The sequence below is a fragment of the Eubalaena glacialis genome, chromosome 3 (assembly GCF_028564815.1).
Source record: "Eubalaena glacialis isolate mEubGla1 chromosome 3, mEubGla1.1.hap2.+ XY, whole genome shotgun sequence".
NCBI classification, from domain to species: domain Eukaryota; kingdom Metazoa; phylum Chordata; class Mammalia; order Artiodactyla; family Balaenidae; genus Eubalaena; species Eubalaena glacialis.
Window position 1 is genome coordinate 46,040,904 of NC_083718.1, and position 144,179 is coordinate 46,185,082.

Below are 144,179 nucleotides of genomic sequence, written 5' to 3' on the forward strand. Positions count from 1 at the left end.
TTCAACAAAGAAGTGAAAAAAGAAAATAATCTGACTCGTCAAATTAGGCAACCACCAACTCATGGTATAACCTTTCCTATGATTAATATAACTTATAAATTTACTATGAGGTGTAAAACTCACCTTAGTTCTTCCAGGAGAAATCACAGGTGATTAGACGACACAGCCTATCCAGAACAGTAAGTACCAACAGTACCTTTTGAGTACTTACCATGTGGCCCAGTGCTAAGAGCTTCACACAGATTATCTCACTTAATCCTCATAACAACACTATTAGGTGGATAATTTGCCCAATGTCTCACAGCTGGTAGTTGGTGCCCTGGGCGGTGATCTTCAGTTTGATACCTATAGCCCTGCACTGGGCTGCCTCCTGGTTACCAGGCAGGATAGGAATCTAGAAGGCAAGGAAAACACTCTTCAGTTGCTGTGGTCAACAGGTCACCTTTATATGTTCTGAACACATATTCTGTCATCTTTGACTTTTCATGAAATAATACCTTTTCTCTTGGTAATTAAGAGTCACATGCAAATCTAAAAAGGGTTGGTTACCTGTTTTTAAATAATCAGGTATTCCTTTTTTCTGGTTCTAGGATCCCAGAAGCAAAATCTCCTCAAAAGGAAAATATAAGGGGTACTTTTATACCTTTTATCTCTCAGGTATGTGGCTAGCTGATACCAGCCAAGAGAGGATAGCTAGGTTCCTTCGGTTGTTCTTCCTTCTTTAATTTCCAAGAGGCAAGAGAGAAAGGAATGAAGGGTTGTCCTCAATGCATTTGTGGCTTGTTTGCACTTCAATTCATCCACTGAGCTCTTGGGCAGGGCAAAAAGGAAAATGGTTATTCCCCAACTTTTTCTCTCCCCTCCCCTCCTGAGGACTTTCTTTCACCACATAGCTGGGTGAGTACATTTGGATGAGTTTCCACCTTTCAGGGGCGCTTTGATCTATCATTCACAAGTTCTACATATATTCATTGAAACTTACTATGTGCCCACCATTGAACTAGGCATTAGGATTCAATGCTCAGCTTTTTTGGTGGATATGTGAGGAAATGGATTCCTATAACGTCAGGCAGTCCCCGGATGCTGTTCAAATATTGCATCTGCTCTCATAGGTGGGAGTAGTTTTAAGGTTGAGGGTGTGAAGAAGCAGAAGTCAGGGCTCCCCTGGGGAGAAAGGAAAAGGAAGTGAATCATCATACGATATCTGTCTTGGGTTTTTCTGGTTTGAGAAGTGAGGACTGGAATATAAGGGAGCCATAAAACTTGATGTCTACTTATTTTGGGATATAGCAAAGGTAAAGAGTACCTTTTCTGAAATCATGGCTCAGGCCCAGTATTCATGACTTCCTTTCTTCACATGCGATCCCGGACTCACCTAAATACACTGGAGTCTGAATTCACTTAATAGATGTAGGGAGACCAACAATTTTGGCTTGTCTGAGACTGTCACAGTTTTAGCATTGAAAGTCCCACGTCCCAGGAAACCGTTCTTCACTCCTGGGCATTTGTCACATTGGTCATTCAACGGCTCCTTGAAATTTAACAAGCTAAGCCTACCACCTCAATATGTAGGCTTATGTTTTGCTTAGAATCAAATGAGACAGTTTTAAAATGTTACATTCTCTGGTCTTTTTTTCAATGTCCTATACCCTAAAATAACAATAAAAGAAACTCCATCCAAATCCATTTAAAAATATTCTAGAACCAATATAGGGCATGAATGATTTAACTGCTTCTTAAATTTGGGCTTAAAATAGAGTGAGTATACAGTTTAGCTGACAAATATTTTTGAGAATAAAAGGGGTGACTAAAATTTTTTAGCATATTCATTTATTGACCAATAAATTGGTTTTTTATATTGTTGGATCTATAAAATAGTTTCATTAAAAACCATTTTCAAAAAAAATTCTCTCTTAAAAACGTATATAGGGGCTTCCCTGGTGGTGCAGTGGTTGAGAATCCGCCTGCCAATGCAGGGGACACGGGTTCGATCCCTGGTCCGGGAAGATCCCACATGCCATGGAGCAACTAAGCCCGTGCACCACAACTACTGAGCCTGTACTCTAGAGCCCATGAGCCACAACTACTGAGCCCGTGTGCTGCAACTACTGAAGCCCCTGCGCCTAGAGCCCATGCTCCGCAACAAGAGAAACCACCGCGACGAGAAGCCCACGCACCGCAACGAAGAGTAGCCCCCACCCCCGCTCGCTGCAACTAGAGAAAGCCCGCGTGCGGCAACGAAGACCCAACACAGCCAAAAATAAATAAATAAAATAAATAAATTTTTAAAAAGAAAAAAGTATATAACAGGGACTTCTCTGGCAGTCCAGTGGTTAAAACTCCGTGCTTCTGCTGCAGGGGACACAGGTTCGACCCCTGATCAGTTACTAAGATCCCGCAGGCCACGCGGCGCGTCGAAAAAACAAAACAAAACATATATACCATGTATATTAAAGCAAACTTTTGGAAACATTTATATTGTTTACCTGAATATTAAAAATAATATGAGCAGAATAGTTGTTGTTGGTTTATACTTATATACTTTCTTCAGTTTCTTAGCTGTATCATTTGCTAACACTCTGTTACTGACATATTTCTGAAGAATATATTGTTTTCAATATGATCTTTTTTTTTTCATTAAATTGCCACAATCTTTTCCAATTGACTCTTCTCTGAAGCCCACAATATTTTCAACTGAGAAATTATTCTTCAGGTGGTGAGACTCATGGTAAGCTCAGAATAAATTCTGCTAAACGGAGGGATTCTCAATTCTATTTTTTTAAATTTTGAAATGCATAAATTTTTCGGCCAAGGTTTTTTTCACAGGTGCGTTATGTTTGCCTCCAGACAAAACTTGTCAGTAACTTGTCTCTATACTTCTTTAAAATATTCTATGTAATTTAGATGCTTCAAAATTGTTAGCTTTTGCAGTTTCATTCTCTCTGAGACAGAGTATACATTTATGAAATGAAAACAGGAGCTCCGTCAAAAGATTATTCCACAAGTCTGAGTATTTCAAGGCACAATGGTAGAATTTCAAAGATAAAACTTGTAAATTGATTATGCTCTCATTGTTTAATTTGTTCAATATTTTCCTTGCTTTTATAAGAAAAATTTCAATATCTCCTGCTTTCCAAATTTTGTTTTTAAGAACTGCAATTCTCTAAAAGCTTCAAAGAACATTTCTGCTCTATTTCTTGTTTAGCAAGAAATTTATTGATAAGAGATAGACTGTATGTAGAACTTGTACTCATATGATCCTCACAAAACAAATAACTTTATCTTTAAAATTAAACTTCTTGGGATTTCCCTGGTGGTGCAGTGGTTAAGACTCCATGCCCCCAACGCTGGGGGGCCGAGTTCCATCCCTGGCCAGGGAAATGGATCCCACATGCATGTGGCAACTAAGAGTGCACATGCCACAACTAAGGAGGTGGCGAGTCACAACTAAGGAGCCCACCTGCCGCAACTAAGACCTGGTGCAACCCAATAAATAAATAAATATTTAAAATTAAACTTTTTAACTGAATTTACAATAGTATTCACCATAAGATCTGAAGAACTTTTTTTTACTTTGATTCCATGAATTTCACGAACAAATGAACAATTATTGGAATTAATTTTTTAATTTGAAATAATTGGTGACACAAAAAATGAGCCATTTAACTGTCTGCAGAGTTCTATTAATTAAACCAAACACATTAATACCTATTTCTTCATCATTCATACTTATCCAAGATAATCTTAAAATAATGCCTAAGATTTAAAGCAAATTCTGGGGCCTTTTTAATTTTTTTGGCTGCGTTGGGTCTCCGTTGCTGTGCACGGGTTTTCTCTAGTTGCGGCGAGCGGGGGCTACTCTTCGTTGCGGTGCGAGGGCTTCTCATTGCGGTGGCTTCTCTTGTTGCGGAGCACAGGCTCTAGGCACGCGGGCTTCAGTAGTTGTCGCACGCGGGCTCAGTAGTTGTGGCTCACCGGCTCTAGAGCGCAGGCTCAGTAGGTGTGGCACACGGGCTTAGTTGCTCCGCGGCAGGTGGGATCTTCCCGGACCAGGGCTCGAACCCGTGTCCCCTGCATTGGCAGGCGGATTCTTAACCACTGCGCCACCAGGGAAGTCCCTGGGGTCTTTATAGCATATTTATGCCTTCTAGTTTTAGTACTACAGGTCCCATGGTAGATGGTAAATGTTGGCAAACATTTTATGTATGTTGTACATTTATCATCAACTTTACTGAAAAATAAAAATTCTGTACTTAATTTTCACTAAACATGTGTTCTTGTTTTGTTTAGCTTTGTTTCTTGAGCTCATTGCTGCTGAGAGGGTTCATTGTAAAATCTTTAAAAATTGTTACAGCAATAAAGTAAATACAGGTTTCCCCTGCTTTACAAAAGTAGAGTGTTCCTACGAATTCTTTCGTAGGAAGATAAACCCAGCTAAAGCACAGATGCTCACAGACACAGTTCAAAGCTATGGCGGCTTCATGCTGAGATGCTGTGTGGTCCCTGTGGAAGGAACTTGGTGGTGCCTCACTCAACGCTCCAGGTATGCACTGCCTCTCTATGGGCTTCTGCAAAACAAACACAAAATGCTATTTTTGCTTCTTGCCCTTTTTTTGTGAAAGCGAAAATCCTCTTCAGATTTGTTTCAGTTAGCGAAGAAAGGTACTAGAAGTGGCGTAAACCGAACTTTCGAAAAGCGGAGGATAGCTATAAAGTGTTGTAGATTTACAACAATTTGGCTAGTATAAGCCAAAACCATTTCAGCAGGATGGCTCACACTTCTCTGTGCAAGCTCTACTGCAGGCATGCTTCACTCCCACTTCCCACGTTTATTTCTCATGCACCGAATTTCTGATTTCCCACGTTTCAAAGTGATACCACCCACTGGGAGACTGGCAGCCTACTTGGCTTCCTCATCTCGCAGGCCTCCCTCTGGACTAAGGCACAACGACTCATCCACCAGATGGCCACCAGGGGCAGAAGCAAACACTTCTCCCACATCACTGGGGACCAGAAGTTAGTTGTCCCAAGCCACCTGCCCTTATGCAACCACACTTTATCAGCCAGCATCCTGTATGCTATCCTTAAAGTGGTGGAGTTAGTTACCAGTGTCAAGATGGGTTTTGAAAAAGTGAGGGGGGGTTATCACTCATGGTTCAGATATAACCACTTGTTAAATGCTGGACTCTGCTTACTGCACATGCAGCTCACATGCTACTAAGTAAGGCCATGGTAGAATATGGAAGTACAAAGTGATCTACCAAACCCAGCCTGGCTTATTTTAATACAATTATTTTTAATAATGTTTTCTTAAAAACAACAACAACGACAACTCTGGGACACATGTTAAACCAGAGGGAGGCCAGGACAATTGAAGTAAATCAGAAAGTATATTCATCTTATCTATTGACCACAGGGGTGCTTCATAAAATGGATTTCTGTACTCCACTCCAAACCTGTTAAATCAGAACAAGGTATAGCCTCAAAATTTGCATTAAATAAAGCTCTCCATGATATTCTTGTTTGTTTGTTTTTAAATTTATTTATTTATTTAATCTTTTATTTATTTTATTTTATTTTTTAATTGAAGTATAGTTGATTTACAACGCTGTGTTAGTTTCAGGTGTACAGCAAAGTGATTCAGTTATACATACATATTATCTATTTTTTTTCAGATTCTTTTATAGGAATATTGAGTATAGTTCCCTCCATGATATTCCTAGGGACACTAAAGTTTTACTCCTGGTTTAGGGAATTCTTTCACCTTTTATTCCAAGGTGTCAAGCCCCCTTGTCAGAGAGGGCTGGAGAATCAAGCGCTTTACTCCATGGCTAATCTAACACCTGGATCAAAGCTATTATTGAAAATGAGCTAGAGACAAATTGAACTTAAATTCAGTCACGTGATAAAAATATTATGTCCTTGAGCAAACTTGTCTTGCAAGTTGAAAGATTTATTTTTGGCTATATCATCTCCTTTTTGGGAACTTGGACCTATACCAGCCATTTTCTTTTTTTGAGGTTCCGGTTTACAGCTAAGGAATAGAAAATATAATGAACATTGATTTTAATACTTTGGAAGAAATAAGCACTAGGTAAGCCTTTTTCCCCATTAAAACATATAAATTATTTCATTTCATTCATAAAAATTACTATTGTAAGGGTTGTAAGAATGTGTTTTGAGTTTCTGTAAGGTGGCTGATACCAGCATGATGATGTTTTATCTGTTTACACTATTTTCTTAATTTGCATTTGGCAGGGGTGGGGTGTTGGGTCAGTAACTAGTTGTGTGATATTTTAGAAATATCTTGATCTCACTGACCTCAACTACAAAATGATTTTAGTCTGGTGGATGGTCAATGCTCATTCTAGTTTCCTGAATTCATCTTTTACACTTTTTTGAATGTTTGGAATTTCTTATCAGGTGCACGTGTTATTGTTTTATTATTTTGTTAATAAGAAAGATTTTATAAGCAGTAGGATTATGAGCTATTATTTTTTCCTTTTAGTTTCCTCTACTTTAAACAAGCAAGTGTTATTTTAAAAAGAGAGTAAACAAGAACATTAGATACACTAAGGGAAGGTGGAGTGGGAGGTAGAAGGATAATGTAGCAAACCAGGATGTATGAGACAGCAGTAATGGTTAAAGACTTTCTAAGGCATAGTATAGGGGATCACCTAGTGGTGCGAATAGAAAAAGCTTTTCAAAAGCTTAAGATCCTTTTCCCTGTGTTTCAGGACATTTTACTGAGCAAGTGTCCCTATGGTTTGCAATCAATTTATTTAAAACATATGAAGATTTTGAACACTTATTTTCTGTGATCAACTTTATTTAAATCATGCTAATATGTTGAATATTTAAATATTTACCCCGAAGCCTCTCTTTCCTAGAGGGATCAAAAATCCCCTAATATTAAGCTTTGAAAATTAATTCTTGTCCCAAAGAATGTGTTAATTCATGGTTCCATGGTCAAACAAAGTTTAGATATGCACAAACCAAGCATGAAAGCATGCCCCTTACCTATCAGAAACCCCTGGTCTAAAACCATCAACCCCAGGCAAATGCATTATGATTGCACTTCTAATTTCACAGATGAGGTAGCTGAGGTTCTATCTACATAATAGAAGCTTTAAAACATTTGGGACCACAATGGGGTTTTCACTTGTTGAAAATAATAAATCATATACGTGTATGGCAACTTCTGTTTCGGTTGAGTTCTGCCAAAAGCAGAGACGATGATAAAGATTTGAATGGAAGTAGTTTATTTGGGTGATGATTCCAGGAAGGGAAGCAGGGAGAGTGAGACAGGGGAAGCGGAGAAGCCAAGAGAAGGGTGACAAATTGCAGTTGTTACTGTAGATGCCAGTGGCTTGATTCTCCCAGCATCTACCAGAATTGCCCATGGGGGAGATGGAACCCTTGGATGTTTATCTGCTGCCTCCTGACCCCATTCATTGAGGATTGCTCCTGGATACAATGACTGTCCCCATGTTTCCAAGCTGTGCTGTGACCTGGCTGAGCAGCCTCCCTCAGCTTCAGAGAAAGCCCTGGAGCAGAGAAGTGGAGCGACCTATGGCTTGTTGAGGTAGAAAGAGTCTGAGCCCACAGAGAACTGTCTACCACAACTGTGGCTGAAATCAGAGCTGGGCCAAGGGGATGTCATAAAGTACTTGCTATAGACCACGCCTTACACTATTCAGATCCCTTTGTCCCCCTGTTAAATTCACTTTGTCATTGTGCCTTCAAAGCGGTGGCCACAATTTCTAGAAAGGACTTTGTGCAGGAGAAACAGAGGAAGAAGCTAATAGTGCCTGCTGGTCCCAAGGCCATGACTGAGATTCATCAACTTTCTCCTCTACCACTTATTCTAGATTACCTCATCCTTGGCCAGCATTGGCTGGTCTAATTTATTTGGCTGGTAGGGGATCCCAGAACTTCATCTGAGTGGTCAGGCCTTAGATTGCCTTGCCCTTGTCAGGCTGCGGTGGCTGCAATTGCTTGTTCACTATTATTATCAAACACACAAACACATAAGGGTACCCCAGTGAATCCCCTGAGTTCCAGACATATTCTTCCCTGTCCCCTTAACATAGTAACAATTCTAGCTGCTCATGATAATCAAGGTTGAGTAACCTCACCAGTATTGTAACTCCTTTCTTTGCCTGCTGTTCCACCCACATAAGGAAAACAAAGAGACCAGTTGTAGCTTCAGATTTTGTGGAACCCTTTTGTGTCACTGGGAGTAGTGTTTCCCACTCCCCACTTTACCCAGTAGAGCCCACACTAGAATGGGAAACACAAATGGGTTATTATGAGTGATAATGAGAAGGGCTAATCCTTGTTCCACTTTCTGGCATCTGGATCTGGATATTTGAGCTATGAGGGACACAGCTTGATATATTGGTTCAGTACAGATAGTGCGTTATGGAGGATAGTTCCCCAGTTCTATAGGATGTTGCCTTAGGTGAGCCGTTAATAGGCTATTCCAATACGGTATTTTTTTTTTTAAAGATTTTTTTGATGTGGACAATTTTAAAGTCTTTATTGAATTTGTTACAATATTGCTTCTGTTTTTATGTTTTGCTTTTTTGGCCACGAGGTGTGTGGGATCTTAGCTCCCCGACCAGGGATCGAACCTGTACCCCCTGCATTGGAAGGCAATGTCTTAACCACTGGACCGCCAGGGAAGTCCCTCCAATATGGTATTTGTATTAGTTTCCTGAAGCTGATATAACAAAGTACCAACAACTGGGTGGCTTAGAACAACAGAAATTTATTGTTTCACGTTTCCAGATTCTAGAAGTTTGAGATGCTTTTGGCAGGATTGGTTCCTTCTGATGGCTGTGAGGGAGACTCTGTTCCATGCCTCTCTCCTAGCTTCTGGTCATTTAGCAGCCATCTTTGGTGTCCCTTAGCTCGTGGCAGCGTAACTCTATTCTTTACAGGGTGTTCTCTCTGTGTCTCTGTCTCTGTGTCCAAATATCTCCTTTTGATAAGGACATAGTCATATTGGATTAGGGCCCATCCTAATGACCTCAACTAACTTAACTGATTATATTTGAAACGACCCTGTTTCCGATTAAAGTCACATTCTGATGTACTGGGAGTTAAGACTTCAACATATGAATTTATGGGGGACACAATTCAACTCAAACAGTATTAGACCAGCTACTTCCAGAAAAAAGTAGGATATGGTAGAACCAGCAAATCCCATGGTCATGTACACATTTCTCAATAAAATAGGTCCCTTGGCGCAAGGCAATCTTATGCAGGATTCTATGACTGTTATCAGGTATTCTATAAGCCCTTCATAGAGTATTTCTGGCAGAGGCACTGCAGAAAAAGAAGATAAACCCATATCAGGAGTAGGTTCAATTCCTTCAGACAGGAAGGGCTCCGATACAATTGACTTGCCATCAAGAAGCTGGTTGTTGGTTGTTTTTACTTGGAATACTGAGGACACAGTGTCAGTCTGATGATGACAGGTTGCTTATGCAGCAGAAATAGTGGCTAGACCAGCTTTTTTGAGAGGGAGCCCATGCTGTTGGGCCCATCTATAGCCACATCCCTGACACCATGGCTATTCTGATGATGGGACCATTGTGCACTCGGGCGACTGAGGGCATCCACTGGGCAATCCACCAGACCAATCATCCTGTTCATCTGGTTGTGTCTCCTCTGTGGTGGTTGCTCTCTAGAGGGCATTGACATAAGACCCAAAGACTCAAATTTTTTGTTCTCTTTTCTGTAAGGTCTACCCAAAACCCTCTTCTCTAAAACTCTATGTCTCTAATAATTTAATCCTGCTCCTTCCAGGTCCCTGACCTGTCAGCCAAATCATTTGCCCAGAGGTATATCCTGAACTTGAGCTACCTTTTCTTCCATGCAAAGAAGACAATCAACTGTTCTGCTCACAGCTCTGTGCACTGGAATCCCCCCTTGTGGTGCTGTAGGGAGCAGCAATTTATTTTCAGGACACCCCAGCATATTAAGCCAACCCATCTGTGAATGAGGATCAGGCATTTTCTCCTCTGTTGGCTTGTTTGGGGAACCCACAATGAGACCATAGATGTGCATTGAGACAAAGCATTGGTGAAACAGAACAGGTGACTTGTGGCCACTTATTTATGTAAGTTATTTGTGGCTTGGGCTCCATCATAGAATGGCTTGCTGCTGCACCCACTAGAACCCCTGACTTGGTGGCTCTGACAATACTCAGCTATTGATGGACATACCTGATATTCCAAGGTCAGGTGCTCAGTATTTAGTAAAGCCAGTAGCACATCAGGAGCCTTTTTTCAAATGGTGAGTCATTCTCTACTGGAGGAAACATGGCTTTGCTCCAGGATGCTAGGGAGTCTGTGCAATGAATTTCTCCTTGAGGCTTGCCAGAGGCTTGGCCTTATTGGCCACAGTTATCTCTAGTATTATTAGGTTTGCAGATGATATGGCCAAATGCAGGGCCCTGCCTTGATTTTGCACTGTAGTGGTTCTCAGCTTTCTGCTGGGCCAATGCTTGAATATTTCTGGTAATATAAATCAAGTGAAACCCAAGTGTGTTGGCCATTTATCTGTCACCTAGGAATACAATCTCAATCAAAATTCCAGAAGGCTTTTAGAAAAATTAATATTCTTATTCTAAATTTTTTTGAAAGATAAAGGCCCTAGAATAGATGACACAATTTTAAAAAGATCATAATGTAAATCGAGGATTTACATTACCTAATTTCATGACTTACTATAAGGCCTACAGTAATCAAGGCAGTGTAATACAGGTGTAAAGATAGACATATAGATCAGTAGAACAGAATAGAGAGGCAGAAATATATCCATATTTGTATATTCAGCTAATTTTCAACAAAGGTGCTTTCAATAAAGAAAGGATAATCTTTTCAACAAGCTGTGGTAGAATAACTGGATCTCTATATGGGAAAATGTAAATGTTAACCCTAACTTCACACCATACACAAAAATAAACTCAAAATGGATCATGAACTTAAATGTAAAAGCTCAAATTATATAATTTCCAGAAGAAAACAGAAGAGACAGTCTTTGCAAATTTGAGATAAGAGATTTATCAAAAAAAAGCATGATGTATAAAGGAGAAAACTGAATAGGCTCCATCAAAATCAAATGTTTCTGCTTTTCGAAAGACATCATCAAGAAATTGAAAAGACAAACAATGGACATATATCTGACAAAGGCTTTGTATCCAGAATATATGGGAAATCATACGAAGAAGACCAACTTAATTAAAAACATAGGCAAAATATTTTAATAGGTACTTCCTAAGATATACAACTAGATAATAAGCATGTCAAAAGATGCTCAATGTCATTAGTCATCAGAGAAATGCAAATTAAATCCAGCGTGAAATACACGCACCAATTAGAATGACATAAAGACTGACTACCACATGTTGGTGAAGATGTGGATCAGAGATAGAACACTCATGCATTGTGGCAATGTGAAATATACAACCACTTTGGAAAAGACTGAGGATGCTTCTTAAAAAGTTAAACATCCATGGTAACTAGACTTATTGTGGTGATCATTTTGAAATGTGTAGAAATATCAAATCACTACATTGTGTAACAGGAACTGCTTCACAAAGATAGGATGTTGGAAATGGAAGCAGGCTTTTCAGTGCTTTTGTGGCAACCTCAGGATATTCCGCCTTGACTTTAATCCAGAACGTATGGAGATTTGAAGTTGTCTCAAACATATATTTTTTAAAATTTATTTATTTTATTTATTTTTATATTTGGCTGTGTTGGGTCTTCGTGCTGCACGCGGGCTTTCTTTAGTTGTGGTGAGCGGGGGCTACACTTTGTTGCGGTGCACGGGCTTCACATTGCGGTGGCTTCTCTTGTTATGGAGCACAGGCTCTAGGCACACAGGCTTCAGTAGTTGTGGCGCACGGGCTTAGTTGCTCCGAGGCATGTGGGATCTTCCCAGACCAGGGCTTGAACCCATGTCCCCTGCGTTGGCAGGCGGATTCTTAACCACTGCGCCACCAGGGAAGCCCAGTCTCAAACATATTTTTAAGGCCACCGTCATTTGTGATCTCAAGCAGTTGATCCTCTTCTAGGACAGACAAAGTCGATTCACCTGGCTTATTCACAAATGGGTCACGGATCCATTCCTTCCCAGTTCGGGGGTCTTTTGTGGTTGGGAAGTAACGCTCAAACTCTTTTGAAAGCTGAGATAGCTGATCATGCACCAGCTGGGAGAAAGAAGGCCCTGGCTCAGTCTCTTTCAAAATCTCTGCTAATGTTTGAAACATGTCAAAAATCCCAGTGTGCACTCATCGCCCCCAGAATTCCAGTTTGGCTTTGAATGCAGCCACTTTATCTGCCAACTTGAACACAGGTGTCGTTCTCCCCTGAAGTGACAGATTGAGTTCGTTGAGCAGGAATATGTCACGCAAGTAAGCAAGTTTTGCGACCCATTCTGTGCCACTGAAATGTGTTGTCAGTGGTGACTGTTTTTCTAAAAGAAATCTCTGGAGCGGCTCTCATAACTCAAAAACTCTGGCCAGTGATCTACCTTTAGAAAGCCATCTCACTTCTGTGTATAAGAGAAGACGTGTGTGCTCTATGTCCATCTCCTCACAGAGCTGTGCAAACAGATGTGAGTTAAGGGCATGTACTTTAATACGTGATAATATTAATTGATAATAATATTGATTATTGTTAATTATCAACTTAATCATATCCTGCAAAACGTTGTTAAGTTCAGGTGACATTTTTCGGCTAGCCAGCATTTCTCTATGGATGACACAGTCTGTAGACTCACATTCAGAAGCGACCTCTTTGACCCGAGTAGTGAAACCAGAAAGCCGTCCAGTCATGGCAGCCGCTCCGTCCATGCATATACTGACACAAAATGACCAATTCAGTTTTCCTGATATGTAATCATTCAAGGACTTGAATAATTCTGCAGCTGTGGTGTTGGTTGGCAACAAAAGTGCACATAACATATCCTCATGCACATCCTCCTGAAAAATATATCTCACAAAAACAAGTACTGTTGCCATGTTGTCAACATCGGTAGACTTGTCAACCTGGATTGCGTACCACGGTGACTCATTAATCCTCTCTAACAATTGTGCCTCAGTATCCTCTGCTATTTCATCAATTCCTCTAGTTATGGTGCTAGCCAAAAGAGGAACACGTACCACCTTTTGAACTGCAGCCTCCCCTAAAAGTTCACGACAAGTGTCCTTAGCAGCAGGCAGGATCAACTCTTTACCAATAGTAAAGGGCTTCTTAGCTTTAGCAAGGTGGTTAGCCACTAAGAATCATGCTCTCAGTGCAGACACATTTGATGAAGTGGTGGCCTTCAATAATTGCTTCTGTTCTTTGTGTTCACATTTTTTTCTTTTAGAAAACTCTAAAGGCTTGTCTTTTAATGCAGGATGCTTTGTCTCCATGTGGCGAAGCAGTTTTGAAGGTTTCATGGCTTCATTGGATAGCCAGTTGCCACATATTATTCAAAGTGGGTTTGGAGAATGTGAATCACCTGTTGCAATGAACACGTAATTCAAGTAGGACTCTTGGTATTTTCTTTTAAATGCAGCTTTCTTTTTGTTGGCAGTCTTAGAGTCTTCTGCTGTCTCCTCATTGGGTCTTTTCCCCTTTTCAAAGAAGCTCTCCAGTGATGTTTGTTTTTTACTCATTTTGGCTAGGGTTAGCTTGTGGGCTTACCAAAACTGTGACTGAGACAAGTGTGCAGTGCGGGAAAGAGGTGCAGATGGAAATGGTAAATAAAATAATGGGCAGGCCATGCATGGACTAAAATAAGTGTTGGATTCTGACTTAAAGCCTGCCAGCATGGTACCAGTCCGTGGCCCGCGGGTTGGGGACCCCTGATGTCTAGTGACAGAAAACAAATCAGTGGTTGCCTGTGTCAGGGAGGTTTTGGTGTAGATAACTGGGAAGGGGCACAAAGATACCTTTGGGCATGAAGAAATGTTTTTTAATTTTGGTGTTGCTTAGAGAGGTGTATATATTTTTCAAAATTCATCCCATTATACACCTAAAATAAGTGTACTTTATGTAGTGTATAGCTCAATAAAGTTTTTTTTATAAGATCTAGATTTTCAGAATGGATAAAAACAAAATAAATTCATATGTTGCTTACAAGAAAAGCATCTAAACTGTATAGGCATATAAGTGTTGCAAATAAGAAGATGGAAAAATATATTCCATCTAATACTAAAAACAATTGGTTCCAAATCAAACCGACCACCATCATCACCACCACCACCACCCAGACAGGGTTCTTTCCTCATGGAACTAACATTGTAGTGGGAGACACAATCTCACAGTTAGATAGATACATGGATAATTGTAAAGTGTTTTTTGTCTTCACATAGCTGAAACATTAATAAGAAATAATGAAAAATAAACTGCTGCTTAAAATAATAGGTTATACTGTCTTCATTATTTAGAGATAGAGACAACTTTCACTAATAGAAAGTACTTTTATGGATTTTTTTATTTTGAGAAAAATAATGGATCAAAAGGAGGATCACAAATTTAGTCAAGTCTAAAAAGGAAATGAAATGTGATAAGAGTTACGATGATCACTGGAGGGGAATGTAGATTGAGAAAGCATTTCTTTTTTTTAAAATGTATTTATGTATTTTTGGCTGTGTTGGGTCTTCGTTTCTGTGCGAGGGCTTTCTCTAGTTGGGGCAAGCGGGGGCCACTCTTCATCGCGGTGCGCGGGCTTCTCACTATCGCGGCCTCTGTTGTTGCGGAGCACAGGCTCCAGACGTGCAGGCTCAGTAGTTGTGGCTCACGGGCCCAGTTGCTCCGCGGCATGTGGGATCTTCCCAGACCAGGGCTCGAACCCGTGTCCCCTGCATTGGCAGGCAGATTCTCAACCACTGCGCCACCAGGGAAGCCCGAGAAAGCATTTCTTTTTAAAGGGAATGATTTGAGTAGTTTAAGTACTATGAGAAAGACCCAGGAAAGTAGGAGCAGTTAAAAATTCTTGTTTGCAAGTGCATAATTGAGAGTGAAGTTCCCGAGAAACAAGGGGCTCCAGACCACAGATTGTTTAGCCTTAGAAGGAGTCAGAAATATATTTCCTATGATTGTAACAGAAAAATGGAGGGAAGAATGGGTTTAGGTCTTGGCAAATTTGTAGATTTGGGTGGCAGGAAGTAGAAGATGTTCCTGTCAGATGTCTTACATTTTCTGTAGACTAGGAGATGAGGTCATTTTCTGAGAGCCTGAGTGGAGATGGTGGCTAGAGGAGATAAGAGAAATTCTGGAATTGGGAGAAAGGGCTGGGGAGCAGCATTGAGGCCCCAGTTAGAACTTACACATTTAAAGGCTTCTATCTGCACAGTCCTGGGATTTTTCTCCCGCCTCATTTTACAGCAACAGTGCTTTTAGTGGGGGTATGGAGAGTTGCATGCATACAGGTTTGGGGAGATTGAGAGAACAGGGGTAAGAGAGTTGAGGACACTAGAAAAAGAATATTCATGGATCGGAAGAATTAATATTGTTAAAATGACCATATTTCTCAAGGCAATTCACAGATTCAGTGCAATCCTATCAAAATACCAAGGGCTTTTTTCACAGAACTGGAACAAATAATTTTAAAATTTGTATGGACATACAAAAGACACCAAATAGCCAAAATGATCTCGAGGAAGAAGAACAGAGCTGGAGGTATCATACTCCCTGACTTCAGATTATACTACAGTAATCAAACAGTATGGCACTCACACAAAAACAGACACATAGATCAATGGAACAGGATAGAAAGCCCAGAAATAAACCCACCCACTTATGGTCAATTAATCTATGACAAAGGAGGCAAGAATGTACAATAGAGAAAAGACAGTCTCTTCAATAGGTGGTGCCAGGAAAACTGGACAGCTACATGTAAAAGAATGAAACTAGAACATTCTCTAACACCATATACAAAAAATAAACTCAAAATGGAATAAAGACTTAAATGTAAGACCAGAAACATAAAACTCCTAGAAGAAAACAGGCAGAACACTCTTTGACGTAAATTGTAGCAATATTTTTTTTTTTGATCTGTCTCCTAAGACAAAGGAAACAGAAGCAAAAATAAACAAATGAGACCTAATTAAACTTAAAAGCTTTTACACAGCAAAGGAAACCAAAAACAAACAAACAAAACAACAACCTATGAATGGGAAATATTTGCAAATGATATGACCAAGAAGGGTAAATATCCAAAATACATAACTCAACATCAAAAAACAAACAACCCAATTAAAAATGGGCAGAAGACCTGAGTAGACATTTTTCCAAAGGAGACATACAGATGGGTAACAGGTACATGAAAAGATACTCAACATAGTTCATCATCAGAGCAATGCAAATCAAAACCACGATGAGATATCACTGCACATTTGCCAGAATGGCTATCATCAAAAAGACCACAAATAACAAATGCTGGTGAGGATGTAGAGAAAAGGGAACGCTTGTACACTGTTGGTGGGAATGTAAATTGGTGCAGCCACTGTAGAAAAAACTAAAAATAGAAATACCATCTGGTCCAACAATTCCACTCCTGGGTATATATCCAAAGAAAACAAAAACACCAGTTTGAAAAGATGCATAGAATAGATAAATAACAGATAGAGAATGGATAGACAACAAGGTCCTACTGTTTAGCACAGGGAACTATATTCAATATCCTGTGATAAACCATAATGGAAAAGAATATGAAAAAGAATGTATATGTATATGTATAACTGAATCACTTTGCTGTACAGCAGAAATTAACACAACATTGTAAATCAACTATACTTCAATAATAAAAAAGAAAAAAAAGATACATGCATCCCGATGTTCATAGCAGCATTATTTACAATAGCCAAGATATAAAAGCAACCTAAGTGTCCATCCACAGATGAATGGATATAGAAGATATGAGACATATACCTATATATGTATATATGTATACACACATACACACAATGGAATACTACTCAGCTATAAAAGAGAATGAAATTTTGCCATTTGTAACAACATGGATGGATTTTGGAGGGTACTATACTTAGTGGAATAAGTCAGACAGAGAAAGACAAATACTGTATGATATCACTTATATGTGGAAGCTAAAAAATAAAATAAACTAGTGAATATAACCAAAAGGAAACAGACCCAGAGAAAAATTAGTAGTTACCAGTGGGAGAGGGAAGCGGGGAGGGATAAGATAGAGGTAGGGGATTTAGAGGTACAAACCACTATGTATAATATAAATAAGCTACAAGGATATGTAGTACAACACAGGGAATATAGCCAATACTTTATAATAACTATAAATGGAGTATAACCTTTAAAAATTGTGATGGGCCCTGCATCTTAGCTGGAGAGGAAAAGTTAGAAAGGCTCAAGAGTTCTGATTCACAGGTAGAAAGCAGAGATGGAGGATGAATGGTCCAGAGTGAGTGGACTGGCCCAGTGAGGGAGAAGATTTTGAAAAAGAAGGGCAGGGAGCTGAAAATGGACTCTCCAAAAACATGTACGTTGGGTTGGTTAGGTTTTACCCCCTTCTTCCCCTAAAAAAACAAAGCTGGGGAAAAATAGAGGCAGGAGAAGGGAATCATAAAATTGAAGTCACAGAAATATCACCGAAGTTGCTACAATAGTCTCCATCACATAATTCCCTTGTCCAAGAAGTGAATGTATTTCTTTATTATTTATTATAGAATAGTGTGGCACAAAGCTTGGCTATACAGGGGTCGCTAAGGGACATCTGCTTAGTAATGAATGAAAGAATAGTTAACTGCAAATTTCTCATTCAAACCTTGAGAATCCTCTATTACATGTCTTTCTAGTTCTGTTTTCCTTAGGCAGCTAATACATAGTTGAATAATTACCCTGGGAAGCAACATAGTTGGAATTGTTGTTGGCCTCAGAATTTGGTTCAAACCCCCAAACAGCCAGATACTAGACTGATAAGGAAGAGTGTCTCATAAAATTCTCTTCCCTTACCTGCTCCCTCCTCTCTCCTTGGGGCTTCAAGGAGACTGGAGAACAAGGCCTTTCTCCAGCTGGCAGTTTTACCTCCCAAGATAATTTTATTTTTAAGTTCTATGTGTAAAATTACTAGGGAGTTACTAGGGATGCAAAGATGAATTTAAAAAGATTTTACTCTACTGGAATTTCTGAGTCTGAAGGGGAGCCAGACATAAACATAGATATCTATATGTATAACTATATTTATCTACCCATCTATTATAAGACACGGCAAAAATCCTAAAAGTGAAGTATAAACCAAGCTCTAGGAAAGGCCTAGGAAATTATTATTTCTAAGGGGTGGGTGGGAATAGTGAAATTTTAAGAAGAAAGTGGCATTTGAATGGTGCACTGAAGGATGAGCAGAATTTCAGTGAAAGGTAAGGGGCTGCAGGAACAGTCTAATGAAAGGTAAAGAGAGGGAGACAGAAAGATTGGAATCTATTGAGGAAGACAACAGCATCAGAGATATATTAACTTAACAATTCATTGTTTTGCTCCTGCCTTTAGAAGCTTATTTTTAGTTGAGAGAAATAAAACGGGTACATAAATACCCACAATACTAGTGAGCTTCATAGAAAAGGAGAGGTTGCATCCTGTTTCGACGATTCTTCTGGCTACAGTGTTCTCCCCTGGAATCCCAGCTAACACATGTTCAGAATCACCTCTTTAGAATATGATCAATAGAGAACAGCAGTTAAGAGTGAGATCCTGCATGTTCTAGATTCAATTTCAAGTGACTTAGCTTCTATGTGCTTCAGTTAACTTTTAAATAAAAATAAGAATATTTTCCTCAAAGAATTGTTAAGAATGACACGGGATGAAGAACACATGGCAGCACAGTACTTAGTATTTATGTCCTAAGTTATATATTTAATAAATAAGTAGATATGTGTGTGCGGTATTGAGTTTTCACCAGACAGCACACTCCCGCGGGCTGTAGCCGATAGGCCTCACCCTCCTAATCAGTCGGCCCATTCCCTGGCTTTTGCGGAAAGAGCGGTTCATAACGCCTCCCCGCCTCAGCTACAGCACGTGGGCTCCGCCTCCCCACAACAACAAAAAACCCTGTAGCACCAGCACCGGCCACTCTGCTCTTGTGGCTTGATTTTTAAATCCATCCGAAAGGACCAATCCAAGGCGGCAGTCCGAGTGCGCGGAAGCGGATTGGCTGACAGCTGCTGACAGTGACCAATAGGCTTTGAGATGAGTTTGGTCTGGGCCGGAAGCGAGCGAATCGAAAACGGCTGGCGATCGCGGGCAGTTTGAATTGGAATCTATGCTCCAGCCCGCGGCGGCTGTACTAGGACCCGACTCTCTGAAGGGTTGTTTTCCCTTCTCCGCCAGCAAGGTGAGCTTTGTGCTTGGGTCCCGGCTCTGGCGGCGGGAGTGAGGGAGCTGTTGGCCTTCTGCAGGGGGTTACTGGGCGGGGATGCCTGTGGGATCGCGCTCCTAGGCACTGAAGGTGCAGCGGGCCGCCGCCTCCTCCCTCCTGACGGAACAGGGGAATCGGCCCCGGGCCAAGTTCTTTGTGGTGTCGGCCCCCCTCTGCTCCTGGTAAAAGTGGGCTCGCACTAGTGTCCTTAGGCCCTGCTCGGTCACGGGCTCGCCCTTTGGAGGATCAATTTCCTCCTTTGTAAGGTAAAAGACTTGGGAGATCAGCAGGTATTTACTAGCAGCCTTCCGCGCCTATTTGAAATTTGGACATCGGTCCTTTGTTGCGTGGAGGAAATGCAAACTTTAGTTTTGAGGGTTTTGATCCGGGCAGCGGGTTGGTGTGCCTATTGTTAGCTGCGAGAGCATTTCTCTCTCGCCTTCCACGTTTATTTGGCTGCGCCTGTGTTCCTGGCTCTGCTATGGGATGAGGACTCAGAAATAAATGACTTTGAGCCTGGTCTAGAGGAGCAGGCAGAGTTTTCATTCACAGGCTCCGCGGTGGTACTTTAGGCGGGAACTTGGGTTTCTTGGTGGAGATGGGGAATTCTGATAAAGGGAAAGCGCAAAACGGGCCTGCCGTGCCGGGGGTGGGCGAGTCACACGGTCACAAAAGACCTTCCTCGGGCACTTTCTGGGGTTGAGTGATTCGGGCATGGAGAGTGTACTCCCCACGGTTAAGACAAAGAGCATTTTCTGGAAGGAGCATAGTCCTGCAGATCCTTTTTGCAGGAACCTCGATATCCAGGGCTTTTCTTCATCACCCACCCACGCCCCCCACTCCCATCCCTTTGCCCCTCACATCTTTGAGGATTGCATTTTTTGTCCTTTTCTCCCAGTGGCTCCATAGAGATTGTTGAATGGTTGATGCCTTAATCTGTCAAAGTCCCCTCTAATCAAAATTAGCTTGGGTCTGGTGATTGCTTTAACCATTTATTTGTTGCTGTATCTTAGACTTTGGAAATGGAAAAGCGTTTAACTTGCCAGTCTTCCTTCTGTTTATTTCCATCATCTCTATCATCTTTTTAAATTGCTCCTTTTAATATTTTGTTCGCTATGGCGTATGGATGTCATGATTTCAGTGGCTGGCAGAATTGTTTCGGAGTTGTAGTTGTGTGCCTCTGAGGTATGATACACCCACCCGTGAACCCCTGAATGAGCAAGCTAGTTAGGAATAGAAGTAGTAGCCTATTGGGGCAGTGTAAATTGTCCTTTGTTGGTGGAGTTGCATGAGACTCCTTTAAGTAGTTTTTGGGTAAATGGGAATGGAGTTTAGATGTTGTGTTCAAAGAACTAAAAGGGTGGGGCGGGAGCTCTCCAAGGCTTGATACTAAATTATGTGTTTTCCGAGACCCTTCCTTCTCTTTTAATATTTGGAAAAAAGTTTTATTGTACTTAGTACTTTCATCAACTATTTTTTAATTGTTCTGATAAAAAATTTCATTGATAAAGTCGACTGAAACAAAACGCTAAAATGGTTGTGGACTTCATTTAGTAAAAAACGGATTCTCATCCTGTTGCTAAAATAACTGGAAAATGAATGCTTTTTCTTTCATTTAAGTTCTAAAGGCTAATCAATAAAGAATAATTGCCATACTTTTCTCCCAGCTGATTTAAATTTTCTAAGATATGTCTGAGAAAGAGGTAGGCCATTTCTGTCTTGGTGCCATAGGCATCAGTATACAAATGAAAAAGCGTTTTCAGTGACTAATATAATAGCTAATATGTATGGAAAGCTTATCAGGAGATACTGTTCTAAAGCTTTAGGGAACCACCACCATTATTATTCCCATTTTACAAATGAGGAAACCAAGGCACAGAGATGTTAAATAACATGCCCAAGGTCACACATCTTGCAGGTTGCTGAGCAGGGATTTGAATCACTAAGGCTATATACCTGATTCCTGGTCAGGGTCTGTCTGGAGAATGACTTTACTGCATTTTGCAGTGACTCTAGTGCTAGTATGGCATTCACCCTTTGTTCATGCATGCATTGACTCAACAAATGATAACCACTTGGGAGGAAAAGGAGGTACCTGTGCCATGAGAGACTCTGATGGGGAGATATGACCAGATTATGATGGTTGTCCTCAGGGAAGGCTTCCTGGAGGAAGAGGGACAGATTATGAGTGGGAATTAATGACATGAGAGAGGAAAGAAGAGCATTTGCAAAGTAACTTATCATGCATTTTATTTGTCCTGTAAGACCTATTTCACCAGAAACCTTATAGCAAAATATTCATGTCTTGTACAATGAAAACAAACTGAGTGGTAGAAAGCAGGTAGCCATATAAGAAGTCAAAAATGAGATATAAGAAAACCAGAAAGCAAGGGGAAGCCAAACAAGCATATTGTGTACTATTGACACTTCACAGTCAGTTATTGGTAGTCACCTTGCAGAGGGTGGAGAAGATGGATGTTATACTTTGTTATCTTTTGAAACATGAAGTTTTGAAACTTGATTCTTAGAGGTGGTTATGTAGATTAGTTAGTCTCTGAGACTGTAAGTTTCTTTTTACTATAGTAAGACCAACAGTCTGTTTATTCTTTTCAGTTTATTTATAAATGTTTGAATAATAAAGGAGAGCAAAATGAGCTGGGCTTTGGAAGAATGGAAGGAAGGCCTGCCTACAAGAGCTCTTCAGAAAATTCAAGAGCTTGAAGGACAGCTCGACAAACTGAAGAAAGAAAGGCAGCAAAGGCAGTTTCAACTTGAAACCCTGGAGGCTGCGTTGCAGAAGCAAAAACAGAAGGTATCACTGAAATGCTGGTATTTAAAACTGTTCTCATTATTTGGATGAATGGTTTTGTCTTGGTCTTTTCAATTTAGAGAAAAATGATTTTGCTATCTTCAGGTGGTAATCCCCCCTCCTCTCCTTTATTGAGTCTTTTTTTTTTTTTTTTTTTTTTTGGCCACACCACGTGGCATGTGGGATCTTAGTTCATCGACCAGGGATGGGACCGCGCCCCCCTGCAGTTGAAGCTCAAGCGCTGTCTTAACGCTGGACTGCAGGGGAAGTCCCCTCCCCTATTGAGTCATTTTTATTTTAATTATCTCATTTTCTCCATTCTTTGTTTTCATTTCTGCTTACCTGCTAATGTGTAGGGCTGCTGAGTTCCATTTTCACTTCTGTTTAGGACCAAGAATTGGGCATTGCTTTTGCATTCTGCACCAACATGGCCGAAAATATCTGGCTCCGAATCTGGGATCAGTATTAGAGCACTTTGCAGTCCAAATAGATATCGCTTTCTGAGAGTGAGCTTTTCACCTTGGTATTCCCACATCTCTCCAGGACTAGTAAATGGAAACTTAAATAGTACTTCCTTCATACCTTTGCATTAGCCAACCCATAGTAATACGATTATAGCTCCTAAAATGTTTTTGCTAGTGGGAGAATTTTTCAGTTTCTTACAGTAACTGGCTTTAGCAGCTGAACTTGAAAATGAATAGCTAAGGGAGGGTTTATAAGATTTATTTTTGATTTTTTAATTCTCGAAAGCATATTAAAGCCTCTCTTTCTAGGATGGGTTTGTGTAGCCCTAACCAAAGACTGTGATACCTGACTTTGCAAAACTTTTCTATCAATAGGCTTCAAAGTGAGATCATCTAAAAGTTCGGTGTACATCAAGCACTGACTTCTGGATTTTTAAACCATATCTCAGAAAATTAGTCATCAGTGTTAGATTAACAGATAATATGTGGTAAATTCATGAGTAAGAGACCTAGTTCCTTTTGAATAATCCGCATTAGGTTGAGAATGAAAAAACTGAGGGTGCAAACCTGAAAAGGGAGAACCAAAGCTTGATGGAAATATGTGAAAATCTGGAGAAGACTAAGCAGAAGATTTCTCATGAACTTCAAGTCAAGGAGTCACAAGTGAATTTCCAAGAAGGACAACTGAACTCAAGCAAAAAGCAAATAGAAAAACTAGAACAGGAACTTAAAAGGTAACTTTTTTGGGAATGGTATTTATTATAGATGTCTTTGTATATATTCATCAGATGCAGCTATCTTTTCCTTTTATGGCGTAATTATTACACATTGCAATTTTTTCTTTCCAGTGGAATGAACAATGATTTGAGGAAGATTAATTCTTTTCTTATATGCTTCAGTCCTATTGTTGCGTGGCTCAGTACTATATAAATTCATTAAATGGTTGCTAGCTTATTCATTTACTTATTCAGTATATGTTTATTAAGCTGCTTCATGTGCCAGGCACTGTGTTTGTTACTAGGGTATGCAATAATAAATAATACCAAAACTATCAACAGTGGTTACTGAAAAGATGGAGGGAAGTTAAAGCATGGCTTATATTGATAGCTTCTGTTTTCTCTGTGTGGAAAAGCTGTTGTAGAGAATGAGAGAACTAGGGAACTTCAAAAAGACTGAGGAGTGCTGAGGGCTCAGTTGAGATTGGAGGCCAGGAATTTATAGTGGGACCAATCTATAGCGTTTAATGAGTCTTTTTTTTTTCCTTTCTTTAGCATATAAATGCTGAGAAGGTATACAGGAGGATCGATTTAGGGTTTTTGGGCAAGGGTGATGGGATAGAAGACAGTGGAATAATTGAGGATATTGGAAGAGAGTGATTGATGTCCGGTGCCGTGGAATCTCAGCTGGAGAGGAGGGAAGTGAAGTCTAGAAGACTTTCCTACTGAGATCCCCATCCGAGAGACCCATCTTCCATCTTAAGCATTACATAATCAATTCACCAATATCAATTCCATATTTAGGCAATAAAAAAGTGCTTATTACTACTTTTCCATTAAAAAAAAAAAATCCCCCAAACAACTAGAGGCATTAATCAAAATAAATTTAATGGGACTTGAGCACTGCTAGCTTATAAATGGAATCTTCTTGTTCTAGTAGTGGAATTTTGTCAAAATAACAAGGAGTGATAAACACTAAAAGCAAAAAAGATTTTAACAAATTGCCCTATTGTTAATTCCATGAATATACACCCAGAAATTTTAAGAAAAAAATTTTGTTTTGAAATAACTTTAGACTTCCAGAAACAATTGTTAACATCTTACACAACCAGAGTACAATAACCAAATCAGAAATAAACATTAATTCAATACTATTAACTAAACTACAGACTTTATTGGAATTTCACTCATTTTTCCAGTAATGGCCTTTTTCTGTTCCAGGATCTGATCCAGGATTCCACATTGCATTTAGTTGATGTTTTCTTACTTTTTTTTTTTTTTTTTAAATATTTATTTATTTATTTGGCTGCGCCAGGTCTTACTTTTTTTTCTAAGCTCTGATGGTTTCTTGTCTTTTGTGACCTTGACATTTTTAAAAAGCACTAGTCTCCTTTGTTGTAGAATAGTCCTCAATTTGGGTTCGTCTGCAGTTTTTCAACAATGGCAGAATTGACATTTTGGACTGGATAATTCTTTGTTGTGGAAGGCTGCCCTGTGCATTGCAGGGTACTTAGAATTCCTGGCCTCTACCCACTAGATGCCAGTAGCACCTACACCATCTCCAAATTTTGACAGTCAAAAATGTTGCCAGGCATTGCCAAATGCCCTTTGGGAGGGCAAATTCATCCTGGATGGAGAATCACTGGGTCAGATTGAGGTTATGAATTTTTGGTAAGAATACCACAGAAGTAGTGACACACCTTTATAGTGACGTGTATAGTAGTGACATGCATCATATCAGAGTGTACATGATTTAATTTGACTTTTAAACTGATCGCTTGTTAGGGTGTTTATCTGGGTTTCTGCATTATAAAGTTACTATTTTTCCATTTGTAATTAATAAATATTTTGATGCCAAGAATTTTTTCCTGGCATAGCTGCAATAATCTTAATTCTACCTACAAAGGAAACATACTTTTGGAAGTTAAAATGTTTAAAAATTACAGTTTGCCCTCCATATCCATGAGTTCTACATCCACAGATTCAACCAACCAAGGGTCAAAAATATTTGAAAAAAAATTCCAGAGAGTTCCAAAAGCAAAACTTAAGTTTGCTGTGTGCAGGCAACTATTTACATAGCATATACATTGTATTAGGTATTATAAGTAACCTAGAGATGATTTAAAGAATACAGGAGGATGTACATAGGTTATATGTAAATACTACCTATGTGAGAGTTGAGCATTTGCACATTTTAGTATTCAAGGGGGTCCTAGAACCAATCTTCTGCAGGTACCAAGGGACAACTATATGCTTGTCTTTTGGTGAAGCTGATAATTTAAGTGCACAGAAATTTTTTTCTAATTTTGTTTCCTATCCATGTGGGAAGGTGGCTATCTATAATTTGCAATGTTAGAATGATAAGTGAATTTCTGTCTTGTTGTTTGTTCTTTGTTTTCCTAAACTCTATCCTGGTCTGTGTTGTTCATCACTGTATTCCTAGCACCTGGCAATTGTAGGTCCTCAAATATTTGTTGAATGAATAAATGAAAGAGGCATTTGTTTTGGAAAGCAGGTGCTTGGGAAGTAGGAAGCTCACTTCAGTATGCTAGAATAATTATTTCTTTGAAAAGAACATTTTGGCTGCCAATGTTAGAAAAATTGGTTTTAATAATTTAATTTATTAATTGGTTATTAATTGGTTTTAATAATTTAATTTAATTTAGACAGAAATGTTAGTATTTTTAACATTTGAGGAAAAGATGCTTTTGTATACATTTCCCTATTTCATTGAAAAGTGCCATTTGGTAGCAATGCCTGCAGATATAGTGTTCATGGTTGTACCTGACATGTAGCAACGGTTAAATGTTGGCATTTATATTATCATTATTATCAGTTGTTAGTTATTATCATCATCATCATGGGATTAGGATACCCTCATAACACATTTAGTTTAAAAATATTTTTATTATCTATGATGTTGATAGATATAGATGTTTATAAAAGTTTACAAACTGTATAAACTTTAGACTATAAAAACTATTGAGTATACTCTTCTATAGTATAAAAATTGTTAAGGGTATAAGACCTGTAGATTACAATAACTATTGAGTATAGTTTTAATTAATTAATTTATTTAATTTTTTGGGCAGTGTTGGGTCTTTGTTGCGGTGCACGGGCTTCTCATTGTCGTGGCTTCTCTTTTTGCAGAGCATGAGCTCTAGGCGCGCAGCCTTCGGTAGTTGTGGCACACGGGCTTAGTAGTTGTGGCTCGCAGGCTCTAGAGCGCAGGCTCAGTAGTTGTGGCACACGGGCTTAGTTGCTTCGCAGCGTGTGTGATCTTCCCGGGCCAGGGCTTGAACCCTTGTCCCCTGCATTGGCAGGCGGATTCTTAACCACTGCGCCACCAGGGAAGCCCTGAGTATAGTTTTAAATTTTTCACTGGTAACCTTCAGGTACAGGGCAAGAACTTATTTTTTCCATCAATGGCCAGCAATTTCAGGTACATCTTGAACGAGTTAGGTTGAACGTTTGAAATGTTGGTCAAAAACTGGTGAATAATAGACACAGAACACAGACTGGTTGTTGTCAGGGACTGGGGGAAGATGGCACTGGGGAGAAATTCCTTAATGGTTAAAGAGCTTTACTATGGAATGATAGAAATGGCTTGTAAGTAGATAGAGATGGTGGTTGTACAACACTGTGAGTGTAATTAATGCCACTGCATTGTTCACTTAATCTGGTTAATTTTATGTTACGTGAATTTCACCTCAACAAATTATTTTTTAAAACAAAACAAAAACAAACAAAAACAAACAAATAAAAACTGGTGAATATTAGCAATCTCATATAGTTAAAGTAAACCTAGGAGAAAGCAGCTTAATTTAGTGCTTTTTTTGTTTGTTTTGGTGGTGGTGGTTTGTGTTTTTTCTCTCCCTAGGAGACAGGAGATACAAAGGTTTATAAAAATAATAGGGTATACTTTTATTTAATATTTAAAATTAATAAACTTTTTTTTTTTTTTTAACTGAAAAGATGTGAATTTGAGAGGGCAAAGAAGCATCAGTTTTGCAAAGTTCTTCAAAATTCATCTCTGGAGTTACCAACCTTTTTACACCTTTGGAAGTCTATAGACCTGTAGTGTCCAATATGGTAGCCACTGGTTACATGCAGCTGTTGAACACTTGAAATGTGGCTAGTGTCAATTGAGGTGTGCTGGAAGTACACAACACAGTCCAAATTCTGAAGATTTAGTACAAAAACATGTAAAATATCTTATTAATGATTTTTACAATGATTATAAGTTGAAATTACAATATGGAAAATATTGAGTTAAATATTAAGATTAAATTCATTTATTTCTTGTTACTTTTTTCATGCTAATAGAACATTTCTGTTGGAGGGCTCTTCCTGTTGTAAATTCAAATGTGACAGTTTGATTTTCTGAGTAGCCATTTTCAGCTTATACATTGCTTCTTCCTTCCCGGATTGAATTTGGAGCAGGCAGAGCTAGGGCACTGAGGCACTTTCTTCACTACTTTCTTCACTCCCTGCTTTGAGTAATGTGTCCTTGGCAAAGAGAATGGTGCACATCATTAGCCATTCTACTAGGGTGTTCATTTTATTTCTGGTGTTAAGTTAAAATCAGAGACATTGGAGACTTGCAAGAATTGAGTCCTCTCTTAGGTTTGCTTCTGAAGTGTGTTACAACTGAAATGCGAGGGGTACTCTGTACACATATACAATACAGTTGGCCCTCGTATCCACAGGTTCTGCACCCACAGATATGGAGGGCTGAGTATACGACTGCTGTTTCATATAAGGGACTTGAGCATCCCTGGATTTTGTTATCTGCAGGTGTCCTGGGACCAACAACCCACAGATCCCAAGGACGACTGTATATAGCTCACTTTCTCCAGTTCTTTGGATTTGTTTCCTGCCAGTATCTTTTCTAGATGCATTACGTTAACTTGATTTTTAATATGCGTTTTAAAAATATCACAAAAGACATGATATGTATATCAAATCTCTGTTTTTATAACGGCAATATTATAAGTAATGCCATCAGGTTTTATGATTTGAGCCCATGCTCCAATCTTCTCCAGTGTTTCTGAAATTCTGGGTTTTTTGTAGCACTGTGTCTTTCTTTGGCCTAGAATATAAAATTTGATTGGAATGTGTCCCAACCCTCCCAACTCTTCTTTGCTACTACGGTGGTTATTACAGATCTTCATTATTGTCTTATCACATTGTAATTACTGGTTTATATTTCTGTTTTCCTAACTAGACTAAGTTCCTTTGAAGACAAAGGACTGTCTCATACATTAGTTCTTATTAAACGTCTGTTGGATAAATGAAGTGGTAAGAATTCTTAGAGGGCTGGTTTTTTTGTAAGTTTATCGCTTTCTGAGAATGTGTGGTGTTGGTATTCTACAGCTGTTGCTCTGATTTGCCATCCTCTCGGGTCCTTTTCTCACAGGTGTAAATCTGAACTTGAAAGAAGCCAACAAGCTGCACAGTCTGCAGATGTCTCTATGAGTCCATGCATTACACCACAAAAAATTTTTGCAGCTCCACTCACACCAAGCCAGTATTATAGCGGTAAGGATTTTTTCCCTTTGTGTAAATAGCTCTTCTATTGAGATTTCAATTCTGCCAAAGAAATGAATTCATTCAACTTTGAATTCAACTTCTAATTTTAGCATTAAAAGAAAAAGTAGCCATTAGTTACATATACATTTGTGTATCTGTTGAACTATGTTGAGCCATCAGTAAGCCTTTCAACTTTTCTCTTATCCTTCTATGGTATTTTAAAACATAGTTCAGTTTTGCAATATTTAAAATGCCTGTGTTTCCATGTATTTTGATATTTGAGTAATTTGATCAGTATCGGTTGCCTTAAGCAAAATGTTCTATCTGATGTACTAAGATACTCATTTCTAGACGATCTATCATGATTCTTTGCAAAATCAGTGATCGAAGTAAAACTGTATCTCAATGTCTGTGTTTAGGTTCCAAATATGAAGATCTAAAAGAAAAATATAATAAAGAAGTTGAAGAACGAAAAAGATTAGAGGCAGAGGTGAAAGCCTTGCAGGCAAAGGTAAATTAATTATGGGCCTTTTAATAGAGTATGCAGTTGAAGAAGTACTTTGATATAGGATGCAACAAGGATAGAGAAAAATCTGCTTTACGTAGGGCTGACACATTTTTCTTTCACTGAGAAAATAAAGTTCCTGGCTCATTGGTTATGGTATTTTTAAATTTAAAAATAGGTAAGAGTGGAGTAAAATAGATTGGGGAGATGACTTTATCCCTAAATATTAAATGTTCACCGAATTCCATGGAAACTGTGGTAATGTAATTATTTCTCTGTTAAGATCTAATGATAAAGAACAAGTTTGAAGAGGGTAGGACCAGAGTCATAACTGACACTCACTAGCTTTGGAACCTGGAGGCGACTGCTTCCTGTTCAGGCCTTCTGATGGAGTGTGGTGATTGCTACCAGGGACGTGACGTTTGGGGGTCATTATTAATGAAATGTTTATTTCAGGTGAGAATGTTATCAACGTAATCTCCCCAGTTCTTTTAAATAAGTTGCTGACAAGTGTTTTAAATTACATGTTGATAGAGGTAGAAAAAGCAGAGAGAGGTGGGTGAAAAGATTTGTTTAACATCAATAAAATAAACAAAATGTGTGTTTTGGAAACCTCAGCTTTTAGTTTTAGGACTGACCCTGAAAACACCTGGTGTCTATAGAATATACCTTTCCCATTTCTGCGCACATGATGTTATTTATTTTTTAAAAAATTCCAGTTTGGCACTTAATGGCACAATTCCACTAAACATATGAACTTGGTGAGATGGCACAACTTAGCAAACAGTTTAAGGCTGAATTTATACGTAGATGCCTTAAATATTGAGGATCAAGAAAGTACCTATTAGAGCTTTAACAATTTTATTTCTTTTTACATCTTTAACCCTTGTTTTGAGATCACCAGGGTTTTGATATGTAGCAAAGGCATTGCTTACAAGATGAATAAAATTAAACAATAATTCTCTGGTCTGACTTGGAAATATGTGCTTTGTTATCCAGTTCAGTCATTGATACCAATTCTGGCCCTGACATCTGTTCCCAGAGTTATTTTGTGGAGGACTATGGGTCTCCAGAAGCATTACACCTTTCCCTGTGGCAAGAAAACCCCTTGCTATAAAAAATTTAACTCATCTTCTATAGCCACACCTTGATAGTTGTCAGAATGCAGGCAGAGAGAAGAACAAAAAGAATTCAAAACAGCAGAAAATCCACAAATGTGTATTATATAATACAAAATACCTCATACGACATTTCTGGGGGGAGAGTGTTATGGTGGAACGTGAGATTCTTGAAAGAGTTCTTTAGGTTAGTATTGAATTTTGAGTCTCTATGTGCAAAGCTACAGTGGGAGGTGACCAAGGATGGGCAAAGGAAAATCAAATTTCAGAATTCAAAATGGCAGTGAGTACTCACATGTGTTTTTATGAAGTATGTGAGGGATGCAGAATAAATACAAAAACTGAGCCCATTTAAAATAGTTTGGGCCTCAGATGGTACTGGTTTCACCCTTCAGTGCTAAGTCTGACCGTTAGAACATTTCCTCACTGGTTATTGGGACTCAGTGGTCCCCTTGACTTGATGAATGTTCTTTCTTGGTACACAATGGAAGTGTTACCTTCTTGGCATGGCTTTATGTTCTATTTGAAAATAAGTACATAGTCTTATTTTTTTATTGCAGTATCGCTGATTTCCAATGTTGTATTAGTTTCAGGTGTATATAGCAAGGTGATTCAGTTATATATATATTATATACACATATATACTTGTTCATATTCTTTTCCATTATAATTTATTACAAGACATTGAATATAGTCCCCTGTGTGTAAGACCTTGTTGTTTATCTATATTATATGTAGTAGTTTGTATCTGCTAATCCCAAACTCCTCATTTACCCACCCTCCCACCCCCACTGCTTTCCCCTTTGGTAACCATAAGTTTGCTTTTTTATGTCTGTGAGTCTAGTACATAGTCTTAAATATTTTGACTTCTAAAGGGCTCTAAAGAGTTTCTGTTTTTACAGAAAGCGAGCCAGGCTATTTCCCAAAGCACCATGAATCACCGGGACATTGCCCGACATCAGGCTTCATCATCTGTGTTCTCATGGCAACAAGAAAAGACCCCAAGTCGTCTTTCATCCAAAGCTCTAAAAACTCCAATTAGGAGAGATTTCTCTGCATCTAATTTTTCTGGGGAACAAGAAGTGACTCCAAGTAGATCAACTTTGCAAATAGGGAATAGAGATGCTAATAGCAGTTTCTGTGATAATTCTAGCAATTCTCATCTTTTGGATCAATTAAAAGCCCAGAATCAAGGTAACTTCTTGAGCTAAATTAAATTTTCCTGAGATAATTTCAGAAGTCTAGAAATTTCTAGACATTTTTAGCCCTAGAAAGTGCTAATGTGTTTTGTTAGACCCATCAGTGATCCACATTCCAGCCTGGTGATGTGAAATACTGTCTTTGGGATAATGAGAAAAGATATCACCATTTGGAAAGGTACCTTTATTTGTACTATAAAGCTGGTGCCATGAAGACTTGAAAAGTAGGGTGAGTGGCTTTGACTTTCCAGAGCGGGGCAAGTAGGTGGGTTACAGCTGACACTCCCCACGGCTCTCCCCTGGCTCCTTCTGTGGCCCATGAAACAAGCCAGTTTTGGCCAGAGGTGTGGCATGTGTCTGTAGGACAGCTTTGCTGTGTGCTGCCAGGTTGTGTGTATGGGAGAAACCTGTAACCTTGGCTGCTGCACCACGCTGCTGCTGACAGCCAAGGGTGCCAGGTGGTGTTTTGGAATCTAGTCTGCAGACTATGATAATTTCCAGTGCTATGATAGATTGAAAATCACCATCTGTGTGCACTGGTGAGACCTGTCACATGGCCAGTGCCATTGGAACCAATATTGTGTATATGTGGGGAGAAAAATGAAAAAAATAATTGTTGTTAATTTTGGCAATAGTGGAGGTTCACACTGTCTTGCTGTTTACTGGAGGACAAGCTACTAGAGAATATGGGAGGGTGAAGTTTTCACTGCTTAGCACTCATTTGCATTGATATGGACACAAAAAAAATATTAGTTTGTGGGTGTATAAAACCAAGTGGTAATTTTAGTGCAGGGTGTTATATGTGGTACACTTTTTGCAGTCTCGATAAGATATTATTCACGATTTTAGAAAAACATTTCCCCCCACCCCCAAGTTTCTCTGTGAAAACTTAAGAAAATTTGTTTCTCCTGCTTTCTGTAGGGTTTTTGAATACAAATCACAATAAAGACTAAACATTGAAATTAAATCCAATTAAAGTAGCTTCTTTGTTTAATGTGAATTGATTTATGTTTGACTCACCAAAGATTTCAGAGCAGAGTAACGTTGATACATTCTGAGTTTAGTTTGTAAATGTTTTTGTGAAAAATATATATTAATTGAAGTGTGGGTTTTGTTTGTGATTTAAGAGCTAAGGAGCAAGGTTAGTGAGTTGGAACTACGTCTGCAAGGACACGAAAAAGAAATGAAAGGCCAAGTGAATAAACTTCAAGAACTCCAACTCCAAGTGGAGAAAGCAAAAGCGGAATTAAACGAAAAAGAGAAAGTTTTGAACAAAAGCAGGGATGAACTGGTGAGAACAACTGCACAGTATGACCAGGCATCAACCAAGGTACTCGACTTTTCATGAGTTATTGATAAATCTCCATTTTTTTCATATAATTCTTTGGAAAGAGTACTCTGCACTTAGACTTGTGAAATAAATATTCGTAATGAACCTTATTATATACTAGGCAGTATTGATGCAGTTGAACAGTAAGTTCTTTTAGAGTTGGGTAGATCTGGGGTCAAATCTGGACTGCACATTTTCCCAGCCAAGGGACCTGGGCAAGTCACTGATCTCTTTTATATCACAGAGGGTGGTGAAGAATAAAGATTATTGTATGTACAGCGCCTGGCAGGTGCCTACTATATAAAAAAGGCACTTAAAGTCATGGAGCTTTAAAAGAGGTTTAGGACATACGATAGAATTGAATAGACCTACTCCTGGGATCCAGTGTATACACTCCTACCATTTAATCTAAGGCTCTAATTAAGGCCAAGCTTCGTAGCCTGTTATTTGGGGGTTGTTTTTTTTGTTGTTGTTGTTGCTTTGCCCCCAACCTACCTCTCTAGTCTTTTCTTCTCTTTTTTCTATTATTCATTCATTCACTGACTCATTTGACGAATATTTATTGGCCGTCTACTGTATGTCAGCCACTGTTCTAGACCTGGAGATGCAGCAGTGAGTAAATAGACAAAAAGAACGGCCCTTGTGGAGCTTCATCATAACGGGGGACATAACGTAGATGTACCAGTCACGTAGATAGTGTGCTATATGGAGAAAAGTGTAGAGCAAAACGAATTATCTTCTAGGACCAACTGCAGTTATTTGGTGTTTCTTGAACCTAATCTTTGTCGGGGTCAGTGTTCTGCTCACATTTGCCTTTCTGCTTGGCATACCCGCCTCTTGGAATACTCTTGACATGCTCCGCATCCCGTGAGCTCCTTCTCTCATCTCTTAGTGCGGTGAGGTCTTTTCTCCTGGCTTCCATCCCCATTATGACCCTTTTATTGTCGTTATTTATGTTCTAGCTCTTGTAGTTCCCACACTTGGCTAATTGTCAGAATCACTGAGAACCTTGCAGAATTAATCTTCCTAGACTCACGTCTGAAGTGGGTCTATGGAATTTACCTTTAATAAAATCTCTAGGTAAAAACCACTGTAGTAGGTAGACCTGTATCTTCTATTTGCTTCCTGGGAACAGGCTCTTCCTATTTTTTTTTTTCAAATTAATCTTTTTTATTTTAAGATAATTATAGATTCATGTAGTTGTATAAAATAATAGCTTGTTAATAGGATGGGTTACAATGATTGCTTTTCAGATATTTGAATGTCTTTCATCCTTGGAATAGACCATACTTCGTCGTGGTGTATAATTCATTTTATATATTTCTGAATTTTATTTGCTAATAATTTGTTAAGGATTCTTGTGTATATATTTGTGAGGGATGTTGGTCAGCTGTTTTCTCTTTTTGTACTGTCTTTGTCTGGTATTTGTATCAGAGGTAATACTAGCTTCATAAAATGCATTGGGAAGGATTCCCTTCTCTTCTTGGAAGAGATTGTGCAGAATTGGTGTTATTTCATCTTTATACATTTGGTAGAATTCTCTGTGAGACTATCTGGGCCTGGAGATTTCTTTTTTGGGAGATTTAAAATTATAAATTCAATTTTTAAAATAGTTACGCAGCTATTAAAATTATTTATTTCACATTGGATGAGTTGGGTTAGTTTGTGATTTTAGAGGAAATTTCATCTAAAATGTCAAATTTGTGTATGTGGAGTTCATAGTATTTCCTTATTCTTTTGATGTCTGTAGGTCAGGTTTATTCCCTGTTTATTTCTGATATTTGTGTCTTCTCTATTTTTCTCTTTGTCAGTATTGCTAGGAATTTGTCAGTTTTGTTGCTCTTTTATTGATCTTACCAAAGAGTCAGCTCTTTAATTCATTGAGTTTTCTCTATTTCCTGTTTTCAATTTCATTGATTTTTTTTTTTTTCCTCTCTGTTATTTCCTTCTGCTTGCTTTGGGTTTATTTTGCTCTTCTTTTTCTAGGTTGTTGAGGTGGGGAGCTTAGCCTACTGACTTGAGACTTCTTTTCTAATGCAGACATTTAATGCTACAAATTTCCCTCTCAGTACTGCTTTAACTGTGCTCTGCAAATTTTGATATACTGTATTTTTTTTTAATAATTTTTAAAGAAAATTATTTATTTATTTTTGGCTGTGTTGGTTCTTCGTTGCTGTGCACGGGCTTTCTCTAGTTGCGGGGAGCGGGGGCTACTCTTCGTTGTGGTGCATGGGCTTCTCATTGTGGTGGCTTCTCTTGTTGTGGAGCACAGGCTCTAGGTGCATGGGCTTCAGCAGTTGTGGCATGCAGGCTCAGTAGTTGTGACTCATGGGTTCTAGAGCATAAGCTCAGTAGTTGTGGTGCATGGGCTTAGTTGCTCCGCGGCATGTGGGATCTTCCCAGACCAGGACTTGAACCCGTGTTTCCTGCATTGGCAGGCGGATTCTTAACCACTGCACCACCAGGGAAGTCCCTGATATATTGTATTTTAATTTTTATTCTTTAATGTACTAAAAAGATTTTTTTTTTCTTGAAACTTCCTCTTTGGCTCATGGATTATTCAGGAATCCCTTGTTTAGTTTCCAAAGGTTTGGAGATTTTTCTCTTTTTGTTATTGATTTCTAGTTTGATTCCACTGTGTTCAGAGAATATACTTTATGATTTCAGGTCTTTTAAATTTGTGGGGGTTTGTTTTATGGCCTAGTATATGGTCTATCTTGGTACATGTTTCACAGGCACTTGGTAAAAAATGTATATTCTGTTGTTGGATGGAATGTTCTAAAAGTGTCATTAGCTTCTGTTGGTTAATGTTCTTTGTTGAATTCCTCTGTATCTTTCCTGATTTCTTGTCTAGTTGCTCTAGCAGTTGTTGAGAGAGGGATATTGAAGTCTCCCATAATTGTTGATTTGTCTATTTCTCCTTTCAGTTCTATCAGTTTTTGCTTCACTTACTTTGCAGTTCTGTAGTTTGGTCCATACACATTTAGGATTGCCATGTCTTCTTGGTGGATTGACCCTTATCATTATGCAATATCCCTCAGTGTCTCTGGTAATTTTTTTTATTCTGAAGTCTACTTTATCTGGTAGTAATATAGCCACTCTAGCTTTCCTTTGGTTTATGTTTCATGATGTATTTCTTTCTGTCTTTTTACTTTCAGCATATCTATGCTATTAAATTAAAAAGTATGACCTAACTATAATTTACAAAATAGGCCTAATGTGAGTTTTGTGTGGACAGCGTATAGTTGGGTCATATTTTTTAATCCACTCTTTTAAAACACTATTCCATTTTAGAAACACTATGTGTCTTTTAATTAGTGTATTTAGATCACTGATATTCAATGTAATTATTGATATGTCATGGCTTAAGTCTTCCATCTTATTTTTTGGTTTTTATTTCTTTCATTTTTCATTTCTCTGTTTCATTTTTCCTGCCTTCCTGTAGTTTACTTGAACATTTTTTAGAATTCCATTTTGAATTATCGACAGTGTTTCTGAGTGTATTTCTTGGTAGAGCTTTTATAATGATTGTTCTAGATAATGTATATATACATACAATTTATCACAGTTTATTGGTGTTGTCATTCTATCAACGCTAATAAATTATCGAAAATTTACTTCTCTTTTTGTCCTTATACCCTCCCACATTTACAGTATAATTTTCTTCAGTGTTTTCTCTACATACATTTAGAACCACATCAGACAGTGTTATAATTTTTGCTTCACTTGTCAAACATAATTTAGAAAACTGAAGAAGAGATGGAAAGCCTATTGTATATATGTTTATTGTTCATTAACTTATTGTTCCTTCCTTCATGATTCCTTCCAAATTTCCTTCTTTCATTATTTCCTTTCTGTTTAGAGAACATCCTTTAACCATTCTTTTAATGTAGTTACAAATCCTCTAAATTTTCTTTTGTCTGGGAATGTTTTGATTTCCTCTTCATTCTTGGAAGATATTTCTGCAGGGTATAGGATTCTAAAGGTTAACAGTTTTTTTCTTTCAGCACTGTCTTGTTTTTCCTTGGGCCCCAAAGTCTCTTGTTAATCTTCTTTCTTCTCTTTTTTCAGAGCTTTCTTATGTTTGTTTTAATGTAATGTGCAAGGTTTTGGATTATTCTTGGTGGGAGGTATAGGGAAATGTTCATCTCTTCTATCTACCTGGAAGTGGTAGTCCAGTTTCATTTTTAGAATTCTTCTAGTGCAGTGCTTTGCACAGAGAAATTCTTGATAACTATGGGTTAGATGTATGAAGGAACACGACCTCCCTTGATCCATATATTTATTCTCTTTGTGCAGTCTGGGTTTGTAATTTGGTTTTCTAAGTTAGAAAGACTTGGATTCAAACCCTGGCTCTACTACATCCCAATTGTGTTGCTTTGGAGCTACTTAATTAACTTCTGAACTTCAGTGTCCTAATCAATAAAATGGTGTTAATAATAATGCCTTTGTCATAGGATTGCTGTAAAGTTTGTGATAATTTAAAAAAAATATTTATTTATTTTATTTATTTATTTTCCTTGTTTTTTCTGGCTGCATCGGGTGCTAGTTGCAGCACATGGGGTCTTTGTTGAGGCACGTGGGATCTTTTCGTTAACGGCGTGTGGTCTGCTCGGGTTTCTCTCTCGTTGTGGTGCACAGGCTTCTCTCTAGTTGTAGTGTGCGGGTTTTCTCTCTCTAGTTGTGGCACGCGGGCTACAGGGCGCGTGGGCTCTGTAGTTTGCGGCACATGGGCTCTCTCTTTGAGGTACACAAGCTCAATAGTTGTGGCCCATGGGCTTAGTTGTCCCACGGCATGTGGGATCTTAGTTCCCCGACCAGGGATTGAACCCACGTCCCCTGCATTGGAAGGCAGATTCTTTACCACTGGACCACCAGGGAAGTCCCTGTGATAATTTTTATAAAGGTTTTAGCATATAGTGCCTGGCACATGCTGAACTTATAATAATAGTTGTTATTATTATATCAATTAAGTTCCTTGTCAGTTAAGCTCATTTTCAGTTGCATTTCTGCCAAGTCACGCCTTCTCATATAGGAGAATTATACTTATCCCTTTACATTTTGTCTTGTTGGTTTTGGTGTGACAAGGTCACCAAATCCTTGTACTGACTAGCGTATTTGATGAAGTCTCTTCTTACCAGATCATGAATTAGAATTTTTGACTAGGACAGTGCTGAGAACATAGCTCTGGCTTTCTTTCTATTGGAGACTTCCCTCCAGGTTCTTAAGACTTATTCGTTCAATGCTTTTTGTATTCCATTTTTTTCCTGTAAACTACAAACCCACCTAACTGAAAATTCAGTCCACCTTTCTCCATCTTGTCTCTAAAGATAATACAACCTTGTCCAATATGTTGCTGAAATCAGATTATGCTTTGTTTATGCTATTCCCTGATGTACCATTAGAACTACCTATTAAATAAAATGGAGCTAATTTAGCCAAAATCAATACCATGTGCTTTAGTGAACATATGCTGTTTCTCGTATGCTTCTTTTCCAAGTATTTACAAACCATGTGGGATGCAAGGTTTGAACTCATGTAGAAACAGAGTGCTGGGGCTGGCAGCAAAGCTGGACTTCAGCACCTGTATTTTACAGCTAAAAACTCATTGACCCAGAGCACTGAGTCTCCAGGGTCATATGCTGTATATTTTTAAAGGACTTGAGCTCTGGACCATTTTTTAGAGTATTATGGAGCATTCATGACACCTAGTGGCCAGGTACTTGCACATGGATTGTGCATCATAAATATCAGCATAAAAAATAATCTAAATAAAATATAAATTACTCCTAAAGGCTCTTTTTTAAGCTACTGTTTCTAATAAGAAAGAATTGATTGATTCTGAGATCCTGTAGTGGAACATGTTGCAGTTTGAGGGAGTGCCAGCAGAGGGTGCCAAGGGTTCATTCATCTACTCTGCCATGCATTTTTTTTTTTTCCCCTGAAAATTGTCAGAATTTTATTTTATTTTACTTTTTTATATTTATTTATTTATTTGGTTGTGATGGGTCTTAGTTGTGGCAGGTGGGCTCCTTAGTTGCGGCTCAGGGGCTCCTTAGTTGTGGCTTACCAGCTCCTTAGTTGTGGCACACAGGCTCCTTAGTTGTGGCATGTGAACTCTTAGTTGCGGCATGCATGTGAGATCTAGTTCCCTGACCAGAGATTGAACCTGGGCGCCCTGCATTGGGAGCGCAGAGTCTTAACCACTGTGCCACTGGGGAAGTCCCTGGCAAAATTTTAGACCATCATTTAGGCAATGATTTTTGTCTGAGTTGTTTACTGCTATATCCCCAGTGCCTAGCATGGTGCTAGACATATTTGCTGAGTTCATATTTATTATTATTAGAAATAATTTCTTTCATACTTTTCCTTAGGGATTTAAAAATTCAAGAACAATAAGGTTAATGACAAAGGTGTCTTAATGTTCAAAGCAGTGGACTAATTTGAACTACTGCTCAATATTTTACTTTTTGAATTCAGTATTTTGAAGTTAGGATATTTGCAAAATCAGACCAGCTTTATCTTTTCATCTTTGGTTAGTTAATAGTTGGTGTCTGGTCTTCCAGGAAAGTCTTACATAACGTTTTCTTTTCCTCTGAATTCTCTGTTAAATTTCTAATAGTTCTAATAGTTCTAAATGGGACTATAATGCGTCTCAGAGAAATACATTAGTGTAGAGATTTGCCAAATTGGGGCACATTTCTTTTGGAACAGGAATTCTCCCCCACTAATGTGAGTTGTTCTTATTCTTTCCTGGGAAGTTAGAGTTGCTTTGTAGGGCAGTTCAAGGATTTGAACACCACAGGTAAGCATCAGAGGAATGGGTTTTAACACTTGAAGATTTAATTTTAGAAGAGCATCCTAAATTTTGATGTAGTTCATGTTTTAAAAATTATTTTAGAGATAACTGGCTATGCATAAAAAAGAATGAAATAATGCCATTTGCAGCCACATAGATGGACCTAGAGCTTATCATACTAAGCGAAGTAAGTCAGACAGTGAAAGACAAATATCAGCTGATATCACTTATATGTGGAATCTAAAAAATGATACAAATGAACCTGCTTACAAAACAGAAACAGACTCACAGACATAGAAAACAAATTTATGGTTACTAAAGGGGAGAGTGGGAGGAGGGATAAATTGGGAATTTGGGATTAACAGATATACACTACTATATATAAAATAGGTAAACAGTAAGGACCTACTGTAAGGCACAGGGAAATATATTCAATATCTTGTAATAACCTATAATGGAAAAGAATCTGAAAAAGAACATATATGTATGTGTGTGTAACCGAATCACTTTGCTGTACACCTGAAACTAATACAACATTGTAAATCAACTACACTTCAATTTAAAAAAAAGATAACTGGCTATGTAAAAAGGCAAATGCATGTTCTTCGTGTTGCCTCTGGCAGCTTGGTTAAAACCCATTGTGATATTCTTTGGAGTGCTGTGAACCTCCAGACATTTAAAATGGCATAGTGGGAGCATTGTGGAAAGATGCATATTAATATTTAAGTTTCCCACAAAATCTGTTGTGCTTGAAAAACACTATCATATGAGGATAATGGGTACCCTCTGGTTATTTTATAGCCTCTAAATTACGCAGGTCAACATCACTGCATTTTAACCTCTCATTCCCGCGCAACAAAACATTCGGTGAATCATTATTCAGACATGCTGATTTCTTTCTTCATGGCACAAGTTATGAAGTATTTATTTAAATGGTCTAATGCTTTACATCCTTGCTAATATTCCTCAAATATAAATTTTATGTGTGCTAAAATAATTGTAGTGGTTTTGGTATTTGACTAATTGTTTTAAACCCAACTTTTTATGAAATAAAAATGTCAAAACACTATGTTAAACTTGAACCAGATCATGGGACTAATGTTTTCTAAAATTCAAAATGTTTGCTTCTTTCCAAGAATAATTTTGTTTTGTATTGAATGTCTTAATCTGTTGTTAGTGTATTGCTTTGGAACAAAAACTGAAAAAATTGACTGAAGATTTGAGTTGTCAGCGTCAAAATGCAGAAAGTGCCAGATGTTCTCTGGAACAGAAAATCAAGGAAAAAGAAAAAGAGTTCCAAGAGGTAAGGTAAATGGATTCATGAGGAGTTTGTCCAGAAGGCTCTTGTCGGCATTTCCTCATTTGATCATTTGAAAAGAGGAGTGTCTGTCATTATTTGGTTTGTTCCACTAGAGGGGAAATGCTTTGTGCGGAAAAGGCACTATATTTTCCTTCACACTTTTCCATCTTTTAGTTTTTGACTGGAGAAGGGCCTGAGAATGTTCTTTTTTATCCACATTTTCTGATTTGTTTGAAATTTGATGCCAAGTAGAAAAGGATTGTATTTCTTATTTCAAACACTCTGTGTTGTAAAGGAAATTGTATTACATTCACCAGGTGTTTTTAAAAGGCTGTGAGTTGGCAAATACATTAGGAAGGTAATTGATGGGGAGGGGAAAGAATTTGGCAGACAAATTAGGGCTGAAGATGCCCTTGCATAAGGCTTGGTATCAGTTTCAGGTGAGTTAGCCTTGAAATGGGTCTGTAGTCTTTGAATGAGAGTGACTGGAAATGTTAACCTGGTGTCCCTGTGTGATTATCCAAGTTAATTGGTGGCATCTCCTTCCTGTCATTCTCAATGGTCGGTGGCATAAGCTATTTGACATTTTAAATTCCATTTTTGAGTGTGTTGATTTCTCAGCCGAGCTGTGACCGGCTACAGCTCGGCTCTACTCTTTTGCCCCTGAATACTTCAGAATAGAGGTGATTCATTTAAGTTGGGGATGAGGCGGGAACAGGCCAGTTTCCATGTGTTCTCCTGGCGGACTCCTTCCTCTTCCGCTCAGAGACCCGGATCTGATGCCCGGGACCCGTGCTAAGGCTGCCTATATCAATCATCAGGTAGTCGCAGACCGGCTCCCATCATCTTCTGCTCTTACAGAAGAGCATTGCCTGGAGGAAGAATGGGTCTCGCACTCGGATCTCCCTTGTTAACCGGCATCAGTTTGATGCATTTGTCTTTTGCTTTTTAGGAGCTCTCCCGTCTACAGCGTTCCTTCCAAACCCTGGACCAAGAGTTCACTCAGATGAAAGCCAAGCTAACCCAGGAGCTACAGCAAGCCAAGAACGTGCACAACATCCTGCAGGCTGAACTGGATAAAGTAGGGTGCTAACTGATTTCTCCCTCCTCCGTAACCTCCCCACCACCCCCTTTTTAATACATGTCATTTCTATACCACAGCGGACATATGATACCTTTAAAGAAAGAAAAAAAAAAAGCTCTATCCCCACTTTCCTTGCTTATCAAAGTGGAGAGCAAACTGAACCTTTCTGGGTCTGGGTTTTCTTGTTTAGAGAAGGAGGACAGCGAGTGAGGATCTCAGATCTGAAGGTCTGTGGGCGTCTCTGATGTTCCAGTGGTTCTTGGTCATGCCACCAGGTGGGAGCTATCCCAAGTATTTATGCTTCCAAATAGTCAAAGCACTGAAAATTATAATTTACTTATTTAACACTCACTGCACAAATGATCTCATCTGCTTTTATGGCTTTTCTGTATCATGCATGTGATGATGACACCCGTGTTTATGTCTCCAGCCTGGATGTCTGGTCTGAACTTCAGACTTGTGGGTTTGTATCTGATATTTCCACTCACACATGTAATAGGCATCTCACACTTAAAACATGTTATTAATGGAATTCCAACTTTTTTCAGACTTGTTCTTTGCTTAGTCTTCCTTGTCCCGGTAAATAGCAATTCCATTCTTCACATCGCTCAGGCTTAAACCTCAATGTCATCTTCAACTCCTCTTTTCCTCTCAACACCTCAAAGTAATCCATTAAAACTCTGCTGGCTCTACCTTTATTTATTCACACACACACATATACACATGTGTGTGCATGTGTATTTCTGTGCATATGTATATTGGCATGCATGTGTATATGTGTGTATTATATGAATAGTATAAACTTTTTTGTGTGTTAGAACGCAAAATCTATATAGAACAAATGTACAATAAATTACTATAAGGCACGCCTCTCTTGTGACCATTATATATGTCAGAGGATAGAATCTTGTTGGCCACCCCAGAAACCCTTCATGTGCCACATACCTCCCTGCTAAGAATAAGCCTGACTTCTCTGTCTGTCTTTATGTTTTATACTGGATCTGACTGCTTTCACCATCTCCAGCTCTTTACACATCATCTCTCACCTGGGTTTCTGTACCAGCATCCTAACTGGTGTCCCTGCTTCCACCCTTCCTCCTCACAGTGTGTTTTCAATCAGCAGCCAGAGTGAGTCTTTTCAAGTGTAGGTCAGATCATGTCACTCCTCTGTTCAGAAGTCTGCAGTCACTCCCCATTTCTCAGAGTAAGAGTCAGGTCCTTCCAAATGTATGCAGGAGCCTAGGTGGCCTTCCCACCACCTCACCCGCTCACCCCATCTCCCACTCTCCCCTTGCTTACCTGTGCACGTGGCCTCCTTGCCATGGGGGGACACACCCAGCAAGTGGCAGCTTTGGGCTTTGCTCTTGGGGGTGCTCTGTCCCCAGACAGATCTGTAGGGTGTGAGCCTTCACTTTCTGAAGGCTTCTGCTCCAGTGTCACCTTATGAATGACATCTTCCCGTGGTCACTACATAGACCCCTGCCCTCAAGTACTTTCTGTTTCTTTACCTTGCTTTATTTCTCTCCATAAGTTCTATCACCTGACGTATAGTAGAGTTATTTGTTTATTTAAATATCATCTTCCAGGGCTTCCCTGGTGGTGCAGTGGTTAAGAATCCGCCTACCAATACAGGGGACACAGGTTCGAGCCCTGGTCTGGGGAAGATCTCACATGCCACGGAGCAACTAAGCCCGTGTGCCGCAACTACTGAGCCCGCGCTCTAGAGCCCGCATGCCACAACTACCGAGTCCGCGTGCTACAACTACTGAAGCCGCGCGCCTAGAGCCCGTGCTCTGCAACAAGAGAAGCCACCTCAATGAGAAGCCCCCGCACTGCGACGAAGGGTAGCCCCTGCTCACCACAACTAAAAAGAAAGCCCGCGCGCAGCAACGAAGACCCAATGCAGCCAAAAATAAATAAATTAATTAATTTTAAAAAATATTATCTTCCTTCCATCACTCAGATCTTTGCATGAGGACAGGGTCTCGTCTGTTTAGTTTTCTGCTCTATCTGCAATGCGGAAGCACTAAATATCCAGAGCTTTAAACTGTCAGAAGAAGCAATGTGGTCATTCATTCTTTTCTTCTTATTTTTTTTTTTTGGCTGCTACCTGAGGCTTGTGGAATTTTAGTTCCCCAACCAGGGATTGAACATGGGCCCTCAGCAGTGAAAGCGCAGAGTCCTAACTGCTGGACCGCCAGGGAATTCCCAATTCATTCTTTTCTTGACTTCACCCATTCTCCCTGAGAGGGTGACACATTTTAGAGTTTTACGCTGAATATGTCAGGTATTCACCTGTTGTCAGAGTTATACTTATTTTCTTAAGTGTTTATTTCTTTATTTTCTAAAAGTGAGGATTTACCAATTAGGTTGTCTCATTATATGAAAAATACAGGTTAATTCCCAAATGCAAGATATAGCAGCGTAGGACATGTTGATTTCTAGTAGCAGAGGAGCTGGGGATGGGGGAATGCAGGTGAAATGTGGAGAGCCAACATTTATTGACATCTCTTACATACAAGGGATTATTTGAAGTTCTAATAGAGTCATTCCTTTATCTATCCATCTGTCCAAGTTTGGAAAAAAGAAAAAAAAATCTTCCTGTGCCAGGATAAATTGTTATGAACTATTTATTGGATGTCCTCCAAAACTTTTAAAAATATACATTTGCAAATGTATAATTTTTTTTTTTTTGGTTTTAACTTTTGTTTAAAAGGGAACATTCCATTGGTAGTGTCTGAGCCTTGTTTTTGTCAGATGTTTTGTGGTTTATTAGTCATTCCCCTACTGATGGGTATTTAGGTTCATGTAGCACCATTGGTAGTATCATTGGGCAGGTAAAGGTGTGTGTTGCTGGTGCTTCTGTAGGACAGCTTCCTACATGTGACATTGATGGCCTCGAGGGCATATGTGTTCTCACGTGTGATAGGTACTTCCAAATTGCCCTCCAGAAAAGTCGTAGCAGTTCACCTGACACCAGCTGTAAGAGGCCTGTTTCCTCCCATCCTCCTAGTAGGAGATAGTCCAGGTTTTAAAATTTTTGCCAACTAAGGAATGAAAAATGTTATCATTGTTTTAATTCACACTTTTAAAAAATATATATTTATTTATTTATTTGGCTGCCTCGGGTCTTTGTTGCGGCGTGAGGGCTCTTCGTTGTGGCGCACGGGCTTCTCTCTAGTTGTGGAGTGCCGGTTTTCTCTTCTCTAGTTGTGGCGCGTGGGCTCCAGAACACGTAGGCTCTGTGGTTTGTGGCACGTGGGCTCTAGTTGAGAGGTGCGAGCTCAGTAGTTGCGGCGCATGGGCTTAGTTGCCCCGCAGCATGTGGGATCTTAGTTCCCTGACCTGGGATCGAACCCGCATCCTCTGCACTGTAAGGTAGATTCTTTACCACTGGACCACCAGGGAAGTCCCAATTCACACTTTCTTGATTACCACTGAGGTTATTTCTTTCAGAACGTGATTTGCCATTTGTATCTTTTGTATAACATTTCTGTTTCTGTCCTTTGCTCTTTTTTTAAATGGGCTTGCCTCTTTGTATATTGAATCAGATATGCTTTATGTGTTGTATTTTGGAAATACCGTTTTTATTCTGTTGTATTTATTGCAAATGTGTTCTCCCAGTTTGTTTTCTCAACTTTTGTTGTTTCCTATCTCATTTTTTAAAATTTAGTTTATTACTATTTATTTTTTAAATTTAGTTTATTACTATTTAGCTGTTTTATTTTTTGTGGTTAATTGTTTTCCTTGTGGCTTCCTCCTCAAACCCAGCCTTTTTCATCAGCGTATGCTGCTGCCAAGTAATGTCACAGTTTGACATGACGGTATTTTAAGTTCAACTTCTAGGGCCTTATTAAGCTGTGATGTATAGTGTGTCTCAACCAAAATAGATGGCATCAATTCTTATATTCCATGACCTTTTTATTCTTTAAGAATAAATAGTTATTTAAAAAGTAAAGAAAATAAAAATGAAGCTTTGCTTTGTTTTCTATTTGTAGGTCACATCTGTAAAGTACCAGCTAGAAAAAAAATTGGAAGAGTTTAAGGAGAAGTTCAGTAGAACTGAACAGACCTTACAGGCGAGTCAGACCAAGGAAAATGAGCTGAGGAGAAGCAGTGAGGTAAGTGAGGGGTAGAGGAGTATTTGTCCACTTCTGTACAGGAGGAAGTGGGAGGGTTAAAGAATTTCTATACCATTTTCTAGTCGTTTATTATAGCTACATTTTTGTTTTTAATTTGCCAGAAGTATATATTACAAAGTGTTTTGTATATAATCTATGACATAGAACATGTGGTTTTTTTTTTTTTCACTTTCTATTCTGATATAACTTACTAATATGCATCTAGCAATTATAGGAAAGCATGACTCATATTAAGACCATGTACTACTCTTTTGTTTTTTTTTAAGATTGTTTTAGACCACCTGTGAGGTGGAAGGATGGAAGAAAGCAAGGGATTTTCTAAATGGAAAGAAACAAAACTGGTGATGGGAGAGGTATAATTTAAATCCCTTTTCCAAGGGTTGGCTTTTGAGTCATCAAATATTAAAAACCTTGTGCAAAGTGATGGACTTAAATGTAAAATTTTTTTTACAGATAAAGAGTTTCTAGATTTAATATTGTTATAAAAGCATCAAGTAACCGTAAATTGTATTACTCTGGTTTTAGCAGTCAACATTAACTTTCATGTTGAGTGTGTACAGGCATGGGTGATGGTGTCTTTGCTGGGTTTTTTTTTTCCTTTGGCCATGCCGCATGGTATACGGGATCTTAGTTCCCCCACCAGGGATCGAACCCGCGCCTCCTGCAGTGGGAGCACGGAGTCTTAACCACTTGACCACCAGGGAATTCCCGTGACGGTGTCTTTGGAGAGTCATGGTAACGATACAAAATGGTGGATGAGGTTTCCCAATGGCACGGATTACAAGGCGTACCCTGATGTTGCTTCTACCGATAGGAGTTTATCTGTACTTACTTTATTTATTTATTTATTTATTTTTGGCTGTGTTGGGTCTTCGTTGCTGCGCATGGGCCTTCTCTAGTTGCGGTGAGCGGGGGCTACTCTTCGTCGCGTTGCTCGGGCTTCTCATTGTGGTGGCTTCTCTTGTTGCGGAGCACGGGCTTCGGTAGTTGTGGCACACAGGCTCAGTAGTTGTGGCTCTTGGGCTCTGGAGTGCAGGCTCAGTAGTTGTGGCGCACGGGCTTAGTTGCTCTGTGCCATGTGGGATCTTCCCAGCCCAGGGTTGGAATCCATGTCCCCTGCATTGGCAGGTGGATTCTTAACCGCTGCGCCACCAGGGAGGTCCCCGTACTTACTTTAATTTGCTTCTCTCCTAATATATTTAGTTGCTTGGAGTTTATTTTAAAGGGCTTAATTAAGAACAATTTAGGAACAGTTAATAGACTGAAACAATATGAATAGAGTCATAAATCTGCATTGTAATTTTATGAAAAATCACAGAACAGTAGAGGTTTCTTTTCCATCAAATGTCACAGGAAAGAATTTGTTTTCACTAATCTTTTAACTATTTTGCAATTACTTTTTAGATTGTACGGTTTTTTTGTTTGTTTGTTTGTTTTTTAAGTTCTCTGTAAAGAAGTGATTTATCCATGTGAGGAAGTCTAAATATATTTATCCCCTCAGCTTCAAAGGGTGTATTATGGTTATAAAATCAGAATGTCTGTCAGTAGCAAAGAAGAGGTTGTTAAAGCAGCTATAGCCTCAGAGGGGTAATACTGCTGGAGAGAGGAGGCCACAGCCCCAGAAACCCGAGTGGAAGAAAACTTCATATCAGATGATGGTTTCATCAGCAAACGTTTTTAAATGAAAGCGTTTGTTTCAGCAAAACAAATGTTCGCCTTTTGGCCAGTGGGGACCAACCAACAGATGCTTCTGCTAACATTTCCACAGGCAGACTGGCACCGAACTCTTCCCTCTGTGAGCTTCCCTTTCAGCCAGGAACTCTCCCGCGACTCCATTGGCTGCCTGGTGGAAACATTTTGTAAAATCGATCGACTGGTTAAGAGGGTCCAAACACTTTGCAAACGGTTTGCTTGACCAAGCCTCCATAGTGGGCTGGACATTTCTTGCAGGTATTTCTGAAGACTCATGCATCCCTGCAGGGCCTGGTTTGTCACCTGTGGAGCTGTCCACCATGAACTCTAGCTAAATGCCCGTCATGTTGCACTTAATATTTCATTGATTTCTGTGTCCAGTGAGGGCAGTCATTGGAGGTGCGTAGCTCAGGGCCAGGGAATTCGTTTAGTATTTGTCTTTAACGTACGTTTGTGTGTGTGTGCCTTCTTTTGAGGATGATATCAAGATTTCAAAGGGTTTAGCTGGCTCTTGCAGTTTGAATTGGGATTGGAATCAGAAAAGCAATTTACCCAGTTAGACTGGTGGTATAACTTCGAGGTAAAATTTTGGTGGCTTTAAAGTGAGCGAGATCTGAAATTGCATCACTTTTCTGCCACCTCCCTGCTGTGTGACCTTGGGACAATGATTACCATTTCTGAGTCTGACTTTCCTCATCTGCATATGGGGACTAATACTAACCCTCCCTTTTTAGAGCTGCATTAATGATTAACTTAAATATTGTATGTCAAATGTTTAGACCCGTGCCCAGCACATAAGGGCTCTTTGGTTTTCACAACTGTTGTAACTTTTTGATGCTACCACTGTTTGCTGTCACCCATAGGCACAGAAAGGATGGGCAAAGGAAAGGGCATTTGAGATTTTTCACATATAAAACTACAGCCTATTCTAGTCTTATCGCGCTGGGTATCTTTCTGTATCTAATTATAAGTACAAACAAGTTTAGCAGGCTTATAGGTTTTGGATGCCAAAAAAATGAGACAGTTGTACTGAAATTTTCCTTGTCCATGTTTAGCAAACTAATATGCTGCTCACAGTGAGAAATTATCAGTAGTGGAAATGTGATTTAATGGCCCAATCAAGGGTAAAGTTAGCATTTAGTATCAAAGTGAATGGAAGGTTTAGATTAGCTGCTCATCCAGCATCCAGTGCCAACCCCACAGCATTGGGGTTAGGCAATCATATACCATCATTTGACAGCCTAGATGAGGGAACACTTGCTTGGGGACCTTCCTGAGCGTGGGGACCTGTATTACAACGGGGTCCGCTAAGGGGCCTGGTCTGGCAGGCAAGAATGATGAGGTGGAAGGGGAAAAACACATCCTTTGCATCCGTCCCTGGTTCACCATACAGACTTCGCCCAGCAGGGGACGTATTAAGCTGCATTCACGGATGGGATCACGAAATGCCACACAGTAACTGAAATTTGTTTTGTCTGGTCCTAGGAAATGATGCTTCCCTGGCTGCTCCTAAACCAAAGTTGATCTGGGTGGAATTGCTCGCTAAGCTCTAAGGCTGGCTTGTGGTTATAGGGTTTTTTGTTGTGTTTTTCCAGACTAGTGCCCAACTCTGCAAATCACGTGAGGTTGCAAGAGATGCCTAGGAGAATATACCCTTGTATGCTTAATGCATCGTTGGCAATGAGCTACCCAGTCAAGTCTTAAGTGGCTGTAAGCTGTGCAGAAAACTAATTGCTGATGGGTGGCAGCCTACAGCTCCATTTTCAGGTGTTCATTTTCTAAATTCTGGCTTTTTAAAATTCTTGGGTTGGCCATAGCCATAGCATGATAAGCCTGCTGGGTCCCAGGATTGGCTGAACATTTCTTCATTTGAAACAAGTATTTATGGAACTACTGCCAGAATAGACAAAGACATGTTAATCTTCTCATTGAGCTTAGTATTCATTTAAATGTCTCCAGTTATACACAGAGATGGATAGAGATGAACAGACACATAAACATAAGTTGCACCCTCCCTCCTGGGGTCCCTCCCCACCTCTTCTCCTCCTTTTCACCTTCCTTCCTCCTACTGGGATGCACCCAGCTTTGCATACAGTGTCTGGTCAGCTTTCTTGTCACGCCTCTAGATGTAGGTGCCATTTGACTTGATGATTTTTTTTAGGGTAAAAAATATAAGTTGCAAAATAAAAATGCTAAGTCAATTCAGATGGTTACATTCTAGTTACTCTCTTATGTTGAGCTCATTTAACTGATCTTAGCATTGATCACACACATCTAACTGCTGTTAAATTTTAGGAGGAAACACTACTGATAATGCTCCATTACCCTTGTTAAAGTGCGTTCAGGTATTTTTCCTTTCACATCTGTGATCTCATTTGAGTGGTGATTATTTGGAGCCTGAAGAGCAAACAAGCAATTATAGATTCTCTAGTTGAATGATGCTAGTTTAAGTCAGTAACATCATTGCACTTTAGTGATCATTCTTTGCAGAATTTCACAATGGCTGGTATGAACGTCAGTCTTGAGATGAGTTGGAGCGGGCTTTTAGTTCTGGTTGATCTCTTAATTTGATAGCTTGTCAGTTGAGCTCATGGAAAGGAGGTAGGATCAGGACAAAGGCGACAGAAATATAACTATAACGGACTCTGTCTTATTTTGATGATGAAATGAACATATATACATGAACACAGCAGCTGCCAGCAAGTTTTCAAGTACTTTCTACCAGCCAGATTCTCCCTCTTCTTGAATTTGGCTTTGCTATGTTGGTACCCATCTGCTGGTAGTAACCAGACTGATAATTGAAGGCAGGCTTCCAGCACTGAATTGCCAGGGCCATCTGTTTTCCAACAGTGCAGTAGGGTTTTGGAGGATGGGTCTTAATTGTTTCTTTAAGATTCAAAAATTTCCCCTACTTTTCAGCTTTTCAGAGGGATATTTTTTAAGTGTGTGTGTGTGTGTTTTAAAGTCAGGCTTATGAATCCCACCGCCCCCACCAAGGATGGGAGTTGCTTGATTCTGTCAGTTTGTAATGATATATGCCAATTCCCAGTGGTCCAGAGGGTGGCATATAATGTAGGTTGAAATACTTATCAGCTGAGCTGTAATATCATTGAAGGTTGAACAGCAGGTTGAGGAATATGGATAGAGGATTTATAATATTTATTATGCAAGTCATGTGGTTAATAAGAAGCATTTTTATTCGGCATGCAAATATTGCTTCATTTTAAGACTCAGAAAAATAGACAGGTCTCCCTAGAAAATAGAACGGGGCTGCATATGTGTCTCTGCTACTCTATGGCACATTGATGCATGGGTCCTTCATTTAATCAGGTACCCAAAGGACCTGTTTTCACTGTGAAATCTCAGATTCCTCCACCTAGAATTAATTCTTCCATGCTCCAGCCCTCTGATTTCCCATAGCACACTTCATCTCTCTTGAGGATGTAGTGCATCTTGGTGTGTATTAAGTGATTGGTATTACATCTTCCCCCAGTGGCGGGTACCTGGTCCTGGGGGCAGAGACTCTCTTAGTTTGTAGCTGCATCTTTCATAATGCCCATTCCAACATCTTTACATTGCAGACTTTCTAAATAAACATTTATTAAAGGTAATTTTACTCATAAAGACATTCCCATAACAGTGAACCTTAAGATGGTTTTACAACGAAACATCAAAATTTGTCACGTGAATTTTTTGGTTCGATAGCACCTCAGAACTTTGCAAAGATATATTTGATCATTCAGGTGTGATGGGAACTTGGAGCATTTGTGTCTTTGGGGAGCTTGTAAATAGGGTTTTCCTTTATGAACGAACACTTTCACAACCATAGGGACATCCAGAAAGTTCAAAAAATATATTTCTTGAAGTAAAAAGATTATCATCCGTTTTGGGTTTTGTGCTTTTGACTTCTATTTATAAAATCATTTTATTGAAGTAAAACTATGGAACTTCATTGCTCAAAGGGAAAGTGTGATTCCTCCCCTAGTGAGATACACACACAGTCCCATTAGGGACCCTCACCAATGCAGAAGTCCTAAGCTGCTAGAGCATCTGCTTGGGTGATAACTAACTAAACCTGTGCTTTAGGAAATGAAGAGGGAAAACAGCCTCCTTAAGAGTCAGTCTGAGCAAAGGGCCAGAGAAGTCTGCCACCTGGAGGAAGAACTGAAGAAGGCCAAGCAGCGTTTGAGTCAGAGCCAGAACTTTGCAGAAGAAATGAGGGGTGAGTAAACGTAGCGTTTTTGAGTTCTTTCTCTAGGCTAATGTTCCCACGAAGGAGGATGGATATCATTAGAAGCTTCTTTGAATTTTTCCATATCTTCTCCCAGAGAGATGCCTGCAGTTGATGTGGAAAAAGTTTTTGCTTTTCCACTTTTTCGTTTCCAGAGTGATAGTTGGACTTTTTTTTTTTTATTGGAATACACTGAGTCCCCAGATGCCTGGTTTTCAGCACTTTGAAACCAGAAGGGTAAATATTTTCCACACAAAAGTAAATTGTCGGGGCTGTCTCTCGCCCCAGAGTGCTATTTTGTGTCTCAAGTGTGTCTGTTAGTTACATCCAGACGGCACATCTTCTTACCCATCACCATTTCCCTTATAATGGAAAATCCTATGTTAAATGCATGTTTTCCCAGCCCTTAGTGACCATTGTTTTGGGATGGCTTACTTGACTGAATGATTTTATTTCCTTACTCTCTGTATAGCCATAGAATGATGCTGTATACACCAAATGAATCCACCGTTTGTTTCACATTTATGTATATGTGCCTTGAGTCTTTACTTACATTTATGTTCTCCCCTGAGGTATTTGCACATCTTGGATTTCTTTTAACTTGACTTGTGGAATGGGTGTCACACTTCTCTGTGACTGTTTTCTTTTTAAATTCCAGTCTCCCTAAGACAGCTTTCCATTTTTCCATGGCAGGAGGTAGAAATGTCAATCTTCAGCTTTTTTGAAAGAAAACTATAGGAAAAGAAAGGGTTAGGGCGTTTTTCAGTGTTGGTCACCAGTATCATTGTTTGAGGTCCTCACACGCAAAGTGGATTGATATCCCCTGTGGTGCTGTCTCCACCAGCCTTCCACTCTCAGTATGTAGCCTGAGATTAGGGGGCTAAAAATAAGAATGATTTCTAGTTACATCTGAGTTTATAATACATGCTACCTTTTTCATCTACTATTGAGATTCTCAACTTTTATTCTTCCTCAACATACTTGGGAAGCCTTCCCATCATTGTTGAATGAAAGCAGTGTGGTTATTCTCAACTAGGAGGGGCCGGTGGGCAGAGGGGAGTTTTTAGGCAGAGGACAGGTGGTAATGGAGTTTGTGACGTGTTGCTGATGATTCTCATCTTCACAGGCACCACCCTCACTCTGAAGGGCTGGGATGTGGGGGGATATTGCTTCTCAGTGATACTCACACGTAGGCCTCGAGAGTTACTGATATATAGCACCATATACTATTAAGATATATATATATTAGTTGAAGTATAGTTGATTTACATGTCAGTTTCAGGTGTACAGCACAGTGATTGTGTTTTTTATACACACACACACACATACACACACATATATATACCCTTTTTCAGATTTTTTCCCCTTATAAGTTATTACAAAATATTGAGTATAATTCCCTGTAGCACTTTATACTCTAGTACTTATGCCTGATCCTATGGATTTTTTGGCTAAAATGGCAAAGAAGTTATTTACTTTTCTGAGAAATCAGGAATACTCCATAGTATTCCTGAGATATTTCCATTTTAGTGCTGCTCTTGTCATACTTTTCTCTCCTTGAATAAGTATTTCCAAAGGGCAAAAATATGCATATACATAAACACATACAAGGAAAAAGAATAAAAGAAAGTTTCATGTGCTTAGGAAAATAATCCCTTGGTATTTTATACAACAACACTTTATTAAGCTGCTGAGAAAGAAGATAAACAAATGTACTGCCATCCTGAAAGGACCATTTTCTCATTGTCTTTATATAAGCTTGGATAATTATCAGGTGATCTACTTTCAAGGAGGTATGCAGGCAATAATGCCAGTTTTTACAGGACTTGAGAAGCTGTTAGTTTGTTTGGATTTTTTTTTTTTTAGAGTTTAGAATTCTTGTAGAGTAAATATTTATTAAAACCATGACAACTTAAAAAAAATTTTTTTTTTAATAGCTAAGAATACTTCTCAGGAAACCATGTTAAGAGATCTTCAAGAAAAAATAAATCAGCAAGAGAATTCCTTGACTTTAGAGAAACTGAAGCTTGCCTTGGCTGATCTGGAAAAGCAGCGAGATTGTTCTCAAGACCTTTTGAAGAAAAGGGAACATCACATTGAACAACTGAATGAAAAGTTAAGCAAAACAGAGAGAGAGTCCGAAGCTTTATTGAGTGCTTTGGAATTAAAGAAGAAAGAATATGAAGAATTGAAAGAAGAGAAAACTCTGTTTTCTCGCTGGAAAAGTGAAAATGAACAACTTTTAAATCAGATGGAATCAGAAAAGGAAAGCTTGCAGAGTAAAATTAATCACTTGGAAACCTGTCTTAAGACACAACAAATAAAAAGTCATGAATACAATGAGAGGGTAAGAACATTGGAGATGGAAAGAGAAAATCTAAACGTCGAGATCAGGAACCTTCACAATGTGATAGACAGCAAGACTGCAGAGGCAGAGACACAGAAGCAAGCTTATGGAGAACTACAACAGAAAGCCGAGTTCTCAGATCAGAAACATGAGAAGGAAATAGAAAATATGTGTTTGAAAATTTCTCAGCTTACCGGGCAAGTTGAAGATCTAGAAGATAAGCTTCAGTTACTCTCAAATGAAATAACGGACAAAGACCAGCGTTACCAAGACTTGCATGCTGAATCTGAGAGCCTCAGGGATCTGCTAAAATCCAGAGATTCCTCTGTGGTGACAAATGAGTCTCATCAGAGAAGTCTTTTGGCATTTGAACAGCAGTCTGCAGTGAATAATTCCTTTGCAAATATAATTGAAGAACAAGAAAGTGTGCTTTCAGAAAGGAGCGAATGCCATTTAGAAACAGACCAAAGTCCAAAAAGCTCATCCATGTTACAAAACAGAGTCGTTTCTCTTGAACTTTCATTAGAGTCTCAAAAGCAGATGAACTCAGATCTGCAAAAGCAGTGTGAAGAATTGGTGCAAATCAAAGGAGAAATTGAAGAAAATCTCATGAAAGCAGAACAGATGCATCAAAGTTTTGTGGCTGAAACAAGTCAACGAATTAGTAAGTTACAAGAAGACACTTCTGTTCATCAGAATGTTGTTGTTGAAACTTTAGTTGCCTTGGAGAGCAAGGAAAGAGAGTTGCAACTTTTGAATGAAAAATTAGAAACTGAGCAGGCAGAGATTCAAGAATTAAAAAAGAGCAACGATCTACTTCAGGAATCTCTAAAGGAGCTACAACTTTTGTCTGAAACTCTGAGCTTCGAGAAAAAGGAAATGAGTTCCATCATTTCTCTTGATAAAAAGGACATTGAAGAGCTGACCCAAGAGAATGGGACTCTCAAGGAAATTAATGCAACCTTAACCCAAGAGAAGATGAACCTGCTCCAAAAAATTGAGAGTTTTTCAAACTGTATAGATGAAAGAGACAAAAGCATTTCAGAGCTATCTAACCAGTACAAACAAGAAAGACTTACTTTACTCCAAAGATGTGAAGAAACAGGAAATGCATTTCGGGATCTTAGTGAAAAATATAAAGCAGAGCAGGAAAAGAACTCTAAATTAGAATGCTTGCTGAATGAATGCACAAGTGTTTGTGAAGATAGAAAAAATGAACTGGGACAGCTAAAGGAAACATTTGCAAGGGAACACCAAGCATTTGTATCGCAATTAGCATTAGCTGAAGAAAGAAACCAGAGTTTAATACTAGAGTTGGAGACAGTGCAGCAAGCCCTGAGATCTGAGATTACAGATATCCAAAGCAATTCCGAGAGGGAGGCTGACGGTTTAAAGCAAGAAATCATGACTTTAAAGGAAGAACAAAGTAAGATGCAACAGGAAGTTAATGCCTTATTACAAGAGAAGGAGCACCTGATGGAATTAATGAAGATGAAACATGAGCATCAGCATCTAGAATTGGAACCAATTCAAGACTCTGTGAAAGTAGCAGAGAGGAAGATAAATACATGTCACGTTCAACTTCCGATGGACCTTGAAGTTAAAGATGCTTCTCTAGACAGTTATAATGCGCAACTGGCACAAGTAGAAACTAAAGTGAGAAACATGGAATTAAAACTTCAGGAGAGTGAGAAGGAGGAGTACCTACAGCACGACTTACAAATTAGAGGAGAATTAGAAACTGGAGATGTGCAACAAGGCACTCAGTCACAAGATATTAGCGGCCTTGGAAACTTTGAAATAGATCCAGAGGAAAAATATATTTCGGTGCTTCACGAGTTGTCAACCAGTCAGCAGGACAATGCCCACCTGCAGTGCTCTCTACAGACGGCAATGAACAAGCTGGATGAGTTAGAGAAGATGTGTGAGGCGTTGCAGGTGGAAAAGCTTGAACTCATATCTGAGCTGAACGACTCAAGATCAGAATGTGTCACAGCAACTAGCAAAATGGCAGAAGAGGTAGGGAAACTAGTAAATGAAGTTAAAATATTAAATGACGAAAATGGACTTCTCCAAGGTGAGTTAGTGAAAGAAACGCCAGAAAGTGAATTTGGTGAACAGCAAGATGAGCAGACATCTGTGTCCTTAAATCCTTTGGATGACAGTAATTCCTATGAGCACTTGACAGTGTCAAACAAAGAAGTTCACATGCACTTTGCTGAACTACAGGAGAAATTCTCATCTTTACAGAGTGAACACAAAATTTTACATGATCAGCATTGTCAGATGAGCTGTAAGATGTCAGAGCTACAGTCCTACATCGACACATTAAAGGCTGAAAATTCAGTCTTGTCCACGAGTCTGAGAAACTCTCAAGGTGACTTGGTAAAGGAGGTGATGCCAGGACCTGGGGAGAAGCATTTACTGTCTTTGTCACTCTCTGGTGTGACTGACAGCCCTGGTAATGCAACAGAATCCTCTTTTTACAAAGATCTTTTAGAGCATATGGGAGAAACATCCCTTTTGAATACTTTAGACAGGACTGTTTTGGCAAACCAGTCCAGTGTAGAGGAGATCTCTTGCAGTAGTCTGGAGGAGGAGAATCTGACTGAGAAAGAAATCCCCTCTGCCCCGGTGAGGAGCATTGAAGAACTTGAGACCGTCTGTCAGATGTACCTGCAGTCCTTCAAGAAGCTAGAAGAGAAAATTGAAAGTCAAGGGATTACGAAAAATAAGGAAATTGAAAAACTCCAACGGTTACTAAGTTCTTCAAGGGAAGAGCTTGACTGTCTCAGGAAGCAGTATTTGTCAGAAAATGAACAGTGGCAGCAGAAGCTGACAAGTGTGACAGCAGAGATGGAGTCCAAGTTGGCGGCAGAAAAGAAACACACGGAACACCTTACACTTGAGCTCGAAGTAGCACGACTCCAGCTTCAAGGTCTGGACTTAAGCTCTCGGTCTCTGCTTGGCACCGACATAGAAGATGTAAGTATGTGGGATTGACATGCTATTTCTCTAATCGAGTGCCTAGTAGGCACGCAATCAATGTTTGTTGAATTGAAATCGACATTAAATCTAAACTAAAACATTTTTAGGGTTCAAGGACATAGGAACAAAATTTACCAAAGTTTTGAAAAAATAAACCAGAACTTTAGGAAAGTGAGACAACTTTATTTGGGGAGTAAATTTCTATCGTGATTATCTTTAAACACTATTATATTGGACATTACTAAGATGTTTTTTAAAGACTCATAGAGAAAATCATGTTACAGAGTCAGAACATGTTCTTCAGGACGTCTGTGTGTTTTCACTCTTTGTGAGTTAATAAAGCACATTAAGTATCAAATTGGAACTTAGGAATGGTAAGGTGATATGAATTTTAACCTCTCTTGCCCTTTTCAGACTGTTTTTAATGTTAGAGTTATAGTCATGAACCTAAATAGTGGAGTTTATTATGTATTTCTAATACTTTTCTGACAATTTGCTTGGATACAAATTTGGATATCAAATCTATGATTTGATATCAGTCATTCAAAGAGACATTTCTTTCTTTATAGAATATGAAATTGTTCAGTTACTTATACCTTTCTCTTTTCTAGTCTACCAGCTAAACTAATAATGGCGTACAGACAATGAGTCTCACTTAATTCCCTCCCTCTACCTCTGTAAGGTAGGGAGGGCAAGTGAGAGGTGACAGCAGTTGTAATCAAAGTAGCAGATCCCTATTTTACAGAGAAGAGAAAGTGAGGTTCAAACATGTGATTTATCCAAGAATATAGTAAGTGCTGGATCTGTGATTAAGTCCTTGGGCTGGGAATCTGGTCATGAAACCCTACTGCCTTCTCTTATCGAAGAATATCATAAATGCTGAAGATGGAAGCCAACCATTTTATGTGGAATTTGTTAGCCTCTTATTTGATAATCCCAAGGAAAATTTCATATTTAGGTTACCCAGCATATTGCTAGCAAGAAAAAAATTTTGAAATGTAACTACATCACAATTTAGATGATCATGTAACTGACCCTGAAGGGTTTGTCTTCATGATAAATACCCAGTACCTTGCCCATAGAGGACACTTACTGAATGTTTGTTTAATTGTGTTGAATATTTGGACGGAGAGAGGTGAATTTGGTGGGAAGAATGCCCTTTGAAGAGATGTGTTTAGCAGAAGCAAGTAGCCAGTTTCTCAAAAATAATACTATAATTCAGCCGATTTATTCTATTTTGATTCTTCTTGAAAAATAAAGTGCCTTCTCATTATATCTTACAACCACAGGCCATTCGGGGTGGAAACGATAGCTGTGACATAAGAGAATCGGAAGAATATACTTCAGAAACTAAAGAGAGGACACCAAAGCATGAGATTCATCAGATTTGTGAAAAAGATGTTCAGCAGGACCTCAGTCTAGAGATGGAGAAAATTACTAAGACGAGTGCAATCAAACTTATAGGAGAATGGTCCAGGGAGCAGTCCCCAGAAACCAGTCATGGGACCCCAGTGGAAGACACAACCCAGGGCTGTTCAGAATGCATTTCCGAATTGTCACTTTCTGGTCCTGATGCTTCGGTACCTATGGATTTTCTGGAGAATCAGGTAACCATTCAGAATCTCCAACTGCAGGTAAAAGAGACATCAAATGAGAATTTGAGATTACTTCATGGCATAAAGGAACGTGACCAAAAAGTTGAAAGCTTGCTAAATGAAATCAAAGAGTTAGACTCAAAACTCAATTTACAGGAAGTACAACTAACTACCAAGATTGAAGCATGTATAGAATTGGAAAAAATAGTTGAGGAACTTAAGAAAGAAAAATCAGATTTCAGTGAAAAATTGGAATCCTTTTCTCATGATAACCAGAGAGTAGAAAGTTCGGGAGGCCTCACTTCTAACTTAGAAATGGGCACAGATAAATTGTCACATGACGGTATTGAAGATGAGGTAGCCAAGGTGACCGACAACTGGAGAGAGAGATGTCTCAGTGTGGAAAATGAGCTGCAGAGGATGAAAGCTGAGAGAGGTAGCACAGAGCATCAGGCCCTCTCTGCAGAAGCCAACTTAGAGGTAGTTCAAACAGAGAAGCTGTTTTTAGAAAAAGACAATGAAAATAAGCAGGAAGTTATAACCTGTCTTGAGGAAGAACTCTTGGTGGTCACAAGTGAGAGAGACCAGCTTCGTGGAGAATTAGATACTTTGTCAAAAGAAAATCAAGAGCTGGATCAGATGTCTGAAAAGATGAAGGAGAAAATACGAGAGCTCGAATCTCATCAAGATGAGTTTCTACATCTCCAAGAGCAGCTGCAGAGTTTGGAAAAGGACTCTCAGGCACTGTCTTTGGTAAGAAGTGAGCTGGAAAACCAAATCAGACAACTGAATAAAGAGACAGAATCACTCGTAAGGGAATCCGAGAGCCTGCAGACCAAACTGAGTGAATTGGAGCATGAAAAGCTGACCGTCGCCAAGGCCTTGGAGGCTGCACTGATGGAGAAAGGTGAGGTCGCGGTGAGGCTGAGCTCAACGCAGGAGGAAGTGCACCAGCTGAGAAAAGGCATTGAGAAACTTAGGGTCCGCATCGAGGCCGATGAAAAGAAGCAGCTCCACGTCTCAGAGAAACTGAAAGAAAGCGAGCGTAGGAACGACTCGCTTCAGGATAAAGTTGAGACCCTGGAAAGGGAATTGCATATGGCAGAAGAAAACCAAGAGCTGGTGATTCTTGATGCTGAGAATTCCAAGGCAGAGGTGGAGACCCTAAAAACACAAATAGAATTGATGACTGAAAGCCTGAAAGCTTTAGATTTAGACCTTGTCACCATACGGTCCGAAAAAGAAAATCTGGTGAAACAACTACAAGAAAAACAAGGTCAGGTGTCTGAATTACACACGTTACTCTCTTCATTGAAAAATGTATTAGAAGAAAAGGAGCGAGAGAAAATACAGATGAAAGAAGAATCTAAAGCTGTGGTGGAGATGCTGCAAACACAATTGAAAGAGCTAAGTGAGGAAGTAGCAGCCTTGTGTGATGACCAGGAGACCTGGAAGGTGGAAGAACAGAGTCTGGACTCCCCAGTGCAGGAAGTACATCAGCTGAGAAATAACATTGGAAAGCTGAAAGTCCACCTAGATACTAATGAAAGGAAGCAGCTCCATATCTTAGAAAAACTGAAGGAAAGTGAGCATCAGGCAGCTTTGCTTAAGGATACAGTTGAGAACCTTGAAAGAGAACTAGAGGTATCAGGAAAAAACCAAGAGCATGTGATTCTTGAGGCTGAGAAGTCCAAAGCAGAGGTAGAGACCCTGAAAGCAAAAATAGAGGAGATGGCCCAAAATCTGAGAGCTTTGGAGTTAGATCTTGTCAATACAAGGTCAGAAAAAGAAGATCTGACAAAAGAATTACAAAAAGAGCAAGGTCAAGTGTCTGAATTAGAAACATTAAACTCTTCATTTGAAAATCTACTGCAAGAAAAAGAGCAAGAAAAAGAACAGATGAAGGAAGAATCTAAAGCTGTGGTGGAGATACTGCAAACACAATTGAAAGAGCTAAGTGAGGAAGTAGCAGCCTTGTGTGATGACCAGGAGACCTGGAAGGTGGAAGAACAGAGCCTGAGTAGTCAGGTAGATTCCCTTGAACATGAGAAGGCTCAACTGCTACAGGGCCTTGACGAGGCCAAAAGTAATTACATGCTTTTGCAATCTTCTGTGAATCGCCTCATTCAAGAAGTAGAAGATGGCAAACAGAAACTAGAGAAAAAGGATGAAGAAATCAGGATACTAAAAAATCGTATTCAAGACCAAGAGCAGCTGGTCTCTAAGCTGTCCCACATGGAAGGAGAACGGCAACTTTGGGAGGAGCAAAGAACAAAACTGGAGAATCTGATGGTGGAATTGGAGCAGAAGACCCAGGTGCTGCAATCCAAAAATGACGCTTTGCAGGACACCTTAGAAGCTCTGCAGAATTCTTCCAAGGATCTGGAGAAAGAGCTTGAATTGACAAAAATGGAAAAAATGTCCTTTGTTGAAAAAGTAAGTGGCTTTATCTCTGTACATTTGAATGTGTTGTCATGCGGGAGGGTCAACCACTGTGTGAATTCTGTTTCCTTCTGGACAGTGTTTGCAGTATTGGACCAAACTTTGTAAAGGCTTTACATTTTGGGGTCTTGAACTGTGGGGACATTGAGTTGGCTCCAGCAGTGGTGACCCTTTGCTTTGGCACACACTTCCATGGGGCACTTCTATGGATTGGCATGGTTTTCACTGTGGCACCTGGACAGGGCAGAAGCTTTTGGATTGTGTGTGGTTCCTTTCTCACAGTACATCAGAATAGCAGCCCCCATACCCATATCCAATTGAGAACCACTGCTGTAGAGAGTATAACAGATATCAATTAGAATCAGTAGGGATCCCCTTTGCTGCTGCCCTGCCTTTTTTTGCCTTTAGGAGAAAGAACTATTAAAGATACTGACACAATTGTAACCGATAGAACCCTCATGGCTCCCAGGGCATGTCCTGGGGATTTTGTGCTTTCAGCCCCTCTTTTGTACCTTCTCTTCGGGCAGTCTCCTGTTCTGTTAGCTGATGTTTAAAGGGAAAATCTGTCATCCGGAAGCTCAATTATTAAAGAAAAATTAAGTTTTTGCCCTATACTTACTGACCTAGGAAAGTGATTCCTTCAAATTAAGTTTTTACTGGACAAATATTAAGAGACTGTCCAGAAAATACAATCACTCATACCTCTGTATTTTCCAAGAATTTCAAGTTTTTGTATGGCAGTTATGGGTGGAGACAATTAGACAAACTATACCAGGCTGTTTCAATCTGATATAGGGACGAATGTAAACAATACTGCTTTAACTGGTTTTAATGAATCATAGTCATGTTTCTTGCATTTTAGCATGGCATTGGAGAATTAGTAAGAGATCCAAGAGCTGATAGATTAAGTCACTGCCTCGTACAATATTCTCTGATATTTAAGTTTAATTCAAATCATTACTTCTACGAAGGATTTTAAGACTTGGTAATATTATCTTTCTTTGTCATTCCTTTCCTTATTGTTGTCTTTTATTAAATCTTGCAGAGAAGAAAAGGTAAGCTTACCAGTAGGTTTTGAGGATATTAGTTGAGTGGATTAGTAAAGGGAGGATTAGCTGGGTTTTATTTTATTATTGGAGGCTAAAGCAAATGTCGTGAATATGCTGTATAAGAGTGATTAATTTGATCAAACAGACAGCCATAAGCAGATCCTAACGAAGACGAAATTTCAGGTAAACACAATGACGGTGAAGGAAACTGAGCTGCAGCAGGAAATGCATGCGATGGTACAGAAAACGACGGAGCTGAAAGAAGAATTTAGTAGGGAGAAAAACAGGCTAACTGAAGATTTAAAATTAGTGTCGGAAGAAATAAAGAGCAGAAAAGTAAGTTTCTCTGTGACAGATTCATTACACTCCTCTGATAATTCTTGTGCACTCTCTCCTTGTTTGTTTTTGTAAGACCTTCTGTAATGTACCAAACTTCTTTTTTAGCCTTTGAAAAGAGTAACCCAAGCTTATGTCATGATCAGACCTGCAGTAATTTTCGCCATCCAGCACTGTCGTGAGCCCGGAAGGAGTCAGGCGAGGCCCCTGAACACATGAATATACCTGTCATGGAGCCCAAATAGTTTTTTCATAGAAGACGACCCTTGTAACTACATTAACGCATACCAGAAAAGGATTTCATGCCGCTTTCAGTAGGCTGTTGTCCTAGCCTGCCACAGATTACAAGCCCGAACATTGCTAGAGACAAATGCACTGATCTTGCAAAGAACTAACAAAGTAACAGAAAGAAAGTCATAGTAAGATGTAAAGTTGGAGCAGTCTTGGGGTGCTATTTGAGGGCAGGTTGTGGCAGAACTATAGCATTTGGGCTGCCACTCCCACTGCTGGTCCCCTAATAGACATTGCTGATTCATGCACTTTCTCCTGAATCTCTTAACACCAAGTCTTAGGTAGCAGCTACCATGCGTGCAAATGGTAAACACTCCTATATTCATGTAGTCCTTGTGCAACTTCATCCCTAAGTAATTCTCAGAAAAGGACAGCAAAATATAATTGTGATTATGACCCAGAGTAATCAAAAAAAGTTGAAGCGATATTTGTAATGGCCTGTATAAGGAGTTGGGGAAGTTAGTGCTTTTCTTTAAATGTGGTATTTAATCTAATGAAAATTGAAAAGTTTTGGCATTTAATCTCAGCAACTGGCTCATGGAATTTTCTGGCAATGCTCTGTGGAAGGAGTTCCTATGGATGATATTTGAGTCCTGAGTCTGCTAAAATCTCCTTTGGTACTGAGCAGCTTGGGAGTATCCCAAGTATATTGTTATTCGTCTTTCATTTATAGGCTCTACTAAAAAGGAAAGCTAGGTGTTCAGCCTCAAGGCCATACATATGAGTGTGTTAGTCTGCAATGGCTTTATTCATTCTATAAACACGGCTAAGGTCAGAGGATAGAATGGTGAGCGATAGCTGTCCTGTGGTTCTTCCTGCACTCATAGAACTTACCATCTTGACATACAATAAATCATTAAATAAGAAATATATCAAATAATCATAAACTGTTAAGTGCTATAAAGGAAGCAAGATTCTTCACTGCAGAATATTTGGGAAGTGGAGTGTGGGGTAAGGAAGAACCTAATTTAGATGGGGTGGTCAGAGAATCTCACGTGCAAGGCAAGGAGTCAGCCATGTGAAGAACAGGGCAAACGAAGGAGACTTCTAGGTCTAGAGAGCAGTGTGATAGAATCTCTGAAATTAGAAAGATCTTTGTACGTTTTAGAAATGGAGGGCTTCCCTGGTGGCCCAGTGGTTGAGAATCTGCCTGCTAATGCAGGGGACACAGGTTCGAGCCCTGGTCTGGGAAGATCCCACATGCCGCGGAGCAACTGGGCCCGTGAGCCACAATTACTGAGCCTGCGCTGTCTGCAGCCTGTGCTCCGCAACAAGAGAGGCCAAGATAGTGAGAGGCCCGCTCACCGTGATGAAGAGTGGCCCCCGCTCGCCGCAACTAGAGAAAACCCTCGCACAGAAACGAAGACCCAACACAGCCAAAAATAAATAAATAAATAAATAAATAAATAAATTTATTTAAAAAAAAAAAAGAAATGGAAAGGAAGCCATTGTGTCTGGAGTCAGATGGAAAATAATAGGAAAGAAGTTTGGAGCAGTAGGAAGGCATGGTAAAGAACTAGAGTAGAATCTAAAGTGACACCAAATACATGAGACTGGAGATTGAAGGGAATGCTTAGGGTGGATACATGAATTTGGCTAGTTCAGAATATAGGTAGTGTTTAAAAATTATGGGAATGGTAGAAAATATAGATGGAGAAGAGAAGATGGCTCGGGGCCTAGCCCAGATGCCCTCCAGCATGTAGGGTGAGATGGAGGAGGAAGAGCCAGCAAAGAAACTGAGAAGACAAGATGAGGCAAACCAGGAGAGCGTCATGTTCTAGAAGCCACGCATGCAGGCTCTCTCAAGACTGAAGGAGTGGTCAGCGGCAGCAGATTCTACTTGGAGGTCGAATGAGATGAGGGCTGAAGAGTGCTCCTCGGGTTTGCAACATGGAGCTTAACACCGCCGTGAAAAGCTGTTTCCGGAGGAGCTGGGATGAAAGCAGGTTGGAGTGGGTTGAGGAGTGAACGGTTGATGAGGAAGTGGACACAGCATGTATATAAACACGTACAGAAACAGCTATCTGGGGTCAGGCACGGAGAAGCCAGATACCTCTAGGGCTGCAGTGTTGATAGTCCTGCACAGTGAAGTGAGAGAAGGGCAGAAGAGTGGGGGGCATTGGGAAGGAAATTCTTAAACTGATCGAAGATGGAAACTAAGCTGGCCAAGGAAGAAAACGTAAGTCTGGAGGGGCTTGAGTGTGAAGGTGGTGGTGATACTGCTGATGAGGTCAAGAAATTACTGCACTAGAAGTACTTAAATAAGTGAGCCTGGGAGCCTAGGAGGGTTTGGTCCAGAGTGTTTCAGTAGCGAAGTCGAGGTTTCAGAGATTCTATGTTCCCCGTGGATGTAACCTTGGGCTGGAGCAAAGGAAATTGCCACTGGAGGTGAAATCGCCATTTAAAGTGAATACAGTCATCCCTTGGTATCCACGGGGCATTGGTTCCAGGCCCTCCACAGATTCCAAAATCCGCAGATGCTCAAGTCCCTTATATAAAATGGCATAGTGTTTGCGTATAACCTGCACACAACCTCCTGTATACTTTAAGTCATCTCTACATTACTTAAAATACCTAATACTACCTAAATAGTTGTAAATACAATGTTAATGCTGTGTAAAAAGTTGCTGGTACACAGCAAATTCAAGTTTGGCTTTTTGGAAATTTCTGGAATTTGTGTTTTGGAATATTTTTGTTCTGTAGTTGGTTGAATCAGTGAATGTGAAATCTGGGGAAACAGAGTGTCGACTGTACATTGCTAAGGATTATAGCACTAATTCTATATAGATTGTCTTGCCTGTACACTATGACAGGCAAGACAGTGCTCAGTATTTTCTAGATATTGATATATATATCCAGTACTCAGTATTCAGTATTTTCTAGATGTTGATATATATATCCAGGTTCTTAATTATCTTCCCATGATTTTACTATTTTTCTCATTAGGGTCAACTGAAGGAGCTCATGCTAGAAAATAGTGAACTGAAGAAGAGTTTGGATTGTGTACACAAAGATCACATGGAAAAGCAAGGGAAGATGAGAGAAGAAATAGCTGAATATCAGCTACGGCTTCAGGAAGCTGAAAAGAAACACCAGGCTTTGCTTCTGGATATAAACAAACAGGTAAAAATGTGTGGTCTGGTGACTGGGGGAACTGGAGAGAGTGTGTTGACCATGGTGATGAGGCATTTTTTCCAAGAAGGTCAGTGTTCTGCATTATTATTATGATGTATAATCCTGTGAACATCCCATCCTATTAAGTTCCCTATCTTTCCCCCAGTTACTTGCACATGTCTTATTTTATGACTTGATTTTTTTAAAAATACATTTCCGTCTTGGAGTAGAATAGTAAGGGAGTTGCAAAGACCATTTGAAATGGTCCCCGGAACAGCAGTTTTCTTTTTTGTTTGTTTTCCTTACAATATTTGCACCTGAGCCTCCTGGCTAAAGTAACATTTTTCTGCCCTAGTATGAAATGGAAATCCAGACATATCGAGAGAAACTGACTTCTAAGGAAGAATGTCTCAGCTCACAGAAGGTGGAGATAGACCTCTTAAAGTCCAGTAAAGAAGAACTCAATAATTCTTTGAAAGTGACCACTGAGATTTTAGAAGAATTGAAGAAAACCAAGGTATGTTCACTTATCATTACTTCATGACTTAGAATGGTTCATACATCTAACGGTGGTTTTAACAGTATGAAATTAAGTGCTTTCATTTTAATTTTCATGAAAAAAGTTTTTTGTAATCATAAATAATATCATTCATCAGTTGTCTGCTGAGTTTTTTTTAAAAATTAGAGGATAGCCTGCAGTTCCATAGCTTGAATAAACTTCATTCATTGCTCAGTGAATCCTCTCAAAGTAGAGAATGTCAGAGACTTCTTGAGATGGATATGAAGATCAAGCCAATAACAGATCAGGGCAGGCCCCTCCAGGTGTGGATAATAATAATTTGGTGGTGAAAGTCTTGCATGACTGGTCTTCAGGTTCACTGCTGTCACCAAACCCACTTTACCATGGCTTATGGGGAGATCAAGGTGAGCCAAGCACTTGGTCAGGTACACGTATGTGTATGTTCTCCTTTTCTTTTCCATGCAAGGAACATAAAACTTTTTTCTTTATAAAAAAAAAGGAGGTGAGCCCTAATCTCAGTATTGTTAGACTGTAGAAGGTGCTACAGTAATTCTACCTGGAGAGGGAGGCTGTTTTGATACCCACAAAATTCTTTTCATAAAACGAATACCATCCAGAATGTAAAATATGAACCTGGAAAATAAATATTTTTCAGTAAAGGTCAGAAAACTAGGTATAGATTTCTTATGTTTACAGCTCTCATACAATTATCAAGGTGAAGGAAATATACCAATAAAATACAAACTAAGTGCAAAATAACATTAATGATCAATAATGTTCTGTTGCTACAACATGAGAGATGTTAGGTTTAGTAACAAGACAGAAGTAGCTTCAGGTCTACGTTTTAATTTACTTACTTTCTCCTTTTTTTTAATCTTCGACAGTTGTACTGTGGGGAATGTCTATTTATATATATGCCGTGTACAAAATGGTATATTGTTAGTTGAGTCTATACAAATCTTATATAATTTTAATGAAGTAGAAGTTGATAAGCATTGTTTTATTTATTTATTTACTTATTTATCTATTTATTTTGGCTGCGCTGGGTCTTAGTTATGGCACGTGGGACCTTCGTTGCAGCATGCAAGATCTTTAGTTGCGGCATGCGGGCTTCTTAGTTGTGGCATGCATGTGGAATCTAGTTCCCTGACCAGGGATCAAACCCAGGCCCCCTGCATTGGGACCGTGGAGGGCTACCCACTGGACCACCAGGGAAGTCCCAGCATTGTTGAAATTGAATTAAATCTATCTCTAATCCAATGACTGTTGGAATCAGAAATAGAAAGTTCTGAAAGTGCAGATTTACTGCAACATTGCTAATAAATTATTTCAAGGTGAAATGTGCAAAGAATGAAATCTACTTGTAACATGAATGCGATGCTCAGGTTCTTCTTTTTTTTTTTTTTTTAATAGTTTGGTCTGCCTTTATATGTTCATGATCTCTTATCAGAAACTCTTAGAGCTAGATTGTTTTACAATTCTGCATTTCTTAGATATTGCATAATGCAATGCATATGCCACATATTACATAATGTCCCATCAGAATCTTGGGGTAATACTTCATAATCAAATTCATATTTCTACAGCAAAATGTATGAATATTTTTACAAGGTGGGATAAATAAAGGAATAAATTCCTTCATATCTGTTCAAGTCAAGTTTTGCCTAGAAATCATTTTCAGAGCTTTTTTTTTGATTTTGCAATTGTGCTTAAGGAACTGTGAACATGTGCTACTGAGAAGTGCTTGATGACATAATTCTGCCACCATTCTATTCACTCTTTGTTTGAGCTGCTATAAAATTTAAATTTGTATTGTAAATGATAATATCATTTGGCCTTAAATTTGTGTTGTGAGCCGTAGTATCACTTGGTGTGACTAAACAAATGCCATCTTAGGTATTGAAATTGTGCAACAGCACAGATCACAAAAGCGAACAATTCTGTCATTTGGAGTGTTTGGCCTACCAAGAATATGTGCATGGACCCTTGGCCCCTACCTCCCGGTGTGATTCCTATTGGATAAACACAGACATAGTGGGCTACTTAATAGGACATTATATTAAGAACTGTGACTGATGCTTGCTGATACTAAGAAAGGGAGTGACAAAACCACAGTGTCTACTGGGGGGACTTAGGACACTGAGCAGAGAAGATGAATTGTTTTGAAGATAATAGTTCTTAAATTTACAGCATATGATTCTTAATTATATCTTATTATTTTTCCATATGCGTATGAAAAGCAATTCAAGGTTTTAAGTGGAATTACTTCTGTTTTGTAGATGGAAAATCTAAAATATGCAGATAAGTTGAAGAAGGAAAACGATCGTGCCCAGGGGAAAATAAAGTTGTTGATCAAATCCTGTAAACAGCTGGAAGAAGAAAAGGAGATGTTGCAGAAAGAGGTATCTCATCTTGAAGCTGCACAAGAGAAACAGAAAGCAGGTGGGTGTTAACTGGGTACATCAGTGAACCCAAACTGTTTTCCACTAGTGAATCATACACGTATGGTGTGTCTGTATGGGAAGTGTCGTTAGTGCCCTGTTCTATGAGTGCATGCTGATTTTCAGCAGTTAGCCATTTTCCAATTTCAGAATTTTGTGCTTAGCTTGGGGTCATTAATAGGATTCAGAATGAAGCCTGCATTTAAAAAATAGAACTATTGCATCTTCTGTTCTATAAAACATACAAAGAACTGGTAGCCCTTTCTGCTAACGAGCCTTTCCAAGAAGAGTTTTTCATGTGGATGTCCATGATGTAGTTCTAATGTAAAGGAAGACTGGCATCTGAGCTGGCATTGGTAATTTATAAACAGCTGATTCTGGTTGTCCTTGGCCCATCCTGGTGGGTCAACTACATGGAAGGGTTGGGGGCTATATTTTTGGGTGTGGAGGTGAAATAAAAAAGAAATGACAACTCTTCCTGTCCCTTTTCTCCACGTATGCCCCCAGAGTGGAATGCTTTTTCTGTGTGGATAGATGACGGCAAGCATAGTATAAGTGGCTCTTCTGGACCATACATAAATTGGCACGGGTGGGAGGTCAACAGTCTTGCCTGCTGAGAAGAGTACTCAGAATGGATCGGGGCTCCAGGGAGCGTCTCTAATGGAATCAGTGCCAACCAGGCAGCTATAAGTTACTGAGACCTCTTCCCTTACAGTATCCCTCAAGCCCTTGTCCATCAGATCCTCCATTGCCTCCAAATGGTTTTCAGAACTTCTTTGGCCTTGTCTTGTCACTGGCCCCTTCCTATCTCCCAAAGTCATTACAGCAGTGACTTTATATTCTCTGTCGACTTTTACTGTTCATTCCCTTACAATAGAAAGGATGGACAGGGGAAAATCGGGGATGCAATAAATTAATTCATTTGATGTCATATGATAACTACAAGAAGGTTTGATGGATTGGCTGAAATATGAGTTTGAGATTTTGGTGGGTTATGTTTAAGCTATCGCAATAAGTATGTAACTCACTAGAATATGTATGTTGATGTGATCCCTCCCAAACAAGAACTATAAGAACATATACAGATAGATCTTCCGCCACTCTTCCCCAAAAAAAAAAAATCAAGAAGCAAGTCTAAGGTTATCTGCTTGCTGATTGATGCCCAGTGTTAATCAGAGAAGCATCAAGTTACAAATGATGTGTCGCTTGATTTTTGACAGGTACTGTTGTGGATGTTAATGTTGATGAATTAATGACCGAGATGAAAGAACTGAAAGAAACCCTTGAAGAAAAAACCAAGGAGGCAGACGAATACCTGGATAAATACTGTTCCCTGCTTATAAGCCATGAGAAATTAGAGAAAGCCAAAGAGATGTTAGAAACACAGGTTGCCCGTCTGAGTTCACAACAATCTAAAGTTAATCTTCGAAGTTCTCCTTCGCTGAATTCAGTTGTTCCAGCACCATCCCCAGTCCCTTCTGCTACTGAAAAGAAGTTATCATCTGGCCAAAATAAAGCTTCAGGCAAGAGGCAGAGGTCCGGTGGGATTCGGGAGGATGGGGGAGAAACCACACCTTCTACACCAGAGAAATTTTCTAAAAAAAGCAGGAAAGCGGTCAAAAGTGGTATTCACCCTGCAGAGGACGCGGAAGACGCTGAGCCTGAGCCAGAGGGACTTCCAGAAGTTGTAAAGAAAGGTACTCATAATTCAAAAAGTATTTGTGTTCTTTTGAAAGTGCTCATAAAAATTCACATACAAAAAGACAGAAGCATTTATTTTTTAGGTTATTGTGTAACAGTACTCATTGACCTTCAGAAGCAATAGTCCACTGTTAAACTGGTTAGGTATATACTTTCTTTTCTGTCATGAGAGAATGGCTAAGATCTAATTACTCATGTCACAGTACCAAAAGTACTAGGAGATTTGAAAAATGGCTGTCAAAAACCTGTTTAGAAATTGGTATTTCTGTGTTGAAAAATCCCCAAATCAAAGACACCCTTCGAGCTTTCCCACCTTTAGTCATGTGTGACCCAGGTAGTGGGTGAGCTAGAGGATGGGCCTGATGATGCTGGACCCCTGGCTGAAGCCACTTACCACTTTTTTTTTTGAAACCCACCGGTCCTCCAAGTGCGGCCCAGAGATTGGGGGCCAGTCTAGGAACGTTTGTTACTGCTCCATGATCAAGACAATGTATAGAAATCAAGAGTTAGAGTTTGAAATTTTCATAGCCCTTTGCTATTGTTGCAACATTCAAGCACATAATCAGTTTTCTATTAGATTCATTCTTATTGTACTATACAAAAGTATCATTCCACAGCAGATGGGAAATTACTTCCCACCGCTCCGCCGCAAAATATCAAAACCGATTTTTTGCCATAGATAGTTTGAGAAGCACTGATCTGAGTAACTCTAGCCCTTAGGAAATCTAACCCCCAAATAGTTAGCTATCTCTTTCTCGTTTCTGTTTTTTATTTGTAGTTAAAGGGTTAAAAACAAAGCAAAACCACATGCTGCTGTAGTTACTGTAGTTACTTTAATGCTGTGTGTGACATGCTTTCTTTAAGTATCCTTGGCATTGCCCTTCTCCTCTCGGTCATCACAGGTCCTGTCAGTTCCCTCTGTGGAAGGAGATGAGGAGTGCAGAGGAAGGTCAAATCTCTTCTCCCACCTAGTTTTTCTACCTGAGAGTAGTTACCTCAAGTAGCTGTTACCGTTTCACATTTTCCCCCTTTCAACAAGAGCAGACCTTTTCTTTTATCTCTTTCCTTTCCATTTCACCCATTTTTTCCCCCTCTAATCCAAATCTTACAGGAAGGCCTGCTGGTGTGTTCTTCTTAGAAAAGTGCGAGTTAAGACATCCACATAAAAGGAGCAGGAAGAATTTTTTCTGTTTAATGTTATTTTCCCCATGTGGTTTCTTATGTTTCTAATAAGAAAAAAAACCTGTTAGTGATTTATTCAATTTGATGACTCCAGGGTAACTATGAATAAAGTGCATCCATTGTCCACTGTGGCTAGGAGAAAGTGTTTTCGGAGTCACCCTTATCCTTGCTCAAACTTCGCCTAGTGAATAGTACTCCCACCGTAGGTAGAATTGGAGCCAGCAGTGTTGACGGTCAGCTTTTTGCCTTTAGGGTTTGCCGACATCCCAACAGGAAAGACTAGCCCATACATCCTGCGGAGAACAACCATGGTGACAAGGACCAGCCCCCGCCTTGCTGCGCAGAAGTTAGCACCATCCCCCCTAAGTCTCGACAAAGAAAATCTCGCTGAGACCTCCAAATCAACAGCTGGTGGCAGCAGATCACAAAAGGTAAACTACAGTGAACATGTATCTACCGTTTGAAATCCAGGAAATGACAGCATTATCTGGGCGAGGGTTTGACACTGCGCCCTCTGACTCAGGAGCTCTTCAAAGTCTGACCTTCTCCCTGGGGTATAAAGAAGTCAGTAGTGAGGAAAGTAGCGAGCAGATGCGAGGATAAACATCACATTACCCTGCCGCACAATCTTGTCCTTGACCCAGCGGCCACTTATAAATCGTTTGACGGGAATTGGCGTTGTTAGATCAGAACTCAAAGGGTCCGTAAGAAAGTTTCGGGCAGTACCATCGAAGGATTTGGCACGGGTACTGGTCATTGCTTGCTTCACAGTTTTCCCTCTCACCCATCTGCCCCCCAGCTGCTGACTCTTTGTGTTTTATTATTCCTTTACTTTCTACAAAAAGCACATATTTCAGTAGATGTCCGGAGAAAGTAGCTCTGTTTGTATGGATGTCTCTATTTTGATTGTTGAGGGTAGGGAGGGCTGGGATCTTAGGGATCTCTCTGCACCTTGCAAACAGCCCAGTCACGTTATTTAAAGCATAGAGGATATTTGCTTCACAGATCTTTGTCCCATTACAATAATCCATACCAGCATCTACCATTTATGTATGCAAAGTATATGTATTTTATGGAACTCAAGTTTTATTTTCTTATTTTATTGTACTCTCCTAGTAAGTAGTATTATAAAAGGAGGAAGAAAGTAAGACTTACAAAGATTGAACCTGCCCAGACTTAACACCTACTCTCTCTCTCAGCTCCAGTCTTGCTCTTTTCCCATTGTTTCTCAAACTAGGGATTGCAGGAATCTTGTTGGAAGTTTCTAGAATGGCTCACAGATTTTTTTTTTTTTAATATTGTGATTTTACTTTGATTGCTTACTTGTCAGAGTTTAAGTATTCAATATGATTACCTTGAACCAGCCAACAAAGCTTTGAAAGCGTAGTAACCCTATTTGTGTAATGTAGTAATTCTTAAGTGGGCAGGCGTGCTCCTCAGTAGGATTTTAGACACCAAATACAAAGACACTGGTGATTAGTTGCATCAAAGCAAGAACATATATGCACATGTTTGCTATGTTGATGTATAAGGGCTTTAAGGATTAAGGAATTTATGCCTACTATTAAGTTTGTTCATAACTTACATTATAATAAAAATTTGATTAACTCAGGAGTGAGGAAGAAGGGTCTGAGGTTTTCTTTCACTCATTAAAATGGGCCCATTCATGCCTTGTATTAGAAATATTCTACTATTTTGTGCAAATTTCTTCCCCATCCCCACCCCTCCACCCACCTTTTTCTCTCTCTCTCTTTTTTTTCTCACTCACTCACTCACATTTGGATTTCACTTGGATGCTGGTAGCAATCGAACACTGAAGAGTACACTGGAGTAGGTCCTGACTTTCCAAGGGACCATAAGAACAGCTTCTTTTCCATAAAGCAACTAGCACCTTTAAAGAGTGAAGCTTCCAGGTTTGACTAAAGCTATTAACCACAAGCTAATTCCTGAAATGAAGTATTTGGCTCTTTTAAAACAGGAAATCATGACACATAGGTAGTACCCTGTACCTCCTGCTATTTCACGGCAGCTCACTTTACTGTAATTACTTGCCTAAATATCTGCCTTCTGAGTTCCAGTATGACTTCTGTGATGTTCCTGGTTATGTTTACAGTTTACCTGTGTCCTCATGTCTAATACAGATATATTTGTTGAATGAATGGAGCTGTGAATGTCCTGAAGTGATTGCAATAATAGATGTTTAACGGTGTGTTAGGAAATCACCTCATGAAATCATCATATGGGTCATTTTTCCCTTCTTTCATGAGGAATTGATGTTAAAGCAGTTTCCATGTGGAGTTTAGACTTACCATCTAAGAAAGAGAGCTTTGCACGCTAGGGGGCCTGCTCTCCACGCTGCTGTCGCATCTGCTGAGGACAGAGCAATAACCATGGCTGCCTGCAGACTTGTGTGCTTGCCTTAGCTACAGGCTGCAGTAGGCACCAGCGGTTATGAATTGCTAAGCAATTTTGTGCACTTGTGCACATGAATGGAGGGTGGTTCCTCTTGAAAGAAGGTTATAGGGGACTTCATGATTAGATGCAAGCCTTTGAAACCCGGCCTATTGATTTTTTTTTTAATATATATATAAATTTATTTATTTTATTTATTTATTTTTGGCTGTGTTGGGTCTTCGTTGCTGCGCGCGGGCTTTCTCTAATTGCGGCGAGGGGGGCTACTCTTCGTTGCGGTGCGCGGGCTTCTCATTGCGGTGGCTTCTCTTGCTGTGGAGCACGGGCTCTAGGCGCATGGGCTTCAGTAGTTGTGGCATGTGGGCTCAGTAGTTGTGGCTCACGGGCTCTAGAGCACAGGCTCAGTAGTTGTGGTGCATGGGCTTCGTTCCTTTGCGGTGTGTGGGATCTTCCTGGACCAGGGATCGAACCCGTGCCCCCTGCGTTGGCAGGCGGATTCTCAACCACTGTGCCACCAGAGAAGCCCCAGCCTATTGATTTTTAATTTAATTCAGCATTTTCTGAATCACCTTATAAAATGCTTGCCTCATCTGTTGAGCATATTTCATCATTCAGTTTGAAAAAAGAAAGAGCAAGGTGTCATTTCCTAAAGCAGTTGCTTAGAAACTTGGGATTATGAGCCTTCGCCTGAAGTCACTGGCTGAGTGTTGAGAGATTTCCTAGATCGTTTAACAGAACCTTTAGTGACATCTGACAAGTTCAAAGGGGAACATAGGTAAAATGCGGATTAGGTGAGGATCGTTCTCTGTTATGTCTCTGGGATGAATAAGCCCAGAGCTCCCAGTTTGCTGGGAACAAGGGAGTCGTGATTGTGTGTAGACTTGATGTGAATCTGGGGTTGGTAGTCAGCTCCAGACGACCGTCCACTAATTGTAGAAGATGATGGTGAGGCCGTCACCACAGAGTCAGTCAGCAGTTTCGTGGGGTCTTAGCCATTTTTCCTACTAATGAGGTTCATTTCCAATGAGCCATTTGCATACCTGCCCTCTCTCCACTGTGGCTGCAGACACAGTTTGTAAGACAGTTAGGGTATGGGTGCACTTAATAGCTTAAGTACCTGGTAAGTCCGACCTCACCTAGTTATGGATAAGTCTGATGCTAACTAACCAACATAAGGATCAAATCCAGAGTGTAAACTCTGATCACCGGCTACAGTTTTCTCAATTCAGAATCAAAGAAATTGAGTCTAGAGGGGGAGGCCAAAGGGTGGACTTTGGCTATTTAATTGGGTTTCAGGAATTGAGTAGTTTAAATTCTCTTTCCCCAGTGTGATCTCTCCATCCCCCACTCCCCCATCCCCCTGCTTTTAATGGTGAATCTAAAGGTTTGATTCGCCTGCATCTGTTGGGTTCAAGGGAAGTCTGTTTTTGTATCACTTTCTACTTTTAAAAAAAAAGAGAAAAGAAAAGAAAAAGGAGTGCCAGTAAAACTCTGTTTTTTTTTTCCTTCAACTTTCCATGGACAGTAATTTTCCATTAAGTCCTGAGCCTTCAAGGCTGCTCCTTTTAAATGTCCTGCACATCATCTGAGGTAGAGGCAAGCTTTCCAGGGATCTGATCTGTCGGCCAGATTTACTATGTTTTCTGTAATGAAGAGTATTTAGCTGCCTTTTAAGACCACGTACTTCCTATGGAAAGAACATAAACGGGGAAATAATTTCCATTCTCTCTTCTTACTGCTTCAGAAGGAGGTCACCGGCAGTCCGTTGCGCAGGGAGTGATGTGTCCCATAGCCGCTTCTCAGACTTGCTACTGAGCACGTTTCACCCTTGTTAAGAGTCCTTCCTCTTTTTCTTTTACAAATCTTCCTACCTGAATTGTCTGCTCTTGTCTTTGGCTTTGCTTAAGTTTTTCTGTGCTTCCTCTGTCTTGCTCCTCTGTCTCTGTCCCGACCCCATATCTATCTTTTTTCACTATCATGGAAACCTCAAAAAAATCTCGACTTTACCAGCTACCCTGCCCTTTCATCTACTTCTTAAAGTCTCACATTTTTGAGATTCCCTCTTTCTCTTAAAAGGCAGGACATCAGAAAGGGAATTTACTTTTTTCTGGACTTGATTATTAGATAGCTGCCCTTCTGCCATAAACCAAATATGGGAATAAAACAACAATGTGAGGGGAATGATTAAAATGCTGGTATGTGAGGAGGAGGCTTTAGGTCTTTTAACTGTTGTAAATAAAGCTTCCACTCTATGAAGGTGGTATTATGCATCTGGAATACGTTCATTTGAATGACAGCAGGGGCTCAGTTAAGATAAATGGAAGCTGCTTTGGGTTCTTATTTAGGCAAATATGGAATGTTTGCCAGGTAGGCATATTCTGGGCACTATGGATGCAAAGGTAAAGAGGACATACTGTTTGCCCTCAAAGAGCGTACCTTCTGACCTGAGAATGTCACACTGGCCTTGGGAGTGAGTTTGCGGCCGTCAGAGGTGTCAAGGGAAGCTTGCAAGGCGGCTGGTCAGAGGTTGTGTCCGACCCTTTTCTCTAGCTTCTCTGTTAGATGGGGGCCTGTTTTCAGGGAAGAAGAAAGAGTAAAACTGTGTACAACTCCTAGAAGAAGAATTTAACTTAAAATTTGGTGATCTAAGTGCTTGATTTTTCATGTTGTAGAAATGTGAACGTGATTTAAACCTCTAACAACGACGCTTGTGTTGCAGGTCAAGGTTACTCAACAGAGCCCAGTGGATTCAGGCACTGCCCTCCGAGAACCCACCACCAGATCTCTCTCCATCAGTAACCTTCCTGAGAGAAGTTCAGCTGACAGCCCCAGGGAGGGCCTGAGGGCCAAGCAAGGCCGGCTGGCTCCCAGCCCAGAAGCTGGCCCCGAGTCCAAGGGCAGTGAGAACTGTAGGGTCCAGTAGAAGGGCCCTTGTGTGTCAGCACCCCTGGAAGGTGGCTGTAGTTGAATAGAAGGCAGTGCGTCTGTGGGGTTTTTCTTTATTCAGGGAGCACGTTATCAGAGGGAAGAAAACAATTCCTTATAAATCTAAATATGTTGGACTCTTTAGATCTCCCCTATATAACAGTTAGAAAAGTTTGGAAGCACTGATTACCTCTTCATTGATATTCCTCTTCTGTAATGTATAATAGTCCTGTATAAAGCTTTTTGGTAATGTTAACACAAATGGCAAGCACTATATAACAACTCCTGTTTTTATGTGGATTTTTACACTGAAAAAATGCAAAACATTTTTTACTTGCAACAAACAGCTCCCAGGAAAATGTAAACTTGCTTTATGGTATTTCCTTTGTATAGTGTTAAGCATGAAATAATTTTAGATCAAGAATTTCTCTGAGTTGAGTAAAACAAAAGAAAACGTTATATGTTTTCAAGGAAAACATGCACACAAATACATATGTGGGTGTGTCCCTCCTCTTCCAATGTGTTTTCTAAATCTTGGCTTATATAACCTGTACATATTTGTGTGTGGGGTAGTGGGAGTTGTGTGTTGATTTCCAATCACCCTGGCTGCAGGCTCCTCAGAGGTGTAGCATATCGAGTTTTCTGTCATTGTGCTGTTTCTCTTGAAGACCAATTTGTTGCAGTATTTTGGTATGCATTCTGATAAATGGTGATCTTCTATTAAAATATGGCATTTTTTTCTATTAAAAAATTCACCTTTGTTTTCTGTAAAAATGATTCCTAAATATAAATATACTATGAACATTGGTACCATTTCTTGCTAACTTCACCAGCCTCTTATAAAAGTAAAAATGTTTTAACAAACGATACTACTATATTTAGTGAACGTATTCAGTTATATTAAAAGATGTGATTTGGAATATGGGTCATGAAGATTATGTAGGCATATAATATGTCCAGCCAGCGCTTAGCACATTGTGTGTGCCCCTTAAATCCCATCAGCAAGGATACAAGTATGTGGTATTTTCCAGCTCATTTACGGATGACAGGGCTTTGAAAATATGCAGGCATTATGAGCCATATCAATTCCAAAAACTTTGGAACAAGTCCTTGTGTCCTTGAATCAGGGTAAAGATGTTTTCCAGGACATGAGCTAGTAAAAGATAATTTGCTCTTGACTTTCAGTTCAGATTGATGTGTAAACCTTGACAAATACTATCATTTATCTTTTAAAATTGTCCTTTGCCAGATGGCCTCTATTGTTGGATAATGCTTCAATAATATTAAGCTTAGTATTCATCCACTGAAAGTGGTATCCTGACTTTCCTCCTGTTTTTTCTGTTGCTCGAGGTTGTGGTCTGGTGCAATATCCTTATCATAAATCATCCCAAGGCTGCCATGTGCTCAAGGGCATGGCCCAGAGTAGACATTGCTGGGATCAGGCCATCAGCTTTATTGGCTGTCTCCAGTTTTTGGAAGATTCCACTCAATAGGCCTGGCTAGGTGGTTTGGTGGGTCCTTGAAAGCATCTTCATCTTTTCCTAGGTGGACTGTAGTTGCTGTTCCTTGTTATAGGAAGTACTCAGCATGCCTTCCATTTTCATAATTGTGGAGAATTGTTCACAGTCTTATAAATGGACAGCCAGGACATTAAATATTCTTTTCCTTGAGCTAATAATACTTGTTACACTAGGAGCTGAGCTGCATATAGGATGAAAACTAAATACACTACAGTCCCAACTCTGAAGTACCTAATAAGCCAGGTGAGTCACAAATAAGATCCCAGCTGACAAATCATATGGGGAAATAACCAAGTCCAGAGATCTAGGGATTTGATTCTCATCTGTACAATGAGGGGCTTGGTTGAGATGATTTTTCCCTCTTGAATATTCTGTAGGAACTGAGATGGCCCTTTGTGTTATTGGGAGTTATCAGGAGTCCAAAGGGGACTTTGCTCTCCCTCCCACTTCTACTCACATAAGCTGCCTTCCCTTTAGAGGAAGGGGCTTTACGCTAAGTTCACTGACTAGAGAGAACACTGAGGGAATAGAACTTGGGTAGCTTCAGAAGAACCAGGCTGTTCGTTCTAATTAGAAAAACCTGAGGACCTGAAACTAGCATCCTACCTCCAGGTAGAGCTATGTATCTAATGGCACTATTCACTTGAGCTATGGCTCAGCTACTTAAAACACAGTGTGGCAAATCATAGTCATTTCACATGTTTGCTCAAACCTTACACCTTTGTGAGGTAGACATTAGGATCTCCATTTCATAGGCTAAGGTTAAGTAAGAGACACGGAGCTTCTGACACATGTCTCGAGAGAGCTTGTTAATAATAACAATGTGTCTCACAACAAGCTTGCAAAATGGGGATTATCCTTATTGGATAAAAGATGATGTAGGCTCAGAGAGTTGAAGTATTTCAACCATGGTGTTCGTGAACATAGAGCCCACTCTCTTTCTTGTTTATATTGTGCCTCTCTAGTAGCAGTCTGTTCCAGAATAATTCGGATAGCACAAATGTTCCTGTGATAGAAGTAGCTTTTCCTCTCTGTGCAATGGAGATGTCCTTCAGTCTAGGATGATGGCATCTGACTTGTGTTACCTTCTATTGAATTTTCAAAACCATAAAATGAGACAAGCTATAAATTTCAACTTCTAAAAATTGTAACTACTAACTCAGTGCATAAGCACTATTTATTTAAATAAAAGCAAATCTTTTTAAAGAGTCTGTTGTGGAAAACTTGAAACATCTAAAGATTTGTAAGGCTTTGAATATGCAAGTTTAGTATAATGTAGACATTAAAAGTCAGGTGTCAGAATGCCTGGGCTCCCCAAGTGACCTTGGGCCAAGTATGACCTTCACTATGCCCCAGTTTCTTCTGGTAGAATTGGGAATAATAATAATACTCCTGACGTTGTCAGGATAATTAAATTAATCGGTTACTATTTAACTATACATAGGATTTTGCACTCAAAATGTTGGTTATTCTGTATACAGATAATTAGATAATTTTTAAAATTGCAGTTTACAATTGTTAGATAAATCTGTTTATCCAACACTATGCATTAATTTCAGATGAAGTTCTGTCCTACAAAATTCTCACCATTCTCAAAACCACTAATGCTTATTTTGCAAATGAGTTTAATCACTGTAGATTTGTTCGTATCATTCAATTACTGATCTTGTAAATGTACTGTCCACTGGTTTTGGTTTTTCTTTGGTTGGCTCATTAAAAATACCCAAGGAAAACAATTGCTGCAATTTTAATTACAAATGAGTTGTGTTGCTGAAGTTCATATAAACTGACCATTTGGAACTCAAAATACATTTCTTTATAGAAACAACGTTGCAAATTGTGCCTAATTCAAGCTTAGAAAGTTAATTGAGTTCACACATAATGTATTAAAAATGGGAATTACTTTTGTTTCAACTATCAGAACCTCCACTTATAGCATTGTTTTACTGGAAGAATATATTTTAAGCACTGAGTTACCAGAAACTCATTTTTCTACCCTTCAACCATTTTTCTAGTGTGTTCCACCCTTCCCATCCTGTGGTGTTGGACAGGAATTTTCTAGTGGTTTCTGGAGAGTAATAGGTGCGCAGATTCCTGTCTGCCACATTTCTAGCAGCAGCCTGTCCCGGTATGAAAGGGAAAAGGACGGCTTTTATGTTGGTTCTGATGCTGCAGGCAAGGTCTGTCCTGTGTAATGCTGATGTATTTATGTGTGTAAATGTAAGTGGTATGTTCTATTGATGTTTTAGAAAATCACGAGGAAACACGCATATCCCCAAAGTTCATACATTTTTGTTGACTTGCAGATTGAATTCCAGCACAAAAATCCCACCAGCCCTCATCCCCTCAAAGTAAAGAATGTGGGAGGTGAGTAAGGTAACTGTTCTTTGTTGTTCCTGTCCTCTAGGACACCTTGAAGATGATCACAGGGTAATGTTTACATGCATAAAAATACCAGATTTGTCAAGCCGAATCCTTGCAGTTTCAAATGCTTTATCTTATTTGATATTTAATAATCTTGTGAAGTGGGTCCTATTTTGCCACTCAAGAAGACACCCAAAAAGGTTATTAAGTTTGTGGCAAAACAAAACTGAGGTTCTAGACTTGATCTCCAGTCCAAAGCTCCTCATATATTACCTTATGCCCCCCAGTAGAGAGGAAAGAGGCCAAGAAGCTAACTACCAGCCTGATAAGTTCTTTTTAGGTTCCTATTCTGAACCCAGTGGGGGGAGTTTCTTTTTTTTTAGGGCTTAGGACAACTCCACACCTAAGGAAAATGTGCTTTATTTAACCCTTAGTTAGAGATGGTTTCCAGCAAAAGTTACACTGTTGTAATCGTAGGGAATTTCACTTCTTCCCGCTTCAAATTTTTCCCCAATGCTGCTTCCTTCCCCAAGGAGGCAGGAAAATGGCAGCTTTCCACAGTTACAGACTTTTTAGGGAAACATTGAGATATTTCTGAGTTTTAAATGTGAGCCGATCCGCCGGGTGTTGAAATCACAGCTGTGTTATCTAACAGAACGTGTGCTGGCTGAGAGCCCACTCCTTCCTGCTAGACCTTGGGCAGTCCATATGAGGGTGTTACTTGTCCTGGATGCCATCTGCCTGTTGTTTTAATGGTCATCTTCTTGGACGTGGGCCAGCAGAGGGTCATGAGGGTGCCCTGTGTCAGCCCACAATGCTTTGTCTCCCCTACGCTATTTATGGTCAGCCCATAGCTTATGCCTTCACAGCAGGCTGGTGGTCACTTTCCTCCAAATCGTACCCATGTGGGGAAGGAAAGAAGTGCTACTGCTGATTTGTAAACAGGTGACTATTTTCCTTTGAAAACAGCCACGACTTGGAGCAGGTAAGTGAGCTACATCTTGGCTCTGCCCAGTTAGGTTCTTCCAGAGGTTTGGGTATTCAGCTTATGAGACAAGTTGAAATACCAGACGTTCATGGACTTGCATATAACAGATTTTAATGGCAGAGCTAATGAATGGAAGATACCCATCATTCCTAGAAGTTAAAACAAGTTCTCACTGCGAAGATTTACTGCACATTCCACTTACCAATCTGCTGTTATAAAAACCAGAAGCCCAAATTAGCATCCTAAATCTCATTCCAACATGTATAACAAAATTAGAATTTTTAGAATTTTTTCCTCCATGAGGTTGTCATAAATTCATTGAAGAAGAGAATATATTGGTTTGCAAAGAGTCTCACACTGATCTTCCAAATGTGGCATGCGTTGTAGTCAATGAAGAATTATTTTTTAAACCAAATTCAGCCAGTTAAAAATAAAATTATCCCCAGACAGAAAAGATGGTTGATTGCCTACTCAACTGTCACTGCCACTTTCTTTCCTGCCAACAGAACTCGCTTTTGTTCAGATGCTGGGCAGCATTTGCTCAGGAAATGTGGCCCTGCCCATAGGGAAGGAACGAAATTAGCATAAGCCAATTTTGGTCATTCCATTCCGTTTTGTCAGTGATTGGTTATGATGACCACCCTGCAATAACCAATTCTGAGACTAGAAATAAAACATTTCCAAAACACAGATGCCAGGTCTGAAAGGTGGGTCATTGATAACTACGTTAAGCCTCTGAACCAACCTTGGGTTTCTTGTCAAAAATAAGCTATTATTTTTTAAAGCAACTTCCAGTAGGAAATTCTGTTACTTCACCTACAAGCTTCCTGATATAATTGCAAAGCCTGTTTTCTGATTTTTTTGTTAGTCCATCTCTACGCTCTTTATCCTTTCTTTGAGTCTGGCCTGCTACCTGAGCAAGAGAGCTCTTTGAAACCCATATGCTTCACAATCTTACTTTCTCCAGGTCTGTCATGAAAAGCAATTCTGCTTGGATTGGCACAGGGCACCTGTCTGAAACCTAAATTACACAGGGGAGGACGTGAAGAAAGTACATAATTTCCTAATGCCTATTAATGCCCACCTTGAAAGTCATTCATTATTCTGCCTATTGTGATTTTTCTTAACATCAGGTAATTAAATTAGCTACAAGTCCAAAAATAAAATGACTTTTGGGGCATCCATAACTTCTATTATAATAATACAGTTTAATTATCTAGGTTTTCTTTATCATTTTGAAGATGAAGAAATTGAGATCCTGAATAAGAAATCATTTTCTCTGCATCCCACACTTTGTCCTAAAATCTACATTCCAGCTACTCAGAATGGTGCTTTTAAAAAATAGAGCATGTGGCCACTGTGAATAATATTTACACTTTTTTTTTTTTTTTTTCTAGAAATGATCATTCACAGCACTGGAAGGAATAGCAAGTTTGAACCACATCAAGAAAATCGGATCTTGAGTTCTACGAGGGTCAAATATCCCTTCATTCTGTCCCAGCCTTAAAGACCAGGGGATTTCACTAGGAAAACCCAGTAGGGAAGCCATGATTAGGGTGCCAGCTGCAGAGAGACATACGTGTGTACGTGTTAATGGAATAGTTATGGGGACAGACACACAGAGCATGAACACTCAGTGTTTCTGGTGACAGGCTCACAGAAGCTCTCTACTTTCCTCACCAGGCTTTTCCCCCAAGCCAACACCCACACTTGAGCTGCTTCTGTGTGCTCTAGGACGTCTCTCTTAGTAGCTCTCAAACATGGCTGTGGGTACCTTTTACACAATTAGGGCTTTACATTTTAAAAAAAATCCTCAGATAGAACCTGTCAGAATTTTAAGACCTTCTCCTTCTCCCATACTCCTTCTCTTCATATGTACAAACTACAACCTTGTTTGATTCAATTTATGAAAACCAGGACAAAATCAGAATATGAATATCATACTTTCCAAATAATTCCCAAGCATTCCCTTTAAATGACAGTGGATGGGAGCCCTACCATATTGCTTTGGGGACAATTAACCTCTTGACAGAAAGACTGAGTTTTAGAGAGAAATTTAATAGTGAGGTTTGTTAGAGGGTCATACCCACCGAAGATCAAGTAGGAGGAATACAGATGAAGAATCTGCAGTGGTCACTGCAAAAGCAAAACATCTTTTAAGTCAATGTAATAGTAAAAGAGAATTTCAAGAATAGAAGGAAATACCATCTATAAACTCACCCTAACCCAAAAATTATTTTTATCAGAAATAATAGAGATTTTGAGAAGACATTTTTTTCTCATGTAACTTTTCATGACACATCAACAGAGAAGTGTTATTAACCACACTCATCCTAGTTAGATAGCTATCCATTAGGGTTTCCTCTCAAGTCTGTGTTTATTGTTATATATTTTTTAAGTTCAAAAAGGTAAACACACAAAAAAAGTTTTGTTTTCTGGTTTCATACATTGTGTCCACTTTGACTGGTTTCTAGTCTCCAAAATAATTTTTTAAATGATTGAGGTAAATGAGCCCTGGGGCTTAAGATTGGTTGGCTTAGATACCATAATCATCTCACAGTAATTGATAATACATTATTGATGGTGATGATCAGGAAATGCTGAGAGATGGACAGTGAGGGAAGAGAAAAAAGATGGGAAGGAGGAACATTGAGCAGCTGGGAAGAGATATGGGTGGGAAAGGAATGAAGGTTGGGGATCAGAACAACCCAGAGAACAGTAGATGTTTTACAGTCACAATTCAAGAATTGGAAGTTCGATTGTCTTGTGAGGACTGCTAATTCCAGGTCTGGGCAGACCTTGGAACTCCATCTCACAGCTATTGCCTGCCAACGTCCTTATTTTATAACCACGAACTCATGGGAGCCACTCCAATGCTCTATCTGCTGTTTAAACACCTCCTCCCTCCCCCCCCCCCCCACTATTTTTCAGGCATAGTCAAAAAGCCTCTGCTTATTTAAAGAAGCTTATTTATAGAACTAAAATCAGGTTATTTCAACTCCAACTCTGATTTAACTAATAGTTTTAGCTTCCGCCACCACATTTCTGACAAGCGATGCTATTCTATATTGACTTGGACTGGTTTGCGTTCCTCTACCCTAGTCCTACTTAATCTTTTAAAAGAAGTACCTCTATTACCCTCTATTACCGCCTGCTGGGAGTGAGGTCATGACCTCATTTGGTTAGCATTTCCATCACAACACTACGTATGCTATATTTTTAACGTATATTCCTATTTCCTCATCTGAATTCCAGGACTCTTTGGGGACAGTAGAATGTCCTATATACATTTTTATACTCCCAGTTCAAGCACAGGGTCCAGCCTGTAAATACTTATTGATGATTACTGCTTGGATGACAGTTGCCTTCTTTTTTTTATCAGGACATAGAAGGGTGAGAAACTGACAGAGATGTACTGATTTCTCAGCCTTAACCCTGGCTGGTACTGAAAGCCATCTTCTCGCATTTGTTTTTGATAAAACTAGACCAAATCCTTCTTAATAAGTAATCAAATCTTTGCTGACATCTGTTTCAACTGATGGATTGGGTGAGCATCTTACTGAAAGTTCTGATGTGATTAATCTCTGTCCCAGAATCCACAGAACTATTCCCATTATCTCGGAGAATGGTACACGACAAACACTTTCTTCCCACTAGTTTGTTAACTATTTACCTCCAGTATAGCTAATTTCAATCTTTTCCTTGAGAGAAATCAAGATGGTATATAGTTCAAGGATCTAATCACAGAAAGGTCAAGAAATTGAAGCCCGGAAGGTTTGTACCTGCTTTACCTTTTTTAACGAGATGACCTTATATCACTTTGCAGGTATAGTAGAACCTAATGTATCCATTCCTTATCAATTTGGAATTTGTTAAAATGTCTTATGTGCTCTAGATTGCTATTTGTCTGCATTATCTGGGGAGAACAGGCTTTCCAAATGGGTTCAATTTACAATGCTCCCAACACTCATCAGCCTCATTGCCCGCCCTTAGAGAACCAGCACCTGCAAGGCCCTTACTCCAGGTATTTTTATTTTAATAATTTTCACCTCTTCTCTTTGTTCCTTTGGTCTTAGGAATGGTTACTGCTGATTGCACTTGCAACCTCTGTAAATCCTTTGCATTCTTTGGTTTGCTTTTTCAGTTCTGCAATACCTAGTTAACAATTCTTTGTTAAATTCACTCTGTTTAAATAGCTGGTATCACTTCTACATCTTGGTTGGACCGTGACTGATATAGAGCACACATATTCTCTTGTGTACTTGGAGGTAATAGAAATATTTTAAATTCTTTAATGTATGTTTTTTACCTTTTAAAATTTCCACCAAATGTGTCCGAATTAGTAACATGTTCTAGAAATCATATTTTTCCTTCAACAATAATCTGTTTACCAGGCTTGATGCTAATACTTTAAGACAAAAAAAAAAAATCCACAAATCTCCATTTCCAGCAAGTGAGAGTTGATATTGTTCTGTTTCCCTGTCCCCCCGCACCCCAGAAAGAGGGGATGACTTGGAACAGGAGTATCCAAGTCAGCCCCACTCTTGTGACACCTTCCAAATCACAGGAGGGGGCAACACAGGACACTATCGTCATCATCTCCCCCAGGAAGCAGTGATCCTGGGTCTTTCTTGCTCTTGGCAGGGGAGGAGAAGCCCCAGTGGGAGCAACAGAATTGATTTAAGTATTCCTTTCAACATTGCCCAGCATGCACACAAATGGGTTTTAGGGACAGAGACTTTGGCTTGAAGTTGGCTATTCTGAGGTCAGAGGAAAGTTTCTCCCTTGAGAACTTCTGTGCTCAGAGCAGTGCTCATGTGCCATTACTCATTTGATAGTTACTTTTGCTTCTCTATCAGGTTTTTTTTTAGTCATTACGGAATGGTATCTTTTGCAGGGCAGAAGTTTTTAACTTCAGCTAAGTCTCATTTAACAATTTTTTCTTTCATGGGTGTTTTGGTGTTGTGTCTAAAAACTTATCATCAAATCCAAAGGCACATAGATTTTCTCCTATGCTTTCTTCTAGAAGTTTTATAGTGTTATGTTTTATCTTTAAGTCTATGATCATTTTGAGTTAATTTTTGTGAAAGGTATAAGGTGTCTAGCTTTTGGGTTTTTCCCCATATGACCATCCATTGTTCCAGCACCATTTGTTGAAAAGACTATCTCTTCTATATTGAATTACCTTTGCTCCTTTTTCAAGGATCAGATGACTGTATTCATGTGGGTCTAATTCTGAGCTTGCTATTCTGATCCAGGTTCATTCAAGTTTCAGATAATGTTTATTAAGCAATTAACAAATAAAATTAAGAGAATTCTGCTTAGGTACAAAGGGAAAAGACAAAGCCACTGCTTCCAGCAGCTCTCAGTCCTGATAAAGTAATCATTCACAGTAGAGCTTAGTAAAGAATACAGTGAAAGTACTAAGAGTTCCCAGAACACAAACATATAAGGCCTCCAACCATTTCTTCCCACCTCTGTCGTGACTGTTTCCATTTTGGCCCAAGGCACTACTATTTTTCACCTGGATTTTTTAAGTTGCCTTCTAACTAGATTCTCTGATACTGGTCTTGCCTTTCCTGTAAAAGAAAGTGGAATTATGTCATTGCTCTGCTCACAGTCTCCAGTGGACTCCCTTCTACCTTAGAGTAAAAGTCAACGTCCTCTCCATGGCCTTCATGAGCGGGATCCCATCATGTTCCTGCCCTCATCTCCTATTCTCACCCTCCTGTTCTGGCCTCTCTGGCCTCCTTGCTATTCTGTTAAAGTGCCAGGTGCTCTTGTTTTAGGACTGGCATTTGCTATGCTCTCTGCCGGGGAAAATCTTGCCAGATATCCATACGCGCCCCTCCCCCAATTCTTTTAGATCTTGATACAATCTATGCTATCAGCATCTATTACCTGCTCAATATTTTAGCTCTTCTTTTTCAAAAAAGTTATCCGTCTCTCCCCAGTAAGTTCCGTGAGGTTATGGAATTTTATCTCTCCTTCTCTCCCTTCCTTCTCCTCTTCCTCTTTTTTCCTCTGTGGTGCCTAGAATAATGCTTGGAATATAGTATGAACTCATAAAATATTTAATGGAATGGAGGAATAAAAGCATGAAGAAAAATAGGGACACTGGGGGTAATCCCAGTAAACTATCAGCTTCTCAAGGAAAGAGGAGCTTATAAAAGCCATCATTGATTCTCAGTGCCTAAGCATGAAACAAATGCTGAATAAATGAATGAATGAACAATGTACTCAAATAACCAGTTACAGTTGGGAACACTGAGGCACAAAACTTTAGAAGATTTCTTACCCCTGTAGTGGCAGACATGGCCTTTGAGACTACAGGGATATTTTTTTCTTTTCATTGCAACATTTTAAGACTATAATCTCTAAATAAGATGAACTAATTGAGTCAAGGGAATTAATTAGATGCCAGGAGAAGGCTTCATGGGTTAGAATGTTTCTCAGTAGGACTTTGAAGGAAGGGAGCCTCAATTAAAAGGTAAGAAAAAAAGAGTTCTTCTCCCTTCCAAATTCCATATCTTGGCTGAGAAGCTTGCCAGTGTAGGAGTGTGCACCAGAAGGTCCTGACAGCAGTCTTGACAAGTGGCCATTGTGACCTTTGCTTGCCAATTAACAGAGGCTAAGAGGGTAGGGGCTGAATGGATTTAACATCCCAGCAAGGCCTTCTTCTATTTGCATAAAAAAGCAAATACTGGTAGATTAGGAACCTGAGGTACCTAAGACGTGGAAGCAATTTTCTCAGACGTGGGCTCTTCTCAGGGAGCACCAGAGATTACCTGGAGAAAGTTACCCTTCTCAGGGTCCTTTTCAGAGGATCTCTCTTGGCCCAAGCTGGAGATGCCCAGCCCAGCCCAGCTCTTCCAGGAAAAAGTGGGAAAAGGGTGAGATGTAGCTGACTCTGCTCTCAGAGCTCTCCAGTGTGTACGGTGGGTGGGAAATGTCGGCCTTGATACCTCACTCAGTTCAATTCAAAAGCAAGTGGCTGTGGAACTGCTCTAATAATATCACTGATGCTCCACTGGTGCTTGTGTAGGTAAACGGGCATGGCTGTGTCTGGTCTCTCCATCAAATGGCATTTATAACTTTTCTTTGTATTAACTTTTTGGCTGAAAACATATGCCATCAGAGAACAAATAATACTGACTTTCAAGATTTATATAACGAATTCCATATGCCTTCGACAATTCTATCACATTTTTTAGGCAGTTACAAAAGACACTGTTTTCTTATAGGATGTCAGGATAGTAACTTGGATAGTTGATGGGTGTCTTGTGAAGTATATAAAAGATTAGAAAGCCAAAAACTAACTTCAAATGTTTTTACCAAAACTGGTCAAGGAAAAAATGAGGAGAGATATTCTTTATCATGATACCTCAGAGTAAAAAATGCTGCTCTGTGGTTAACAAAAACCTTTTTTTAAAGTTTATTGTCTATTAGTAAACCATTACTGTCTTAAACATGTTCTGAATTTTCTCTTTAAATTTGCCATGCTTATCATTATTCAGTATACTTGATTAAAAGTACATCTTTGGAATTTCAGAAGCTTGATGAAATGGATTCATCACTCAATAAAGTACAACTAAGAAAGAATGGAACACTTTTTAAATTGAATTTTTGGTTTGTAATTTTATACTTTTATACATGTTACAAGAGAAAAAAAGTTTTCTCTTTAGGAGAAGCGTCATGACACCAGATCTCCTCACCCAATATTTCCACTCAAAGAACCACTGAGTAAGTCAACTTCTCTTTAAGACTTAAATGGATGGAAAGAGTGACTTGATTTTTCACTGTGCAGGGTCTGACTGACAACACTGGATTTTTCTTTGCATATGGATACATTTTCTTGTACTTACAAAGAGGGGGGAAAAAAAAGCTTGGAACTCTTTTTATTCCCTCTGAGGGTTCTTCTCTGTCTTCTCCTCCTCCATTTGGCTGAAGGAGCAAAGATGAATGTGAATGGTTATTAAATAATCACTTGTTACGAGTAACTGATTAGAATTTGGACTATGTCAACAGTGGTTGCTTGCCAGCCTCTTGGCAAAGCGCTAATCACGTTAGGTTTTGGGTAATCAATTTATTCTAATACAAACCATATTGGATGATTGAGATTTTATGCCTTTTTATTTCCTTTAAACCGCTTTCTGAACCAAATGCTTATTATTTTGAAATGCAGCCAAATTCTGGCCACCACAGGAGTCCAGTGTTAAGATGGAGCTCCTAGTACTTTAGATATTTTCTTGGCTTATGCAGAAACACTTAGAAAATTGGACCGAAAAGTTATGTTTCTGATTTTCTCTCTTTGCTGCTGATTATTCGAGTTTCATTAGGATAGTGACAGTAACTTTTTAATCTATGAAATATTTTTCCATAATAAAAGCTTCCTCTTCTTGTTTTATTTTGTCTAAATTTTAGGTAAACAAAGAGTACCCAAACATTTAGTATTCGAATCCGGTAATAAGCAGCAACCATGGGGTGGGTGGAGCCCCAGAGAAAGGAATAAAGGGAAGATATCATGGAAATTGACAACGAGCAATGCAGAGGATTAGAAGAGTGATTAAGCTGAGAGGTTGAGCATAGAAGTTATTTAGGGCTTTCCATGGGAATGAGGCTATTAAAAAAGCCATGTTCTAAAGGTTACATAAGGATGTCAACAAGCCGAATATATTAAGATATATTCGGCAGCAGAAGAAAGACAGGAACTTCAAATGAGCACCTGTTGATGAGATGGAGAGGTGACTAAGGTTTGAGAGAGGTGGCAAACGAACGTCTGCAGGGAGTAGGCAGGTGACCTACATGTAGGGATGCTATTAATAGCGTTTCACTGATACGGTACCAACATTTACCAATCAGAACAGACGCTGGCCACAGAGGTGGAGCAGGGTGCAGTAGGTTCCTTGTGACAGCTGGCCTTTCTCCTTTATTTCCTGGATCTTGGGGAGATCTGAAGGATCCTCAGGGAGTGGGGATGGGACAGCTGCAGAGGCAGGGATACGTTTAGAAGGCACAGGATAGTGCTGATTTACCAGTATATTTAATAGTCTAACAACTCATTGGGCTAAACTGTACTGGTGGATTATCAGCCCCTCCCACATGGGTAGAGTGGACTGTATGAAGCTACAATAGAGAGTGGTACAGACTGTGCTAAGCCTGAGCAGCCACGCCTCTGTTAGCTGCAGTCCAATGGATTTTGCGTTCATTGGAAATCGCCTTTTTAAAAACTATTCTTTAACCCTGTGTGGGTGAAATAAAACACATCTGCAGTGTGATCATATGTCATCCTTTGTCATCATATGAAACTTTATACTCGGGTGTCTATCTTAATAGCTGATGCATTATCACACCAATGTCTCAGGTAAGAAACCTCAGTTGTTTCTGACCTATTCATTCATTTCTCCATTTTCTTCATTTATTTATTCAATACTACTAGAGATTATCTTTGTTCTTCATGTTTTATCACTTACTTCCTAATATCTTTCTTAAGCTATCCATCTCCATCTCTCAACTAACTTCTCAGAATAGTATCTGAGCCTGTCTTTCCGACACTTTGACATCATACAGTAATTCCAAAATTCATTTGCTTTTTTGTTTATTTAATATTTATTGGACAACTTCCATGTACCAGGGACTCTACTAGGTGCTGATATAAGACTCATAAGATAGTCTCTTCTTACTGCCCTCAAGGAGCTTACTGTCTAACTCAACTCAACTATCCACTGATGAAGTATTATCAAATTCTGGTTGACATCATCTTACTCAATCCTTGGAGATGCTGATTGAATGGTCTTCTCTCTTTTTTGTTTTTCACCTCCCTCTCCTCATGCTAACATAGTGATTTCCTCAGTATCTCACCTCAGGTCCTTGTTCTTGTTCTGTGTTTCAAAGTCCTTATTGAGCTACCTTGGCAAACCTCATCTCTCCAGTACCTTCATATCTATCTCCCTTCCCTTTGTGGTTTTTGGACTTGCTTGCTCAATGCAAATCCTCCTCCTCCTCCTCCTCCTCCTCCTCAGCCCTCCCAGCATGCACAGGTCTCCAGCTTCACCAGGAACATTTTCCCCAGCCCAGTTCATGAAGGCCTGTGGCTTTCTCTGAGCTGCTGCCTGGATCAAATTTCATCTGGGGGAGATTTGTGCCCTTTGCTCTTGGCTGGTACCTAACAAGTTTCCCAAAGGATCAGGTAAAAGATGAAACACCACATCCAGCAGTGGAAGGATGCTGCTTAAAAAAAAGAGCAGTAGACACATCAGACTGACTTAGCAGAGGGAATTGAGGAGAAAGACAAAAGGAGAGAAGGGCAAGTACACTTTTTTTATGTTTTAAAGGAAAGGCCTTCCTTATGTAAACTTCCTGGAAGCTGTGAATTGTGGTGAGTTCTGAGAGCAGCACTGTGCAGGCCAGACCACAGAGCTGGTCTGGTTCGAAGGCTGGGGAAATGATGCCTTGGGTTCCATTCAAAGTCACTTTCTCCTCAGCCTACTGCCAAACTTGCACACAGCCAAACAGAGAAGACACTAGGGAGGGTTAAACATGAGCAGATGAGGCTTCTCAATATCTCCTGCTCAGAGTCATGTGGTCAATACTGTTTATGTGGAAATGGGAGGCTGCCAGGACCTCTGACCTGTTCCTGTTGTCTTTTAAGGATTAGAATGGAAGAGGGGGCTTGTTAGCATTCAGGGATCCGCTTACTTCCATACAAGGAAATTATTGATTTACTGAATGTTTTGTGTTCAACTGTGTCCCCCTGGAAAAGATATGTTGAAGTCCTAACCCCAGAGGCTCAGAATGTGACCATACTTAGAAATAGGGTCTTTACAGAGGTTATCAAGTTAGAATGAGGTCATTAGGGTGGGCTCTATCCCTATGACTAGTATCCTTATAAAAAGGAGAAATTAGGACATAGAGACAGACACAGAGGGAAAACGATGTGAAGATACACAAGGCTAAGTATGCATATACAAGCCAAGGAATATCAAAGATTGCTGGCAAACAACAGAAGCCAGAAGAGGCTAGAAAGGATTATCCCTTAGAGCTGTAAGAGACAGCATGGCCCTGCCAACATCTTGATATTGGACTTCTTGCCTCCAAAACTGTGAGACGATACATTCCCTTTGTGTCAAGTCATCCAGTTTTTGGTGCAACTAATACTCCTTCTTACTTTGTCAGCAGTCCCACATCAGGTCTGCCTATGGCTTACCACAGGCCATATAATAAAAGATAGGTTTCTTCTGCTTAGAGTATGGAAAGAACCACTGTGTTTTGCAGACCCATTTGCACACAGAGGCAGTATTTGTCTATAAGCTAGTAATATATAACACCTCCTCTGTTATTCTATAGCAGCACTGCCCAATAATACAGTTACCACTAGTTATATGTGATTCTTTAAAACTCAAATTTAATTTAAAGTAATTAAAATTATTAAATTAAAAATTTAGTTCAAAGAAAGAAAGAAATGAAAAAGGAAAAAGAAGTCAATACAGTTAACTTAACCCTGAAAATGTACTTTGATAAATCTGAAGGGATGCTATCACCTTGAAATATTTTAGAGGTGGGAGTATGAATTTCAACACTCACTGTACTGACAGGGGACCAGGATGCTGGCAAATTGAGAGCTAGGTTGATTGAACTCTAAATAAATCAGCCTCTGCTGTCTAAACTATAGTCCCAATACAAAATCTAACCAAGTCTGGGGAATAATTTTGGAACATTTAAAGTCATTAGGATCATTAGATCGGACTCGAGCAAAGCAAAATAAACAACTCTCCAAGCCTGATTTGTAACTAGTTCTTCTACTGCCTTCTAAGGCAAAGTGAAATCCTCTGAGTTTAAGTATATTACAAATGTTTTTCTTTGTTGGGCTATGTTTATTCTCACTTCTCTGTTTTTTCAGTGTTCGTTCCATTGTTTTCTGTACCCTAATTACTCACTGTGTTAGAGCCGTAGGACTGTTAAGTACTGAATTGTCTGGTTCCGGCCTGCAGTCCGGAACTCAACTGATCAGACTATCTATACTTCTGTGTTCTAGGTCCATCCTTCATGGGAACATAATCATCCCAGGACTATACCTAGCAGTTTGACATTGCACCATGATTTCTCTTGCCCCCTCATTTTTCATAATAGTATTTTTACATTCTTTCCAAACCTTTGGGTCAGGGTGCCATTTAGTCTGCTCCTCTGATCTCTAGTTGCAGTTTTCTTTGTCTGGGCTACGGGGAGGGAGACTAAATTTCCCTTTTTATTGTGGTTAGAGGGTTCACCAAGGAACAATGGCAGGAATGTATTCAATAGCTCTGAGTTCTAAAATCATAGATAACTAAATAATACTTTACAGACAGAGGGGACTCCAAAAATATTCTTAACTGACTGGTTGGCTTAAAGAAATTAACACTCTTCTATAAAAAAATAATTTTGTCTGTATTTAAGAGATATGTGGTACTCTAAATTTGAAATAAATTGCTGGAGAAGGACTTCACCCCAACTCTTAAGGGAGAAAAGTCACTATATTTGGCTTTATTGATAACAGTGATTTTGACATTTATTTCTTTTCTTCCACCAGAAAAATGTTATGCCAGTTATTTTGCCAAGAGCTACAGAGCGAACTGGGCTCTGATGAAGGCTTATCAGGATGGTATGATCAAGAGGCTCTCCTGGTCAAGCAGGCTGAGTTTCAGCTGGTGCTCTGTGTACTCCTTGGGAAGAGAATTGGGCCAGTGAGCTGCTTACCTTTCCAGGGCCAGCCATATGATTAAGTGATTGACAGATTACTATGTCAACTAAGAGGAAAGATGAATAGATGAAACAAGAGAGGGAAGTTTAATAGGAGAACATTTTCTATGTTGAGAGGAGAGAGGTTCTATCACATTTTCAAGCCACCCCTGACCCTAGGCAGTGTGCCCTTCTCCTAAGTATGGAAGATACATGGTGTTTCTCATTTTAAGAAATTCAACAAACAAAAATCTAGACAAAGAGACCCAGAACATCTTTAGAAAAATAGCAATTATTGAAAAAGACTTTCCAAATTACCAAATAATATCTATGCAGGATTTCCTTGAACAATGAGATTTGGCAGAAATCTCTGTTCTGGCTTTATGCAAATTCATTATTATTATTATTTTTTCTTTTCTACTTGGGTTCTGGACACTCCACTCATGCTGGTTTACAATGGGCTGCTTTTTCTCTTATACTGCGACCCTTATTACAAGTTATAGACAATTCTTGGTCTCTACTCCCAAATTTGGAGCTCCAGCCCACACCTCTTTCTGGGACTTCAGATCTATGTACCCAATCATCTAGGCAGCTTTTCACTTGATGGTCCCATGGACAGCTCAGACTTAACAGTGTCCAAGACTGTCTTTTAACCCCAAATCTATTCTACCAGTAGTCTTCCCTGTGTCAGATTTGGGTAATTCCAAAATTCCATCTGCTAAGGCCAAAAACCTTGGAATCAACCAAAACTTTCCTTCTCCCCCACTCCCTCCTTCCCCACATTTCACATCTACCAGTCAGGATTTCTCTCTGGAAATATCTCCAGAATCTGACCACTTCTCACCTCTCCCACTGCTGCTGTTAGCCACCATGATCTCCCACTTTGATTACTGCAGTGGCCTCCTAGCAGCTCTCTCTTCCCATTTATAGTTTCTTGACCCAGTGGCCAAAGTGTAGGAGCCATTGCAGGGTTTTGACCAGAGGAGTGACAAGATCTGACTTTTGCTTTAAGTCTCCTTTCTCAAGTATTGCTCACTCAATAAGACTTAACAATAAACAGTTTAAAATTACAAGCTACCCTTCCCTCAGCATTCTTTTTTTTTTTTTTTTTTTGACACATTGTCTTATTTTATTCAAATAGCAGTCTGCTCACACATGGTCCAAGAACACCCAAATAACAAAGCAAAGATTGGTCTTCAAACATTAAAGCCAATGATGCCACGCTTGCCTATGATCTCGCCAACATAAAACCACATCCACACCTCAGTGGCCACCAAACCATTCACTAGAGCTTCCTTAACTGTGAGCTGTTTGAAGCTACCAGTTTGAGCACTATTGATTATTTTTTTCAAGCTCTGAATAGCTGTAGGGATCTCAGCAGGGGTTGGAGGAACCAACTCAACCTCGGCATAGTGCCAAAATGTGGCCAATCGAGGCTTCGAGTAAGTCACAGCAGCGCTGAGCAGCGCCGGGGCCTTCTCTGCGAGGTTACGGACAAACTGGGCCATGGCTCTAGTATGGAAAGCCCGTCGCCCCGACTCCTCAGCATCCTTAATGCCCTTAGCTCAATCAAATTATACATAGCATTAACCACTTCTAACATAATATATAATTTACCTATTTATCACATTTACTGTTGCCTCTCATCATACCTCCCCTCTCCCACCCCAATAGAATGTAGATATTTGCTCTGTTCACTGATATTTCCAAGTACGGAATCATACATGGCACATTGAAAACATTCCTCATACTTGCTGAATGATTCAAAACAATTTTCTTTGTAATCCATCCAGGGGTCTTCAACCCTGTGTAGTGAAGTCTACATTTTTTGCCCTCCTCCTAGATAAAGTCTTAACCAGGTCTATAGCTTTTCTAGTTAGAGTTGGATAATGAAAAGGCTGTGGGACACTTCCTGTCACAAGGACAGTTTTATTTCAATGCTTTAAATGACCCAGTTCCATGAAACACTAAGATTCAGACTTTTAGTCATGTTTAAAGTGTTTCCCCATCCCCAGTTTCTGAATCCTGCACTGGGGAGGGGAGCATGGATGCTTCTGTTCCATATCCTCACCTTTTCTAAACCCTGCTCACTAGTCCACGCTTCTGACTCCTTCTGAATTGGGAAGAAGGCATTAAGGAAACACACAGTATCCAGAGATGGATATTTTTACAATCTGTCCTTGGTGTTCATGAGGCTTGGCAAATGTAAACCTAGATCTTTCCCTTGGGATACATCTTGTAGGTTTCTAGGAAACTCCTCCGGTGGGAATCTTCGATAATTACCAGTCCTGTGATGTGGGATGTGGTTGGCCACTTAACAGCACAAACTCTCAGACCTGGCGCATTGGGCCTTCCACCCCACAAGACTCTCCGTGGTAAACCTCTTGAGAGCAAGGTCTTTTGGAAGATGGCTCCAGTCTGGCTCCCACGAGACCCCTATATGTTTGAAGAGAATCTCTCCTACATCTTTGCCTGTGTGAAGTGCAGTTTGCTGCCAGTGCTGCCACTTCCTCTGAATGTTTCTCGTGAGCATGACTTTAGATATTTCAGCTGAGTCGGACAGCAGTGCATCGAGTAGTCTCCTGGTATATCCCCACTAGATCTCAAAGCATGGGGGTAAAAGATCTCTCTTCTTCCCTTTTGTGGAAGAGAGAGGGTGAGGGAGTGGATGCAGAGCAAAATGACAGCTTCTCCAGAGAAATTCTTGCTCTCAACCTTTTCAACTCCAACCCTGTTGGAACCTCAAGATGCGTGATAGATTAGGGATTGACAAAGGGATGGCTGGGTACCCTCTTTGCAATTCCTGCGGGGATGTCTGGGATCTATTATTTTGCTGTCAGCCTATGGAGAGAACAAACAGATAGAACAAGCCATAGTTTAGCATGTTCTTACAGTTTTAAAATAATAAAGAAATGAGTTGGTGTTTTCCCTCCTTCAGTTTTGCCCCTGCAGGCTGCTTTCTGGGCCTGGAGCATTCATGCGCCTGGCTCCTCTTCCATTTCAGGTCTCGGCTTAGATGTAGCTTCCCACAGAGGCCTGCTTGGCCTGCCCAGCCTAAGACGGGCCCCTGTTATGCTCTCTTAGCTCCTGCTTCATTTCCTTCATATATTTATTACAGTTTGTAATCATACATGTATTGACAGGATTCATTTCTGTCTCTCCACACCAGACTAATTAGGAGGTCAGTCTGCTTGGTTCATAGTAGCCTCCTTGGAGCCCAGGACAGAATTGAGCATACAGCTCCTGCTCAGAAATGTTAGGGGACCCTCAGTGCTGCCTGGTGTGAATGTGGCTCTGCCGCTTACTAGTCGTGGGCTCTCAGGAAAGTTCTTTTCCTTAGCTGTAAAGTTGGGACAACAATAGTACCAATTATTAGGTGATATTTAAATATTTATAGTGTTTAGAAAAGGGACTGGCATATACTTTAAAAGTGTTTGCTGTGATTAACTCCATAAAGGTGATGCATTATCTAAGTGGTAAGTTAAATGTTTTTACGGAACGTTCAGTTAAGAAAGGGGAATCGTTCCACTGCAATCCAGAGACAACCCACCAGTGTAATGTGGTTCAGGGAATGCGAAGGCCCTAATGCCCTGGTGCTGAGAGGTGCTCCCTAGTCCCTGCATCACATAGATCTGGGGAGAGAACATTCAAAATAGTGGTCTAGCTTAGCGGTTCAAGCACAGGCTGTGGAAGCAGACAGATCAGGATCAGATCTTGCCTCTTCCACTTACAAACTCTGTGATATTGAGGAGTTATTCAATTTCTCCAAGGCTTGATTTCTCTTTATTTAAAATGGGTATCATAATACCAACTTCACAGGGCCGTTGTGAGGATTACATGATTTTAGATATGTGATATTATTTGGCTATCATAAATGCCCAAAAAGGCAGCCATTATTAATGTTGTTGCTAGTAACAGTAACTATAGCCATAGAAAAACAGTGGGCAAGGACTCTGCACTTTAGAAGTGAACTTTTAGAAATTGCACATAAGACAGTATTTTTTGCAATCAGTGTTGTGACTAGCACGTAACTGTTGGATGTAATCCCATTATGAGGAAATAAATACCTCCCCCCCCAAAAAATCTCAGTATTAGATTAATAAAAAATATTTCTATTCCCTGCTTATTTCAAGTAGCACTCACTGCAAGTAGTTCCTAGTAGATAACACAAATCAGATTGTGAACGTGAGGAGTGGTTTGAATCTCAATAATCTCTGGATTTACTTGCACGTGAAGCATCTCCCTGTGAAGGGCACTTTGAACTCTTAGTTCTGACAGCACCATCAAAATCAAAGGTGCTGGTGTTATTTCAGCCAAACTCAACTTCTGGAATACTCTCTCCTTACACAAATAAATCTCTCAGTTTTAAATCTGCAAAACATTAACATAAGATTCTCAGCGTTTGGTTTACTGGAAATGATATTTGGATTACTTTAGAAATGCAGATTTCTTGTTAGTTCTATGATAACTGGATGAAAAAGCTAGATTTTTATTTAGAATTTCTTCCATTGACACTTTGTTTAAATTGTGTACCCATTCATTTTAGCAGGGGGCAAATGAAGTTGAATAAAGACATTCTACCTACAAGATTAAGTCTCTATTCAGAATAGTCTGGGAACTCTGTGCCCTGGGGAGAGTAGCACTCAGCAACTCCCCATTATAATCAGTCTTCATGATTAAACATTTTGAAGACATTCTCTGGGTCCATTTTTTAAAGACAGTTATTCTCTTTGACTCTGTATACTTGATGTGATGTCATTTTTTGTTTTCTCAGGGAAGCTAAATAATTAAGCTAGAATTTAGATTTTTTTGTTAGTGCTTATGGAAATTGAAGTACATAATATATTTAGCAGGACTCCGAATCTGCGGTCACTAGTTTGCTCATGACAATCACATTTTTCTGCTGCTCAGCAGAAGCCCGGGGTTATTGTGCTTTCTTTGATCTCCCCAGGATGCACTTCTGAACTGTGGGCTGTAGAGTGTCAGAGAAACTATCCCAACTGTCAGGGAGTCCCGTGGCTTCAGGCAGGGCAAGCCCTTGGGTTGCCTCTTCATCCTGGGTCCATTTCCTGTGTGACCCTTTCTCTCTTTCCACATTTGGTCACTGGGAGTTCTCTAGATTCAGGGAGCCAGAACTCGGGAAATGGAGGAATGTGGTAGAGAAAAGGGGCCTTTCTTTCCATATCTCAGTACAGTGAAATGCCTGGTCAAGGTGTTTGAGAAGAAAGCACAGCTGCTCAGTTACTCTCCTCTCCTGACGAGGCTTTCCTAGTAAACCTTCCCCCCTTCACCAAAAATTTTCTTCTGTTGCAGAGCCACGGTCTGTAGCACCTGGATGTTGTAAACTGGCAGAAAGCGAATGGACCCAAGGGTGACCAGGCTGAATTATCAACATATATTGCCCCGTGCTATACAGTAGGTCCTCGTTTATCTATTTTATATATAGTAGTGTGTATCTGTTAATCCCAAATTCCCAATTATCTCTCCCCGCTTTCCCCTTTGGTAATCATATGTTTGTTTTCTATGTCTGTGAGTCTATTTCTGTTTTATAAAAAGTTCATTTGTATAATTTTTTAAGTTTCCACATATAAGTGATATCATATGCTATTCATCTTTCTCTGTCTGACTTCACTTAATATGATAATCTCTAGGTCCATCCATGTTGCTGCAAATGACATTATTTCATTCTTTTTTAAGGCTGAGTAATATTCCATTGTACATATATATCTTTATCCATATATCTTTATCTTTATACATGTACATCTTTATCCATTCATCTGTCAATGGACATTTAGGTTGCTTCCATTGGTTGGTTATTGTAAATAGTACTGCAATGATCATTGGGGTGCATGTATCTTTTTTAATTAGATTTTTCATCTCTTCTGGATATATGCCCAGGAGTGGGATTGCTGGATCATATGGTAGTTCTATTTTTAGCTTTTTAAGGAACCTCTACAATGTTCTCCATAGTGGCTACACCACTTTACATTCCAACAGTGTAGGACGGTTCCTTTTTCTCCACACCCTCTCCAGCATTTATTATTTGTAGACTTTTTGATGATGGCCATTCCGACTGGTGTAAGGTGATACCCCATTGTAGTTTTGATTTGCATTTCTCTAATAATTAGTGATGTGGAGCATCTTTTCATGTGCTTCTTGGCCATTTGTATGTTTTCTTTGGAGAAATGTCTATTTAGGTCTTCTGTCCAGTTTTTGATAGGGTTGTTTGTCTTTTTGATATTGAGCTGTATGAGCTGTTTGTATATTTTAGAGATTAATCCCCTGTCGATCATGTCATTTGCAAATGTTTTCTCCCATTCTGTAGGTTGTCTTTTCATTTTGTTTATGGTTTCCTTTGCTGTGTCCCTGTAAATTTTAGAATAACTTCTATGTCTACAAAAATATTGTTGGGATTTTGGTAGAAATTGCTTTAAACCTGTAGATCAATTTGAAGGGGAATTGACATCTTTGAGTCTTCCAATCCATGAACACAGTGTGTCTTTCATTTACTTAGTTCTTTGATTTCATTCATCAGCGTTTTGTAGTTTTCAAAGCCTGTTTTCTTAGATTTACACCTATGTATTTAATTTTCTTGGAGTGACAGTAAATGGTATTACATTTTAATTTTAGTGTCTCTGGATTCATTACTGGTGTATAGACACATAATCAATTTTTGTATGTTTATCTTGTATCCTGTGACCTGGTTAAATTAACTTATTTCTAGTTTTGTTTTGTTTGTTTGCTTGTTTTGTAGATCCCCTGGGGTTTACTATGTAGAAAGCCGTGTCATTTGCAAAAAGGGAGAGTTTTACCTCTTACTTTCTGTTATACACACTTTTAATTTCCTTTTCTTGTCTTATTGCGCTGGCTAGAACTCCCAAGTGCTATGTTGAAAAGAATGGTGACAGCAGACATTCTTGCCTTGTTCCCAATCTTAGGGGAAATATTCAATCTTTTACTGTTAAGTATAATGTTAACAATAGGTTTCTTTAGAGATGCTCTTGTCAAGTTAGGGAAGTTTCCCTCTAGTCCTATTTTTGATAATTTTTATCATAAATGAGTGTTGCATTTTGTCAAATGCTTTTTCTGTATCAAATGATATAATTATTGATTTTTCTTCTTAGCCTATTAATATGGTGGATTGCATTGATTGATTTTTGAATATTGAATCTGCCTTGTATCCCTAGAATTAATTTCATTTGGCCATGTTTTATAATTCTTTTTATATATTGCTGAATTTTATTTGATAATGTTTTGTTAAAGATTTTTGTATCTGTATTCATGAGGGATATTGGTCTGTAGTTTTCCTTTCTTTGCACTGTCCTCTGGTTTTGTTATTGGGGTAATACTAGCTTCATAAAATGAATTGAGAAGCATTCTTTCCTCTTCTATCGTCTAGAAGACCTTAGGGAGAATTGGTGTTAACTTTTACTTTATACACTTGATAGGATTCTCCAGTGAAACAATGTGGGCCTAGAGATTTCTTTTTGTGGAGTTTTTAAGTTACAAATTCAATTTCCTTAATAATTACAGGGCTATTAAAATAGTCTGTTTCATACTGAGTGAGTTGTGCTAGCTAGTGAGTTTTGAGGAATTATTTCATTTCATCTAAATTGTCAGATTTAGGTGTGGAGAATTGTCCATAGTATTCCCCTATTATCTTTTTGATGTCTGCACAGTCTGCAGTGATATCTCCTGCTTTATTTATGATTAGTAATTTGTGTTTTCTTTCTTTTTCTCTTTGTCTATTTTATTAGAGGACTGTCAATTTTATTTATCTTCTCAAAGAATCAGCTCTTTGGTTAACTGATTTTCTCTATTGTTTTTGTAATTTCAATTTTATTGATTTCTCCTCTTATCTTTATTATTTTCTTTTTTCTCCTTGCTTTGAATTTATTTGCTCTTTTCCTAGGTTGTTGAGGTCAAGGCTTAGATGATTGATTTGAGGCTTTTCCTTTTTTCTAATTGATGATTTAGTGCTATAAATTTCTCTCTCAGTGCTGCCTTAGCTGTGACCCACCAATTTGATACATTGTATTTTTCTTTTCATTCAGTTCAATGTACTTTTTGATTTCCCTTAGGATTTCCTTTTTGACCTATGGATTATTTATAAGTGTTTAATTTCCAAGTGTTTAGAGATTTTACTCTTATCTTTTATTGATTTCTAGTTTGATTCCACTGTGGTCAGAGAACACACCCTGTATGATTTTAATTCTTTAAGCGTTGAGTCTATCTTGGTTTCATGAAAAGAATGTATATTCTATTGTTGGGTGGAGTAAAAATGTCATTAGAGCCTGTTCATTGATAGTATTATTGAGTTCTTCTGTATCCTTTCTGATTTTCTGTCTAGTTGTTCTATCAATTGTTGAGAGAGGGGTGTTGAAATCTCCAACAATAATTGTTGGTTTGTCTATTTTCCTTTCAGTTCTATCAGTTTTTGCTTCACATATTTTGCAGTTTTGTAGTTTGTCACATACACATTTAAGACTGCTATGTCTTCTTGGTAACTTGACCCTTTTATCAATATATAACGTCTCTCAGTGTCCCTAGTAATTTTCTTCATTCTAAAGTATATTTTATATGATATTAATATAGCCATTCCTGCCCTTATTTGATTTATGTTTTTCTGTCCTTTTACTTTCAACCAGTCAATATACATTATATTTGAGGTTTCTTTTAGATGACATTCGAGTTGGGTCATTTTTTTCTCATCAAAGATTTAGTTTACTGTTACAAAATTTAAAGTTTTGACAGCTTCAATTAAACCTTCCTATAGACCATAATATTTTATTTATTTATTTATTAAAAAATTTTAATTTTATATTGGAGTATCATTGATTAACAATGTTGTGTTAGTTTCGAGTGTACAGCAAAGCAATTCAGTTATACATATATAAGTATCTATTCTTTTTCAAATTCTTTTCCCATTTAGGTTATTACAGAATATTGAGCAGATTTCCCTGTGCTATACAGTAGGTACTTGTTGGTTATCTATTTTAAATATAGCAGTGTGTACCTGTCAAGCCCAAACTCCCAATCTATCCCTCCCCCCACCCATCCTGCCTGGTAACAATAAGTTCGTTCTCTAAGTCTGTGAGTCTGTTAATCTGCTCAGCCAGTCTATTTAAGTATGTTTAGACCATTTATGTTTAATATAATTATTGATATTTTAGGGTTTAAGTCTGCCATTTTTTTCCTGTTTGTTCTTTACATTTTTCATTTCTGTGTTTTCTTTTTCCTGACTTCCTGTGGTTTACTTGAACATTTTCTAGAATTCCATTTTGACTTATCTGTAGCATTTTTGAGTGTATCTTTTCATAGACCTTTTTTAGTGGTTGCTCTAGGTATTGCATTGTATATACATAACTTACTTCATTGACTGGTGTCATCATTTTACTAGTTTGAGTGAAATATGAGAACTTGTTCCCTTTTATGTCCTTTTATCCTCCTCATTTGTCATATAATTGCCTTAAATATTTCTTCTATTACAGCAGGGGTCCCCAATTCCCAGGCCACGGCCTGTTAGGAACCGGGCTGCACAGCAGGAGGTGAGCTGCTGGTGAGCAAGTGAAGCTTCATCTGCCGCTCCCCATCACTCCCCATCGCTCGCGTTACTGCCTGAACCATTCCCCCCCACTCACATTACCACCTGAACCAACCCGCACCCCTTGGGTCCATGGAAAAACTGTCTTCCATGAAACCAGTCCCTGGTGCCAAAAAGGTTGGGGACTGCCGTATTACAGGTAGTACCACATAAGACAATGTTACAATTTTTGCTTCAATTGTTAACCAAATTTTAAAAATTGAAGAAGAGAGGGAAAGCCTACTGTATTTACTCATATTTTTACTTATTGTGCTCTTTCCTCCTTTATGACCTACCAAGGTTTCTTCTTGTATTGTTTCCTTTTTGCTTAAGGATTTCCTTTAGCCATTCTTTTAGGGTACTTCTGCTGATGACAAATTATCTTAGTGTCCCTTTGTCTGAGAATGTCTTGGTTTTCCCTTCATTCTTGAAGAATATTTCATTGAGTATGGGATTCTTGGTGATAGGGTTTTTTTCAGCACCTGAAAAATATTGTGCAACTTCCTTCTGTTCTTCATGGTTTCTGATAAGAAATCAGATCTCATTCTAATTGTTTTTCTTCTATAGATAGGTATTGTTTTCTTTGGCTGCTCTTGAGATATTTTCTCTGTCTTTTGTTTTAAGACTTTTAATAATGGTGTGTTTTGGTGTGAATTTTGGGGGGGATTTATCTTGTTTGAGTTTCATTCAGATTCTTGATTCTGTCAGTTTATGTCTCTTGCCAAATAAGTTTTCAGCTATTATTTTTTTTGCATACTTTTCAGCCTCATCCTCTTTTTACTCTCCATCTAGGACTACAAGGACATGGTTATTGGATATTTTGTTATAGTCTTACAAATCCCTCAAGCACTGTTCATTGTTTAGCCTATTTTCTCTTTTTTTTTTTCAGATTGAGTAGTTTATATTGTTCTATCTTCCAATTAACTGTATCCTTTCTGTCTTCTCCATTCTGCTGTTGATTTTATTTATTGAATTAAAAAATTTAATGAAGTATAGTTGATTTACAATGTTGTGTTAATTTCTGCTGTACAGCAAAGTGATTCAGTTATACATATATATACATTCTTTTTCATATTCTTTTCCATTATTGTTTAATCTCAGGATATTGAATATAGTTCCCTGTGCTGTACAGTAGTACCTTGTTGTTTATCCAGCTGAACTTTTTATTTTGGTTATTTGTATTCTTCAGTTCTAAAATTTCCACAGAATTCTTCTTTATATCATCTTTATATTCCATTGATGAGATGTTCTATTTATTTGCTGAGTTTTTCTTTTTTCATTTGTTTCAAGCGTGTTTATAATTGCTTATTGTAGCATCTTTATCATGGCTGTTTTAAAATTTTTTTCAGATACTTTTAACCTCTCTGTCATCTTGGTGATGACATCTGTTGATTTTCTTTTTCTTATTCAGTTTGAGATATTCCTCAAGTGATTTTCAATTGAAACTTAGACATTTTTGTATTATGTTATGAGACTCTGGATCTTATTTAAATGTTCTGTTTTCACTGGTTTTGCCTGATGCCATTCTGGTAGGGAAAGGAGAAGTTTGCCTTGTTACTGCCAGTTGGAAGTGAAAGTCCAGTTTTCCCACTCAGCCTCCATTGACATGTGAGAGAGCTGCCTCCTCATTACTGTTGGGTGAGAATGAAAGTTCCTGCTCTCCACATGGTCTCCATTGACACCATGGTGTGGTGGTCTTATTAACACTGGGTGATAGTGAAAGTCCTGGGTCTCTACTGGACCTCCTTTGATGCCACCCCAGTGGAGAAATGTTTGGGTGCCTTGTTACAGCCTTGCTAAGGTGGAATTCTGGGCTCCCCCTTTGCCCTTTGCTGGCATGGGTAGGAGTGGAGTTATAGTGTTTCTGTGTTGTTTGGTAGAGTAGAATGGTTATTATCTAAAATGTTTCTCTATTGCTAGGCTTTCCCCTCTCCTGATTCTTTGACTAGAGAGAGCAGACTTTTGTTGAGACTTCTTTGGTCTGTGCCTATTGTCATTTCTGAGTTGGTAGCTTCTTCAGCTCAAAGTCTGGTATATCTGAGGCAAAAAGAAAACCCACAGAACTCATCAATGGGTTGCTCCTTGGGTCCCAAGGTCCTTAGCCAATCTGCCATCTTCTCGCCATCTTTCAGAGTTTTCTTATGTTTGTTTTATATATAATATAAATATATGTTTAAATATGTTCATATTTATATAGCTTATATAAATATATATTCATATTTATATATGTTTGTTTTATATGTAATGTCCAGGGTTTTTAGTTTTTCTTGGCGAGAGAAATAAGGAAAAGTACATCCATTCCATCTGTCCAGATGTGGAAGCATTCCTCATTGATTTTTAGGATTTCTTCTAATATCCAAATATTTACACTTTTTCTCTTACTTGTATTGCAAGTATTTTCTCTCAGATGTAAGTTTTCTTTTAATTTTGCTTTTGAAGTCTTTGACCATTTCGTCCATAGGAATTTTTAAGGAGACTCTTTTTTGTTTTTTTTTAAATGGGTGAGAGAAAAGTAGACAATTAAAATAGAAAGATATATGACTGGCTAACAACTGGTATATGAAATTTGATATCAATGAGTTCAATCTGAAGAAAAATGTTGGAATTATAGGGATGCTACAAATGTTAAGGTCCAAAATGTAAAAGCCCCGATGAAAAAAATTTAGTGAAGTATCAGTCAATCCATGGTTTCCTGTGCTAATAAGGAACTTTAAAAATATATGCAATTCTGGAAATTTTTTCATCCTACTGTGACGTCTCTAATTGTTAAAAAAATTTTATAAATCAAATTTTACAAGGAATATCATGGAGATGTTAGAGATTCTTTTAAAACTAGAGATGTACAAAATCTGTTTTATTATATTTTTGCTATTTTTGTGCAATTCACAAAAGAGACACAAAATTAAAACACCAAAAGTACTTAGATAAGAATTCCTTTTTTAGGTGTAGAATTCTTTGTACTCTAAGTAAGATAAATAGTCTCTGTGAGAGCTAAATGGTCTTTTTAGGGTATAATAGAACCACACTGTAATTTACTAAATGCATCAAATTACTAGGCCCCATTAAAGAAAGAAATATTATCTAAATATAAGTTTCCTTTTAAGGTAATGGCTTACTTTTCCTGTTTCCCAAGATGCCTTCAGCTGCTTATGTGCTTTTAATATGTAGTATTAATTTTGCAACACAATGCTCTTGAGAATTCGTAGCATATCTAGTTTCCCCAGAAAAGTATTTTAGAGGATTACGTTGCTTGGTTTTGTGTTACTGGCCTCACATAATCACATATACGGTATTATTTGACTGGATGAAAATAACCGTGGAAGGTTTGGGAAATTTTATGGATGGTAATGCAGATATCTATTTCACCATTGTATCTGCAGTTGGCATTCAATTTCTCCAAGGAGAGGGGACATAGGCACTGGATTAATCTCTAAACCTAATTTCAGCATTGTTCGTAATAAAAAGTTACTCAAACTATAAACTATCAGGAAGATTACCTTGATTCATGTTTGCATCTACCTGTCTATTTTCTGAGACAGTTGTTAGTGCAACATGAAAGATGGGTAGGACTAATAAAGACAAGCAGATGACTGGATTAGCCACAGTTGGCTGGAAAGTTTTCATCTCAAGTTATAGAATCTGAAATACCAATCAAATATCTTTATGTCATGATGTAGGTATAAAATAAAAGGAATGATAATTACTGAATTGTGGAAAAGTGGTGATATAACTGAAAAGGAACATTTCTTAAACAAACAGTATGTCTTACTGTACTGGAATATGGTATTTGAATAGAGAGTTTTAGTTTGGAATCATATGGCCATTTTTATTGGTAAAATATTAACAATTTCATATGGCTCAATCAACACAAATTGCCTAATGTGACCATATATATTAGGCAAAAGATTTTAGAATAGCAAAATCCTAGATTGTGATGGGTGAGTAGGGGTGAGGTTGGGGAAAGTAGGTGTGTTGGATCACATGATACAGGAAACAAAAATTCAACTCTTCTGAACCACAGGAGAGCAAGTTTTAAAATGCTGAACTTTACTTCTAGGCCAACTATCAAACCTTCACCTCAACTCCACCCTCACCAGCAACTCTGTGCAGATGTGTTCAGAGGTGTGAGAGTCAATCAGCCCAGAGGAAGAAGAACCAGTCATTCCTAGCATGATAGGGATCTACAAATGGTGCTGAAACAGCATGAAAACATAGCATGGAAAACAGAAAAAGTAATCATGGAAAGATACAGAACTACAATAAAAGCAGTAGTGCATCGTATCTATTCCTATTCTGGTGTATGACTGTTTATATTTATTTGGCACTTTAATAATTCCCAGAAAGCTCTGATTTTTTTTTTTCATAAGACAGATCTGTGTGCTGTACTTACTGTATCACTTGAGAACTGGTTTGGATTTATGAACTAACATAGATCAGTGAGGGACAAAACCACAGTTCTCTATTTGAAATGTAGCTGGGTTTCTAGAATTAGCTGTTCTAGTTGCTGGCACAAGCAGCCCATGTAAGTTTTAAAAATTATACAACCTTCTGGATCTAAATTTCTGTTAGTTGTTTTTTGCCAAATATGATATCTTTGGTGTATTATTAAGAAGAAGTGCATCATGGACTACAAAGTGCTCCTGAATATGGAGCACTGACTATACACAATAGAGAGATAAAAGGAAAAGTAGCACAAAACACAGTCATTTGTTTCTTTTACTGTGTGCAGTTAATTGTCTCTGTGCATGTTCACTCTAGTTAAAGAGGGAATGCATGAAAGACATGAAACCAGATAGAATTCTGGAGTTATTCTCAAGGAGCTTCCCTTGTTCACTAGGGAACATACATGGAGAGCAACTACTGCACATGGTAAATAAAATAAAACTTTAATGTACAGTTATAAATCCCAAAGAAATGTGTCACAATGTCCAGTAGAAAGGGGTTGAATTTATACCTTTGGCGGTCTCTGAGTGACTCTAAAATAATGCCTGGAGCTGACTTTTAAGAGAACACCCAGATAGCAACAACTAGTTGAAAATCAACACTTATATGGAAGGGAAGGTATTAAAAAGGAAAACAATTCTGAAGTGAGTCTGGGGTGGGGGAGAAGCATGGATCATTAGAGGCACTCATTTCTTTCTACAAAGTTCCTTTCTGTCAAAAAAATTAACTGATTTAAAAGATTTCAACTTATTTTTCCTTAAGAGACTATTCACTGCCTACCGTATGTCACTCAAATTAAAATTTAAACAACCACTGAAAAGATCAATTCTATACTAATTGAGACCTCGTGAAGAATCCAAGATTATTTTTTGCATTTAGTGCACTTTCAAAGTATGTCGATTGTGATTCCATTTTCGTACACCGCACACATTTCACTACCACAAACATATCATGTAAAATAATGCAAAACCAAACATCAGGATGCTGACATTGTCTATGTATAAAAAGATAATACTAGAAAAAAAGTTATGGCAAATCTTCAAAAAAGTAGTCAGCCTGATTCCACCACAATTTGAATAACTTTAAAACCACATCACATGCATTTCAGAGAGGTCCTCTGCTACTGATTTGGTTATTGGAAAATGGTTAAATGCACATGAATATTATTGGAAAATCTTGAGGAAGCTACCACTACTAAGATTCAAATATATTATTATAATTATTTTAGATAAAATCAAATTGGTTGCAAATACATTTCTTTGAGAGCAGATTTCTGATTTATTTCTTAGAGGTTTCAACCATGTTGTCAAAATAAGTGCAAACATTCATCATCCTACTGAACATATTTTTCTAATCATTCCTCTCCATAGGCAAACACAAACTCAGTAAAACAAAGAAAGACAGCTTCTTCCCCACTGCCTGACATGGGCATCCAACTCTACTGGCCAGATAGCAGTTATGCAAATTGCAGTACATATGATGCAGATTGAATGAATGAAGTGGTTGTTTGCAAAATCAGCTTGGCAAACTGCAGTGTACTAACCATGGTGTGGGATTTCAGCCTCTCAATATTTTCCCATATATAATATTCATTTTCAAATATCAAGACAGGGCTGATGAAATATTCTCAGTAGCCAGTAAGATTTCAAAAAGATTTTCTGCTTTTTTAATGTTTTCAACTAATCTCTGCCCATCTCTTTCTTGACAAATAACCTTGGTTTCAATTTTATAGATAAAATTGAGCTCTGTATCACTTACATGTCTTAGTTTTCCTCCTTGCCACCTCTAAAATCCCTATGTATAGATACTAGACCTTTGTGCACTTCTTTTCTAGGTAAAAATTGTCCATTGTCCTTGCTAAGTCCAAACTGATATCTGAGCTAATGATTCCATTTTGTGTGTCCTCCCACTTGATTACACTGTTTGTAATCCCCAGTCTCTTTCAGGTCTTCACTTTTGCCTTCTCTGCTTGTTCCACCTCCTCTGCCTCTAAACATGTCAAGTTTTCTGTTACAACATATTTTTCCTTGATCCTGCCACCATCTCAAGTTGTAAGTATCTTATGATATTGAGCATCTTTTCATGTGCCTGCTGACCATCTGTATGTCTTTGGAAAAATATCTACTCAGGTGTTCTGCCCATTTTTAATTGGGTTGTTTGTTTTTCTGATATTGAGTTGTATGGATATTATCCCCTTACTGATCATATAATTTGCAAATATTTTCTTCTGCTCAGTAGGTTGCTTTTTCATTTTGTCGATGGTTTCCTTTGCTGTACAAAAGCTTTTAAGTTTAGTTAACCCCACTTACTTATTTTTGCTTTTGTTTCCTTTGCCTTAGGAGACAGATCCAGAATAATATTTTCATTATTTATGTCAAAACGTGTTCTGTCTATGTTTTCTTCTAGGAGTTTTATAGTTTCCGGTCTTACATTTAAGTCTTTAATCCATTTTGAGGTTTTCTTTTTTTTTTTTTTTGGCTGAGTTGGGTCTTCGTTGCTGCGCGTGGGCTTTCTCTAGTTGCAGGGAGCGGGGGCTACTCTTTGTTGCGGTGCATGGGCTTCGCATTGCGGTGGCTTCTCTTGTTGCGGGGCACAGGCTCTAGGCATGCGGGCTTCAGTAGTTGCAGCACACGGGCTCAGAGTATTTGCGGCATGCAGGCTCTAGAGCGCAGGCTCAGTAGTTGTGGTGCATGGGCTTAGTTTCTCTGCGGCATGTGGGATCTTCCCGGACCAGGGAGCGAACCTGTGTCCCCTGCATTGGCAGGCGGATTCTCAACCACCGCACCACCAGGGAAGTCCCTGAGTTTATTTTTGTATATGTGTGAGAAAATGTTCTAATTTCATTCTTTTACATGTAGCTGTCCAGTTTTCCCAGCACCACTTATTGAAGAGACTGTCTTTTCTCCAATGTATATTCTTGCCGCCTTTGCTGTAGGTTAATTGACCTTAGGTGTGTGGGTTTATTTCTGCACTCTCTATTCTGTTCCATTGATCTATGTGTCTGTTTTTGGCCAGTACCATGTTGTTTTCATGACTGTAACTATGTAGTATAGTCTGAAGTCAGGGACTGTGATAACTCCAGCTTTGTTCTTTTTTTTAAAAATAAATTTATTTATTTATTTATTTTTGGCTGTGTTGGGTCTTCGTTGTTGCGCATGGACTTTCTCTAGTTGCAGCGAGTGGGGGCTACTCTTCGTTGCGGTGCATGGGCTTCTTATTGCAGTGGCTTCTCTTGTTGCGGAGCACGGGCTGTAGGTGCGCGGGCTTCAGTGGTTGCAGTACACAAGCTCAGTAGTTTTGGCTTGCAGGCTCTAGAGCACAGGCTCAGTAGTTGTGGTGCATGGGCTTAGTTGTTCCACGGCATGTGGGATCTTCCCGGACCAGGGCTCGAACCGGTGTCCCCTGCATTGGCAGGCAGATTCTTAACCACTGTGCCACCAGGGAAGTTCCTCCAGCTTTGTTCTTTTTCTCTAAGGATTGTTTTGGCTATTCAGGGTCTTTTATGGTTCCATATAAATTTTAGGATTTTTTGCTCTAGTTCTGCAAAAAAAAATGTCATGGGTATTTTGATAGGGATTGCATTAAATCTGTAGATTTCTATGGTTTGTATGGACATTTTAACAATATTAATTCTTCCAATTCATGAACAAAGGATATCTTTCCATTTCTTTGTATCATCTTCAATTTCCTTCATCTATGTTTTATAGTTTTCAGAGTATAGGTCCTACATCTCCTTGGTTAAGTTTATTCCTAAGTATTTTATTCTTTTTGATGCAATTTTAAATGGGATTGTTTTCTGGCTTTTCTTTCTGATTGTTCAATATTAGTGTATAGAAAAGCCATAGATTTCTGTATATTAACCTTGTTTCTGCAACTTTACTGAATTTATTTATTAGTTCTAAGAGTTTTCTGATGGAGATGTTAAGTAAGGTCTTCTATATATAGTATCATGTCATCTGCAAACAGTGATAGTTTTACTTCTTCCCTTCCAATTTGGATGTTTTTTATTTCTTTTTCTTGTCTGATTGCTGTGGCTAGGACTCCCAATATTATATTAAATAGAAGTGGTGAGAGTGGGCATCCTTTTCTCATTCCTGACTTTAGAGGAAAAGCTTTCAGCTTTTCAATATTGAGTATGAGGTTAGCTGTGGTTTTGTCGTAAATGGCCTTTATTATGTTAAGGTATGTTCCCTCCATAAAAATTTGATGAGAGATTTTGTCATGAATGGATGTTGAATTTTATCAATTGCTTTTTTCTGCATCTATTGAGATGATCATGCAATTTTCCCCCTTCATTTTGTTAATGTGGTGTATCAGTTGATTGACTTGCTGATATTGAACCATTCTTGCATGCCTGGAATAAATGCCACTACATCATACTGTACAATCCTTTTTATATATTGTTGAATTCAGTTTGCTAATATTTTGTTAAGGATTTTTACATCTATATTCATCAGAGATGTTGATTTGTAATTTTTTTGTAATGCCTTTGGTTTCAACATCAGGGTAATTGTGGCCTCATAGAATAAATTTGGGAGTGTTCCCTCCTCTTCAGTATTTTGGAATAATTTAAGAAGGATAGGTGTTAGCTCTTCTTTATATGTTTGGTAAAATTCCTCTGTGAAGCTGTCTGGTTCTGACTTTTGTTTGCTGGGAGTGTTTTGATAAGTTATTAGTGATAAGTTTATTATTAGTGATAAGTCTGTTCAGATTGTCTATTTCTTCCTGATTTGGTCTTGAAAGATTGTATGTTTCTAGAAATTTATGCATTTCTTCTAGGTTGTGCAATTTGTTGGCATATAACTGTTTGTAATATTCTCTTATGATTGTTTGTATCTCTGGGATACTGGTTGTAATTTCTCTTCCTTCATTTTTAAAAAATTTTATTTATTTGGATCCTCTCTCTCTCTTTTTTTTTTCTTAACGAGCATGGCTAAATGCTTATCAATTTTGTTTATCTTTCAAAAAACCAGCTCTTGGTTTCACTGATCTTTTCTATTTTTCTTTTTTGTCTCTATTTAATTTATTTCCTCTCTGATTTTATTATTTCCTTCTTTCTGCTTTGCACTTTGTTTGTTCTTCTTTTTCTAATTCCTTTAGATGGTAGATAGGTTGTTTATTTGATATTTTTCTTATTTCTTAAAGTAGACTTCGAACTGCTTTTGCTTTATCCCATAGATTTTGGAAAGTTGTATTTTTACTTTCATTTGTCTTGAGATTTTTCCTGATTTCCCCTTTGATTTCTTCATTAACCATTGGTTTTTAAGTAGCATGTTGTTTAGTCTCCACGTGTTTTTGTTTTTCCCACTTTTCATCCTGTGGTTGATTTCTAGTTTCATACTGTTGTGTTTGGAAAACATGCTTGATATAATTTTTTGTATCAAGGGAGTGAGGTGATATCTCATTGTAGTTTTGATTTGCATTTCTGTAAGAATTACTGATGTTGAGAATCTTTTCATGTGCCTTTAGGCCATTTTTATGTCTTCTTTGGAGAAATGTCTATTTAGATCTTCTGCCCATTTTTTTGAGGGGGTTGTTATTTATTTTTTTGATATTGAGCTGTATGAGCTGTTTGTATATTTTGGAGATTAATCCCTTTTCATTGCATTGTTTGCAAATTTTATCCCATTCTGTAGGTTGTCTTTTTGTTTTGTTTATAGTTTCCTTTGCTGTGCAAAAGCTTTTAACTTTAATTAGAGCCCATTTGTTTATTTTTGTTTCCGTTTCTACTACTCTAGGAGACGGATCCAAAAAGATATTGCTGTGATTCATGTCAAAGTGTGTTCTATGTTTTCCTGTAGGATTTTTATAGTATCTGGTAGGTCTTTAATCCATTTTGAGTTTATTTTTGTATATGGTGTTAGAGAATGTTCTTCATATGATCCAGCAATTCCACTCCTGGGCATATATCTGGAGCAAACTAAAATAATTCAAAAAGATACATGCACCCTAGTGTTCACTGCAGCACTATTTACAATAGCTAAGACATGGAAGCAACCTAAATGTCCATTGACAGATGAATGGGCAGAAGAATGGAATAGTACTCAGCCATAAAAAAGAATGAAATAATTCCATCTGCAGCAACATGGATGGACCTGAGATTACCATACTAAGTAAGCCAGACAGAGAAAGAAAAATATCATATGATAATCATTTATATGTGGAATGTAAAAAAATGATGTAAATGAACTTATTTACAAAACAGAAATAGACCCACAGACATAGAAAGCAAACTTATGGTTACCAGAGGGGAAAGGGGGGGGAGGGATAAATTAGGAGTTTTGGACTAACATATACACACTATTATATATAAAATAGATAACCAATAAAGACCTACTGTATAGCACAGGGAACTATAGTCAATATTTTGTAATAACCTATAATGGAAAAGAATCTGAAAAAGAATATATCTGTGTGTATATATATAACTGAATCACTTTGTTGTACACTTAAAACTAATGCAACATTGTAAATCAACTATACTTTAATTTTAAAAAAATGGTGGTCCTGTGACACTGTTCTACTAATGAAATGTAAGTTGGAGTCTGTTGTAGGGAGGGTTCCTGTGAAAGATTTTGCTTTCATGAAAAAAGAGGTGGATGCACAGCCTTTCCCCTTTCAGTCTGCCTTAAATGTGGGTACAATGCCTGAAGGCTCAGCAGCCCTCTTGCACCCATGAGGGAAAATACAAGAGTGTTGCAGAGACAGTCTCCCTGATATTATTGCATCCCTGAAACAAATACAAGCATCCATCTACCAACAGATTTGTGAGAAAAATCAACTCCTAATTGTTATAAGTGGGGTTTTTCTGGTATATGTAGCTGAACAAAAGCTAACTGATATGCAGCTTATTTTCCACTGTATTTCTTAATTTGATACTGCTGGCATAGGAGAACACAATTTGTATAGATTGATATTGCTGAATTTTTATTAGTTCTATTAAACAATTAGTTGGTGTGTTACATTGATTTGCTTGAGATTTCTTTGTACAAGATGAAACCATATGCAAATAATGCTAAACTGTGTCATTTCTCCCAGTCCTTATAAGAGCTCTTTTTTTCTTGTTTTAGTGTGCTGGCCAAGATTCTGGAGTACCAATGGTCATTCATTCTACAAATATTTATTGAGCTTGTGTTTTATGCCAGATGCTGTACTAGCCACTGTGGCAATCAAAACTCCTCTACTATACTAACGACGTTCCTGTCTAGTTTCTTATCTTAAAAATTCATCTAAAGTTTCTTTTTAACCATGATATTTACTGAGGTTTTTGGTAAATAGTCTTTATAAGGTCAAGGGAGTTCTATTCTATTACTAATTTCTGATGATTAGAAATTAATTTTTAAAATTGTATCAGAAACTTTTCTGGATTGATTGTGATGATCATGTGAATTTTCTTCCATAATTTATTCATGTGGTGAATCACATTGATTTTTCTGAGATTTAACTATCTGTGTTCTTGCACTGAACTTCATTTGATTATGATGTATTACTGTATTTTAAAACAAACCATTGTATTCAGTTAATATTTTATTTAGTATGTATTTGCATCTACATTCTTAAGTGAAATAGTCCTATATTCTTAATTTCTTCTTGTTTTTATATTTCAATTTTGGAATCAAGATTATTTTAATCTCATAAGATAAAGTGGACTACTTTACTTATTGTTTTTTGAAACAGCTTTTTTCCCTGTAGTAGGTCATCTGTTACTTTAATGTTGGGTGGAATTCACTTGTACAATCTTCTGGATCTGTTCAAGTTTTCTATTTCTTCTAATTTGGGCATTTTATGTTTTTTCCAAAATTATGTCTATTTCTTCTAGATTATCAATGTATACTTTTTCATGTTATCTTTTTATTATTTTAAAGTATCTTTTGACATTTTGATATATAGTGTCATTTTCCCCTTTCATTATGTATCTTATTTAACTCCTTTTTTTCCCCGTCTAGTTTTCAGAACTTTTTCCATCTTATTAAACCTTTCAAAGAATCTAATTTTTGTGTAGTTTATCATGTCTTAATTCTTTTGTTTTCTAATTCATTGATCCCTTATAGCTGTCAGTTTCTTCCTTCTTGTTCTTTTGGGCTTATTCCGTTGCTCTACCGTCTCAAGTTGGACATGTAGCTTATTTATTTAAAAATTTTCTTATTTAAACTATAAAATTTCTTTGAGTACTACTTAGTGGTGTCCCACAGATACTGACATGCAGTGTTTTCATTGTTACTCAGTTCTTAGCATTTAAAAATTTCCCTTATAATTCTTCTTTAACCCAGTTATTATTTCTTAGAATATCTTTCTGTTTCCAGACAGGCCAGCTGTCTTACTTTTGTACTGTCACTCTGGACCAGTCTGTAAGCTCCTTGAGGGAGACACTGTGTGATTTTCCTCACTGTCTTTCCTTACAATATGCAACACAGATATTTTTTACTCCCGTAAGTGCTTAATGCACTTCTATGATAAAATTGGTAATCTACAGGAGAAAATTACTAAATTGATGTTTACATAGCATTTTGTCACTGCTGGTTATAATGATTGCTTTTCTTTTTGCCAGACTGTAAAGAATTGTCCTCTCAGGAGAGGCATACCCTAAAAATAGCCCAGCTGAAGAGATCTATTGAACAAACAAAAAGCTTAAGAACTGCAAATAGATGACTATATTCTTACTTTCGATGCAGCTATATGTTGACTTTAGTCATTGAGCAACTTTCCTCCTCCTTTCGTTATGGTAGATGCCGGCCATAAAGCTGCGAAGGGTGGAAAACTTAATGATACAGATCTGATTCTAGCTCTGTATTTATTTGTTTGCTTAACCCAATGAAGCTAAATGACTTAGAAGGAACTATAGATGCTACCATTTCTTATTTTTACATCCCATGGCTTCATATGTATGGCTACTTCACTGTCTGTTGAAGATATTTGAAACTCCTCTCTCTCCACCTCAAATAGATTGTGGGGTTTATTACTTTGCTAGAAATGATGAACAAAGAGTCATTATTTCTGGGTAACTGAAAGGCATAAATATGTATAAATTCCCATTTTAAATTTTAGTTAATTAAAAAAAAACCCAGAGACTAAGATATGAACAAACAAGTACATCTTAAGTCACTTACTGGCTTACTGGCACAGGGCATTCATAAATAGTTCAATATAACAGCTTCTCCACTTCTGCTTTTATGCTGTTTATAATCCTGATCCTAACTCTTATTTATGGATGACAGCCTAAAGACTGTGACCCAGAATGAACAGCTGTTCTTCTATCTCTATTGGTCACAGTAAAGAAGTCAATTGGAAACTGCCATCTCTTCTCCTCCACTCCCTCACCCTCTTATCATTACTGTTCAAAAGCTTCTGGATGCATTCATGCACATCGCATGGGCAATGATAACTGTAGAAAAGATGACCTTAATTTTGAATGCAGATCAAAGTTCCTTGGAGGAAAGAAGAATGCCTTTGTTTCATGTAGGGAGATTGATCAGCAAAGAGACACATCCTTGGACACATATTTGAGAAAGCCTCACCTAGTCCAAGTCAGAGAACCCTCCCCCCCACAATATTTATATATAGCTTTATATTTAGCCATTTGTAAAAACATGTTTGTGCTTTATATTCATTTCTTTGGGTATGAAATATGTTTCCAGACATGAAAGCTCAGTTTGTATTATTGTACATATGTAGAACAACAGCCCAGTGTACAATATCTTGACTTGTAGCTGTTGTCCAAAGGACCAATAAGGTTGTAGTTTAGGGATCATTTGCATCGGAATATCTGTGTTTATTTCTTTTTTACAGGGGCATGCCTTATCACAAACAATTTGTTTTTTGTCCCATGAACATTTTCAGTTCATTCATTCATTCAACAGAGGATGCCCATGTTCTCCCTTGTATTTCTACCAGAGAAAAGTGCTACTCCTTTCCCACTGGGTGGGGGACTAGCAGAGTGAACGCTTCCGTTTTTTTCTCTTTTCACCTAATTAGATGGACTAATCAACTTTACTGGTTAGTGCTATTGCCTGACAATGGGGAATCTCTCTCGTGGGAAATGCCTGTGGCCTGTGTTCATGCAGGATGGTCCTACATGACTACTCTCCACAACATAGGACCCTTGTGAGGGGCTTTTTAAGGGATGAAGGACAGAGAAGGGAAAGTCTGACATTTTCCATTTTCTCTGGTTGCAAATGCTTTGCAGTCTCAACTGTTTTCAAGAACTCCCAGTGTGGCCTCAGGTTCCAATTACATTACCCAACCCAGCTTTTCAGTCTTTTTAAAAAGTTATTAGATCATCACTAACAAAATTGATTTTTAGACTCTATACATCTCCCAGCATCCATTCTCTACTGGGAAAGACTTGGATGGGAGGAACGGTGTGTGTTTGACACTCCAAATCTCTAATATTATGAGATATAAAACATGTAAGTCTGCAGCCCTCAAGTAGCTTATAATGTAGTTGAGGAGGCCAGGAACGAGCATATAAAGTTCAATTAAAAATTTAAAGTATCAACTTAGTGATGCAGACAGGGATTCATAAAAGACAGGAATCACTGAGTGTTGGGGTACTCAGAGTGAGATTTATAAAGCAGGAGGTAGAACTCTGGAAGCAAGGTGGTTTCAAATAAATAGAGAAGCATACCAGAAGACAGAACGTGAGCCAAAAGAGAAATTACAAAGGGAAGATTTTGGGACAAATATAAGGAAGCTCTTTCCAATATGGAAGATACATATTAATTTAAGATTATTGGTTCTAGGAAAGGACCAATTAAAGTTTACCACTTTGAACAAAAAACATAGTAAACAGAAAAAAAAGTTTGAAACTTTATTTATTTATTTTTTTAAACATCTTTATTGAAGTATAATTGCTATACAATGGTGTGTTAGTTTCTGCTTTATAACAAAGTGAATCAGTTATACATACACATATGTTCCCATATCTCTTCCCTCTTGCATCTCCCTCCCTCCCACCCTCCCTAGCCCACCCCTCTAGGTGGTCACAAAGCACCGAGCTGATCTCCCTGTGCTATGCGGCTGCTTCCCACGAGCTATCTATTTTACGATTGGTAGTGTATATATGTCCATGACACGCTCTCACCCTGTCACATCTCACCCCTCCCCCTCCCCATATCCTCAAGTCCATTCGCTAGTAGGTCTGTGTCTTTATTCCCGTCTTGCCACTAGGTTCTTCATGGCCTTTTTTTTTTTTCTTAGATTCCATACATATGTGTTAGCATACTGTATTTGTTTTTCTCTTTCTGACTTACTTCACTCTGTATGACAGACTCTAACTCCATCCACCTCATTACAAATACCTCCATTTCATTTCTTTTTATGGCTGAGTAATATTCCATTGTATATATGTGCCACATCTTCTTTATCCATTCATCCGATGATGGACACTTAGGTTGCTTCCATGTCCTGGCTATTGTAAAGAGAGCTGCTATGAACATTTTGGTACATGATTCTTTCTGAATTATGGTTTTCTCAGGGTATATGCCCAGTAGTGGGATTGCTGGGTCGTATGGTAGTTCTATTTGTAGTTTTTTAAGGAACCTCCATACTGTTCTCCATAGTGGCTGTATCAATTTACATTCCCACCAACAGTGCAAGAGGGTTCCCTTTTCTCCACACCCTCTCCAGCATTTATTGTTTCTAGATTTTTTGATGATGGTCATTCTGACCGGTGTGAGATGATACCTCATTGTAGTTTTGATTTGCATTTCTCTAATGATTAATGATGTTGAGCATTCTTTCATGTGTCTGTTGGCAATCTGTATATCTTCTTTGGAGAAATGTGTATTTAGGTCTTCTGCCCATTTTTGGATTGGGTTGTTTGTTTTTTTGTTATTGAGCTGCATGAGCTGCTTGTAAATCTTGGAGATTAGTCCTTTGTCAGTTGCTTCATTTGCAAATATTTTCTCCCATTCTGAGGGGTTGTCTTTTGGTCTTGTTTATGGTTTCCTTTGCTGTGTAAAAGCTTTTAAGTTTCATTAGGTCCCATTTGTTTATTTGTGTTTTTATTTCCATTTCTCTAGGACTTGGGTCAAAAAGGATCTTGCTGTGATTTATGTCATAGAGTGTTCTGCCTATGTTTTCCTCTAAGAGTTTGATAGTGTCTGGCCTTACACTTAGGTCTTTAATCCATTTTGAGTTTATTTTTGTGTATGGTGTCAGGGAGTGTTCTAATTTCATACTTTTACATGTACCTGTCCAATTTTCCCAGCACCATTTATTGAAGAGGCTGTCTTTTCTCCACTGTATATGCTTGCCTCCTTCATCAAAGATAAGGTGACCATATGTGCATGGGTTTATCTCTGGGCTTTCTATCCTGTTCTATTAATCTATATTTCTGTTTTTGTGCCAGTACCAAACTGTCTTGATTACTGTAGCTTTGTAATATAGTCTGAAGTCAGGGAGCCTGATTCCTCCAGCTCCATTTTTCGTTCTCAAGATTGCTTTGGCTATTTGGGGTCTTTTGTGTTTCCATACAAATTGTGAAATTTTTTGTTCTGGTTCTGTGAAAAATGCCAGTGGTAGATTGATAGCGATTGCATTGAATCTGTAGATTGCTTTGGGTAGTATAGTCATTTTCACAATGTTGATTCTTCCAATCCAAGAACGTGGTATATCTCTCCATCTATTTGTATCATCTTTAATTTCTTTCATCAGTGTCTTATAATTTTCTGCATACAGGACTTTTGTCTCCTTAGGTAGGTTTATTCCTAGATATTTTATTCTTTTTGTTGCAATGGTAAACGGGAGTGTTTTCTTAATTTCACTTTCAGATTTTTCATCATTAGTATACAGGAATGCAAGAGATTTCTGTGCATTAATTTTGTATCCTGCTACTTTACCAAATTCATTGATTAGCTCTAGTACTTTTCTGGTAGCATCTTTAGGATTCTCTATGTATAGTATCATGTCATCTGCAAACAGTGACAGCTTTACTTCTTCTTTTCCGATTTGGATTTCTTTTATTTCTTTTGCTTCTCTGATTGCTGTGGCTAACACTTCCAAAACTATGTTGAATAATAGTGGTGTGAGTGGGCAACCTTGTCTTGTTCCTGATCTTAGTGGAAATGGTTTCAGTTTTTCACCATTGAGGACAATGTTGACTGTGGGTTTGTCATATATGGCCTTTATTATGTTGAGGAAAGTTCCCTCTATGCCTACTTTCTGCAGGGCTTTTATCATAAATGGGTGGTGAATTTTGTCGAAAGCTTTCTCTGCATCTATTGAGATGATCATATGGTTTTTCTCCTTCAATTTGTTAATATGATGTATCACGTTGATTGATTTGCATATATTGAAGAATCCTTGCATTCCTGTAATAAACCCCACTTGATCATGGTGTATAATCCTTTTAATGTGCTGTTGGATTCTGTTTGCTAGTATTTTGTTGAGGATTTTTGCATCTATCTTCATCAGTGATATTGGCCTGTAGTTTTCTTTCTTTGTGACATCTTTGTCTGGTTTTGGTATCAGGGTGATGGTGGCCTCGTAGAATGAGTTGGGGAGTGTTCCTCCCTCTGCAATATTTTGGAAGAGTTTGAGAAGGATAGGTGTTAGCTCTTCTCTAAATGTTTGATAGAATTCGCCTGTGAAGCCATCTGGTCCTGGGCTTTTGTGTGTTGGAAGATTTTAAATCACAGTTTCAATTTCAGTGCTTGTGATTGGTCTGTTCATATTTTCTATTTCTTCCTGGTTCAGTCTCGGCAGGTTGTGCATTTCTAAGAATCTGTCCATTTCTTCCAGGTTGTCCATTTTATTGGCATAGAGTTGCTTGTAGTAATCTCTCATGATCGTTTGTATTTCTGCATTGTCAGTGGTTACTTCTCCTTTTTCATTTCTAATTCTATTGATTTGAGTCTTCTCCCTTTTTCTCTTGATGAGTCTGGCTAATGGTTTATCAATTTTGTTTGTTTTCTCGAAGAACCAGCTTTTAGTTTCATTGATTTTTGCTATTGTTTCCTTCATTTCTTTTTCATTTATTTCTGATCTGATCTTTATGATTTCTTTCCTTCTGCTAGCTTTGGGGATTTTTTGTTCTTCTTTCTCTAATTGCTTTAGGTGCAAGGTTAGGTTGTTTATTCGAGATGTTTCCTGTTTCTTGATGTAGGCTTGTATTGCTATAAACTTCCCTCTTAGAACTGCTTTTGCTACATCCCATAGGTTTTGGATCGTCGTGTCTCCATTGTCATTTGTTTCTAGGTATTTTTTGATTTCCCCTTTGATTTCTTCAGTGATCACTTCGTTATTAAGTAGTGTATTGTGTAGCCTCCATGTGTTTGTATTTTTTACAGATCTTTTCCTGTAATTGATATCTAGTCTCATAGCATTGTGGTCGGAAAAGATACTTGATACGATTTCAATTTTCTTAAATTTACCAAGGCTTGATTTGTGACCCAAGATATGATCCTGGAGAATGTTCCATGAGCACTTGAGAAAAATGTGTATTCTGTTGTTTTTGGGTGGAATGTCCTATAAATATCAATTAAGTCCATCTTGTTTAATGTATCATTTAAAGCTTGTGTTTCCTTATTTATTTTCATTTTGGATGATCTGTCTATTGGTGAAAGTGGGGTGTTAAAGTCCCCTACTATGATTGTGTTACTGTCGATTTCCCCTTTTATGGCTGTTAGTATTTGCCTTATGTATTGAGGTGCGCTTATGTTGGGTGCATAAATATTTACAATTGTTATACCTTCCTCTTGGATCGATCCCTTGATCATTATATAGTGTCCTTCTTTGTCTCTTGTAATAGTCTTTATTTTCAAGTCTATTTTGTCTGATATGAGAATTGCTACTCCAGCTTTCTTTTGATTTCCATTTGCATGGAATATCTTTTTCCATCCCCTCACTTTCAGTCTGTATGTGTCTCTAGGTCTGAAGTGGGTCTCTTGTAGACAGCATATATATGGGTCTTGTTTTTGTATCCATTCAGGCAGTCTGTGTCTTTTGGTGGGTGCATTTAATCCATTTACATTTAAGGTAATTATCGATATGTATGTTCCTATTCCCATTTTCTTAAATATTTTGGGTTTGTTATTGTAGGTGTTTTCCTTCTCTTGTGTTTCTTGCCTAGAGAAGTTCCTTTAGCATTTGTTGTAGAGCTGGTTTGGTGGTGCTGAACTCTCTCAGCTTTTGCTTGTCTGTAAAGGTTTTAATTTCTCCATCAAATCTGAATGAGATCCTTGCTGGGTAGAGTAACCTTGGTTGTAGGTTTTTCTCCTTCATCACTTTAAGTGTATCCTGCCACTCCCTTCTGGCTTGCAGAGTTTCTGCTGAAAGATCAGCTGTTAACCTTATGGGGATTCCCTTGTGTGTTATTTGTTGTTGTTCCCTTGCTGCTTTTAATATGTTTTCTTTATATTTAATTTTTGACAGTTTGATTAATATGTGTCTTGGTGTGTTTCTCCTTGGATTTTTCCTGTATGGGACTCTCTGTGCTTCCTGGACTTCATTAACTATTTCCTTTCCCATATTAGGGAAGTTTTCAACTATAATCTCTTCAAATATTTTCTCAGTCCCTTTTTTTTTCTCTTCTTCTTCTGGGACCCGTATAATTCGAATGTTGGTGCATTTAATGTTGTCCCAGAGGTCTCTGAGACTGTCCTCAGTTCTTTTCATTCTTTTTTCTTTATTCTGCTCTGCAGTAGTTATTTCCACTATTTTATCTTCCAGGGCACTTATCCGAACTTCTGCCTCAGTTATTCTGCTATTGATCCCGTCTAGAGTACTTTTAATTTCATTTATTGTGTTTTTCATCATTGCTTCGTTCCTCTTTAGTTCTTCTACGTCCTTGTTAAATGTTTCTTGCATTTTGTCTATTCTATTTCCAAGATTTTGGATCATCTTTACTATCATTATTCTGAATTCTTTTTCAGGTAGACTGCCTATTTCCTCCTCATTTGTTAGGTCTGGTGTGTTTTGACCCTGCTCCTTCACCTGCTGTGTGTTTTTTTGTCTTCTCATTTTGCTTATCTTACTGTGTTTGGGGTCTCCTTTTCACAGGCTGCAGGTTCGTAGTTCCCGTTGTTTTTGGTATCTGTCACCAGTGACTCAGGTTGGTTCAGTGGGTTGTGTAGGCTTCCTGGTGGAGGGGCCTAGTGCCTGTGTTCTGGTGGATGAGGCTGGATCTTGTCTTTCTGGTGGGCACGTCCACATCTGGTGGTGTGTTTTGGGGTGTCTGTGGTCTTATTATGATTTTAGGCAGCCTCTCTGTTAATGGATGGGGCTGTGTTCCTGTCTTGCTAGTTGTTTGGCATAGGGTGTCCAGCACTGTAGCTTGCTTGTCGTTGAGTGAAGCTGGGTCTTGATGTTGAGATGGAGATCTCTGAGAGATTTTTGCCGTTTGGTATTACGTGGAGCTGGGAGGTCTCTTGTGGACCAGTGTTCTGAAGTTGGCTCTCCCACCTCAGAGGCACAGCCCTGATGCCTGGCTGGAGCACCAAGAGCCTTTCATCCACACGGCTCAGAATAAAAGGGAGAAAAAATAGAAAGAAAGAAAGAAAGAGGATAAAATAAAATAAAATAAAGCTATTATAATAAAAAATAAGGAAAAAAATTATTAAGAATAAATTTAAGAAAAAAATATTTTTTTAATTTTTAAAAATATTTATTAATTTTTATAAAAAAAGAAAAAAATTATTAAGAAAAAATTTATTAAGAAAAAAAATTCTTTAAAATAAAAAATATGAAAAAACTTATTAAAATAATTTTTAATTTTTTAAAAATAGAAAATAAGGAAAAAATTATTAAGAAAACATTTATTAGGAAAAAAAATTTTTTTAAGTAAAAAAAAAAAAAAAAAAAAAGGACGGACCTAACCCTAGGACTAATGGTGAAAGCAAAGCTATACAGACAAAATCTCACCCAGAAGCATACACACATACACTCACAAAAAAAGGAAAAGGGGAAAAATTAATATATCCTACTCCCAAAGTCCACCTCCTGAATTTGGGATGATTTGTTGTCTATTCAGGTAGTCAACAGATGCAGGCACATCAAGTTGTTTGTGGAGCTTTAATCCGCTGCTTCTGAGGCTGCTGGGAGAGATTTCCCTTTCTCTTCTTTGTTCGTACAGCTCCCGGGGTTCAGTTTTGGATTTGGACCCGCCTCTGCATGTAGGTCGCCTGAGGGCGTCTGTTCCCCACCCAGACAGAACGGGGTTAAAGGAGCAGCTGACTAGGGGGCTCTGGCTCACTCATGCCGGGGGGAGGGAGGGGTACGGATGCGGGGCGAGCCTGCGGCGGCAGAGGCCGGCGTGACGTTGCAGCAGCCTGAGGCGCGCCATGCGTTCTCCCGGGGAAGTTGTCCCCAGAATACGGGAGTCTGGCCGTGGCGGGCTGCACCGGCTCCCGGCTGCTCGCACACAGGCTTCTTGGTGGCGGCAGCAGCAGCCTTAGCGTCTCATGCCCATCTCTGGGGTCCGTGCTGATAGCCGCGGCTCGCGCCCGTCTCTGGAGTTCGTTTAGGCGGTGCTCTGAATCCCCTCTCCTTGCGTGCCGCGAAACAAAGGGGCAAGGAAAAGTCTCTTGCCTCTTCGGCAGCTGCAGACTTTTTCCCGGACTCCCTCCTGGCTAGCTGTGGTGCGCTAACCCCTTCAGGCTGTGTTCACGCCGCCAATCCCAGTCCTCTCCCTGCGATCCGACCGAAGCCCGAGCCTCAGCTCCCAGCCCCCGCCCGCCCCGGCGGGTGAGCAGACAAGCCTCTCGGGCTGGTGAGTGCTGGTCGGCACCGCTCCTCTGTGCGGGAATCTCTCCGCTTTGCCCTCTGCATCCCTGTGGCTGCGCTCTCCTCCGTGGCTCCGAAGCTTCCCCCCCCCGCCACCCGCAGTCTCTGCCCGCGAAGGGGCCTCCTAGTGTGTGGAAACCTTTCCTCCTTCACAGCTCCCTCCCACTGGTGCAGGTCCCATCCCTATTCTTTTGTCTCTGTTATTTCTTATTTCTTTTGCCCTACCCAAGTACGTGGGGATTTTCTTGCCTTTTGGGAGGTCTGACGTCTTCTGCCAGCGTTCAGTGGGTGTTCTGTAGGAGCAGTTCCACGTGTAGATATATTTCTACTGTATCTGTGGGAAGGAAGGTGATCTCCGCGTCTTACTCTTCCGCCGTCTTGCCCAGACCCCGAGACCTTAAATTGAAGCGAAAAATTTGAAAATAAATTGATTTCATCTTAGAGTTAACAAGATGCTTTAAAATGCTTTTAAATGCACATATGTATTTTAGAGTAAAAATAAATCAAATGATTTTTAATAAAATACTTCTGATTACATTATATGATTGTATGATTTGGTAATCTTCACAACGAATTTGACTTTTGCAACCTGATCAAAAATATTTAATCCTTTTTTGATTATTTTCTTCTTTTCTTTTTCTTTTCCAAATTAGGATGGTCAGTGTACAGCACTGAGTTAATGATCATCCTTGTTTATTATATAGTTTAATCACTGGCCTTTGGATTCATTTATTTAATAATATAATTGGTACCCTTCAATCCATGATCCAATTCAAGAACTATGGTGCAACTTTCATATTTATGCTCCTCTCTATTTCCTCCATCTACTTCTTCCCTTCCTGTTGTCACTATCTTGAATTTTGTGCTTATCGTTCCTTTGCCTTATTTTTTTAGTTTTAATACCATATATGCTTCAATATTTTTAGTTTAATTTGCTTAAAGGTTTCATATTATATGTAGTCTTTTAGAACTTGCTTACTTCTCTAAATAAAATATTACAAAGATTTAGCCATATTACTGGATGCAGATTTAATTCATTAATTTTCATTGCTGTAAATTATTCCACTGTCTGACTATACCATAATTTATCTATCTGCTCTTCAGTCAATGTATGTTTAATTGTTTCCAGTTTGGCTATTATTATCTCATGCTGCTGCAAAAATTCTTTTTGTTCACATGCACAAGATTGTCTATAGTTAAGAGTATATGTCTAAGAATGGAATTGCTAGTTTGAAGGGTATGCATATCTTCAATTTTATGAGATGATGCTGAAATTTTTTCCAAAGTGATTATACCAATTTATACTACCACCAGTAATGTATAAGAGAACCTATTAATCCACATGGGCTACAAAACTTGGTGTTGTCAGGCCTCTTCATTTTTAGAAATCTATAGTTATAAAATGGTCTTGATTTGCATTTCCCTGATTTCTCATGAAGCTGAGCTTTTCATATGTTTTGGTCATATGTGATTCCTCTGAAATGACTATTTATGGTTTTCTATTCTCTGAGCCTGAGTATTTTTTTTCCTTTCATCTGCAAAATCAGATAATAATACATATCTAGTGGAATTTAACCATATACTATATGCAAAGCATCTGGTCAGTGTCTGTCACATAGTAGATCTTTAATAGAAATAGGTTTTTCCCCTTCTTTTCTTCTGTTCTGAGATTATCTTCTAGTCTTCTCACACATTTCTGGATCCTTCCTTCTTTCCCTCCCACCTTTACTCCTTTCTTCCTTCCTTCCTTTTTTCATTCCAACCTCAGAGTCCTTCTCTTATATTCCAGCCCAGTGTCTGAGGCTCTGTAACCTACATGGGCCATCCAAGGAACCAAAAGGTGCTTACTGCCTTTTTGGACTTCCAAGAAACCTATCTGAATGGACCACTGCTTCCCCCACCCCTACCACCCCCACTTATTTGGAAGTATGGTCTTCAACCATACTTTGTTGAAGTTTATGCTCAGAGACTTCTGTTTCCTTTTGGATGCTGTGCCTATTCCTCAGGTCGACTCTTCTTTGTCATATCAGCAGTGCGATGCATTTCCCCAAGGCCTCTTATTTCAGTCCCATCCTGTGGGACTTTGGTGTTTTGTGAACACCAAAGTTACCTAAGTCTGGGCTTTGCCAACTTTATTGGGCATGTGAATCACCTGCAGTTTTCTTAAAAGCAGGTTTTCATTCAATACATCTGGATGGGCTCTAAGAATCTGCACATCTTAACAAACTCTCAGGTGATGCTGATGCTGCTGGTCTGTGGACCACACTTTGAGGGGCAAAGGTTTAGTTAATTTCTGATTTTAATAATCTGTGAGTAGTAAACATTCACATTCTATTCCTGAGAACACTTTGCTATCTTTTCTCTGTATCCTCTCTGGTTTATTATTAATTCATTCATTTACTTAGTGAATGATTTTTGAGTACTCACAATGTGGCTTGCATTAACCTAGTGAAAGAGACACATCAGTGAACAAAACAGAAAACCCCCTGTCCCTAAGGGACTATCATAGTTGAAGTGTAACTTCTAAATAAAAGCAAATAACATGTATCTTTTATACTACATTTCTTCTGTTCCTCATTTCAGGAAGTGATACTTTAAACTGTTTTTACATGGCAAAGACAAATAGCATTATTCTTTGTTACCCTTGACTCTATATGGTGGTCTCTATTTAATGCTATTTTAAATTTTATTGGATTTAAAAATACTCAAATATTTACAATATTACTTTACTTAGAATGAACAATCTTTTAAAGTTACTAATAGAATAAACCATGAAGAAAAAGTGTGCTAAAACTTTTGCAAAATAAAGTTTTTTTAATAAAGAAAAATTCTATTTCTACATCTCTTCAAGTTTTTTTTCAGATTGATTTCCCCGCATTTATTATCTTGCTTTTTTCTCCACAGGAAGTAATTCTCAATAAACCTTAAAATTCAGGATGTCTTGGTGTGTATTTCTCTCCATAACACACTTCAAGGCAAAGCTTTTGAAGTGGAGCAAACTTCAAAGTTGGACCCGAAGCTTTTGAAGTGGAGCTACCCTCAGAACGATTTTCAAAACAAGTTATATGCTCATCCTCCCTTGTTCTTTACACATGACAGAGAAGGAATCTGTAGTGACAAATAGCACCTCTACCAAGCCCTAAAGTATTTAAACCAATAAGCACAGTGCCCAAATGGTTTAACTTAAGATTTTGGAGGCAGAAGTAAAAAATAAGTTTAAAAGTATAAAAGGAAGCTTGGAGGGTCTCTTTACTATCTGCAAACACAGTGGATTAAAACAATTGTTTAATTTTCAAGCTTGGTTGGAAGATGTAAGAATGACTGTGAGGTGACTACAAAAATGCAAATTTCAGATCTTTAAATTAACCCATCTCATCAAGCCCAGGCTTATCTATTCTCTTTTTTCTTTATTTTGAAAGTTCAAACTCATAGGGAAGCTTTGGCACCTAAGGATTCAGCTTTCATTTTTTTTAATTAAAAAAAATTTTATTGAAATATAGTTGATTTACAATGTTGTGTTAAAGGTGTACAGCAAAGTGATTCAATTATATATATATATATATGAACTCAGTTATATATATATAAAAGAATATACATATTCTTTCTTTACATTCTCTTGCATTATAGGTTATTACAAGATATTGTGTATATGGTAGGTCCTGTTGGTTATCTATTTTATATGTAGTGTGTAAATTTTAATCCCAAACTCCTAATTAATCCCCCTCTCTTCCCCTTTGGTAACCATAAGTTTGTGTTCTATGCCTATGAGTCTATTTCTGTTTTGTAAATAAGCTTATTTGTATCATTTTTTAAGATTCCACACATAAGTGATATATGATATTTGTCTTTGTCTGACTTACTTCACTCAGTATGACAATCACTAGGTCCATCCATGTTGCTGCAAATGGCATTACTTTATTTTTTTTTTATGGCTGAGTAATATTCCATTGTATATATGTACCACATTTTCTTTATCCATTCATCCATTGATGGACATTTAGGTTACTTCCATGTCCTGGGTATTGTAAGTAGTGCTGCAATGAACATTGGTGTGCACATAACTTTTCAAATTATGGTTTTCTCTGGATATATGCCCAGGAGTAGGATTGCTGGATCATATGGTAGCTCTATTTTTAGTTTTTTAAGGAACCTCCATACTGTTCTCCATAGTGGCTGCACCAGTTTACATTCCCAACAACAGTGTAGAGGTTTCCCTTTTCTCCACACCTTCTCTAGCATTTATTGTTTGTAGACTTTTTGATGATGGCCATTCTGACCATTGTAGTCTTGATTTGCATTTCTCTAATAATTAGTGATGTTGATCGTCTTTTCATGTGCTTTTTGGCCATCTGTATGTCTTCTTTGCAGAAATATCTATTTAGATCTTCCGTCCATTTTTTGACTGGGTTGTTTGTTTTTTTGATATTGAATTGCATGAGCAGTTTGTATATTTTGGAGATTAATCCTTTGCTGGTCACTTCACTGGCAAATATTTTCTCCCATTCTGTGGGTTGTCTTTTCATTTTATTTATGATTTCCTTTGCTGTGCAAAAGCTTTTAAGTTTAATTAGGTCCCATTTGTTTATTTTTGCTTTTATTTCCTTTACTCTAGGAGGTGGATCAAAAAAGATCTTGCTGTGATTTATGTCAGAGAGTGTTCTGCCTATATTTTCCTCTAAGAGTTTTATAGTGTCTGGCCTTACATTTAGGTCTTTAATCTATTTTGAGTTTATTTTTGTGTATGGTGTTAGGGAGTGTTCTAATTTCATTCTTTTACATGTAGCTGTCCAGTTTTCACAACACCATTTATTGAAGAGACTGTCTTTTCTCCATTATATATTCTTGCCTCCTTTGTCATAGATTAGGTGACCATAGGGGCATGGGTTTATCTCTGGACTTTCTACCCTGTTCCATTGATTTATATTTCTGTTTCTGTGCCAGTACCATACTGTCTTGATTACTGTAGCTTTGTAGTATAGTCTGAAGTCAGGGAGCCTGATTCCTTCAGCTCCATTTTTCTTTCTCCAGATTGCTTTGTCTATTTGTGGTCTTTTGTGTTTCCATACAAATTGTGAAATTTTTTGTTCTAGTTCTGTGAAAAATGCCATTGGTAATTTGATAGGGATGGCATTGAATCTGTAGATTGCCTTGGGTAGTATAGTCATATTCACAATATTGATTCTTCCTATCCAAGAACATGGTATATCTTTCCATCTGTTTGTGTCATCTTCGATTTCTTTTGTCATTGTCTTATAGTTTTTGGAGTACAGGTCTTTTGCCTCCTTAGGTAGGTTTATTCCTCGGTGTTTTATTCTTTGTGATGCAATGGTAAATGGGATTGTTTCCTTAATTTCTCCTTCTGATCTTTTGTTGTTAGTGTATACACATGCAGCAGATTTCTGTGCACTAATTTTCTATCCTGCTACTTTACCAAATTCATTGATGAGCTATAGTAATTTTCCGGCAGCATCTTTAAATACATTTTCTATGCATAGTTTCATGTCATCTGCAAAGAGTGACAGTTTTACTTCTTCTTTTCCAAATTGGGTTCCTTTTATTTCTTTTTCTTCTCTGATTGCTGTGACTAGCACTTTCAAAACAATGTTGAATAAAAGTGCTGTGAGCAGACATCCTTGTCTTGTTCCTGATCTTAGAGGAAATGGTTTCAGCTTTTCACATCTGAGTATGATGTTAGCTGTGGGTTTGTCATATATGACCTTTATTATGTTGAGGTAGGTTCCTGCTATGCCTACTTTCTGGAGAGTTTTTATCATAAATAGATGTTAAATTTTACCAAAAGCTTTTTCTGCACCTATTGAGATGATCATATGTTTTTATTCTTCAATTTGTTAATGTGATGTATCACACTGATTGACTTGCGGACATTGAAAAATCCTTGCATCTCTGGGATAAATCCCACTTGATCATGGTGTATAATCCTTTTAACGTATTGTTGGATTTGGTTTGCTAGTATTTTGTTGAGGATTTTTGCGTTTATGTTCATTAGTGATATTGGCCTGTAATTTTTTCTTTCTTTTTTTTTTTTTGTGGTATCTTTATATGGTTTTGGTATCAGGGTGATGGCAGCCTCATGGAATGAGTTTGGAAGTTCTCCTTCCCCTGCAATTTTTTTGGTAATAGTTTGAGAAGGATGGGTGTTAACTCTTCTCTAAATGTTTGATATAATTCTCCTGTGAAGCCATCTGGTCCTGGACTTTTGTTTGTTGGGAGTTTTTAGAACACAGATCCAATTTCAGTACTCATAGTTGGTCTGTTCACATTTTCTATTTCTTCCTGGTTCAGTCTTGGGAGATTGTATCTTTCTAAGAATGTTTCTATTTCTTCTAGGTTGTCCATTTTGTTGGTATATAGTTGCTTGTAGTAGTCTCTTATGGCCCTTTGTATTTCTGTGGTGTCAGTTGTAACTTCTCCTTTTTTATTTCTAATTTTATTGATTTGGGTCCTCTCCCTTTTTTTTTCCTTGATGAGTCTGGCTAAAGGTTTATCAATTTTGATTATCTTCTCAAAGAACCAGCTTTTAGTTTCATTGATCTTTTCTATGTTTTCTTCATCTCTAATTCATTTATTTCTGCTCTGATCTTTATGATTTCTTTCGTTCTATTACCTTTGGGTTTTGTTTGTTCTTCGTTCTCTAGTTCCTTTAGGTGTAAGGTTAGGTTGTTTATTTGAGATTTTCATATTTCCTGAGGTAAGATTGCATTGCTATAAACTTCCCTTTTAGAACTGATTTGCTGTGTCCCATAGGTTTTGGATCTTCATATTTTTGTTTTCATTTGTTTCTAGGTTTTTTTTTTTCATTTTTTTGATTTCTTCAGTGATCCATTGGTTGTTTAGTTAGCATATTGTTTAGCTTCCATGTGTTTGTGCTTTTTGCAGTTTTTCTTGTAGTTGATTTCTAATCTCATAATGTTATAGTTGGAAATGATGCTTGATATGATTTCCATTTTTTAAAATTTACCAAGGCTTGCTTTGTGGTTCAACATTTGATTTATTCTGGAGAATGGTCCATGTACACTTGAGAAGGAATGTGTATTCTGCTGCTTTCAGGCGGAATGCTCTCTAAATGTCAATTAAGTCCTTCTGGTCTAATGCGTCATTTAAGTACTGTGTTTACTTATTGATTTTCTGTTTGGATGATCTGTCCATTGATGTAAGTGAGGTGTTAAAGTCCCCCACTATTATTGTGTTAGTGTTGATTTCTTCTTTTATGTCGGTTAACATTTGCCTTATATACTGAGGTGCTCCTATGTTGGGTGCATATATATTTAAATTGTTATATCTTCTTCTTGGATGGATCCCTTGGTCATTATGTAGTTCCCTTCTTTGTCTCTTGTAACAGTCTTTGTTTTAAAGTCTATCTGTCTGATATGAGTATTGCTACTCCAACTTTCTTTTGATTTCCGTTTGCATGGAATACATTTTTCCATCCACTCACTCTCAGTCTTATGTGTCTCTAGATCTGAAGTGGGTCACTTGTAGACAGCATATATATGGTTCTTGTTTTTGTACCCATTCAGCCAGTGTATGTCTTTTGGTTGGAGCATTTAATCCATTTCTACTTAAGGTAATTATTGATATGTATGTTCTTATTGCCATCTTGTTAATTGTTTTGGATTTGTTTTTGTAGGTTTTCCTTTCCTCTTTTGTTCTCTTCTCTTGTGATTTGTGATTTGATGACTTTCTTTAGTGTTGTGTTTGGATTCCTTTTTCTTTTTTGTATATATATCTATTACAGATTTTTGGTTTGCAGTTACCATGAGATTTGGATATAGCAGTGTGTGTGTGTACATATATATATATATGTACACACACACTGTATATATATGTGTGTGTGTGTATATATATATATATATATATATACACACACACACATATACACACACATACACGATTGCTTTAAGTTGCTGATCTCTTAATTTCAAATGCATTTCAAATATCCTGCATTTGTACTCGCCTCCTCTCACGATTACTGGTTTAGATATCATATTTGTGTGTGGATTATTTCTTACCTTTACTGTATGTTTGCTTTACCAGTGAGCTTTCCCATGTTGTAATTCTTTTTTCTAGTTGTGGCTTTTTCTTTCTGCCTAGAGCAGTTCCTTTAGCATTTGTTGTAAAGCCTATTTAGTGATGCTGAATTCTTTTACCTTTTGCTTGTATCTAAAGCTTTTGATTTCTCTGTTGAATCTGAATAAGAGCCTTGCTGGGTAGAGTATTCTTGGTTGTAGGTTTTTCCCTTTCATCACTTTAAATATATCATGCCACTCCCTTCTGGCCTGCAGAGTTTCTGCTGAAAAATCAGCTGATAACCTTATGGGGATTCCCTGGTATGTTATTTGTTACTTTTCCCTCATTGCTTTTAATATTTTTTCTTTATCTTTAATTTTTGTCAGTTTGAGTAGTATGTGCCTCAGCATGTTCCTCCTTGGGTTAATCCTGTATGGGACTCTGAGCTTCCTGGACTTGGGTAACTGTTTTCTTTCCCATGTTATGGAAGTTTTCAGATATTATGTCTTCAAATATTTTCTCAGGCTCTTTCCTTCTCTCTTCTCTTTCTGGGACCCCTATAATGTGAACATTGGTGTGTTTGACATTGTCCCAGTGGTCTCTAAAACTGTCCTTGTTTCTTTTCATTCCTTTTTCTTTCTTCTGTTCTGCGGCAGTGGTTTCCACCACTCTGTCTTCTAGCTCACTTATCAGTTCTTCTGCCTCATTTATTCTGCAATTGATTCCTTCTAGTGTATTTTTTCATTTCATTTATTGTATTCTTCAACTCTGTTTGGATGTTCTTTATATTTTCTAACTCTTTGTTAAAAACTTCTTGTAACTTCTCACCCCGTGCATCCATTCTTTTCACGAGTTCTTGGGTTATCTTTAAGATCATTACTTTGAACTCTTTCTCAGGTCGATTGCCTATCTCCACGTCACTTAGTTCTTCTTCTGGGGTTTTATATTGTTCCTTTGTCTGGAACATGTTCCTCTGATGTCTCATTTTGTCTAAATTTCTATTTGTACTTTTATGTATGTGGAAAGTTAATTATGTTTCTTGACATTGGAGAAGTGGCCCTCTGTAGGTGGTGTCCTATGTGTCCCAGCAGTACACTCCTCTTCTGTCACCCAAGGGCCAGGGACCAGCTGGTCACAGAGAAGGTTCTGATCTGTGTTTGTGGACTCGGTTACACAGGCTGTGGGATTTTAGTTTTCTTGCTCTTGGCGTCTGTCCCTCGGTAGGTGAGGCTGGCTTAGAGGCTTATGCAAGCTTCCTAGTGGGAGGGGCTGGTGCCTGCCCATTAGTGGGTGGAGCTGGATCTTGGCCCTCTTGTGGGCAGGGCTGTGTCTAGGAGTATGTCTGGAGGTACTGTGGGCTCAGGAAGTCTTTAGGCAGCCTGTCTGATGATGGGAGGGACTGTGTTCCATCTTGTTTGTTGTTTAGCCTGCTGTGTCCCGGCACTGGGGCCTACAGGCTCTTGGGTGGGCCATGTCTTGGTGCTAATGACCCAGACTTATCTATTCTTAATATGTCTCTGAAATGCAGTCAAATGCCCTTTGAAGTATAATAGAATAATGAAAAGAGATTATCAGAAAAATAAAATAAAAACACCATATCTAGTTCCCTTAAGAAAAAAAGCAAAAATATTGACAGGATAATTGATTGCAATACAATAGCAATAAAAGGTACAAATTGTAACTGTGCACAGTTTCCCTTGTTTTCTAGATAAAGTTGTAACTTTTTAGAGCTTTCTAAACTCTAAATATTTACATTAATCAATGACATGTCAGGCTGTAAAAAGTCTAAAACTCAATGTCTTTTAATTTCTGATTTATTGTCTCCAACTAGGGCTAAAAAATTCGATACAAAGGAAATAGAAAAGCATAAATATTTTAATATTAAATTGTGATAAAAAGATACATTTGGGTTTCCCTGGTGGCGCAGTGGTTGAGAGTCTGCCTGCCAATGCAGGGGACACGGGTTCGAGCCCTGGTCTGGGAAGATCCCACGTGCCGCGGAGCAGCTGGGCCCGTGAGCCACAATTACTGAGGCTGCGCATCTGGAGCCTGTGCTCCGCCACAAGAGAGGCTGCGATAGTGAGAGGCCTGTGCACCGCGATGAAGAGTGGTCCCTGCTTGCCACAACTAGAGAAAGCCCTCGCACAGAAACGAAGACCCAACACAGCCATAAATAAATAAACAAATACTTTAAAAAAAAAAAGATACATTTATGAGACATGAGCATGTATGTTATTTTCATCTGAGCATTACCTGGGAGCAGAATTTTTATATTTTCTCTTATGGTCACATTTTTGGTTTCAACCCTCTCATCTTTCATTTCTAAAAACTACAGTGAAGAAAATATATTTTATTAAACTAATTTGAATTCCTCTAGCTTGTTCATGTTGGTTTCTTAAACAAAAACCTACATTTTTATTCATCACCACAATGTGATGTATCAAAAATTTTCACTTTTAGAAGAAAATTATTTCAGACTTTATTTTCCATGGTCAAGTCTTTGTCACAAGTCTCTGAGTTTTATAACTATTGAGTTTTTAATTTCAGGGCTTGTAATTAAAAATTTTCAGTTATCTTGCTAAAGGTGATTGTAGGGCAAATTATTTAATAACCCAAATAATCATAGATAGAGCTTATGCTTAGTTAGACTGCATTTGTATTATTCACCTTATTTAAGGCAACATTTTCTTAACTGTTCCACTTGATTTCTTCCTGCAAGTTGGTGGAAGGAAGGAATCTAATGTTAATTAGATTAACATTAATGTTAATCTAATTCTAATGTTAATATAAGAAGCATACCCTTATGAAATTGACCCAACAGGCTGAATCCTGCACATTTTTTCCATTATTCCTTGGAAGTTTATTGAGCTACATGAAGCCAGGGTTGGAGGTTTTACTACTATATAAGCTGTTTAATTTCTCCATCTTCTCCATCCAGAATCTGCATCTTGAACTCTGCCCAGTTGTCTCATAAATGTTTGTGACTGATCACAATCGAAACTAAGTGAAAGAGTGTAAGTAAGTAGATCAGCTCATACCAATGTCACACAATGGGAAAAAAAGTGAGTATTTGTGAACTGTCGATGGATCAATGACACCAAATTTCTAAGAGAAGATTATTTTTTTGTATTGCAGTTATCACTGAGTAACAAACAATGCCAGAATTTATTAGCTTAAACAACCATTTTATTTTGTTCAAAATTTTGTAAGTTAGGATTTTGGGAAAGGCTTCACTGGGCAGTTCCTCTCTTCCCTGTGGCATCAACTGGGGTGGCTGTGGCTTGAAGACCTGTTCCCAACATGGCTTTTTCACTCACATAATTGGCTTCTCAGTGCTCCTGGATACCTCTCATTCTCCATATAGCTTCTCACACTCCAGGGCCTCTCCAAGTTACTTGGGCTTATTACATTAGCGGTGCCACAGGAGTGAAACTTCTCAAGTGGTAGCTGGCTTCCCCCAGAGCATTTTAAGAGAAAGCAAAAGCATACCAAGCTGTAAGGCTTCCCATTAGTTAGCTTCAAAAGTCCCAGAGCATCATTCCTCTGCATTCTATTGGTCAATCAAGCCTCTCAATCCAGCACAGTTTCAAGGGGAGGAAGGGAATAGATTCTACTTTTCCATGGGGGAATGACATAAAAAATAGATTCCACTGTATGATGGGGGAATGGTATCAGGAGGGAAAAAATTAATGGCAGCTATCTGGAAATAAACTATCACAAAGACTATTCTTTGTATGGTACATGAATTAACTGTTGGAAGACTTTGGGGGCCATAGTCTCTCACTATATATTAAACAGTTTACATGGCTTCAAAATGGGTGAGCTCCTTGGGAGAGGGTGTGTCTGGGGGCTCAATTCCCCTTTATTTTGAAAAACATAAAAATTCACTTTGCAAGGATGTAAATGGAAGCAAAAATATTTCAAATAAACTTAAATCACCGTAGCAACTTCAGCATAATTGGTTTTTGTTCATTACACTTTCATTAATAAAACATGTTCTTGAAATTATATTATCGGGTGGTAATCATTTCATTAACAAAGCATAACTACTTCTGAAGTTGACTCCTTAAACTACTTATTAAAACTATTAATGTTTGAACACAAAATTTCATCATTAACACCTGCTAAATGTCTTTGATGTTAAATACTAGGAGTTTCCCAATATTATTCTGCCTGATATCTATGTCACGAATAGTGAAAGTTGTTCTATTTTTAAGAAATCAGCGGAGCGGAAAAAAAGGGAAAAAAATTAAATACAAACAAGTATTTTCCCCTACTTTTTAAACTGTAGCATCAAGAGTTCCTGAAACATAATTACAACTTAATCTACATCTAAAAGTTCTTGACAAATTTAAACAATTTTAATTCCCCAGGAAAAGAGTATTTAATGGCTGGAAAAGATCAGAGGGCGCAGCACTGGAAGAAGTGCTGGAGCCCGGAAGCAGGAAGAACTCTGAAGAGGCCAGACTTTTGGTTCAATACTTCCTGTCTTGGGCTACATGTACCATGATGAGCCTGAAGGACAGTCCCCAAATAAGCTTCTGTTGTGAAGCAGAAGGGGAAACAGGGCTCTCCCTTTACTGTTAGAAGCCAGGCCTCTGCAACGCATGTTACACATATTATCACATTTTAAAGCTGCAGTTTCCTAAGTTCATATTATCTGCATTTCACTGGTAAGAAAACAGGTTTATTGAATTTGAGTCACTTGCCCAAGCTGGCGTGGCTAAATGTGGTCTGAGGTCTGTTGCTCTCCATTTACTCTGCTGTTTGCAACATACATGAACAATCACGATTATCTCAACTCGTCACCCCCATCTGTGAAGACAAATGGTTACAATGTAATTTTATAAATAGATGGGGAAACTAAGGCTCAGCCAGATTTTTACTTTTCATGCAGGAAAAAAAAAAATGTCAGAGTGACCTGCACAAAACAAAACTAGAAAACAGAGATGGCAGGACTCAAACATGTTTCTATTGCCACCTCTCTCCACAACACTGAGGCTCACAAGAGTCGACTCCTGTTCCCTGGTTTCCGAGCTCTACATTATTAAATGCTAAAATTTATTCATTCATTCGCTCATATCAACAAATATTTATCTACATTATTAAATGCTAAAATTTACTCATTCATTTGCTCATATCAACAAATATTTATTTAGTGCATAATATTTACGAGGAGGTTAAAATATTTAAGGGAGTTGAAATATTTAAGATGCCTCTCCCTAATTCTTGTCTCCAGAGAATTAAAAAGAAACTGTGCATTTCATACTTTCTTTTTTGAAATAAACAAAACCCCAAATGCTCAAGGTAGCACCTGAATTGGTTTTCATTTTATTTTTAAATTTTTATGTCAGGTCTGGGGTAAGTTGGACCAAATTTGAGGGAAAACCATTGACCTGCAGTCAGCTGAGACATGACTTAGCTAATTTTGTGGGCAAATTGCCTTTCTGACTAAGGAAAAGTCAAGGCCTGAGCATGTCTATGGCCAGAATGATCTCTTTGTCTCCTGGAGGACATGGCCTTGCCTTTGCTAAAGCAAGCAATAAATTCAAGTCGAAAAAGAACTTGAAGAGAAAAGCTTTCTTTACACTTGTATGGAAGTTGATGTGGAAATGAGAGGTGTAATATAATATGAAGAGTAAAAAAATACTTGGGAAAAAGGCTGTCTTATTTCTCAATCTTTTCCAAGTTTTTAGATATTTCAGATATACCTTGAATTTTTACTTGTAAAACTAAGACACATATGACAATACTTAAATCTTAAGGCCCAGGTTACCATTCTTTTACAGCTCTGCTACGATTCTGAGGGGAAGTGTTTGGGGTCGGGGTGCACGTTGGGGCAGAAGGTTTAACATTAATGTTTTATTAATGTTAAATGGAACTAAGATACATCTACACAATAGAAATGGTATTTTTGGAAAAAATGACATGGAAAGTGCTCATGACATAATGAAAACTAAAACATCAGAAGACAATATTACATTACAGACTGAGACCACAGACTAGAAAAAAAAGACTGGAAAGAAAAAAATAAAATACTACCTGTGTTATCTCAGGGTGGGGATGTTTACTGTGATTTTAATTTTTTCCTAGTACTTTCCTGTGTTTCTAAACTTTCTGTGGGGATCATGTATTAATAGTGACTTTAATAGTCAGAAAAAAGATGCATTAGGAAAAGTAAAGTTGTCAAGTCAAGTCTTTGGGCTTGAAACACTAAATTTCCATTATGTTCAGATCTAGTTAAAATTTGACCTCACAAATCTTCTTTGTCTCACTGGTTTGTTATTCCTTTATCCCATTAATGAATTCTGTGTATTCATAGAGTATTACCCAAGAGGAGATGGAAACTGATGAGACATTTTAAGTAACAACCCCAAAGAGAGGAAAGCAAAGAAAAGGAAGAACAAATAGTAAAATCAGAGGAATAGCCAGGGCAAAGATTCAGGATTCTTGCTTTCCATTTCAGCATAAATCACCAACTAGATTCTCTTGAAATTCTAATTTATTCTTTCCTCACTTTCCTCTTCCTTTTCCTAATCTTCTCTTTTCCTTCCTTTCTTATATACTTCCCTTTTCTTCTCTTTCAAACCTCTGCTTTTTTGGATAATGGTAATAATTATAGCTACCTATTATGTGCACTGCAATGTAAGTTTTTAAGGGCAGGACCTGGGTTCAAATCTAGGTCCTCCTGACTCCCTAACTCCATATCATGTTGTCTCCTATTGAAATCCAAAGGAAGAAACTAATGTTTGATTTTTTCCTGTTAAAGTGCAAATTGCAAAAACGCTTGTGATGTTTCCATGTCCTTTTGATTTGCATTCAAACAAAAGAAAACCAAACCCAAAGTAATCATATCTTCCAGGTTTTCCAATGTCAAATGGCATTGCAATATGTGAAACAAAGATTCAGAAATAATCTTCACAATCAGAATACAAATACAAGCTAGAGAAGCCAAATGCATAAGCTGTTGAAAACAAAGGACTGACCATAAGCCACAGAACATTTACATTCATGTTTCTAAATAGCTCTCATTCATTATAAACTTAGATATAATTCTCATCTTCAGCTGAATTTAAAATAGGAGAAATTTCCCACTTGTTAGGCTAGCAGTGTTGAATCAAAAAGCAATTTATATTTTGTTTAAAAGATAAAGGTGCTTTAAGGCTTCCCTGTACAAATGTGGCAGAGATTCAGCATCAACAAATCCTCCCCACTATCTTGACAATGTTTGTTTCTTCAGTAAATTGCAAACAAATTAGCAACTTTTCTTGTTATGTTAATATTTTGGCAATGATGACTGTCATTCACTGTGGATCTAATCTTTTGAAAGTCCTTCCATCAAGATTTCTGGAGAAAATAAATCGTGTTAGTTATTACAAAGCTTAATTAGAACTATTTTTGTCTAATAAGTGCTCTTTAAAAATAACTTATGAACGTGAAATTCACATAACATAAAAAGAATCATTTTAAAGTGAACAATTTGGTGGCATTTAGCACAATCACAATGTTGTGAAACCACCACCTCTAACTAGTTCCAAAACATTTCCATCACTCTAGAGTAAAACCCCTATCCATTAAACAGTTTCTCCCCATTCCTTCCTCTCCCCAGCCTCTGTCAGCCACCATTGTGTTCTATCTCTGGATTTAACTCTTCTGGATATTTCATATAAATGGAATCATACAATATGTGACCCTTTGTGTCTGATTTCTTTCACTCAGTGTTACGTATTCAAGGTTCATCCACACTATAGCATGTATCATATTTCATTCCTTTTTGTTTTCAGCTTTACTGAGGTATAATGGACAAATAAAATTGTAATATATTTAAAGGGTACAACGTGATGATTTCATATCCATATACATCGTGAAAGAATTCCCACAATCAAGTTAACATATCCATCACCTCCATCACGTTATATATTTATCTTTTTTGTGTGTGCTTGTGAGAACACTTAAGATCTACTCTCTTAGCAAATTTCAAAATATACAGTACAGTCCAATCAACTATAGTCACCATGCTATACATTAGACCCACAGAACTTATTCACTTTATAACAAAGTTTGTACTCTTTACCGGTCTCTTCTCATTTCCCTCACCCCCCCAACACCTGGCAACCACCATTCTACTCTGCTTCTTTTGATTTTTTTTTTTTTTGAATAAAAATGCTTTATTGTACAAATCCCACACAGATCCCAGGCCCGGGGCCAAGTCCACATCCCCAGCTTGGCTTTGGCTTCGAGCCTGCTCTGTGGTCCCCAGATTCTCCTGTGGAGTGCGCAGGCGTCCTACAGCATGCTGTGTGTGGGGTGGGACTCTCTGGGCTGTGGGCACTCAGGCACTGTGGCAGCCCCAATCTGAAGACAGGTGGGTGGAGCAAAGTCCCCACCTGCCCAGGTTTAGAAGGCACATTGGGCCACATGGTTCTTCCTGCTGGGGAACGCGTGGTAGATGGTGAGAGGGAATATGACAACAGCGCTGAAAAGGGAGCCCACCTGGATGGCCAGGCCTGCCGCCAGCAGTGACAACTCCCCCCTTCCCCATCCCTCCCGTGCAGCAGGGAGCTGGCAGCCGCCTTCATGTATGAGAACATGCCCAGACACAGAATCAACAACACCACCACGAGGACCACCCCTGCAGAGGTGCCCACCAGGGGTGGGCAGGGGCTCAGGATTGCCAGCACCATCAGGCAGGCCCCGAAGAGCATGCCCAGCAGAGAGAGACTGCCCAGCCTTGCCAGGGACCTGCATAGAACACCCATGGTCAGGAAGCAGGTGAGGCGGCACTGCCCAGCACCACGGCCAAGTGGTAGGCCAGGTGTCCGTAGGGCGAGCAGAACCAGCTCTGCACAACAGGCAACCCATCTTTGGTCAGAGCGTTGGTGGTGGCCAGCAGGCCCAGCAGACAGGCACCACCGATGGGCTACAGGGTCTGGGCTGGGGGTGATGCCTGCCACCTGGCTGGGTGGCTCCTTCAGGGCCAGGCCTCTTCCTCCACTCCTGGGGCTCCCATTTGCAGGTCAGGCCCTGGGCCCCTTGTGGGTACAGCTGGCGGTGATAGCAACAGCAGCAGGAGACCCTAGAAGGCGGCAGCAGGATGGGGGCCCGTTCGCCCTTGCCTGGGGCCGGCTGCTGCCACAGAGTCACCACCAGCAGCAGATC

General features: G+C 38.7%; 2 protein-coding genes and 1 pseudogene across 2 annotated transcripts; 1 reads left to right on the forward strand and 2 right to left on the reverse strand.

The window, feature by feature from the left end:
* The first annotated feature begins 19,283 nt into the window (after positions 1-19,283).
* Positions 19,284-77,805, forward strand: CENPF (centromere protein F). Its single transcript, XM_061185605.1, has 20 exons — positions 19,284-19,371; positions 22,009-22,207; positions 23,206-23,402; positions 28,804-28,925; positions 29,336-29,427; positions 31,442-31,733; positions 32,866-33,068; positions 41,045-41,170; positions 42,120-42,248; positions 46,250-46,372; positions 52,172-52,307; positions 54,254-57,648; positions 58,941-61,682; positions 62,921-63,073; positions 66,311-66,487; positions 66,834-66,995; positions 69,278-69,440; positions 70,660-71,136; positions 72,575-72,753; positions 77,454-77,805. The coding sequence occupies exons 2-20, from the start codon at positions 22,046-22,048 to the stop codon at positions 77,655-77,657; spliced, it is 9,234 nt and encodes a 3,077-aa protein (XP_061041588.1). The 5' UTR covers positions 19,284-19,371; positions 22,009-22,045; the 3' UTR covers positions 77,658-77,805.
* Positions 77,806-96,395: 18,590 nt separating this feature from the next.
* On the reverse strand, positions 96,396-96,754 carry LOC133087896 (ATP synthase subunit g, mitochondrial-like). The gene has a single exon (XM_061185606.1). It carries the CDS (start codon positions 96,751-96,753, stop codon positions 96,442-96,444), a length of 312 nt encoding a protein of 103 aa, XP_061041589.1. The 5' UTR covers position 96,754; the 3' UTR covers positions 96,396-96,441.
* Positions 96,755-143,417: 46,663 nt separating this feature from the next.
* The window catches only part of LOC133086983 (solute carrier family 52, riboflavin transporter, member 2-like), an 874-nt pseudogene continuing 112 nt past the window's right edge, over positions 143,418-144,179 (reverse strand).

Coding starts and splice junctions, on each gene's coding strand:
- CENPF (XM_061185605.1), top strand. CDS start 22,046: ATGAGCTGGGCTTTGGAAGAATGGAAGGAAGGCCTGCCTACAAGAGCT. Junction 23,403..28,803: donor CTAGAACAGGAACTTAAAAG/GTAACTTTTTTG, acceptor CTTTTCTCACAG/GTGTAAATCTGAACTTGAAA. Junction 66,488..66,833: donor TTCTGGATATAAACAAACAG/GTAAAAATGTGT, acceptor TTTCTGCCCTAG/TATGAAATGGAAATCCAGAC.
- LOC133087896 (XM_061185606.1), bottom strand. CDS start 96,753: ATGGCCCAGTTTGTCCGTAACCTCGCAGAGAAGGCCCCGGCGCTGCTC.